Raw genomic sequence first — 140,355 nt, 5'->3', positions numbered from 1 at the left:
GCTTCAGTTTTTAAGGTTCTGTAAAGTTTTGTGTATTAACATTACTCTTCTCTAAACCTTTCTGACTATCCAGATCTAGGAAGTTCTCTACAGACTGTTGCCAGATATGTATTCAGTTAATACTCTCACCAAGGCAGTGTACATTGCAGTCATTCTTCCTGCTCAGCCTAACATTTTTCCTCCTTCTGGCTAGGAGTATTAGCAGTAATAACCCTCCATGTCTCTGGCCTAGTAATTTAGGTGCTCATCCTCACTCATAACCTTTCTTTATTAAAATGAGTTTTGTTACCTAAAATACTCTGCCATATAACTCAAATCTTAGGAGATAAAATGGGTTGGATTGGTTTGGGTTTAGGCAAGTTTGATTTACAACTTAAAGTGTGTCTAAGTAATGGTGAAACAAATGGGACACATCAACCGCGTGCAGTATGTAAAGAGGAAAATCAGCTAAGGGTAAATAGTGTTAATTTGAAGTGATTATTTGTGAGTAATAATTCTTTAGTCCAATATATTTTCTAGTATCTGTCAAATTTGTAATATATCTGCAAGCATCCTTAGTTTTTAAACGTTCATGATAAGAATAATGATATACTCAAGGTGTATTAAAAACACCAAAAATAGCTCTAAGTGCCACACTCTTAATTAACTGCTAAAGTAACTGCTATGGGTTGCTATGAAACTAGCAAAACATTGTTAGATCTGAGGCAGCAATGACATCATAATTAGACTAGTAGACTAGTGAGGTTCTAGATGAGAATTCCTGTCACTACTGGCAGTGATGGCTTCAGGCAAAGACACTTGTCCTATCTTACCTAAACTCACCAACAACTGTTCTGATGAGAATTCATACAAGCCTGCTATTAAGTGAGGACTTAAGGGTTCTGGGTTTTTGGGTGGATTTTTTTGTTTGTTTGTTTTTTGTTTCTTTGTCTTCAATCTGGGAGCTACATAGATGAGGACGCTAATTCTGTGCTTCCCCTTGGCATCTATATAGAAAGCTTTATGTTCCAGAACCAAACAATGTGTGTGCAGAGGAAGCAAGTCTGACCTGAGTGTAGGGCACGTACTAAATTCAGAAGCTAAATCAGTTACTGGTTTTTGTGAGTGGCCAGTGATTCCTTTAGGTAATGAGTAGGCTTGAGGTAGATCATGGTGTGCTGTCTTCCCCCTTAAAGTCAGGCCAAGATGAACATCATGAGCAAATTGTAAAGGACAGCGTGCAGTTAGAGCTACAGATACCCAGCCCAGACTCTTGATCTTGGTGATACTCGGGGATTTAATGGGTTGGTTATCTACTAGGTGAGCCTCAAACAGTGACACAGCTGTGTTCTGCAGCTGCGAGGGTCCAAACCTCACAGACACAACACAACTGCTTCCATTCCGTAAAATGAAGCTAAAATAATTGAATTTAGCTCACAATATACCCTTTCTTCTTGCTTTTTCCTAATCTTCAGGTGTGGTGAGATTCATTTGCCACGGTTTTCATTAAAGCAAGGGATGATCCCAAGACGTTATGTAATGCCTTGGAAACAGAACATGGAATTCAGGAATGTGAATCTGAAGGTATTTTCCTATAGGTATTTATAATAAAAAACCTATACTATTTAATATATCTGTGAATAGACATATATAACTCTACAAAAGCTGCTTTGAAATTTATTTTTCATTTTTTCAGCTTTATTGAGGAATAATAGACAAATAAGATTGTGTACCTTTAAAGTATACAACATGATGCTTTGATATACATTGTGGAGTGATTACCAAGATCAAGATAACACATTCAGGGCTTCCCTGGTGGCGCAGTGGTTGAGAGTCCGCCTGCCGGTTCAGGGGACACGGGTTTGTGCCCCCGTCTGGGAAGATCCCACATGCCGTGGAACGGCTGGCTCCGTGAGCCATGGCCGCTGAGCCTGCGTATCCGGAGCCTGTGCTCCGCAACGGGAGAGGCCACAACAGTGAGAGGCCCGCGCACCACACACACACAAAAAAAGATAACACATTCATCACTTTACATTGTTGACTCTTTTTTTCTTGCAGTGAGAATGCTTCAGATCTACTCTCAGCAGCTTTCAAGTATATAATACCATATTATTAACTATAGTCACTGTGCTGAACATTAGACCCTTAGAACTTATTCTTAAAACTGAAAATTTGTACCCTTTGTCTCGTTTCTTCCTCCTCCCAGGCCCCGACAACCACCATTCTGTTCTGACAAAAACTATTTGATGCGCCTTCACATAAACTTGCAAACAAAAGTTAAATAGCAATATCTATTCAAATAACCCAATTACAAACTTAAAATAGATAAACCAAAAGATTTCATAAATACGTGTCTACCTTTTTCTATACATAATGGCAACTCACAGCTGTTAAGAAGTTCATCAGAAGTAGGTACCAGGGCTTCCCTGGTGGCGCAGTGGTTGAGAGTCCGCCTGCCGATGCTAGGGGACACGGGTTCGTGCCCCGGTCGGGGAAGATCCCACATGCCACGGAGCGGCTGGGCCCGTGAGCCATGGCCACTGAGCCTGCGCGTCCGCAGCCTGTGCTCCGCAATGGGAGAGGCCACAACAGTGAGAGGCCCGCGTACCGCGAAAAAAAAGAAGTAGGTGCCATTAACATTAAAGCTACAGTACAGAGCATGTATTTTTTTTAAATGAAGTATAGTTGATTTACAATGTGTTAATTTCTGCTGTACAGCAAAGTGATTCAGTTATATATATGTATATTTTATATTCTTTTCCACTGTGGTTTATCACAGGATATTGAATATAGTTCCCTGTGCTATACGGTAGGGCCGTGTTTATCAATTCTATATATAATAGTTTGTATCTGCTAACCCCAAGCTCCCAATCCAGCTCTCCCCCATCCACCCTCCCCCTTGGCAACCACAAGTCTGTTCTTTACAGAGCGTGTATTTTTACAGTTTTACTGCACGCTCAGGTTGAGAGCTATGGGAACAGTTTGGCTAGATTTACAGATAAGATTCCTTGCCCACTCAATGCTCTGAATCAGTAGTCAATAGTTTCAAAACATTTTCCAAATTCAGATTGATTGACCATTCACTTGTGAAAAGGTAAGTTGTTTCTTTAAAGGAGATTATAATATTTTGTAAGAATCAGACAATAAGAGGAGATTTCATGTTAGGATTCCTAGGAAGAAATGTGTTTATATAACTAATTTCCAAATTTCTAAAGGATAAGCAATTAATGTTGAATAAGAATATACTTTGTGAAGACAGCGATATTACAAAATATGAATATTATATACAAAATATAAAAATATGGCTCAATTATTTTCTTATAAAATACATACATACAATGTAATTAATGAGGCTGCCATTTGCCTTGAGATGATTATTTTATATGTATTTTTATCTGATATTTTGAAAACAAATATAAAACTAAGGAAATCACGATTCAAATACCAGACTTAAACATCAAATTTGTATGTTTATTAAGACTTTCTAATATCTTAATATTGGGCTGTATTTCATGTAACTTAGTGGCTTATCAAGTCATTTTCAATGTCCTAAGTAGCTTTAGCATGGTGACAATATTAGTACTGACTTTATATTTTTCATTTACTAGAACTATAGGGTATAAACTTTGAGTTGAAGTCAATAATGAAGAACTGTTTTGAATGTATCAAAACATTTCTGTTAGTCTTGCCCTTACTCTTTAGAGCTATGTCAGCATAATTTTTTCATTGTTGTTTCACTTCTCCAATTCAGTTGACAGTGTTCCTAACAATTTAAAAAATATAATTAGCGACTGGTGTATGGAATATTCTACCTTACAGAGTAAAAGTGAAAATTAAATGAGAATTACAATGAAGTGAATGTGCACTGAATAAATGCTAGCTATGCTTTCTTTTCTTTTACCATTTTTCCTGATGATATCGCTCTTTTAACAACATAAAAACGAGAACACAGCATAGGAGAGAGGGAGCGGCACCCCAAGACCAGGCCAGACTGCTGTTCAGTAGTATCAAAGAATCAGAAATAGATGTACAACTAAGATAATCTTAAGTAGCTGTTATCTATCCAGCAGCAGGGTGCAGCAGCAGCTGCATACTGTGTAGCTATTTTACTTAGTAGTTGGCGAAAGTTTTTTCATTCACATAGAATGTTTTATTCAACACTCAAAGAATCCTTTAATAATTCCCACTTTATGTTTGAGAAAACTGAGTCTCACGGTAGGTAAATGACTTGTACAAGAACACAAAAGTAGTGAAGCTAAAAGTCAGTGATCTGACTCCCAAGTTTATAGTCTGCAGCCCACACCACGGGCTCTTCCTGTTGGTCGGAAGACACCAGTGAGAGAGCACTGCTTTTAAAAAAGGGATATTGCTCTGCCCTCTAGACCTTCCTTCTCAATAGGAACAGTTAGAAAAACTATTGGGCAACTTCCATCTTAATCTGATAAAGTGTTTTTTTTTTAAATTAATTAATTAATTTATTTTTCTCTGCGTTGGGTCCTCATCGTCGCACGAGGGCCTTCTCCATTTGCAGCAAGCGAATGGGGGCCACTCTTAGCTGCAGTGCGCAGGCTTCTCATTGCAGTGGCTTCTCTTGTTGCAGAGCACGGGCTCTAAGCGCACGGGCCTCAGCAGTTGTGGCACGCAGGCTCAGTAGTTGTGGCTCACAGGCTCTAGAGTGCACGCTCAGTAGTTGTGGTGCACAGGTCCAGTTGCTCCGCGGCATGTGGGATCTTCCTGGACCAGGGATTGAACCTGTGTCCCCTGCATTGGCAGGTGGATTCTTAACCACTGTGCCACCAGGAAAGTCCCTAATAAAGTGATTTTTGGTGTGATATACAACAGATTTTTTTTTCTTTTAGCATGCAGAAGCCTGTGGGATCCATGCCGGCCCTTTGGAAGACTCTCTGTTTTTGAATCACAGTGAAAGGCTTTGCCATGGGGAAGATCGTAAAGTTGTCTTGAAGAAAGGCCCACCAGAAATAAAAATTGCAGATATGCCTCTGCATTCACCTCTCTCCAGGTACCAAAGCACTGTGATTTCCCATGGCTTCAGGAGGCGACTGGTCTGATGAAAGAAGAATAAAATGATAAAGTATTTCAGTCTCTCCCTCTCTCTCTCCCATAATGTTTAAGATATTATACTAGCTTAGAAAGGAAATAGGCTCTGAGAATATCTGAGATGATGTTGGGGAACAAGGAAAACTGTCTCACTGAAATTAATTTCACACCAAGTAGTTAAGAAACAGCAGACGGATCCAGTCCTACCATCTAACCTCACCACACTCCTCTACCTTTCTCTCCTTCTCATTCCACCCTTATTATTCATCCCCTCTAAAACTCAGTGTCAAGAAAGCCAAACTGAAATAGAGTTGCAGGATGTGGAATTATTTTTGCTTCTTTTCTGACTGCTCCAACACACTTCCTTCTGCTCCACTGCACCAACACTCACCCCTGGGGCTATAGAGACCGGTAGCTAATCAGCATGGTTATTAGAAGTGTTAGTAGACAACTCTGTGATACATCATACACTTTTAGCTGAGACATATGTTTCCATATTGGTTCAGTGTATCCAAGTATCAATTTCCTATAGTGAAGGATTGATTCTCATAACTTAAGACATAATAATCACTGTATGCAAAAATGATGCACCACTGTGGAAGACAGTATGGTGGTTTCTCAAACAATTACACTCAGAATTACCTTATGATCCAGCAATTTCACTTCTAGGTATATGCCCAGAAGAATTGAAAGCAGGGATTTGAACAGATATTTGAACACCAGTGTTCATAGCAGCATTATTTATAATATCCAAAAGGTGGAAACAAGTCAGATGTCCATCAACAGATGAATGGATTGTTGGGGAGGAAGAAATTTTCCTCTACCCTTCTAGGTTCTTCTGACTGGCTTAAGAATTGAATTGACATGAGACAGATTAACAGGAGAAAGTCAAACAAAAGTTAAATAACATGTATACATGGGAGAGGCCCAGGAAAACTGAGTAACTCACCCAAATGACTGAAACCCTCACTTTGTTTTTAAAATTTATTTATTTATTTATGGCTGCGTTGGGTCTTCCTTGCTGTGCGCGGGCTTTTCTCTAGTTGTGGTGAGCGGGGGCTACTCTTTGTTGCGGTGCGCGGGCTTCTCGTTGCAATAGCTTCTCTTATTGCGGAGCAAGGGCTCTAGGAGCACGGGCTGAGTAGTTGTGACACACAGGCTCAGTAGTTGTGGCTCGTGGGCTCTAGAGTGCAGGCTCAGTAGTTGTGGTGCATGGGCTTAGTTGCTCTGCGACACGTGGGATATTCCTGGACCAGGGCTCGAACCTGTCTCCCCTGCACTGGCAGGCGGATTCCCAACCATTGAGCCATCAGGGAAGTCCCTGAAACTCTCACTTTAAATACCATCTTCAGCTAAAGACAGAAGAGGATTTGGGAAGAGTGATTTGGGACTTCAAAGGGAGGAAGGCAATTGACATGGAGATGGAAAAGCAAATGTTTGGTAAATGTTTGCTGGGCCTGCAGAGACAGTGGGACACAGGGTGGCCTGTGATCTCTAAGAGTTTCCCCCACCACATCTAGCTCATGTTCTTTGCAGACATCTCTGGTGATAGCTGTATTCCTGTAATAGGTCCTCTTTCTAAATTCCTTTAGGCACTTAGGGGGAAGGTCAAAAGTTCTTCCTGAGTCTTTTGGGCCTTGATTGTTTTCAGCTTGAAATAATCCACATGCCAGAGACATTTTAGGGTGGCAAATCTTGTTTCCCTACAGATAAACAAAATATAGTATATGAATGTAATGGAATGGATTATTAGTCATAAAATGAAATGGAGTTCTGTTACCTGTTCTAACGTGGGGAACCTTGACAACAGGCTAAGTGAATAAATAAGACATACAAAGACAAATATTGTGTGATTTCACTTATATGAGATACCTAGAGTAGTCAAATTCTTAGAGAAAGAAAATAGAATGGCAGTTAGTTACCAAGGGCTACAGAGGAGGGGAGAATGGGGAGTTATCATTTAAAGGGTACAGAGTTTCAGTTTGACATGAAAAGTTCTGTAGATGGATGGTTACACAACAGGGTGAATGTATTTAATGCCACTGAATTGTACACTCAAAAAGGGTAAAAATCGGGCTTCCCTGGTGGCGCAGTGGTTGAGAGTCCACCTGCCGATGCAGGGGACACGGGTTCGTGCCCCGGTCTGGGAGGATCCCACATGCCGCGGAGCGGCTGGGCCCGTGAGCCGTGGCCGTTGGGCCTGCACGTCCGGAGCCTGTGCTCCGCAACGGGAGAGGCCACAACAGTGAGAGGCCCACATACCGCAAAAAAAAAAAAAAAAAGGGTAAAAATCATTAATTTTATGTCATATATATTTTAGCAGAATTTTTTTTTTAAAAAGACCAGAGTGGGTCTAAGCTATGCTTCATTCAGCCAAGTGTTCATATCTGATAAAAGCACCAAGGAAACTATTACAAAAAAAGATAGAGCTGTCCATCTAATATCAATTTAAAAATCAGTAAAGAAAGCATAAATAAAGTAAATTATTAAGGAAGACAATTTAAGTGATACTGAACTGAAGTTGGGTCCACTTGACAATTTACTGACACTGGGTTGTGGTGAAGGAAAATACAGCATTTATTGTAGGCACCAAGCAAGGAGAATGGGCAGGTCATGCTCAAAAGAACCAAACTCCCCGATGGCTTTCAGGGAAAGGTTTTTAAAGGCAATATTCAGGGTGAGGGTTGCAGTGGGTATGACTTTCTTCTGATTGGTTGGTGGTTGTTAACAGGGTGGTGTTTCAGGAATCTTAATCACCAACCTGGTTCCAACCAGTATGGGGTCTCTATGCTTGTGGTCAGCATGTAGTCACCATCCTCAGCCTGGGTGGGAGTCTTTGTCCCTGCAGAACAACTCAAAGATATGTGTCAGATTGTTGTATATATCCCTTGAGGAGGAACTAGGACTCGTTTTACTGCTGAACTATTGTTTCTTGACTGCTTTTCCTGTGTTTCTGCATTCCCTCACTTCCCTAATGAATAACTGCTTGTGCCTGCTCTTTGGAACTTCGGGAAGGCCTAGGAGACTAAAGCCTTTTTCTACAAACAAGAAATGGGAGACACAGAGGGGCTTTTGTACCTAGGAAGGCTCTGCAGGGTCCTGCTTGGTTTCAGCTTCAGGTCTTCTCAGCTTATGTCTCCCAGTGTGGAACTACCACCTTACGATCTGGGACAAGGAGAATTAGGGCCCCAGTATTCTCAGAGCCTCTGTGCCCATCCCATGAATTGGGGCTGAGCAGAAAAAGGGAGTCCCCCACCTTTTGGCCACACTTGCATAGAACTTAGCTTCAGAAACAAGTAGCTGGGCTCAGGATGAGAAATGCTGATATCCTGCCCTGTCTGGGAAGACAGCCCTCTACCTGGGATCTGTGGGGAGAGGAACCCTGTGCTCTTGGCTGCACCAGTCTGCAGTAGAGTTTCCACTGTGGTGAGCTGGGAGGGGAGAGGGGAGAAGTGGGTCCTGGATCAAACACCTCAGGGTTCACTGAGCTTTAGGAGATTTCATTAAATATTTCTTCATTTGCTGTATGCACCCAGGACCATGTCCAGAGACTTTAAATGGCTGTCCTTTTATAATTATTACTGATTTTTTTTGGTAGTGAGTCTGAAGAGCTCCTCACATTGTCATGCTGGAAGTGAAACTCTAGCCTTTTAAAAATTGTTCTAAGGAATCCCGTGGTCCTTTAGATCAAGAGAACATAAAGCCCAGTCCGAAGAACTAGAAGAGATACTAGAATATATCTGTCTTGGACTTCCCTGGTGCACAGTGCTTAAGAATTCGCCTGCCAATGCAGGGGACACAGGTTCGATCTCTGGTCCGGGAAGATCCCACATGCCGTGGAGCAACTAAGCCCGTGTGCCATAACTACTGTGCTTGCGCTCTAGAGCCCTTGAGCCATAATTACTGAGCCTGCATGCCACAACTACTGAAGTCCACGTACCTAGAGCCCGTGCTCTGCAACAAAAGAAGCCACCGCAATGAGAAGCCCGTGCACCACAACGAAGAGTAGCCCCTGCTCACCGCAACTAGAGAAAGCCCGTGGGCAGCAACGAAGACCCAACACAGCCAAAAATAAATAAGCAAATAAATGGAAAACAAAAACAAAAACAAAACAAAAAGAATATATCTGTCTCCTCAACTGACAAGTACTAGAGCCTAAATAAAGGTATGTGAGGAAGAAAACTGTGAAATATAATTTATATAATTATGTCATTCTACCTACACTTCAGTCCAAACTTGAGAAATTGCCAGGAGGACAATTTATACATCTAATTTAAGAAAAAAAGAAAAAAAAGCAGTTCTGAATTTCTAAAAGCTATTTAGGATAAATTGAAGATTTTTGCTTCCTATAATTCCCTACTTTGCCTCTAAAATAGACCTGAGCCAACTAACCCACTTCTTCTCAAGAGTAAGCATTGACAGGACTATGTTCCTGTCAAGTATTCCTCCATTATTTTCTCTTCCATTGAAAACAAAAGAAAATTTGGCTGGTGATGGGATAATTATCAGCAAGATCTTTAAGTTAAAATTCGAGATACTTCTCTGTGTTTATACCACTCAACTAGAATTTAAAATCCAAGGTGACACCTGAGGCTCAATTTCACAGCAATGAGGAATAGGAATGCTGCAGGACATCCTGAAGAGGTTCACCTCTCTATGAAGGGGTGCCTAGAACTGTGGAAGCTCATTTGAGTAGGGTCTTTGTACATCTCTAGGAATAAACTGAAAAAAAACCTTCAACAAAAGAGTTGCACTGAGCAATGTACAGTGCTTGGTTCTTGCCTCATGAAAACACTTGAGTATATTGTTCTCATCCAATTGTGCTAATTGTGAGGTCTGGCCCAGTGACAGTCTCATCACCCTATGGTATCAATTATTCTGTCCTACTTAATTTTCTCTAATTTTGTGTGACCCCTAAGTTACATCCCAGGAAGTGATTCTCTTTCAGATTATTCCTCATCTAATGTCACTCTCTTAAATGTAAATTCTAATTTGTACCTTTGGCTTCCTCCTTTCAAAACTCCCCATTCCACTGTGGTTTAGTTTAAGACTGTAAATTTCCTTGCGAGAGAGCAGATTATGCTGCATCTTGGCCCAGGTGGGTTAGTCCCAGTGACTGGGAAATCTCTGGGATTTCCAGGGTCAAAAATGCCAGTGGATATATTTTTCACATACTGAGAATATAGGTGATCATATATGGCCTTTACTGATTAGCTTCCAGCAGCCTGAGGGGCCACCAAGAGCAGGTGAGTAGGTGTACCCCACACAGGGGAGTCTGGCAGAGAAGGTGAGCAGTGGCTAGAATGGAGCCAGAAGCTACACTCCCCAAGCTGTGTGCATCTCAGTGCATAACTGGGGCCCCAGCAACGTGCGGACCAGTACAAAGTCTTCACTGAAACTTCTCTGGCTTTTATGTGATTTACCAATAAAAGCCTTGCTGTCAGAAAGCATCTTTCTTCTTTTAAGAATGTGACCAAAACAGTGACCATTGCTGAAGTACCAGCAGCCAAAATGAAGTTCAATCCCTTTGTGGCTTCTGATCAAAGCAGGAACCAGAAAAGGCACGTCAATGTACTTTCCCACATTCACAGGAAGATTATGTCTTCCCCCTCTTTCCAAAGAGCTGAGACAGAAGTACAGTATTCGATCCATGCGTATCCAAAAGGATGAGGAAGTTCAGATTATGCGAGGGCACTGCAAAGGGCAGCAAATTGGCAATGTTGCCCAGGCTTACGGGAAGCAGTATGTCACCTATACTGACTGAGTGCAGCGAGAGGAGGCTAATGGCACAACTGTCCATGTGGGCATTCGCCCCAGCAAGGTGCTTGTCACTAGACTAAAACGGGACAAAGACCACAAAAAGATCCTTGAACATAAAGTCAAATCTCTCCAGGTAGGAAAGGAAAAGGGTAGACATAAGAAAGAAACAATTGAGAAGATGCAAGAATAAAGTAATCTTATATATAACTTTCATTAAAAACTGTTAAAATGAAAAAAAGGAGAATGTGGCAAAATGTGTGTGATAGAACACTAGATGAAAAGTCAAGGTGTACCCAGTGTGAATAAAAAGAATGCATATGACCAGAAAACAATGCTGGAAGCCAGTGCATCAAAATGTGTACTATATTAGTTTTGGACGGTGGAGTTATAAATGATTCTTATTTACATCCTCGTATCTTTGTATATTACAGCAAACATGTATTTTTCTCCGCATGTGTGGAAAGCACTCCCCTCTGTTCTGTTGTCAGAGTTTTATATCCAACATAACTGTCAATTCTTCTATGAAACCTATTTCATATCCTATTTTCTCCTGTACCAGTTCTCTCCACCTTAACCTTTTCCAAGTTGGTTCTCTGCCTAAGACTTCTCCTTCTTGACCAGAAGAGGTCTCTGCTGTGTCGCTCAAAAAAAGTCAAAGCTTTCTTTCTGTTTTTTTCTTTTTTTTTAAATGTTTTGTTGGTTTGCACTTTTTTAATAAGGTAAAAATTCTTCAGTGCCTCTGAAACTAACAAAATTTTCAAATAGAGCATTTTATCAATGAAGGGGAGCTTAAACCCTTTGGGTACCCTCATCAGTGCCTTGTATTTTACTGAGCCACAGAGCAATTTCATCTGTTATGTAAAAATTTGAAAACTAAAAAAAGAGAAAACAAGGGAGAACACATTTAAACAGGAAAACATATCTTTTCTAGGGACAAATTAAAAGCCATCAGTAAAGCACTTCCGAGAGCATGGACTTCGGTTAGGCTGACCTGGCTTTGAATTCTGACTTCACTACTAACTGTGTGGCTTCAAGCAGCTCCACGCACCATATTCCTCTCTCTCAGTTTGTCATCTGGAAAATGAGGCTACAGATAGCTCATTCATAGAGTTGTAAATAGTCTGTTAGGGAACATGAAAGCGCTTAGTGTGACACTAAATAACGATGTTTGGATTCTTATTAGGCCTGTGGATAGACATATGGATTGGGTTGGGAGTTAAATTTTAGCCATACCATGGCTAACTCAGTTGCAAGGTAGCTTTTTCCCGAGAGGAAAAATACAGGAATAACAGGAAATAGGAAATCCCCTCACATGGGAAGAGGAATGCTTTTCATCAACCATCTTTGCTTCAAATACCACCACTAAGAAAAAAAACCAAAAATTCATATCTCTAATTTCTTTTAGGGGCTAGGCTAGAATTTCTATTCCAAACTGCATCTTTCAAATAATTGTCTCACCAGGAGCCTCACATTCATCAGGTGAGCTCCTCATCTTCCCCACTCTTCTTTTCAGGCCTACTGTTTTCTCCTGACTTAACTACTTCTACAAGTTATCTAACATTGGTAAATACCATCACCTAATAACGTCCTATGCTCTGGGTTCTCTGGGTCTCAGAAATCACGTTAGATCCCGTCTGCTCCCCTTTCCCCTCCCTGCCAAAGCCATTCAATCATACCTGTTCCTTGTAGGTAGATGGTAGTATCTTTTTTTTTTTTTTTTTTTTTTTGCGGTACGCGGGCCTCTCACTGCTGTGGCCTCTCCCGTTGCGGAGCACAGGCTCCGGACGCGCAGGCTCAGCAGCCATGGCTCACGGGCCCAGCCGCTCCGCGGCACGTGGGATCTTCCCGGACTGGGCACGAACCCATGTCCCCTGCATCGGCAGGCGGACTCTCAACCACTGCGCCACCAGGGAAGCCCAGATGGTAGTATCTTTAAGAGCTGTCCTCTCTTTCATTGCCCTTGAAGAGCTACTCTCCTCCTTGCACCACATTTCTTATGGTTCTGAGATGGGGCCCCCAGATTTGCATTTTTAACAAGCTTCCAGGTGAGGCTTATGTGTGGACCACACTCTAAGTACTGTCAACATGTCTAAGAGGTGCCGCTATGCAAGAAGCATATGTAGAACTTCCTTAAACATTATAGTTTGTCCAAAGGTGATCAAAGCCACAGCCCACGTAGCTGATACAGATTAAAGAATTTGGATCACAGGTAAATGGTTTTCACTCCCTATAAGCCACTTTGGTGCTGCTGCTATTTCATTGGCTCAGGCTGTTCCTTTTTATTGCTGAATAGTATTTCATTGTATGAATGTACCACAATTTATTTGTTTATTTATTTATTTATTTATTGGCTGCATTGGGTTTTCGTTGCTGCGCAGGGGCTTTCTCTGGTTGCGGCGAGCGGGGGCTACTCTTGGTTGAGGTGAGTGGGCTTCTCATTGTGGTGGCTTCTCTTGTTGCGGAGCACAGGCTCTAGGCACGTGGGCTTCAGTAGTTGTGGCTCACAGGCTCAGTAGTTGTGGCTCACAGGCTCTAGAGCACAGGTTCAATAGTTGTGACACACAGGCTTAGTTGCTGCACAGCATGTGGGATCTTCCTGGACCAGGGATCGAACCTGTGTCCCCTGCGTTGGCAGGTGGATTCTTAACCACTGCACCACCAGGGAAGTCCCCACAATTTGTTTATTCATTCACTCATTGAAGGTCATTTGCCTTGTGTGTTAGAGGTCCCCAAGACCACTTCCAGTTTCAATAATTCACTAGGAGGACACACAAAACTCAGCATGTAGTCATACTCATGGTTTTGATTTATTACAACAAATGGATATGTTACCAGATCAAACTTGGGTCCACTTGCCGGCCAATCTACTGACAGGCCAATCTACTGACACTGGGTCGTGGTGAAGGAAAGTGCAGCGTTTACTGCAGGCCAACCAAGGAGTTCAGGCAGCTGGTGTTTAAAAGTCCCAAACTCCTTGAAGGCTTTCAGGGAAAGGTTTTTAAAGACAGGGTGAGGGCCGGGGTCGTGGGGTGTGTGATCAGCTCACAGACATTCTTCTGATTGTTTCATGGTGAGGTAACAGGGAGTCAACATCATCAACATTCTGGTTCCAACAAGTCTGGCGTCTACATGCTTGTGGGCAGCACACAGTTAACTTCTTCCACCTGGTGGAGGTTTCAGGATCTGCAAAACAGCTTAAAGGACATGGCTCAGAATATTATCTATAGCCCTTGACCTTGGTTTAATGGCTAAAATATTATTGTTTTGTCTTGCTTGACTCTTTTCCTTTCTCTCTGCATTTTCTCACTTCTCTGGTTAAATTTACTCTTTAGAATTTGGGGAAGGCCTAAGAGGCTAAAGTTTTTCTACAGACAAGAGGCAGGCAGGGGACATGTTGGGGTGGGTGGGTTCTGTTCTGGGAGGGCCCCCTAGGGTCCTGCTCAGTTACAGATACAGAGCAAAATCAGCAAAGGAAAAAGGCACATGGGGTGAAGTCCAAGGAACAGAGAGCACTAATTTCCAAGAGTCCTCTTTCAGTGGAGTCAAACAAGGCAGACAGACTTAATTCCCCCAACAATGAGCTGTGACAACTCTGTTTTTAATTTGATCAGGAAAAGTAACTTGTTCATCCTTTGGTCTTTCTAGAGATTTAAGAGAATACTTTGCAGGTACAGCAAGGTTCATTGTCATCCAGGTATTGGAAGACAAAAGTCATGTTTGCATTACAGTTTTCTCAAGCAATCGCAGGTGCATTTTATCCTAAGTGATTACTAGATGATCAGTCCTCAACTGATGCTACCTTCCAGAAGAGAGCTAAGCTTTAGAGAGTCAACGAAGTCAGGGTGGTTTCCAGGAGGATGCAGGTCTGAGCGACGGGTACGATGTGAGCCAGTGAGAACTGGAAAGGACTTTCTACACATGGGAAAAGCATAAATAGAGGAAATGAGGAAGGGAAAAGCCACTTCATTTACAGAATGGTGAGAATATCCTGGGCAGAGAAAAGTTTCCTGGTGGGAGATAAAAGAAGGTAATCTTAGGAAAAGGGATCCAGCTTATTGAGGACTTTCAATCCCTAAATTAGTGATCGAAATAGATTACTATAGAGAGTTATGTTAATGATCATGACAGAGTTTGAGAAAAATTAATCTGGCAACACTTCAAAGGATGGATTGGAGATTAAGCGATGAATAAACTTGTTTGAAAATAAACCCAGGTGAGAAGCCCCGATTAGGATCAAAGATATGTGGATGGGGAATAGGGGGCTCCCTCGAGACAGTTTATATTGGGGTGAATGAAGCACACAAGCAAGGCTTGAGCACATGGAAATAAGGTCAACCTATCCTGGAGAGGAGTTTAGTTGCACTTGGTAAGTTACCTTTATAAATGAGGTCAGTAAGGCACTATAGAGCCTTTTTTTTTTTTTTTTTTTTTGGCTGAGGCTGCTTGTGGGATCTTAGTTCCCCGACCAGGGATTGAACCCCGGCCCTTGGCAGTGAAAGCGCAGAGTCCTAACCACTGGACAGCCAGGGAATTCCCTATTAGAGCCATTTTAACCTCCAAGAAAAGTTATAAAACACTTTCTACTAGAAAGACAGATGATAATGCAGAGGGGCAAAATCAATGTGTGGTATAGAAGTAGCAAGAGGTGCAGTGTTTTTTTTTATGGTGAAGTATTTTAAGAAAGCCATTTAGTGTGACTAATCTGTTTTCCCTTTCAAAGATAGTTCATTTCAGTATAGCCTAATTAGGAAGGAATAAATAAGGCACCCAAGGTCAAGATTGGACCTGCTTTGTTAACTTATAAAAATCCAAGAAAGCAGTAATATCTAAGAGCTCATACATTCATATCTGAGATCTGATACATTCGGAATGAGCTATGAGCTGATGTGGGGCTGTATATTTTTTTTTTTTTTTTTTTTTTTTTTTTTTTTTTTTTTTTTGTGGTATGCGGGCCTCTCACTGTTGTGGCCTCTCCCGTTGCGGAGCACAGGCTCCGGACGCGCAGGCCCAGCAGCCATGGCCCACGGGCCCAGCCGCTCCGCGGCACATGGGATCCTCCCAGACCGGGGCACGAACCCGTATCCCCTGCATCGGCAGGCGGACTCTCAACCACTGCGCCACCAGGGAGGCCCGGCTGTATATTTTTAACGAAAGCCGAAATGACATTTAAAAAAATTTTTATTTTATTGAAGTATAGTTGATTTACAATGTTGTGTTAATTTCTGCTATACAGCAAAGTGATTCAGCTATACATATATACACATCCTTTTTCATATTCTTTTCCATTATGGTTTATCACAGGATATTGAATACAGTTCCCTGTGCTATACAGTAGGGCCTTTTGTTTATCCATCCTCTATACAATAGTTTGCATCTGCTAACCCCAAGCTCCCAATCCATCCCTCTCCCTCCCCCCTCCTCCTTGGCAACCACAAGTCTGTTCTCTATGTCTGTGAGTCTGTTTCTGTTTTGTAAATAAATTCATTTGTGTCATACTTTAGATTCCACATATAAGTGATATCATATGGTATTTGTCTTTCTTTTCCTGACTTTGCTTAGTATGATAATCTCTAGGTCCATCCATATTGCTGAAAATGGCATTTCATTCTTTTTTATGACTAAGTAGTAAGGAATAACATTTCTAATCATGCCACCAACTCAAATTTTCTCAGTGCAAAAACAACATTAACATGCTTTGAAGATGTACAGTGTCTTGAGGAAGTGGTAGTCAGAGTAAAAGCCAGCTGCTGCCTGTGTCGTGCTGCTCTGTCAGATTCACAAGCTCAGTTTCTCCCTTCCTCTCCTCCTTCAACCCATTCCCCTGGCAATGGCCTTCCTTCTTCACTTCAAACATGCTAAGTTAGTCCCCATCTCAGAACTACCTGCAGTGTTCCTCCCAAGATTTTCCCGTGGCTGCCTCCTTCTCATCATTCAGGTTTTGTTGTTTCTTTTTAAAATAAATTTTATTTATTTATTTATTTATTTTTGGCTGTGTTGGGTCTTTGTTGCTGTGCGTGAGCTTCTCCCTAGTTGTGGCGAGCGGGGGCTACTCTTCGTTGTGGTGCATGGGCTTCTCATTGCGGTGGCTTCTCTTGTTGCGGAGCACGGGCTCTAGGCGCGTGGGCTCAGTAGTTGTGGCTCGCGGGCTCAGTAGTTGTGGCTCACGGGCTCTAGAGCGCAGGTTCAGTAGTTGTGGCGCATGGGTTTAGCTGCTCCGCGGCATGTGGGATCTTCCCAGATCAGGGCTCGAAGCCATGTCCCCTGCATTGGCAGGCGGATTCTTAACCACTGGGCCACCAGGGAAGCCCCATCTTTCAGTTTTTAAACGGCATCCTCTCCTCAGGGAGGGATAGCAGATGCTGTTGGGGGCCCTGCCCATAGGCCTCTTCACAGGCTGTGCATTCATCCCCCAGATGCTGTGGGTGTTGGCTGCTCATGACTCAGGCCTTTGTCCTTTTACGGGGAATTGCTCTTGGCTGGCAGGAGCCTCCTCACCTGGCCATGGTCCCGGAGATAATGGCGGTAAGTTACCTCTCCCACCCAGGGGAGGGCGGTGGACAAAGGCTAAGTGATGAAAGGATGTAGCATCCTCCTCACCTCTGGGTGGCACAACTTCTGTGGTGCAATTCACGAGTCAGGGCTTCCCATGGGATCAGGCTGAGACTAGACTTCTCCTAAAGCCATATCTTTGCCAAACTTCATCCCCTGCTGTCCCCTACTTTTTTCGCCTAATAAGTTTCTCTTTAAGATCATTTAAGCAGGAATTCCTATCTTAGGTTCTGTTCACAAGAAAGACAGCTGGTGAGAGAAGTGCTGCTAGGAAGCCAACTGGATCTAGATTTGGCATTGGATAACTCATCCACTAGATGGCAATGAGAACCCTGTCATTGGTAGTGAGTGAACTATTGTTAGTGCTTGACTTGCTGTAGAGGTGCAGTTGCTAAGATTTTCACCTGCAGAGAACTAGGACAAAATATAGGTAGAAGAAGCTGCATTAAATTGTGCAATGGCTCTGGTATTTAACATGTATCAGGAAAACGGGAAAGCTTGGTACGCAGGAATGCTTGGACTATTTTTGCCACTTCTTGGGTGTCTGTAGTTATTTCAAAACAAAAAGTTAGGGGGCTTCCCTGGTGGCTCAGTGGTTGAGAGTCTGCCTGCCGATGCAGGGGACACGGGTTCGTGCCCTGGTCCGGGAGGATCCCACATGCCACAGAGCGGCTGGGCCCGTGAGCCATGGCCACTGAGCCTGCGCATCCGGAGCCTATGCTCCACAACGGGAGAGGCCACAACAGTGAGAGGCCCGCGTACCTCAAAAAAAAAGTTAAAAATGAAAACCAACAAACAGCAATAATGTAAAAATAATATTATATCCTAGGTGGAATGGTAATCATTAGTACCATCATTAAGGACTTCAGGGATACAGAAACAAAGGTTCCCATATACCCCCGTTTGATTCAATAGCTTGACCTCTTCAAAAACCAAATTAATTGTGGCAGATGATATGGACTACCTGAAACTCAACCAAATAACCCCAATTGATGCCACTTCATTGAATGTGGTACCTTTATTAGAACAGATTAACATAGACTTTGGTATGTGGTGTAAAGCCCTAACTGACATCTATATCCTTTTCTATACCCATCAGAAAGGTGAATCCATAAAAGTTTGCATTCACAAGGAATGGATAATAGTATATACAGTCACAACTTTGCCTTAGGGCTACTTTAACTCTCCTACTCTCTGTCATAATGTAGTCCAAAGGGATCTGGATCATGTGGACATTCCACAGAATTTTACATTGGTCAACTATATTGATAGCATGATGTTAAGTGAACCTGATAAGAAGGAAATGGGAAGTGCTCTGGGATGCTGAAGTACACTTCAGAAGGTGGGGAAAAAATCCTAAAAAAAATAAAGGAGACTGCCACATTGGCAAGGTTTCTAAGGGCACAGTGTTCTGGTACATCCTAGGACATCTCCTCTCTGGTAAAGGACAAGTCACTGCACCTTGTGACTCCTGCCACCAAGAGAAAAGCACAGAGCATGGTAGGCATTTTGGAGACAGTATTTATGACATTTGGGAACACTGCTCCACGCTATTCAGTGGGTGATGAGGAAGTTTACCAGTTTAAGTGGGACTCAGAGTAGAAAAGGGCTCTGTAGCGGATCTAGGTTATGGTATAAGAAACACTGCCTCTTGGGCCATATGACCCCAAAGATTCTAGGGTACTCGATGTATCTCTGGTAGATAAAGGTGCTGTGTGAAATACTTGGGAAGCCCAAATATGAGAATTGCAGGGCAGATCTCTAGAGTTCTTGGGCAAGGCCTTGTTACTTGTAGGAGAGAACTAGACACCATTCACAAAACAGCTTCTGACACACTATTGGGACTTGGAAGAGACTATCTGATTACGAGACATCAAATGACTATGAAACTAGAGTTGCTCGCCACAAGCTGGGTTTGGTCAGACCTACCAAGTCATAAGATTGGGTACACCAGCAGCATCTTATCATAAGCTGGAAACAGTATATCTGAAACTGGGCTCAAGCAGATCCCCAAAGCATAATAAAGCTGTGCAAACAAGTAGATCAGAACAACTACTACTTTCATTACTCTTACATAAGCACTTTTCCTTCAGCTCATAGCTGTAGCCTCTTAAAGTTTTCCTAGGACCAGCTGATAGAGGAGGAAAAATCTTCTTCTTGGTATATGAATACACGTTGAAAATAGACTACTAGTACACTACAGCCCACTCGTGCTGAAAGACGGTGGTGGAGGAAAATTATCTCAGTGGGTAGAGTTTCAGATGGTTCTCCTGGTTATCAACTTTGTGTGGAGAGAAAACGGGCCCCCAGAAAAGTTATTTACAGATTCATGGGCACTAGCAAATGGCCTGGCTGCTCAGTCAGTGGCTGGGAAAGAGCAAGACTGGAAAATCATAGAGCAAGTCTGGAGAGAGCTTGTGAGTGGATCAGTGGGAGTGGGCAAGAAGCACTGGTTAATGTCCACCAGGGAGTGTTGGCTGCAGGTGAGGCACTAGCCAACCAAGGCACAGGAAGTGTCACCCAGAAGACGTCAGCCAGCTTCTATCCTCAGCCCCACCAGCCCTTTCACAGTTGGCTTATGAGCAGAACAGCCATCGATGTGGGTTATGCATGAGTTCACCAGCATGGGCTCTCACTCCACAAAGCTGATCTAGCTACTGCTGCTGCTGCATATCCAACCACCAGTAATGAAGAGCAATGCCGAGTCCCCCAGACAGCCCAACCTCTTGAGAAAACCAGCTAGCTATATCAGACACCCTTCATGCTGGGAAAGAACAACAATTCATGGTGATATTATCATAACCTGAGGACCACCTGCAACAGTCAGAGTTGTAATTTGTTCCAGTAACCCTTCTCTTATAAATACCAGAAACTGCACCAACCAGAATGTTGGAGGACCTGCAACCAGATGGAGTGACATTACCATGAAAAACAAGTGGCTCTGAGTGGTACAAAGTGTAGACTGTAGCAGATGTAACTGGTGCCTTCCTAAATCCCCTTTACAGGCTGGTGTGCCAGTGTTGGCTGCTAATGGCTCACACCTGTGCTCTGCCCCAGGGACTTGCATTTGGCTGAAGGGAGGTGCCTAAGTCAGAGATGACTCTTCTTCCCACAGTGTACAGAGACATCTGTCTAGCCATGACTACATTTCCCAGCTTCTCTTGCAACTAGATGGGGAAATATGAATAGTTCTCACTGAGAACTATTGAGGTGCATTCTCTCAAAACCAAGATTAAGAAGCTTTCTCCATTTGTTCTTTCCCCTTCCTCCTCCTGCATGCAAAGGGCATGAAAACCCTGGCAAGAGGAGGTCACAAGATAAAAGGAGCCTGGATTCCTGAGCCACCATGTGGAAGCTGCCACCAATCAGGAACACATGTATTGTTAAATGACTGTGGGTTCTTTTGTTACAGCAGCTGCATTACTCTAATATCCTCTACCTGTGAACTCTAACGGTATTCCTGACATACTATGAAGTGGGACTGGATGCTTCTGAAGGCCCCTTCTGATACAGATTCTCTGGTATATTTCTTCTGAAATTTATGAATTATTGTACTTGAAGGTTATGTTGTTAAATAGTATCATTTAATTATCCTATAGTAAACATAGTAAAGTTTAAAACCACTGAGTCAGAAGAACTGGATTCCAGCTCTGGCTCCTCTACCAGCCTGTTATAGAGTCTGGAAAATATAACTTTACCTCTCTGAGCCTCAGTTTCATCAACTGTAAGATGCAAATAAAATGCAATGTGAATGAGGACAATATGACCTCTAAGGTCCTTTCTAGCTCTTGTAGTCCTTGCTTCTCTGTATAGTATTAAAATAAATCTCTTCAAAGAATGTACAGCAACAGCTCTTTATAGCCTGGGAGAACTGGGAGCACAGAACTTTAGTGCATTATATATTGCACTAAACTTAACCTATAATAAACCCTTTAATCACAGAGTTATCTTTTATTATTGGACTTCAAAATTTGGAGGTGAGTCCAAGACACTGGGTTCTTTGCTTTTGGCTCTAGATATAGTCAAATTGTCTCGAACAGCTCAAATACTCCACTCAATTGAGGCAGTAATTGGGGATGATTTGTATCAGAAGTAGGAAATAGGGCCAAGTGAGTCCAGTGGGAAATGGCTGTTTGGCAATGCCAAGAAACACTCCAGGGCACTGGGCCATGACCATGTCAGTGACACATAGCCCACACTGACAATGAATCCAACAGTAAACCGTAAGCTGATTGAAGTTTTGTTTCCTTTATAAACAAATAGGCGTGGCTGTGTTCCAATAAAACATTGTTTACTGGTTTCGGTTATTATTATTTTTTAATCAGCAAACATAAAGAAAGTCATTTAGAACAGGGGTCCCCAACCCCCGGGCCGCGGACCGGTACCAGTCCACAGCCTGTTAGGCACTGGGCTGCACACACAGGAGGTGAGCGGCAGGCGAGCAAGTAAAGCTTCATCTGCCACTCCCCATCCCTCTCCATCACTGGCATTACCGCCTGAACCATCTGCCCCCCACCCCCAATCCGTGGAAAAATTGCCTTCCATGAAACTGGTCCCTGGTGCCAAAAAGGTTGGGGACCGCTGATTTATTTATTTAAAAAAATTTTTTTTTCATTTATTTATTTTACTTTTGGCTGCGTTGGGTCTTCGTTGCTGCGCGCGGGCTTTCTCTAGTTGCAGAGAGCGGGGGCTACCCTTCATTGCGGTGTGCAGGCTTCTCATTGCAGTGGCTTCTCTTGTTGCTGAGCACAGGCTCTAGGCACATGGGCTTCAGTAGTTGTGGCTCGCGGGCTCTAGAGTGCAGGCTCAGTAGTTGTGGCACATGGGCTTAGTTGCTCCGCGGCATGTGGGATCTTCCCAGACCAGGGATTGAACCCGTGTCCCCTGCATTGGCAGGTGGATTCTTAACCACTGCGCCACCAGGGAAGTCCCTTAAAAATTATTGAGGACCTCAAAAGAGTTTTTGTTTATGTGGGTTTTATCTATTGATATTTACTATGTTAGACATTGGAACCAAAATGAAAAATTAATTAAATAATAATAAACTCATATGTTAACATAATGTTTTTAAGAAAAATAACTATTTTTCTTAAATATGAGATAGGGACCAAATCTGCACATCTTGTTAATGTCTTGTTTAATTGAAGGCAGCTGGAGTCTCATAGCTACTTCTGCATTGACACTGTTGCCATATCACCTAACACGCAGCCTTCAGAAAACTCCATGTACACTAGTGCAAAAATGAGAAGGAAAAAGTCAAAGAACGTCTTATTATTATGCAAATAGATTTGACTTCCTAGATCCTCCCCAGAAGGTCTTAGGGAGCCTCAGGTGCCCCAGGATCCCACTTTGAGAACAGCTGCCAGATAAAGTGTGTGTATTTGGGAAAGCTTGCCCACACGTGAAAGTGAGAGAGTGCACCCACCTGACTCAGAAGCATGGAGACGCAGCGACCTCAGGCGACTGGCCAGTACTACAACCCATAACGTTTACAACTACCACAGAAACGGTTCCTCAGAATCTGATCTAAAGAGAAAAATTTGACCCTTGCCTTCTTAGTCTGTTCAGTCTTGTCTAACAGAATTCCATTGATTGGGTGAATTAGAAACAAGAGAAATTTATTTCCCACAGTTCTGCAGCCTGCGAAGTCCAAGATCAAGGCACCTGCAGATTTGGTGTCTGATGAGAGCCTGCTTCCTATTTCACGTCAGAAGTCTTTTCCCTGTGTCCTCACACTGAGAAAGGGGTAGGGAGCTCTCTGGGGTCTCTTTTATAAAGGCACTAATCTCACTCATGAGGGCTCCCCCCTCAAGGCCTAATCACCTCCCCAAACCTGCCCCCCCTCACCTGGCCAAATACCTTCCACGTTGGTTAATCCACATTTAGCACATCCATTGGGGCTGGGGGACACAAACATTCAGTCTATAGACCTTACCTAAAAAAATATTCTAACTGAAGTTTTAAAAGGTTTTAAAACAGAGATTTAACATGCTCTCATGACACAGGGTCTTTTGGAAATTTAAACAATATTTAATAGTAAAGTTTTTGTTTAAGGCTCCATTTATGACTTTTATTGTTATATATTTTATTTGTCCAACATCTAAGACTTTTATTTTCCCAGATAATGCTTGGCATAGTTTGTGGTATTAATCTTTCCAATGCATTATTTTTTCTGCACTTCTTATTAGGGGGTGGTATTTGTTTCCATTCAGTAAGACATGTTTAAACAAGCAGCTTTGGTCAACATTCCGCTACTAATGCATTATATTTTTTAAGTAACTTTTATTTATTTATTTCTAATTATAAAAGTAAAACATGCTCATTGAAAAAAATTTAGAAAAAGAAAAATATAAAGTGCAAAATAAAGATCACATATAACCCCAGCTTCCAGAGAAAACTACTGACAATATTTTGTGGTCTAGTCCTCCAGATTCTATTCTATACATCACATCAATTTGTCATCACAGTACATAGATAGATGTCTGAAAATCAGATGTAGCAAACAATTAAAATGTGGCCCATTTGCTTTAATGTTTGGTGTAAATTGAACAATGATGGTGACAGACTTTGCAAAAATACATGGCTTTAGTTTATACTAAAAGAGCATCTTGTGAATCTAGGCATTTAGTGTCAGAATATATTTTTCATAATTTACTAAGGCTAGGAAGAGTTCATTTATTGATGTTACTAATCTATCTAGAATTTGGTCTCAAGATCATATTCTTCCTTATGGACAGATAAGCCAGAGTTTACCAATTTGTTGGCAAGACTGTAATTTTGTAAATTATGGGGCCTGATAGAACATCACATAATTTTACACAGATGCTTCAGTAAAAGAAGCATCTGATGAGACCTTCCGAATTAACCAAATATGTTCTTGTATGTCTCACTGTTGTTTAGCTTACCATGTTAATTATCCTCTTCATATATTTACTCTGAGGTGTTCATCCAGTTATTCTCTGAACAGATGGTCCCCAGAAGTTACCTCATTCAGAACAAGGTAATTAAGCATGAAAATTATGATACAAAGTATAGTCCCGTTTTCCACAGAAATGCTACAAAATCCTGCAGACGGGGTGGATTTAAACAAAGCGTCTTCAGGTGTTGTGCTTAGAACAGAGAGTGAAGGAGGCCCATACTTGGGTAAAACAGGTTACAAGAAGAATAGAAGCTGTTGTTCGGGTATTTCCAGTTAGTAAGGGAAGAACTTTCAGAGCTCACTGGCTATCCAACTCCCTGAGGTTTTTAGTGGTAAATCCCAAGTGAATATGTCAGGTTTTTCTAGGGCCTGATCTTTCTGCATGAAACTTTTGAATTACAAGACAGTTATGAAGCATTTTTTGCTTTGGTATATTAAATGTCTGGTTTTAATTCAGACATTCGGAAATTGTATGAAATCTTCAAGATGTAAAGTTTAGTCCAGTCTAGTGGATGATCTATACAGTGATGGTTAACAAGTCTAAACCCCTATCCTAAAGTGTGTTTTGGAAATTTGTGGGGCTATTTTTATCCCTCACAATGATTGGAGGATGCAACACTAGCATTTAAAGAGTGGGGATCAGGAATGCTAAACCACCTGCAGTGTGGAAGTATCTCCCACAACAAAGAATTATCCTTGTTCTGCACAACTGTCCAATGTTCCACCAGACTAAACCCACTACAAATATAAATCAATGGCAATTTGGTAGATTTTAATAATGAAGAGCTTGTTGCTGTTATTGTTGTTGTTACTTTTACAAGAAGTTACAAAAAATACCCTGTAATTTAGGGGAAGGTGGTGTGAAGAAGGAAACATGAACGGATGAAAGACATAGTCTGAATAATTTACCAACTCTGATCTTCCTTCCTACATGATGCATGATTATAATTCTAAAAAGAATTGACAGTAAATAAACTGGAAAGGGAGCTACTAGTACTGATTGAATAATTGCCCTTTCTAAAGACATTTTTAAAACTTGGTAGGCATCCCAATGTGTCGCTTGTAGTAGTGTTGAAATTATGTAATGGCATGAAAAACCGTTTAGCAAATCTGTAGATTTAAAAGTCTGATAGCCTTCGTGGGGTGTGAATTTTTTTTTTTTTTTTTTTTTTGCGGTACACGGGCCTCTCACTGTTGTGGCCTCTCCCGTTGTGGAACACAGGCTCCGGACACGCAGGCTCAGCGGCCATGGCTCACGGGCCCAGCCGCTCCGCGGCATGAGGGATCTTCCCGGACCAGGGCACGAACCCGTGTACCCTGCATCGGCAGGCGGACTCTCAACCACTGCGCCACCAGGGAAGCCCGGGGTGTGAATATTAATACCATTTGTGGGAGTAACCTCCTCATTTTCTCCACTAAGATTGTATGTTGTCTTGGCACATGATCCTTAAATTTCCTTCTCTGATCATCTACAAGTACAGACCACATTTGTTCCCCTGCTCTTTCATTTTCGGCTTTTCTTTTATGGAATATCTTCTGATCCTCTTCCTTCTCTTAAATGCAGTCCTATCGATTACAAGGAGTTGCAAGGATCTGACTATTTCATGTCTTTCAGTGCTTCACCACTACTCAAAAGTACAGTCCAAGGACGAGCAGCATCAGCCTCACCTGGAAGCTTGTTGGAATTGCAGAATCTCAGGTCCTTCCAGAACTACTGAATGAGGATCTGTGTTTTTTTTTACAAGATCTCCAGGGCAATCGTATGCATGACTAAAGTTTGAGAAGCACTGTGAGAGTGTAGCCATGCCCGATGGTTCACTTATTGAAATAGTGAAAAATTGCATAATATTTTATTATAAATTATGTTATAGGCTGAATTGTGTCCCCTTAAAATTTCCCCTCAGAATGTGACTGTATTTGGAGACAGAGCCTTTACAGAGGTGATTAAGTTAGAATGAGGCCCTTAGCATGGGACTTAATTCAATCTGAGTGAGATCAAAACAGTATGGTACTGGCATAAAAACAGACACATTGATCAGTGGAGCAGAAAGAAGGCCTAGAAGTAAACTCATGCATATACGGTAAATTAATTTATGACAAAGGAGCCAAGAATATACAATGGGGAAAGGATAGTCTCTTTAATAAATAGTGTTGCGAAAACTGTGCAAAAACTGTGTTGCGAAAGCTATGTGCAAAAGATGAAACTGTACCCCTATCTTATACCATACACAGAAATCAACTCAAAATGGATTAAAGACTTGAACATAAGACTTGAAACTATAAAAGTCCTAGAAGCAAACACGGGGGTAAGTTCCTTGACACTGGTTTATATTGCGCCTTTCTCTTCTACTGGTTTAGAAAATATACATGCAATTTATTCTTCTCATTGGTAATTCCTAAAATTTAAATATGTTATTTGACAAAGTAAAAAACTGATGATTTTGTTCTCTCCTTGAACAATTCAAGAATTACAGTGTACTTTAACTTTGAGAGCACCACTCTCACCTTTACTTCTTTTAGTTGCCTAGTATTTTAGTATATGGCTCTTGATCTAAGTTACATGAGAGAATTTGTTTTCTCTATTTTTGTGTAGAAGGGCCTTTATTTTGTGATAATGTTAGTAAGTCTAGTTTTACTATATTGTGATTAGGGAATGTGGCCTGTATTATTACTGTTCAAAATTTGTTCAGGTTTTTTTGTGGACCAATGTATGGTCAATTTTCAATGGACACTTGAAAATGAAGTGTATTATCTATCTTAAGGAAACACAGTATACCATGTTTTGTTGAATCTAGTCACAATTTCTTTCTTTTACATTTTAAAATCCCTGCTTGAGATTCATCTTTCAATTTTGGCACCTTATAATTACTTTTGGCCACATGGCAATTGTAATGCACTTCTTATTGCTGGCACTGGCATAAACTTGGTCACCGCTATTTACATCATTGACACTTCAACTGAGTTATGTTTACATTGCTGGATCTATACATGTTGGGTTTAATTACCATTGAAAATGTGGTTGAAAAGATTACAGTGTATTTTGGCATTGAAACTAAAAGTTATTGGGTACACAGAAAGGTTTGGAAACGTGTAAATTTGATATTAGTAAAGCAAATATTATTGATGGGAAAATTACTATAATTCCACATTTTCTTGCAAAAAACAACCAAAGACTATACAGAACCTTAAAACAATAAAGGACAATAACTATGAGTAGATGAATCTGTGGGGCATTTTGTTCCTGAGGCAAGCATGAGAGGATACCTATTGCACACGAAGTAAATCAACTGAATTTAGGAGAAATTGCCAAATCTCTCAAAATAGATGAAATAAATTTCATAACAAGCAGAGAACAGTGAGTCTTCATGCATTTTGCAGGCCATAGGCATGTGTCATAGTTTAACTGATTATTAAAAATGACATGTTTTACAGTTGACTGCATCTTACATTCAATGAAATGTGATATATTGACCAGCTCTACCTTATCATGTTGCTTATGTTGTCTATATCCTCACATCATTTTAAAAATGTCTGTGATCTGCCTTGGACCAAGAGATGCAAATGAAAATCTCCAAATGTAAGTGTATCTATTTCCCCTTGTTATCTCCTGTAATTTCTGCTCTTTGAATATTGCTACCATGCTTTAATTGCATGTATATCACAACTGTTATATCATCATTATCATTTAAATCTTCTAAGTTCATATTATAAGTAGCCCTATTTGGTCTCATTTTATGGTTTTTTGGTATGAATTTCTATTGCCTGATATTAAGATCGCAAATCCTGCTTTCTTTTTATTTGCATTTGCCTAGTTTACTTTTGCTCATCCTCTTATTTTCAACCTTGTGAATCACTTTGTTCTAGGTGTGTTTCTTTTATATACTATAAAGTTTGGGTTCTTGCCTTGTGCTCTACTCTGAAAGTCTGCATATTGCTAAAAGATAAATAAGCACATTTTTAAAAAGTTGACTGACATATTTGTCTTTTTTCTGTTTTTTTTATAAGTTTTAAATTCTTTCATGATGTAATTTGTTTTCTTTGCTTTTTTGATAATCTGATATTTGGAGAAGTTCATGGCTTTGTGGCCTTTATAATTTAAAATTGTTACTCAAGAAAATATATGCTTTTGCAAATAGTGTATCTGATAAAGGAATTGTATCCAGAATATATTATCTCCCATTCTGAGGGTTGTCTTTTGGTCTTGTTTATGGTTTCCTTTGCTGTGCAAAAGCTTTGAAGTTTCATTAGGTCCCATTTGTTTATTTTTGTTTTTATTTCCATTTCTCTCGGAGGTGGGTCAAAAAGGATCTTGCTGTGATTTATGTAAAGACTCTTACAAAGCAATAATAAAAGACAAAAACTCAATTTTAGAATGGACAAAGTATTTGAACAGATATTTCCCCAAAGAAGATAAACACATGAAAAGATGCTCAGTATCATTAGTATTAGGGAAATGCAAATCAAATCCACAGAGATACTACTTTATATTCCCTGTTATGGACCGAATGTTTGTACCCCACCAAAATTCATGTTTAAGCTCTAACCCCCATGTGTCTAAATGTGGAAATAGAGCCTGTGGATGTGGAACCAGGGGTATGGAGGAACGGCGGATACAAAGGGCTGACTATAAGGTACATGTAGATTTTTGACTGGGAAGGGTGGCGTGCACCCCCTAACGCCTGCATTGTTCAAAGGTCAATTGTACTATTCAGAGGAAATTAAGGAAATGGGGGAAAAAGGTAATGATTAAAGCTAGGGTAGTGGAATGGAGGTGGGGCAGGGAGGAATGCTATACAGGAAAGGGAGAACATTCATTCATTCATTGTATGTCACCTAGCTCAGCTATGAATAGTGTTTACATAGTCATTATAATGAAATTCTGATTATTTATATAAGCAATCTTACAGTATAACTCTGGAGACAAGGGGGATGAGAAATTGTGTGTGTGTGTGTGTGTGTGTGTGTGTGTATCTGTGAGAGAGAGAGAGATACAGAGATAGATATACAGAGACAGAACTAGAAGTCATGTCAATCCCTTATCTCCCCACGGTGTGAAATCAATAGATATTGCCTAAAATTGGGAATTCAAGAAGTGATATTATAAGCACATTATTTACAGACACAGAGGTTAACTATCAAAAGAATGAGCAAAAATAGTTAAAAAACATTATTCTGGGAAATGGGAAACAGAAGTGGGATGTTACAGGGATGACATGTTGGGGGTGGGGAATAGCTGGGATTTTTAAAATAATAAACCTTATAAAAATATTTGACTCTACACTGTATACATATAATTTTTTGTAAAATAAGAATGTATGGGGACTTCCCTGGTGGTGCAGTGGTTAAGAATTTACCTGCCGATGCAGGGGACATGGGTTCAAGCCCTGGTCCGGGAAGATCTCACATGCTGTGGAGCCATTAAGCCCGGGTGGTACAACTACTGGGCCTGCGCTCTAGAGCCTGCGAGCCACAACTACTGTAGCCCAAGTGCCGCAATTACTGAAGACCGTGCGCCTAGAGCCCATGCTCCACAACAAGAGAAGCCACCGTAATGAGAAGTCCATGCGTGGTAACAAAGAGTAGTGGAATTAAATCCGCTATTAAATCGCGGAAACTAGAGAAAGCCCGCGGTGCAGCAACAAAGACCCAGCACAGCCAAAAGAAAAAAAAAAAGAATGTACAGTCAACTGTGTTGAATGTCACCAAAAACAAACAAACAAACAAAAAACACACACAGATTCACTAACAGGAATTAAAAAAATAGATATTAATAACACTTGCCAACATTAATTTTCCTAAGAATTGCATGTGTTTTATCTTTTTTATGTGCTTTCCCTCATTTTATTTATGTATAGAACCTAGAGGAGCTACCCATATAAATATTTTTAGTTCATTATGAATTACAGGTTATCCATTGCCATTCTCTCTAAAATCATTTGGTTGTAGGAAACTTCAAAGGATAAATAATGTGTAATCTCCATCCCTTCCCACCCAACGGGCTCTCACTGAAATTCTTCACCTGTACCTTGAGGGCCTCTCCCATCAGCTAGATGTGAGTCATTGTTGCTTCGGGGCATGGGTTCCATTATTGACACGTTAAAGTTATAAAGCCACTGGTTGAGGTGAAGACTGAAAAATCCAGATACACATTTACAGTTCCCTACCCACCTCTCCCCATGCACCCCTTCTGACCTTCTGACCAAGTTAAGATTCCACTGGAGGAAAGAAGAGAAAGAGGGGAGAGACCACACAGGAAGAGGTGGGTGGAGAAAGGCATCAGTGTTCAGCCTGAACAAGGAGGCCCAGTGTCAGCGGCCGGTCAGCTCCCAGAGGCCATCCAGTCTCTAGACACGTGAGGATGGTTCACTGCTCTGCTGTGTTGCCATGTTAATTATCCTTGTCTTGTCACTCTCCTTCCCCTCTCTGACACCCAGAGCAGTCAGCATGCCACACACTGCTTGTCTGTCAGCAATGACCAGCCTCTTTCCCAACAGAGGCTTTGCCACCTCCCACCCCACGGGCTCCATGCGTTCAGCTGGCCTTTCTGTGCCCATCATTGACAGCCCTCATCTGAGCAAGACTGGACCAGATACAAGGGAGGAGCCTTCTCCAACTGAGTGGGGTGTTGGGGAAACACTCCCCATTGCCTCCCTAACTGGGGTTGGGCCATCTGGAGGGGGCAGAACTTAAGGACAGGGAAGGATGGAGGGGGTCTGCATTTACTTCTCAGCTCTCATTTCAAACACCACCAGCTAACTCTGCAAACTCTACCTCCAGAGATGCCACCCAGGACCCTGGTCTCCAGGTAAGGTGGGGAGCACCGTAATCTCAGCACTGACACTTTGCTCGTGTAACATTGATTTCTGAGGTTTTAAACACTTATCAAAGCTAAACTTAAAAGGGCAACAATTTAGTGCTTTGAAAAATCCGGTAAGGTTTCTTACACATTGCTGACTCTTACTTTAATTTTAATCTTTTTCAATCCCTTAAAGACTAAAAGCTGGGGGCTTCCCTGGTGGTGCAGTGGCTAAGAATCTGCCTCTCAATGCAGGAGACACGGGTTTGAGCCCTGGTCTGGGAAGATCCTACAAGCTGCAAAGCAATGAAGCCCGTGTACCACAACTACTGAGCCTGCACTGTAGAGCCCACGAGCCACAACTACTGAGCCCGCGTGCCACAACTACTGAAGACTGTACATCCAGAGTTGGTGCTCCACAAGAGAAGCCACCACAAAGAGAAGCCCGTGCACCACAATGAAGAGTAGCCCCCCCTCTCTGCAACTAGAGAAAGCCCGTGCACAGCAACGAAGACCCAACGCAGCCAAAAATAAATTAATTAATTAATTTTAAAAAAACCTAAAAGCTGAACTATAATTTTATATTTTGAGTTAGACTTTGTAATCAGAAAAGTAGCTATTTCCCTGAAAGGATCTCAAATATTAGTCTTTAAGCTTAATACAAATATTTACTATATTCTCCTAAGAATCTATTGTTTTCAGAACTGAAATAGTAAAGATATTTCTAAATTGAATCTAAATTGGGGATTTTCCTGGCGGTCCAGTGGGTAAGACTCCATGCTCCCAATTCAGGGGGCCTGGGTTCGATCCCTGCTTGGGGAACTAGATCCCACATGCATGCCGCAACTAAAGATCCTGCATGCTGCAACGAAGATCCCATGTGCTGCAACTAAGACCTGGTGCAGCCAAAATAAATAATAAATGAATAAATAAATAAATATATTTTTAAAAATAAATTGAACCTAAATTTTATGTGAAAACCAAAAAATGGCTATAACTCTTATGCTGTTTCCACATTTGCACAGCAAGGCATAATAATTACTAAAACATTAAAGAAACTGCCATTCTCCCTGGCATTTTAAAGGGTACTTAATCATTCTTTTGTGAAAGGATACAACTCGTGACTGAAAACGTTAGATTGTTTTGAATCTGGAGACACAGATTTAATAATATTGGATGGACTATTTCCTCTGTTGCTAGAACTTACCCCTAAGGGCATTTGAGTCTCACAAGAGTACAGCAGCTGCCTTGAGCAAAGCAAAGCAAAAGCAGGATTTAGCAGTAGCTCATGTGAAAATGATTTAGGGAATGCAGGCAGCATTTATATCAGTATACACCCATTTTGAGGTTTCCACCAAAAAAGCGACTATGATCTTGGTCTGCATTAAGAGAAAAGCAGTGGTGACAGCTGCTCTCTCTCTACCCCAGAAACATGACATTCAGTTCTGGATGTCACGTCTCATAAGGAAAAGAGACAACTGCAAAGTTCTCAGAGGAATCAGGAGCACAAAGGGTCCTGACACATGCCTCACAAGGAACAGTTGCACAAACAACCTGAGTGTGTTTAGCTTTGAAAAGTGATGTATCAGGCTGACTGCCTTTAAATTTTTGACGGGTATTTTGTGGGGGATGCATTAGACTTAGCCCTTACTGCCTCAGGTTGTAGAACCAAAGAGTGAACATAACACGGAGACAAATTCAGGCTTAATCTTCAAGATACTATTTTATTAATGTTTCCAAACGTAGAATGAGGTGCTTCAGAAAAGAGTGAATCCCGGTCTTGAGCTCTGTTGAAATAAGTTGGACAACTCCTGGCAAGAAGATTTAAATACTGGGTGTATCGTTAATAAGCCAATCTTTTTTTTTTTTAAGCCAATCTTTAAAGTCATCACCAAAGTCCAAAGTGTAGAGTCCAGGACCTCAGTACAACAGTATAAATGCCCAGTTCTCTTCAAAATGTAACTGAAGGGGCTTCCCTGGTGGCACAGTGGTTAGGAATCCACCTGCCAATGCAGGGGACTTGGGTTTGATCCCTGGTCTGGGAAGATCCCACATGTCGTGAAGCAACTAAGCCCATGCGTCACAACTACTGAGCCTGCGCTCTAGAGCCCGAGCCACGACTACTGAGGCCCGTGCTCCTAGAGCCCGTGCTCGTCAACTAGAGAAGCCTTTGCAATGAGAAGCCTGTGCACCACAACGAAGAGTAGCCCCCGCTCACCACTAGAGAAAGCCCCACGCAGCAACGAAGACCCAACGCAGCCAAAAAATAAATTAATTAATTTAAAATAAATGGAACTGAGGTTACATATGGTGATTTGGGGGTGCAAGCAATGCTTCCCACTTGCACATATCCTCAGATTATCAGCAAGGTCAATTTCTTTTTTTTTAAATTTTTATTGGAGTATAGTTGATTTACAATGTTGTGTTAGTTTCAGGTGTACAACTGTAAGCTCAATTTCTATCCCTCAGCCCCCATGCCCCCAATCCCATTATGTTTGGGAAATTCTCAAAGTGCTGTTACCAAAACGAGTTTGTTTTGCCTGGCGCCCAGCAAGCCAAATGCTGAGACACCAAAGTTTGAAGCAAATAGAGGGTTTATTCACAAGGCAGCCAAACAAGGAGAAGGGAAAACAAGTCTCAGATCTGCCTCTCCAAAGCCAAGGGGCTGGGGTACTTATGGGACAAAAAATACAGCAGCAGGGTGGTCTGAGGCAAAAGCAGAGGAGTATAGAAAAGGTGATTGGGAAAAGGTGTGTAATCATCGTTCTGAACAGGGGTAACTCATCTCCAGGCCTCTGCATGTTAAAAATGGAGGCACTTAGCACCCTCTGAGGGTGGAGTTTTGGCCCTCTGATGTCAAAAGGTCACTGAGCGGACACCTGTGCATGCTCAGTTGGAGGACCGGCAGTCCTAGCCCCTCTTACCAGCTCAGCTGGAACTAGACACAGCTGACTCCAAATTCCTGGAAAACAACTCGGGCAAACATCTTTAGGCTATGTGCTGCTTGGAGGACACGCAAGTCTTAAAACGACCTTGATTAGTGAAAGCAGGTGAAACGGACTTGACGCAGGGTTTCAGTGCTTCTTCATTTCAAGGGGCAGTCCTCCTTGCTCATGTATCACTGCTGGAGCCAAAACTCAGATGCCCACCCTCCACTCCCCTCTTGTGAGCCTTGGAGACTTCCACATCTGAAGACAGTTGCTCTAGAGTAGAAGGAGCCTCCATGCTGCTATTGCCATAGCCAGAGGGAAGTGGTATCCCAGCTGAAACCTAGGTAATCAAAGAGCTCTCTACTTACATCTGTTGCCATCACATGCCATTGCTAATCATGTCCAAAGCAACATGGCTGAAACTGTGGCTCACTAACACAGACCCTTCTCACACTCTTGGCAGTTCTGAAAGGTGTTTTAAAGAGCAAGGAGGTGGGATATAGAGGGTGGGAGGGAGATGCAAGAGGGAGGGGATATGGGGATATATGTATACATATAGCTGATTCACTTTGTTATACAGCAGAAACTAACACAACATTGTAAAGCAATTATACTCCAATAAAGATGTTTTAAAAAAAAACAGAGCAAGGATGAGTAATACTCACCCTGGTCAGTTATAGAGCCTGAACTCCCAATTGAACAGCATTTTAGACTCAAATCACCAGCTAAGTTCTGGTCTATATGTCCCCAAGACTTATTCTCTTTACGTTACACTCGGCTGCCAGGAGAGATTTAATCAGGAAATGTGGAAAGACTTGATGCATCCCCATGAAGAGTGCTGCTAAAAAGGGAAAGGATTCCCATATCATGTTATCAAACCAAGTTAGGAGAATGGGAGCCACTTTGACCCAAATGACTCGTTAGGTTTATTGTGAATTTATTAGCCAACTGGGAAATTGCTGCTTAGTGGTTAGGACTGGGGGTTCTGGGGCTGGTCTGCCTGGTCACATTACTCCTCAAAGCCTCTGCCTCCTCATCCTTGTATTAGAGATGATAACAGCATCTACCTCACTGGGCACTTGTGAAGATTAAATGAAATGATCCAGATAAAAACAAGGTTAAGAGATTAGAATTCAATAAATTTTAGCTTTAAAACAGATTCTTCGGGACTTCCCTGGTGGCGCAGTGGTTAAGAATCCGCCTGCCAATGCAGGAGACACGGTTTCAAGCCCTGGTCCAGGAAGATACCACATGCCACAGAGCAACTAAGCCTGCGAGCCACAACTATTGAGCCCGAGTGCCACAACTCCTGAAGCCCACGCGCCTAGAGCCCGTGCTCCGCAACAAGAGAAGCCACCACAAGGAGAAGCCCGCGCACCACAATGAAGAGTAGCCCTGGCTCACCGCAACTAGAGAAAGCCCACGCACAGCAACAAAGACCCAGTGCAGCCAAAAATAAGTTAATTAATTAATTAAAAACAAAACAAAAAAATCCCAGATGCTTCTCGAGAAGATTCGCTGTGCTGGGAATCCTAAGATTCCCAGTACAACCTGGGAATACTTGAACAGAAGGCTCTCTGCTAAAAACTTACATTAGTAATTTAGGGAGTCATTTTCTACATTATCTAGTTATTTCCTTTTTCTTACTAACATCTTTTGTACTGTACTTCTTCCTTAGACTTATCTTTAGTATACCTGTACTCAGATATCCTTGTACCCATAACAAGACTGCTGAACTCACAGGGGAAACAAAGCTTAAGATGGGTCATCTTTGAAAAGCTTTTTGGATTTGATCCAGTAGTTGAACCAGACCTCTCCTGATAGGTCCCTCCCTGTCCCAATTCCCCCTTCAAGTGTGCTCTGTGTACCCTGGAATTCCCTGGCCAAATTGCCTCAAGAAGCTCATTTTTGAGACCTGACTGACTGGGCCCCATCTTTGGTCCATTCTCCCAAGAACGGGCCACACCGCTGGTGTGCTTGCTCTTAGCTCGGAGGGGTGGGCAAGCATGTGGATAGAGCTTGGACATGAGGATGACATGTTCCCACAGGTGCACACAACCCTCTATGGCCAGAATAGAGCTGGGAGGAGGGAGAGAAAGTAGATGGGCCATGTGGGGCCCAGAGCTGGGGCTGGACTGGCTCTTCCTCTTTCTCCAAGCTAGGGAGAGGAGGATGAGGAAGAGGAGGAAAAGGAGGAGGAAGATGGAGAAAAGAGGAGTGGGAGCAAAAGGAGAAGAAAGAGAAAGTAGTTTCCTACTTAAAAGACAGACTACTTGTTGTCTATTGGGGCCAGGTCTATTGTCTATTCTCTCTTGTCTAATTTCTTCCCTTTACACACACAAGTCTTTGTGTTCAGCCCTGCTTATTTTCTTAGGCCAAATCCCCAGAAGTAAACTGCTGAGACAAGGGTAAGAACATTTGTTAAGCCTTTTAAGATATAAGATATATTATCAAGTTCTCCTGCTGCAGCTCCTGTGACCTGGTATGTGGTGCTCTCTCCTAGACTTGATTCAGGCCTTCTACTGGCCACTCAGCTTGCCTTGCCCGTGTCCTGTTCACAAGACTTTTGTGAGATAAAAGCTGTTCCCTGACACCTTCTCCCTAAAACAATCTAGAGACTCCTGTGGTAGATGAGCATAGAGATCACCTTGCCATATTGCTGGCCTTAATGGGATTGTTTTCTGGTGTTTTACCATTAAATAGAACGTTTACTTTTGGTTTGAGATATACACTTTTTTTTTTTTTTTTTTTTGCGGTATGCAGGCCTCTCACCGTTGTGGCCCCTCCTGCTGCGGCGCAGAGGCTCCAGACGCGCAGGCTCAGCGGCCATGGCTCACGGGCCTAGCTGCTCCACGGCATGTGAGATCTTCCCGGACCAGGGCACGAACCCGTGTCCCCTGCATCGACAGGCGGACTCTCAACCACTGCGCCACCAGGGAAGCCCGAGATACACACTCTTTAAGTCAGGTCAAGAAGATATTCATCTTGGACTAGTCAAAATTCTTGGTTTCAAAATCCCAAACAGAATCTGGGTAACTTATGGGAAGAAAATTTTGGAAGCCTATTTGATAGCCCATGGAATCTCTGGGAAAGCTGAAGTTCCAAACTCGGCTCATAAGAACAAGAAAGATTAGGAATTATAAAATTGGGGGTTCTTTTGAAATTTGGGGTTTTGCTTATTTCTGGACTGAGAAACATCCAGTAATAAATCTCCAGTTTGCAAATATGAATTCATCTGGTCCAAGTATCCATCTGCTATTTGACTCTTCACTGCAACATTCCTATCAAGTGGAGATCAATTAGTCTAAAAGCCAGTAATGGTCTTGCCAATTTTCTTTGACTTCCTATAGCCTTTACCCATCATTACTAGTTTTATGTCTTGGGTTATCAGAACAAACCCAATGCATTCTGTTCCCTCTACGAAGAATGCTTTTTTCCCACCTTCAAAAGAAAAAATACTACTGATCTTTTAAATGTAAAATAAAATTATATCTGTTCTAAAAGAAAAAAAAAATGCTGGGAAGCCAGATTGCAGACAAAATTAGGCCCCAACAGGAGTCAGGTTGAGACTGCCTCCTGCCACCCCTACAGACCCTGAACACTGCCCTTCTGTTGCCATCAGACGGTCTATTCACCTGGACTTCTTTGCATTACCCACTTCTGACTCAGAGTAGCAGGTGAGGGTCTCTGGTTGACCAGGTTTGGGTTGGTGCTTGCACTGTGTCTCCCAGGGTCAGGAAAAGCAAGTGTCTGGCTTTTCTACTGGGACCCCATGTCCCACTAAGATTCACATACTCCATACCCCAGAATAGGAAGCTGATGCTGGTTAGCTAAAAATATAAATGACAAGTGTCTACCACTCATCTATTCTGACTTTACTAAAAAATTTCACCAGGACTCAATACTGATTACCTTTCCAGCATTTGAAATGACCATATGATTTTTTTGCTTCAGACCTATTACTATAGTAAATATATTAATAGATTTCACTGAACTATCTTTCCAATTTTGGAATAAAACCCACTTAGTTGTGATATTGTATTCTTTTAATGTACAGCTGGATTCTGTTTGCTAATATTTCATTTAGGATTTCATGGTTAATTCATAGGTGAGGTTGGTGTGCATAAACCTTTTCAGGATTTGATATTCATATTTTGATTCCATTATAAAACACTTTGCATGATTTCCCTCTCTATCCTCTGGAACAGTTTAAATACTTGCAAACACTTACATATTACATACCATGTACTTCTAAGTGTGTTACATGTATTAATTAATTTAATCTCTGCAACAAACATATGAAGTAAGTACCGTTATTTCCATTTTACACAAAGAAAAACTGGGAGAGTGATTTAGTAACTTGCCCAAGGCCACAATGTTAATCAACATCAGGATGACATGTTCATTGAAAATTAGAAAGATTTTACCTGCAAGATATATCCAGGAATGGTATTTACTTGGATAAGGAGCTCTTTTAAAATTTTAAAAATAAATTCCAAAACAGGGGGTCTCACAGTGTGGTCTTCAGACCAGCAGCATCAACATCACTTAGAAAGAGACCTGCTGAATCAGAAACACTGGGTGGTCCCCAGAAATCTGTGTTTTAACAAGCTCTCCAGATGTTTCTGATACATGTTAAAGTTTAAGAACCAATGAGCCAGAAATATAACCATATCAGTCAAACGTTCAATGGAACATGGCTGAACCAAAAGGTAAGGGCAGATCTGAATTTGGAATCTTCAGGAATGTCTTTTGGTTTTGTCTATGTAAAAAGCTCTTCCTTTGTGGAACTCGTTCTCTCCCACAGCAATGCAATCGTGTGATTTTGGTGGGGCTGCTAAAACCAGGACCCTGTTCCACAGTGGGCACAGAACATTCCTGATATCCTGCTTACCTGGCTTTAGTAGGCAAAGGCATGCAACCCAAGTCAGGCCAATGAAAATCCCTCTGGGATTTTACATTTAGAGTTGGAGGGGAAAGTGCTTTGCTTTTCGCATTGTGGAGGTGGGGGCAGATGTTAACTGGGGGACTTTGTCTGATAATTTGCCTGCCATGTGGGAAAAAGCCCACCTGCACAGAAGAGAATAGGTCGAGAACAGTGAAAAAGCATAGTTGAGAGACCTGACAAGTTCATCCGAGACCTTGGATCTGTCATCCTGAAACCAGCCATAACCCGAAATTACCAGTTACAGTAAACTTACCAGTAAGTTTTTTTATTTACTGGTAATACCAGAAATTACCAGTAAACTCTCTTATGCCCAGACAATTGTACATTGGGTTTCTGTCACTTGCAAAGGAAAGCATTCTGCTTAGTACACTAGAGGCAGGGAGTGTATGGAGGGTGTTAACGTATTTCATAATCACAATTTTTAAAATTTCAAATCTACTAGCATTTTGGCAGCACCAAAGGGCTTATTTAAATTATGCTTTTATGCTACTTCGTACCTTAAGCATTGTGTAACTAAGGTAACTTGCTTTTTGTATATTGTTGGTCCATAAACTTGCAATTTTTTTTGAACCCAAGCCATTACTTCCATCTGTCACCAGTGAGCTATGACACTTTATTTCCCTGCAGCTGGCAGCTGCTACAGAAAACATCAAGTCTAAACTGTGGACTCCTTTGGGAGTTTGTTCACTTGGAAGAAAACTGAACAGGGCAAACTTTGGCAGCTCTCTTTCCTCTGTTTGGCTTAACCAAAAAGAAACCCTAACACATAGGAAGCACTCAATAAATATTTACTGAATACATGAAATAGAACCCATTAGAAACTTAACAATTAAAAATGAAAAACACTGCAGCTAAATTTAGTATCCATGCATGAATTTAGGAAATATATTCACTTCGGCAAATGTTAAGTATCAGGGGTGAGTGTAGTTACAGTAACAGAGATTGGATCATGGTGTCTTGAAGCCTTAGACAGGAACAACCAGGACACCTGCACTTCACAGCCCAGCGTCTGGGCTTGTCAGGTGGAAGGTGAACTATAAACATTCAGCTGGCGCTGCTTATCTCTGACCCAACTTCACCCTCGCAGCTGTCCAAGTGGATTACTGTATTGTCTTGGCTCCTAGCCGAGGCTGGCTTAGATGTGTATTTTTGAAATGTTTATGGCTGGTGAGATTCCAGCCTGAGTGGTGCTAAGCATTTACTCCGCTGAGATATCATTCCTAATGGGATATACATTCCAGTGAAAAGGAAGCTCAGGGAGACCTATTCATTCCCATTGGAGTACTAGAAAGATTCCCTTCACAGTTGTGGTTTTCTTTGGGTTTCTGGCATTTTTGAAAATTGGCCTTGTTAACAATTAGGTCTTCTGGCAAATTCATTTGTTTTTTTCCTAAAAGCAAATTTATTTAACCTCCAAATATGAGTATCCTTTGGCTACCTGAATCTAAAAAGTAGATGCTTTAAAATATGAGCCCTTTGAAAAAATCCGTAACTGAAACTTTTATATATCCCAGCTGTAATTTGCTAACCCTTTCTGGGCATTCTGGACATTCATAGAAAAGAAAAGAATATGTCTCATGTTTTGAATCAATCTGTTTTTTAAAAATTTTGATGAATTGATGCTGCCACTAAATCAACACTTTAGTCTGCTTTTGATGTTTCCTTTGGGTTATTCCTTTAAATATCCTAAGGTTTTGATTCTAAATGGATTTAATTAACTGAAAGATTCCAAGTATTTAAAACGTGAAATCTAGCCAATATTCTTCTAGAGTTTTCATTGGATATCATAACTAATGATCCATATAGTAGACCCTCAATGTTTGCAGAGTCGGTCCAATTTCTATTTTTTAATGTATTTATTTATTTATTTATGGCTACGTTGGGTTTTTGTTGCTGTGCGCGGGCTTCCTCTAGTTGCAGCGAGTGGGGGCTACTCTTTGATGTGGTGTGTGTGCTTCTCATTGCGGTGGCTTCTCTTTATTGCAGAGCACAGGCTCTAGGTGCGTGGGCTTCAGTAGTTGTGGCTCACGGGCTCTAGAGCGCAGGCTCAGTAGTTGTGGTGCACGGACTTATTTGCTCTGCGGCATGTAGGATCTTCCCGGACCAGGGCTCAAACCCGTGTCCCCTGCATTAGCAGGCGGATTCTTAACCATTGTGTCACTGGGGAAGTCCAAATTCTTGACTCAAGCAGATTATACAAGTGGCTATGTTTGAGGGATTTTCTGTAAATCCCACCTCAACACAACCAAATTGATACAGCTCTCTGATGACATTTATCTTTTGTTAAGATAATAAAAAAATAATCCTGTAGATCTGTTTCTGCAGATTGGATATTGTTTGATTTTGGGGAGTAGACAATTTCACCTTTCTTTAAGTAGTTGAGAAACAAACAGAATCACATTATTTATCATGGAAATATACAAGCTCTAATTTGCCAAAATAAAGTGTCTGACACATACTGGGGAGGTTTTGGCATGCCCTAAAAATGCTGTAGGCCTTCTCTATACATTTACCAAATGATCATGGGTGTCTTCTGAACCATGTCGCAGGCACTCCCTTTTGGGAATGGAAAGCTTTGGGAACATAAACTAAGAAAACAAAGACAACACCTCTTCTTACAGAGTATTTTATGTAGATATGTACTATTACAAAATAGAAGTCAGTTCCTCCTTAAAACTTTGTCACATAATACCAAGGATGATGACAATGTTAAAAGATTTTTAAGAAAAAAATTTTACTTCAAATACAAATATCCAATAGACGCCCCTCTTTAATTATGTATACTAGCTGTCAAGCTGAGTTCAAGAGCTTTAAACCTACATAAACACTATTTTTCCAAACTTATTAGAAGTTACTGACTCAATCAGCTCTCTCAAATAATTGAATCTAATTCTTTTTTGGTTTGTCAGAGCCACTTGCCTCTGCTCCATTCTACCCTATGTTTTGTGACATTGACCTCAAAACCTCTTTTAAACTTTCTTATTCTTCCTATGTGTTCTATTCTGGAACATTCCAAAGCATTCAGCCTGACCAAGCAACATTCTATTAGTAGAATGTAAAGCTCTGCTTTAGGCAATTACTAAAGCCTCTGAAATTGCTCCAGAAGTTTCTCATTCCTCTGCTGTATTGGACGCGTTCCTTATCCTTACCTTCTCTGGCATCTGACTTCCCTGGCTCTGCACCTCTCCCAGTTCCTGTCTCGGGCCACTTGCTCGCTCTGATAATTCATTTTAGACACACCTCCCCGGATGGTGCTCTCTTGGAGGGACTGGATCCATACACTGTAGCTGGGGGTGAAAAGTTCTCATCCCCAACCTGACCCTGAGACCAGCAGGACCAGAAGTTTCAACAGATCAGCCCTGCCCAGCTCTTTTGGATTCTCCGCCTTTGCTCTTAGCTGTTCCTGATGAACACTGTCAGGCTCTTTGTGAGTGAATAACTCAGACCTTACCTTTTAAAAAGTAAGATAGGGCTTCCCTGGTGGCGCAGTGGTTGGGAGTCTGCCTGCCGATGCAGGGGACGCGGGTTCGTGCCCCGGTTTGGGAGGATCCCACATGCCGCGGAGCGGCTGGGTCCGTGCGCCATGGCCGCTGAGCCTGCGCGTCCGGAGCCTGTGCTCCGCAACGGGAGAGGCCACGGCAGTGAGAAGCCCGCGTACCACAAAAAAAATAAATAAATAAAAATAAAATAAAAAGTAAGATAAAAAAATCACACTACTTAACACAAAAATTACAAATTAAACATAGATTTCTTTAAAATACCTTTTATTGTGTTAAGAAGAGCTAAAAGAGATTCCAAAAGGTAGTTGATACATGTGAATAAGACTGATCTGCAGGGCTTCCCTGGTGGCGCAGTGGTTGAGAGTCCACCTGCTGATGCAGGGGACACGGGTTCATGCCATGGAGCGGCTGGGCCTGTGAGCCATGGCCGCTGAGCCTGCGCGTCCGGAGCCTGTGCTCTGCAACGGGAGAGGCCACAACAGTGAGAGGCCCGCGTAGGCAAAAAAAAACAGAAACAAACAAACAAAAAACTGATCTACAGATCTTATTCAGATTTTTCCAGTTGTCAGAATAATGGCTTTTATAGCAAGAGAAAATCCTAGATCATGTATTGCTTTCAGTTGTTTTGTCTATTTAGGCTTCTTTAATCAGGAACAGTTCCTCTTTTTTTTTTCCTTTCATGATAATATATATTTTAAAAATTTATTTATTTTATATATTTATTTTTGGCTGCACTGGGTCTTCGTTGCTGCACGTGGGCTTTCTCTAGTTGCGGCGAGCGGGGGCTACTCTTCGTTGCAGAGCGCGGGCTTCTCATCGCAGTGGCTTCTCTTGTTGCAGAGCACGGGCTCTAGGCGCACGGGCTTCAGTAGTTGTAGCACGTGGGCTCAGTAACTGTGGCTCGCGGGCTCTAGAGTGCAGGCTCAGTAGTTGTGGCACACAGGCTTAGTTGCTCTGTGGTATGTGAAATCTTACCAGACCAGGGCTCAAACTCATGTCCCCTGCATTGGCAGGCGATTCTTAATCACTGAGTCAACAGGGAAGCCCCATGATAATATTTTTGAAGGGCCCTAGTCATTTACTTTGTCCTTCAGTTTGGGTTTGCCTAGTGTTTCCTTAAGATTAAAATCAGACTGGGGGCTTCCCTGGTGGCACAGTGGTTAAGAATCCGCCTGCCAATGGAGGGGACGCGGGTTCAATCCCTGGTCCGGGAAGATCCCACATGCCGTGGAGCGACTAAGCCTGTGCGCCACAACTACTGATCCTGCGCCCTACAGCCTGTGAGCCACAACTACTGAGCACGTGTGCCACAACTACTGAAGCCCAGGCGCCTAGAGCCCGTGCTCCCAACAAGAGAAGCCACCACAATGAGAAGCCCGTGCACTGCAACGAAGAGTAGCCCCTGCTCGCGGCAACTAAAGACAGCCCGCGCGCAGCAGCGAAGACCCAACGCAGCCAAAAATAAAATAAGTAAAAATGAAATAAATTTTTAAAAATTCAAAAAAAAAAATCAGACTAGGTACTTTGGGCAGAAATTCCACAGATTTCTCAGTGTACTATATCAGGAAGCACATGAAGTCAATTTGTTCTCTATCTAATGATTTTAACTTTTATCCCTGGATAAGAAGCTGTTTGCCAGTTTTCTCCACTGTAAGGTAACTAATTTTTCTCTTAGTAATTAAGAAGCATATTGTAGGGACCTACGTGTCTCAACCGCCAAGCCCAAGCTCCTCTTGGGCCAGGTGGGAAGCGTAAGGGTGCATAGGGGGCTGCTCCCGCAGCTCACCTACTTCTCTGCCCCGCCCAGCCTGCACCCCCAGGTCTCAGTCCCGCCGGCCCTTCCCCCGCGGCTGCGCCCTCAGGGTCCACCACCTTCCTTAGCTTTCAAGGCGCTCTGTTTCTCCACGCTGCCTGGCCTGTGCTGTCATTTGTCCTTCTGTACATGGTTGCATAACGGTCAGTAGACTGCTCACTTCTTGGGGGCAGGATTGGGTTTTATTTATTTTTGTGTCTTGGAATGTGTTAATTTGTTGCTTTTTTCAATGAATGGGTGTTTAGGTAGGGAGAGACCCAGGAAAAGTGATTTGCTTGGCTTTCAATGCTTGTGTCATGTCACTGGGCCTCTAGACTTACTGAATGGTGAAATGTGAAAGCAGCTCTTTTGAAAGATAACAATAAAGATGTAAATGCCTCTTGCTTTTAAATCACACAATTTACTTCTTGTAAAGACCTAGGTGACCAGATATTCCAATCCTGGAGTTTTATTTTTTTTACAAAGGCATAGAGAGGTTAAAGGATCCCCAAGATGAAGCACAGCTGGCACTATAAACTCAAGATTCCGAGTCCAGGACTTCCTTACAGTGCTAAATTCCTTTTGGTCTTGTCCAGCCCTTTACAGACACAAAGTAGGAAGGACAAATTTCATGACCCCGGAAAGACTTTAACAGCAAATTAAGGTTGCTCCACTCTTTTTAAAAATTTTTTGGCCACACTGCCCCACGTACGGGATCTTATTTCCCCGACCAGGTATCGAACCCGTGCCTCCTGCAGTGGAAGTGCAGAATCTTAACCACTGGAGAGCCAGGGAAGTACCCCCCACACACACCTTTTTTTTTTTAATTGGGGTAAAATTCACATAACATAAACTTAATTATTAACTATTTTAAAGTGTACAGTTCAGTGGCATTTGCTGTATTAGGTTTTTGTTTCTTGTTTTCTTACTTAAAAAATATCACATGTGGGCTTCCCTGGTGGTGCAGTGGTTGAGGGTCCGCCTGCCGACACAGGGGACACGGGTTCGTGCCCCGGTCCCGGAGGATCCCACATGCTGCGGAGCGGCTGGGCCCGTGAGCCATGGCCGCTGAGCCTGCGCGTCCGGAGCCTGTGCTCCGCAACGGGAGAGGCCACAACAGTGAGAGGCCCTCATACTGCAAAAAAAAAAAAAAATCACATGTGAGATCCCATTAGACCTGGTCCCACTTAAACTTCAGATAGAGTTATTTTCAGAGGCAAATGAGTGAAAGCTTGTGTAGAGAAGGAAGGAAGTCAGTACTCCTGCTCCCCCCCTCCTCTCACACAAACTACAGGGCGGGAGAGACGCTGAGTTAAACCCTTCGGTAGACACTTGCCAAAGACAATAAACGTTACTCCTTCGAGCGCACTGTTTTATTATGAAGGGTTTGGGTGTGTTGTTTTTTTTTTGTTTGTCTTTTTATTCTCCCTGTTATGCCTTAGGTGCAAAAAGAACGGAGGGAAAAATCTTAGCAGCTTTGATGACAGTTTTGGTTTGACTCATCCAACAGACGAGAGTGGGGTGGTGACTATTTAGGAAGCTCTGTGGAGGTGGGAGTGGTCTGACTCTCATCCAGTCACTGCAGTTCCAGTGGGTTCCACCTCTCACCTGAGGCTTTCCTCGCAATCTCCAGCCCCACCACCCCTTCTTTGGGGACTATTCATCTCGTTCCAAGTGCAGAGCTCTGAGTTTTTGAGTGGTCTTTTTATATACCTTGGTTCAGCTGCTGCAGTTTGACTGAAGACTCTATTTTTGAAATCTCTTTGTATTTGCCAAACTTACTACTTTTTCCTTTTTTAAAAATTTTAATTTAATTTTGGCTGCGTTGGGTCTTTGTTGCTGCATGCGGGCTTTCTCTAGTTGTGGCGAGTGGGGGCTATTCTTCATTGCAGTGTGCGGGCTTCTCATTGCAGTGACTTCTCTCATTGCGGAGCACGGGCTCTAGGCGTGCGGGCTTCAGTAGTTGCGGCACACAGGCTCAGTAGTTGTGGCTCGTGGGCTCTAGAGCACAGGCTCAGTAGTTGTGATGCACGGGCTTAGTTGCTCTGAGCATGTGGGATCTTCCCAGACCAGGGATCGAACCCATGTCCCCTGCATTGGCAGGTGGATTCTTAACCACTGCGCCACCAGGGAAGTCCTAGTTTTTCTTTAATTTGATGAATATGTGTTGTGATATATCTTAAGTTCTTTCCCTGGGCATGAAATTTGTCTGTATTTCATGGAATCTAAAGTATAGGTCCACATGGTTCTTACTCCCTTTGAGAACTAAATTCTAATAGGAAAGATAAATAAGATATGTTCATCTGACAAATATTTATTGAGCTTCCTTCCTAATAGCCCACATGATGGCAGATGCCAGGGATGCAAAGATGAATTGAATGGCACTCAAGGACTCATTCACAGCATGATGAGAATTGGCAGTTTGGGCTGACAATAAGTTCACTCCTGAACTTAACCAGGGGACCCCTAGGACATGTTTGAATTTCTCATTTAGATCAGGGAAGGTGTGGTCTTATAAGACATCTTCACAAAAATGTAGGCCTAAGAATTCTTTTAATATCTTCTTTTATAAACAATTACTTGAGTGATAAAGAACCTTAATGAACTGGTGGGAGGGGGTCAGGGTCAATAAAAGGATGTTCTAGTTAGGGACAGATTAAAACTCTAACTCAAATCACCATGTCTAATCTTACCCAACACTGCCCCCAGGGCTTCCCTGGGGGCGCGGTAGTTGAGAGTCCGCCTGCCAATGCAAGGGGCGCGGGTTCGTGCCCCGGTCCGGGAAGATCCCACATACCGCGGAGCGGCTGGGCCCGTGAGCCATGGAAGCTGAGCCTGCGCGTCCGGAGCCTGTGCTCCGCAACGGGAGAGGCCACAACAGTGAGAGGCCCACGTACCACACACACAAAAAAACACTGCCCCCAGTTTTAGGCTATTTATTTTGGGGCAAAAAAGGAGATCAGATACATTTTATGATGCCTACTTGTGCCCTCAATGGAGATTTTTCAGGTACAGAAAGATAGTGCTGCTTCCAGAAGAAAGGGGTGGGCCTGGGAGGAGCAGAACCATGCAATTAGTTTTCATGAGAGAGATCCTGAAGAAGAACCCAGAGCTGCTTGCTCTGATTTTAGTTTAACTGGAAACACACCCTGAATGTTAGACAAAACCAAAATGGTTCTTTCATCTGACCTTGAGAAGAATTGAAGACTCTGGGTTTAATTACACTGCCCACACCCACACTAAACAATATGCACCTATTAATTCCCCCAGAGTTAACTGGGCCTATGAAACAATATAATCCAGCCCAGTGAATGTGGCAGAACAGGATACTACGTATTTTGTAGCTGCTCCTGTAGTCTGCATGTGTTGGTAAGAGTTCTGCTCTATTTCCTGCTTTTAAAAAGTTTTTTGAAACATCACTGCCATATAATGACTTAAGACTTTTAAATCCTGAGTAGGCGAGCAAGGACATTTATATCTGGTGCTTAAGCCAAAACGAAGACCCTCCTTTGGTTATAGGCAATTGAATAGCTTTTAGTGATAGTTCACAAATAGTCTTCTGTGTGATGCTGGGATTCTGAAAGGAAGTCTAACAGACTTTTTTATTTTTTTAAAGTCAGTGTTCAAGTTAATAAGCCCCACATTTCCCCACAAATTCCTTAAATCATTTTCTCTCATACTGCTTTAACCTACTTCAAATAATTTGGGGTTCTTCAGAAAGGACAGTGTCAGGTAGTGTCAGTGTCAGATGGAAGATGAGTCTATGATCTTCATTCTACCATAAACCATAAATTCCAGGTTAGCACTGAAATAATGTCATATTATGTATGTGTGTTGTGTTGTGTTAAATTGAATTTCCTCTGTTTACAAGTGAGCAAAAACAAAGAGAACTTAAGCAAAAAAATCCTGAAGGGTGGAGGCCCTTGTGGGAGAATACTCGAGTATGGCCTTGAATGCAGGGAAAAGTGGGTAGCAGCATAAGCAGGGCATCTCTGGGGACCTTGGTGAACTCAGACACAGTCAGAGACTTTCTCCTTAGAGGGCTTGCTGCTTCAAACACTCCTTGGTCCAAATGTACTTCCTGGAGAAGAGAAGCTGATTGTCCCTCTTTGCTCAGGGTTCTGCTCTGGACTGGTCAACTATTCTCGTAGGACAGAACCACACAGCAGAAACAAGACTTAGGATAACCCACTCATCTGGGGACAGTGGGAAGTTCTTTTTTTTTTTTAATTGTTTATTTTATTTATTTATTTATTTTGGCTGCGTTGGGTCTTCACTGCTTTGCGTGGGCTTTCTCTAGTTGCAGCGAGCGGGGGCTACTCTTCGTTGCCGTGGGTGGGTTTCTCTTTGTGGTGGCTTCTCTTGTTGCAGAGCACAGGCTCTAGGCATGCAGGCTTCAGTAGTTGTGGCACGTGGGCTTCAGTAGTTGTGGTGTGTGGGCTTCAGTAGTTGTGGCTCACGGGCTCTAGAGCGCAGGCTCAGTAGTTGTGGTGCATGGGCTTAGTTGTTCCGTGGCATGTGGGATCTTCCCGGACCAGGGCTCGAACCCATGTCCCCTGCATTGGCAGGAGAATTCTTAACCCCTGTGCCACCAGGGAAGCCCAAGTGGGAAGTTCTTAAGGAGAATGGCAGTGAGGGAGGCAGGGACGAGGGGGTAGGGAGGGGTGGGGAGCAGTCCACTGCCCCCCACACATGGAGTTTAATACAATAACCATGTATTACAATTAAAGGCAAGCTTTGTTTATTTTCCATAGCAGAGGGATGAACACATTAAATGATCTGTTCTCTCCTAATACTCTATTTTCATGACTTTACAAAATTAAGGCTTAGTTCAGTGATGTGACTCAGAGGCGTGACCAATGGAAAATAGAGGATGAGTCTGGCATCTTGATATGCAGTGGAAGATATGTGAGAGGCAAACAACTTGCAGTTATTACTATAAACATACAATCAAAGACAGATCTCTTATTTAATTAGCTTTTTTAAAAATTGTATTATTATTTGGCTGCTTTGGGTCTTAGTTGTGGCACATGGGATCTTCGTTGTGGGATGTGGGATCTTTCACTGCGCCACGTGGGCTCTTCATTGCGGCACGTGGGCTTCTCTAGCTGTGGCGTGGGCTTCTCTCTAGTTGTGGTGCAGGGGTTCTAGAGTGCGTGGGCTCAGTAGTTGTGGTGCGTGAGCTTAGTTGCCCCGTGGCATGTGGGATCTTCCCCGACCAGGGATGGAGCCTGTGTCCTCTGCATTGGAAGGCGGATTCTTAACCACTGGACCACCAGGGAAGTCCCTAATTAGCTTTTAAAATAGAATTAAAAAAATTTTTAAAGGTCTAAAATGTATCATTATTGTTCTATGCCACAGATGTTAATTGGCTTCTATTCTTGAATATGTGTATATACATATAGACACATGTACATATATTTTAACATCACTGTCCTTCGTCACACCCAAAAATTATGCTATGGGCTTCCCTGGTGGTGCAGAGGTTAAGAATCTGCCTGCCAATTCAGGGGATACAGGTTCGGGCCCTGGTCCGGGAAGATCCCACATGTCGCGGACCAACTAAGCCCGTGCGCCACAACTACTGAGCCTGCTCTCTAGAGCCCGCGAACCACAACTACTGAGCTCATGTGCCACAACTACTGAAGCCCACGCACCTAGAACCCACGCTCCGCAACAAGAGAAGCCACCGCAATGAGAAGCCCACTCACCGCAAGGAGGAGTAGTCCCTGCTCGCTGCAACTAGAGAAAGCCTGGGTGCGGCAATGAAGACCCAACGTAGGCAAAAATAAATAAATAAATAAATAAAAATTTATTTTTAAAAACACAAAAAAATTATGCTATTACAGTCTTTTTAAATATACAGATGGAAAATCATAATTAAAAATGCCTATATTATGTACATGTAAATGTAGCTGTTGGAGTCACTAGTTTGGTAGCCTGTGCTTGTTTAAAGATCCATTTATTTATTTATTTATTTATTTGTCTCACACAAATGTCCTAAGTCTGTTTCCCATAGCTATATGATACATTGGACATGATACATCTAATGCAAGTCCTGAGGTGAAAAGACTGTCAAAATGTTTTTCTGGAAATCCAGAGAACGGCTCAGCATGCCTGCAATGACCCCAGATTTGAACACTTCATTACTAGGAACGAGATTGTGTCAGCCCCTCTCCATCCCTAGTTCCTGGTGCTGTTAGAAACTGTGAACGAGGCCAAGAATGCACATATAGCTTCCTGCTTGGTTAATAAGTTGTCTTCATTTCTAGAGACACATGTAAGAAAATGTTTCTCCCTCTTCCAGAACTTAATATACATGGGAGTCCTGGAAATCCTCACTCCAGACGGCAACAAACACTATATTTCACATAAATAAATGAAGATGTCGTTTCTTGAACTATTTATCTCATCATCACATTGGCTGGGATTTTTTTTTTATAGTTCTCTAAAAAAATTAACTTTGGTTTTTTTTCCTTTTTCTTCCATTATTTAGTAATAGAAAAGGTACCTATTTTATTTCCTCTGTCAACCTCAACCCACAGATGGTGAAAACACATTAGTCACCCAATTTACACCTCTGAAGGAAAACAAAACACCAAATAGAAAAAAAAAATCTATCAAAGCAAATTCAATGATTCTTAGATCATCAGATTTTTCCAAACAAAGTTGACATGTTTGTAGCTCAACCGCCAGACTGAAATCCCAGAAATCTAGGGTAACAAAGCAAAAGAAAGTGACTCATGCTCTCATTGGAATCTGCAGTGTTCACGGGAAAGCTCAGTCTTGGAGTCTCTAGCTCTGTACGTATGGCTCCCAGGTTCCCCAGGGAAGCGAGGTTAATTTCTCCCACAGGCCTTATTTCTGCCCTTTGTTCTTGCAGTATTTTCCGGGAGGGCCTACAAAGAAACTGGGGTTATCAGTCAAGCAGGCCTGGATTCCAATTGCCCCTCACACCCCCTGCTGTGAGGCTCTGACTGTCCTGTCCTTAGTATTTACTTCTTCCTTAAACTGGAAATAGCAATATTTGGTCCAGGACTGTGGCAGGATGGTAAGCAATAGTGTCAGTGGCACCGGGAAGGAATGCTGGAAGTGATGGTGGCTGCTAGTGGTAACCCTGGGTTCTCCCTGTAGACACCTTCACACCTGGGGGGTGTGGGTACAGTAAGTGCCACCCTGAGAAATTTAACACTTGTTCCTCATTCCATAGACTCCTGAGACTTAACTTTTAAAAAGACAGTGGGAGATGGGGAGGGAAGGCCTCCTGCTCTGGCATTTCTTCATTTGTGTTGTGCCACAGAGAAATGCTTTGACAGGGGTTACAGGCAAATAGATCAATACCAGAAGTATTGATGCTTCTGCCCTGAGGGAGGCTGCATGGATGAGGCTGCAAGAGTCCAGGGACCCGTTTTCTTCCAAGGAGCAGCGTCATTGTTTCACCCCATTGTGCTGTACAAATACTCACATTTTCATGCCAAGTGCTGGTGGCTCTGTAGGCCTCTAGGAAACCTTATGTACAGCTTCTAGATGAGCGTAGGCAGTCTAGAGAGCAGTAGAGGGTACGTCATTGTGATAAATGTCGAGGTACCCTATGACCCGTCAGTTCCCTCTCAAGGGGCACGTACGAGAGTATTTACCATGATAAGGTGTTCAGAGACAGGGAGCCGTGCAGTCAAGGTGTGTGTCTCTGGGGATGGGTGCTAATGTAAGAGATGCTCACCAAGAAGTCCTGAGTAACAGACTAGATGCGCACACAGCAACACTGTGGGTCTCCAAAGCTGTGCTGAGGAAATGAAGGAAGAAACAGAATGAGATCTGCATCCTGACATCACTTACATAAATTAAAAATGCAGGAGTACAAAATAACCCTACATTTACAGTAAAACAGAAAACAAAATAATATACATTAAACATGTCAAAATGGTTGCCTATGGGAACTGGAAATAGGAGTGGGGAATGGAGATAAAAAGGGATAGAGGGATGGATGGATGGATGAATGGATGAATGAATGAATGAATGAATAAATATGCTCCCTGTGCTGAGGGATTGGGGATATGGTTGACTCAGCCTTTTGCTTCTGTATTCCTAAATAAAAAATTATTTTGATTGGTGTGACTTTTAGAAGATTGGGAAGCAGCTGTTCTAGGTAATGCAAACATTTCCTTGGAAGCCACCAAAAGTAGCAATTAATAGCAATTCAACAAAAGTTAAACGTCAAACCAGGAGAGAAAACAATGTGCATACAAGGTGTTTTTCCCATAATATTTAATTATAGAAGAATAATTTGTAAAGAGAGGCCATTACTTTGAATTAAGATGTTAAAACCACTAGCTATGTTACATAAGTAATTATTTAAAAAATGCCTTCTTTGATATTGAAAGAAGATCATCAGGTGATCTAGGAAGTCTAAACTTGTAGAATGGTAGGGAGCAGTAGGGATAGTATTTTCTCTTAATACAATTTTGCTGGTCGCCCCCCTGCCAGCGATGAGAGTCATGTTACACTTCTGGTCTCCATTCCCTACCCCCTGCCTGGTCAAAAATATCTGAGAGATGTGTCTGCAATCATCCCTTTGAAATCAATTTGGTTTTTCTCAGCAGCATCCCTCCTGCTGGGCCCTAGGAAAGGAGAGAATGCTGTTTTGGCTGAACCTTGAGTGATCAGTACGATTGGGAAGCCTGCAGATAAGTGGAAAGGACATTCCAGGTGTAGGGAACAGCATGAGTGATGGCACAGACGTAGGAATGTCCAGGGCAGATACAGGGACGGGTCTGGAAATGAAGAAACTACTCAGCAGCTGCGATGTTTGGCAGGCCTGGGCTCCCGCCACAGCTCAGACCCTTCCAGCTGCGGTTGATCCAGTCCTGGGAGCTTTCAAGTGTGCTGTGTTACATTTTGTGGGCCTGGAGTCAGCAGCTTCTCCTTTAAACCTCATAGATTTAATAAAAAAAAAAAAAAAGCAGCCAATTACTGCCAAGTGTGGTTTTCATTTTCACTTGAATATTCTCAACTTCCCTCTGGCAGTGCTGCCAATTTCTAGGTGAGCTGTCCATCTCTGGTAGATTCTTGTGATTCGTTATATTTTATTTCTTTTCAATGATAAACCTCTGATGTATTCCAAATCTTGGGATGTTTGTGTTACTATTGTCCCAGATATATGCCTCTAACGTGCTGTGAAAGGGAAATGACTGGTTATCCATTAGACAGGAGGAACAATTTCTCAGTTCCCAAAAGGTTGCAGTGTTCAGCACCAAGGGCCAAATGTTTGAAAGTGAAGATCTTGGGCTACCCTGGTGGTGCAGTGGTTGAGAGTCCGCCTGCCGATGCAGGGGACATGGGTTCGTGCCCCGGTCCGGGAAGATCCCACATGCCGCGAAGCGGCTGGGCCCGTGAGCCATGGCTGCTGAGCCTGCGCGTCCGGAGCCTGCGCTCCGCAATGGGAGAGGCCACAACAGTGAGAGGCCCGCGTACTGCAAAAAAAACAAAAACAAAAAACAAAACAACAACAACAAAAAGTGAAGATCCCTAAACACTTACAATAATTTTTTAACTGCTTTTTTTTGAGATATAATTCACATATGATACAATTCACCCATTTAAAGTGTACAATTCAATGGTTTTTGGTACATTACATTATTAATATTTTAAAATTGTGTTAAAGTAAATCTAAAGAAATTTGCCACATTCACCATTTTAAGTGTACAATTCAGTGCAGTTAATTACATTCATGATGTTGTATAATCATAACCACAGTCTATTCCAAACTTTTTCATCACCCTAAACAAAACTGCTCACAATATTGCAATGGTATAATTAGGTCTAGACTGAAAGAGTTTTGTTTATAAAAGAGGGTGTTTAATATCATCATCCTCTGCCGTGGTTCCCCACCCCAGGTGTTCTTACAACCCCCTGCTTCCTGTTGGTACCTGAGCTGGGAGCACCAGCCTCGTGGTGAATCCCATCAATACCTGCAGGCTCCTCTCCAAGCCCAAAGGATGGGCCGCTGGAGTTTCTCTCCTGGAGATCTCAGAGGCAGAAGAAATGGCACCAGGCATGTGGGCCAGATGCTTTCAGATAGAAGCCCTGCATTTTGCATGAGTTTATTCAACCATTCCCTTTTATCTCCACTCCCCACTCCTATTTCCAACTCCCATAGGCAACCATTTTCATGTGTTTAATGTACATTATTTTGTTTTATGTTTTCTTAAAATGTATACAGTTTTGTACTCCTGCATTTTTTTTTTTTTTTTTTTTGTGTGTGTTCGTGGGCCTCTCACTGTTGTGGCCTCTCCTGTTGCGGAGCACAGGCTCCGGACGCGCAGGCTCAGCGGCCATGGCTCACGGGCCCAGCCGCTCCGCGGCATGTGGGATCTTCCCAGACCGGGGCACGAACCCGTGTCCCCTGCATCGGCAGGCAGACTCTCAACCACTGCGCCACCAGGGAAGCCCTTGTACTCCTGCATTTTTAACCTGTGTAAGTTATCTAGGCCTGGACCTAGATAAAGGGGTAAGCCTTCCCATCCTTGTTTCTAGACTATCACTGAAACCAGCCTTTCCCCATATATCCTGGACACACACTCCTGACTTACAATAAGGGAAAATATGCACATATCTCATCACTAATGAGCTTACCTTCAACTCTTTTATGAGTCATATATAGCTTATATGAGAAATTGTTATCCATTCCCTGGTTCCTTTCTTTTAAATTCTATGTCACTATTCCAGAGGCTCTGTGTGCCTTAAGGTTCTTGACTATAAGCAACAGAAGCTAATTCTGACTTAAGCAGAAAAGGAAAGTACTGAAAACATATTGTGTAACTCACAGAATGGTGGGAAGGCTAGAGGTCCTAGGTCAAAGGAGGCTTCATATCAGGGGCCCAGAACTTGTCTGGGAAGGTCGTTAGTATTCCAAGTAAGAGTAGGTTCTGTAGCTGCTATCCACAAACGGTGCAGGTAGGATGGTACTCTGTCCCCAGTGCCTTTGGGAAACTGAAGGTTGATACCAGAATGGATTCGCCAGTCTTGCATTGCTTTGGGTCAGATTCTGGACCTGCTGCATCTGATTGGCTAAACCTAGGCCTGAAAAAGAAACGGCTGGCTGGCTGGCATTTTTTAGCATCTAGAGTGGGAGGCAGACCCTGTCTCTTGCTAAGACTCAAATGGTGAGGAATTCCCCAAACATAGGAAGACAGTTCAGAGTGAGCAACCCAAAAAGTTACAGATGTCCTCTACAGGTAGGAAGCATCTGGTGTTCTGTACAGATCTGAGTCACAGCTTAATTTTATCTGTGTTTGAAAAATACTCTAAACTGGTTTGTTGGCCTCCCTTTCTGTTCTTAAAAAGATACACTTGGGCAATTTATTTTAGCAAGTTCTTTTAGAAATGTAAAAATTCTGACATCAAAACCTCACAGTATTTTTGTCTTTTTCAAGTTTACATTATTGTGTTGAAATATAACTATGGAGCAAGTCTTTTTATAGTAAACTTAACTATAGCTTACCTTCAAGATTCTAATCAGGTTCTTATTCTGACCCAATATTTGCAGTTTTGTAATTTTCAGAGTTTGTTTTCTATTGTCTTTCTTCTTTTAAACTGGAACAGTTAGATTTTCTTTAAAAAAAAAAAGTACATAGCTTGTATTACTACAAGGTAGAAAAAGAGAAAAAATAAGGCAGAACAAGAGTGAAGTACAGAAAAAAAATAGTTATTTTTGTAACCAAATCCAAGGTTAACAAGGATTTTTGTTAGTGAAACATCAGTTTATCCAGATTGCATTATTTCTCAGGTAAATAGAATCATATTTCTTGTGTGTTAATAGCTAGTCTGTGTTTGTTTACTAGTTCAAAGACTATTTATTCTTTAAAGTCTCAAAATCTTAATCTGCTTCATTGATGTCCTATTTATCTGATATCTTTTTAATGAGTAATGACGTTTGAGCTGTCCCTGCCGTTTCACATTGAATGTACCCTCTCATCATTTCCTGTGGCTTTATGGTGAAAGATACTATATTTACTTTGTGATTTCGTATTCCATCTCTGCCCCTAAAACTAACTGCCCCTAAAGAAACTGACGAGAGAGCCTCAGTTTACGAATTAGGTACTTGCCTATCAGATTATTTTCCATTACAAAGTGGATTAGATTCCAGACCTACCAATTTCCTTGAACAGGGAAGAAAAGATGTTTCAAGTAAGATTTCATCAGTGAAAGAGAGCACCGTTGGTGGGAGTGGGGGAGGTAATTTGCGTAATTTCCTTTCAAATTTTAGAAATTCATGGCCCAGGATGCTGCTGAAGTCCATTCTTGTCTCTGGGACTGGCAAATGTCTCTAACCTCCCCAAGCCATAGGATGCAGAAAGAAGCTGGTGTGAGAGGGAAGGGAAGGTCAGCCAGATGGTGGAGGCGTGGAGAGAAGGGTAGGGGGGAGGAGAGGAGGGAGGGTAGAGGTGTTAATTAGCTTTCCTTGGCTCACCCAGAGCCAGTGTCAAGCAGATGGCTGCACCCTTAATACCACCCTTTTTTTTTGTCCAGCAGGCAGTAGTGGTTGAACCCTGTGGTCAGGCAGAAAGCATGCACTTTTTAATTTTTTTTTTGCGATACGCGGGCCTCTCCTGTTGCGGCGCACAGGCTCCGGACGCGCAGGCTCAGCGGCCATAGCTCACGGGCCCAACCGCTCCGTGGCATGTGGGATCCTCCCGGACCGGGGCACGAACCCGTGTCCCCTGCATCGGCAGGCGGACTCTCAACCACTGCGCCACCAGGGAAGCCCTGATACCTGTTTTTGAGGAAGGGAAAGGAATAAATATTTACTAAGCACTGACTATGTAACAGATATAATTTACATACATTAACATATTCAATTCTTTCAACATCCCTACATGGTAGTTCTTTCTCTGCTTTTTATAGATGAGGAAATGGAAGTTCACAGATGTTAAGTTAATCGCTAGAGGTCACATAGTGACTAAGCAGAATACACACTTGGGTATGCCTGACTCTACTGTCCTGCCTTTATTCTAACTGAACCCCAGTATCTCCATTGGTCCCCCCAATATCCTCAGTTTTATTTGTCCAGTGATTGGTTGAATCAGCCTACTCTACCTCTAAAGTAGTCTCCACGTTCTTTCTTTCCCCCACCCCAATGGCAGACAGAGGTCTGGCATCCAGGTCTTCAACTGCTTAACTCTCTCGCACTAAATCATTTTTAGAGCTTTAAAAGACAAATGGGAAGTGAAACAGCATATTGCTGGTAATCCAGAACAGAGCATTAATTTGATCCCAATGTACAATTCTGCAATTCCCTTCTACCAAATTTTCAACCTTCACATTCACCTTGTACTTGCTAATATGTGACACATGTATCTTATTCTTGTATTTGATATTTATCCTATGGGCTGAACATGTTTTAGATCTAGCGACGTGTTGGATGTTAGCTAGATTCCATTTGGGGCAGATGATACATCTTTGGTTCTCTTTCTCATTGCTTAGCATCAGTTTTTTAAGTATGCATTTTAGGGAATTCCCTGACTGTCCAGTGGTTAGGACTCCGTGCTTTCACTGCTGAGGGCCCAGGTTCAACTCCTGGTTGGGGAACTAAGATCCCACAAGTTGTGCAGTGTGGCAAAAAAAAAAAAAAAAAAAAAAAAAAAAAAAAAAAAAATCAAGTGGTCAAGTGGTTGATTTCCTCCAATTTCTTCATGATGAAGTTTGCTGGAAGCATTTGAGATGACATAGTAAACCTGAAACTGAAATAGGCTGTTCATATTTAAGGAGAAAAAGTCTTATATTACATATTGTTATTTACTATATTTGGTACTATTTTATCAATAATAGATAGATAGTCACAGAAATAAACATTATAGATCAGACTCTTATTTTCAGGCAAAAGTTATAGAAAATAAGAAGTTTTCCAAATGGAATTCTTACAAAGTCTTTAAATAATTGTTTTGGGAAGTTTTACGAGTGTCTCTTGACTCATGCCTATTAGAGTTCTTTGCTCATTTCCTCTTAGATGAGGTAGACTCATTATGAGAAATGAGAGATTGGTGAAAGGCCAGGATACTTAGATTATCCATTGTTGTATATTGCTCCACTCCCATTTGGGAGTTGTGGACAGAAAAGTGACAACATTTCATCATTTGCACTGTCCCTCAGGGAAATTCTCCTACCTTAAAGAATCATGATTTGGTCAAAATAATGGACCAAAAAGCAATATGCTTGGTTCTGAGTGACTGCTATAGATGATCATGCCATGGGGGTTCATAGGAGGAATGACATTTTAATTATTTTAGGGTGAAGCAGACATTTTGGATTCACTTTACTTTTAAAAATAATGATGCTGGGCTCATCGCTGTAACTTCTCTTTTCCCTATGACGGTTGAGATCTTGTTTCTACATCCCTCACTTTGAGATCAACCCAACTTAAATCCCTTAAAGGAAGTATATAGTAAATGAAAAGAACTAAGAAGTTAAGATTAGAGAAATGAAACCAATTTCTTTTAAATGACAACACATTTCTGAAAACCTTGTGAAGGAGTTGATTCAAGTTACCACAGGGTGACTTTTCCAAATGAAAGTCACAGTGACGGAACTTTTCTGCAGTCATGGTTGTCATGGTGGGTTGTCTGACTTAGTTACTTCAGGTATGTAATGGTATACAGGCTTGTATTGTTCTGGATGTAACTCAAGAGCCCCAGTGAGACCAACGGCAGGAGCTATGTGCTATACTTCCTCTACGTTCTCCACTGCAGTGTCTCATAACTTGATCATCCCACGATCTCTTCTGATAAGCATAAAAATCTCATCTGCCCCCGCAAACCTGAGAAAGCCCCTTATAAACAGGGTGCCTTCTGTCCTTCCCCACCTTCAGTTGAGAATCACAGCTTTTACAAAGCCTGTCTGGCCAAGAAGATTTAGTCAAACTTTTAAATGTTTATTAAAACAATAGGTATTTTTTTTGCTATCCTAGATTTTGATAACTCCCTTTTTTCTTCCCTTCTTCCTTATCCTCATCCCCTTTGAAAATTTCTTCTCTATCCTTATTTAATTAAACTTGTGGTGTGTCTTTTTTGTTTAGAAAGTTGTTACATTAATAAAAGAATTTAGGTCCTTGGATTACTAGAAATCAGTATTTATATCTGATCAATAGAATGATCAGTGTCCAATATGTCAGCTTATAAAACAAACATAGTAGTGAAAAACAGAATTTCATAGGTAGAAACTACTGTTTTAGGTTTCTTTCTTTCTTTAGAACTTTATTAAGTTCTCAGTTTTTTAGTATTCATATTCCAACCTTTTCAAGACAAAAATGGCAGTAGCTCTCTTCAAGTCACCAGTTTCACCCTTAACACCTGGCTTCATTACTCAAATACATCTTTTATTTATTTATTTAAAAAAAAATTTCGGCTGCATTGGGTCTTCGTAGCTGTGCACGGGCTTTCTCTAGTTGTGGCGAGTGGGGTCTACTCTTTATTGTGGTGCATGGGCTTCTCACTGCAGAGCGCAGGCTCTAGGCGTGCGGGCTCAGTAGTTGTGGCTCACGGGCTCTAGAGTGCAGTCTCAGTAGTTGTGGTGCACAGGCTTAGCTGCTCCGCGGCATGTGGGATCTTCCCGGACCAGGGATCGAACCCATGTCCCCTGCATTGACAGGTGGATTCTTAACCACTGTGCCACCAGGGAAGCCCCTCAAATACATCTTTTAAATCTGATTAAGTCATAGGCTTAAAAAAAAGGTTTTATACAATTTCTGACTCCTGAGAAATCACACAGGTTTATAGCATAGGTATAAAAAATGAAGAGTCCACAGAAAATTTAGAATTCAAGCAACAAATAAGGTGGAAATGGTATCCACTTACCAAAAAAAAAAAAAAAAAAAAGGAAAAAAAGCTTCCAAGTATACCTTATGAATTTTTAAATCTAATCTGTAAGAGACCAGGTTATGTTTTCATCGTGGTAAAATGTACATATAGTGAAATGCACAGATCTGAAGTGTACAATTTAATGAGATTTGATTACTGTATTTATCCATGTACCTGTGACCCTATCATTCCAGAAAGTTCCTCAATGTCCCCTTCCAATCAATCCTCACTACAGTAGATGACCTGTGTTCTGACTTCTTTCACATAGATTACACTTACTGTTCTTGAATTTCATATAAACCAGTCACATAAAATGTGCTTTGTATTGCTTGTGTGATTCATCCATGTTGTTACATGTAACTGTAGCTCATTCCTTTTAATTGCTCAGTAGTACTTATACCATGATTTATTTGTCTATTCTGTTGATGGGCATTTGGATTGTTTCCAGTTTGGGCTATTTTGAATAAAGCTACTACGAACTTCTTGTGCAAGTCTTTCAGTAGACATATGCTTTCATTTGTCTTGGAAATAGAACTGCTGGAATGCAGGGTAGGAGCATTTTTAACTTTATAAGGAGCAGTTAAACAGTTTTCTGAAGTGGTTGTACTATTTTATACTCCCATCAGCAATATATGAAAATTTCAGTTCCTACTTTACGCACTGTACATGTAAATCAGAGAGGTCGCTAAGTGCTTTCAATGTCATCTCTTTTCAGTGACTTTAACAGAATATTTTTGATATTGTTAAATCCCAAGCACGTGGGTATCCAAATTCTGGATAAGTCTTGCCCAGTTTCTAACATACATACTAAACATAGACAAATACAAATATTTCATGAAAAATATAGAATCATTTCACTTTATGGGATAGTTCTATTCCTGAAAAACTGTGTGTAAAGATTTTTTATTGGGGGGGGCCACAGCATGTGGCACGTGGGATCTTAGTTGCCTGACCAGGGATTGAATCCGCACCCCCTGTAGCACAAACGCGGAGGTTTAACCACTGGACTGCTGGGGAAGTCCCTGTAAAGACGATTTTTTATAAATCAAATCACTTACTGGATAAGACTTTCTCTACTTCAGTGTCTAGTTAACTCCTCTTTTTTCACATTGTCCTCTCATTCTCTAATTTCTTCATTCTCTAAATTTTAGCAGCCCCAGAGATTTGACACCTGTCATCGATGTCATTCCTTTGGGTCTTTGTCACTCATGGCTTAGTTTCCTAACCTATTTATTCGCATGTATACATTTCATTTCCACACACACAATACAACACCTTTATGGAGGAAATGAACCACATTTCATACTTAAAAAAATTTTTTTGATAGCATGTGGTGCTGCGCTTTGCACACAGGAGTTGCTCAATAAAATTTCCTGCTTAGTTGGTTTTCTGTTTTTGTTTTGCTTTAGGCAAAAGGCATAACATTTTACGACTCAGCTTCAGTAATGTTTTAATTATATGGTAATTTCCTCAATTTCCCATTTACTTGACTAATGTAAGCCACGTTTAAAGTTAAGATTGTGGGGACTTCCCTGGTGGTGCAGTGGTTAAGAACCTGCCTGCCAATGCAGGGGACGCGAGTTCAAGCCCTGATCCGGGAAGATCCCACATGCCGCGGAGCTACTAAGCCCATGCACCACAACTACTGAGCCTGCGCTCTAGAGCCCATGAGCCACAACTACTGAGTCCGTGTGCTACACCTACTGAAGTCTGCCTAGAGCCAGTGCTCTGCAACAAGAGAAGCCACTGCAATGAGAAGCCTGCGCACCACAATGAAGAGTAGTTCCGCTCGCCACAACTAGAGAAAGCCCGCATGCAGCAGCAAAGACCCAACACAGCCAAAAATAAATAAATAAATTTAAAAAATAATAAATAACAAAAATAAAAACAAACAAAAAAAGTTAAGATTGTTGACTAAAATCTGCTTCCCTTACCACCTTACTAATTCCTAGTTTAAAGCACCCCCTACGCAGTGTGGTTTGGAATAAAAAGCACACCACAAGGAGGTTAGGGATTCCATCTGGGGTTTCCCTCTAATTCTCCCTGGAGATGTGGGTTGCTGGAGATGTGGGTTGCCATTTACAGGTCTCCACTGAGTACCCAATCCATTTGCCAGTCCCTGAAGACTGACATTCTTACCAGCCCAGCTCAGGGATCATCTGTCTGTGAGTGGTTTCCTCCTCCCAACTCAGAGGCCTGTCTGGTCCTTGTTGAACCTACACTACCTTGTTCATGCCTTATTTTTAGTACCGGGCACTGTGAGGCAGAACTTATTTACATGAATGTTTGCCTGTCCACCACAGGACTGGCAAGCTCCTCAAAGCAGGGATCATGCATGGACTTCAGTCATCCTTGCTCTGCATGTAGCGAGTAAGTCCTCCACAAATGTTTGATGAATAAATGCATGGATTAATGAGTGAGCAAATGGGCATGACTTTTTAGGTATCCTGAACTTTTAAGAGTTTCTACTTTAATTTTTTTTAATATGCAAATTTATGGAGAATTTTAGGCCAGAAAAGCACTATTTATGTTATTTCTTTTACTCTCCTTCCATGAGGTAGATATATGCTGGGTTTTTTTTGTCCAGCATCCCTTCATTCCTGTTTAGGATGAACTCTTCATTGCTGATGGAATCCCATCCTTCATGGTCTGGTGAGGCCAACCTTGACTCCTGACTCTCTCCCACCCCTGACTGTCAAACAGGTGATTTTGGGATTGGACTTGGTTAACCAGAGTACATCCTAGCTCTGGACACAGCAGTCCATTCAAGGCTGGGCATGTGACCCAAAGAGGCAAATCAGTTTTCCTGACATTTGTTATATTGTGACTTAGTAGAACTTTGGCTTCAGTGTTTAGAAGCCAGGTTTTCAACCTTGTGGAGAGAGCTCATGTTAGAATAAAGCCTACTTGGGAGGAAAAGCAGTGTGAAGACATCTAGAAGGAGACCATTCTGATGATGGGATTGCAATCTCCCAGTGGCATGGACCAGTTGAGGTTTATATATTAATTATATTCGAGTTTAATACTCCAAAGATTTTTCATCTCATCCTTTCGGTCCTGAGATTGATTTTAAGTCCGAGGAGATTCTTACCAACTGTAGGGAGAGCCATCTGCCTCTTGGTTTTGCTCTGTCTCCATTCTGTGCTGGCCTTTTCTATTTGTGACTTCTTTTAGTTCCTGAGTACGTTGGCCTCTGTCACGTCTGTCTTCAATGCTTCTGCTGAATTGTCTGCAGTTCCACCATGCCTTGAGTGGCCAGTTCACCCAGCTCAGTCTGCAGCATCCCTGTGCAATTCACTCAATTCAATCTGTTGGCTTTCCTTAGCTCCTCCACATCCTTCTTATGGGCATAGGAAAGGTGTACGTAAGGGTTCTCCAAAGAAACAGATCCAGTAGGAGGTGTATATATAGACAGATTTATTTTAAGGAATTAGATTGTGTGATTAGGGAGGTTAGCAAGTCCAACATCTATAGGATAGGCTGGAAGGCTGGAGATATAGGAGGAGCCAATGTTGCAATTCAAGTCTGAAAGCTGTCTGCTGTTAAAATTCTGTCTTGCTTGGGGATATCAGTCTTTCAGGCCTTCAACTGATTGGATGAGGCCCACCCACAGCATGGAGGGCAACCTGCTTTACTCAAAGTCCACTGATTCAAATATTATTTTCATCTAAAACACCCTCATAGAAATGTCCAGATAATACTTGACCACATATCTGGGCACTGTGGTCCAGCTAAATTAACACATAACATTAACAATCACAGAAGGTTAGGCTGTTCTGCACTCCCCTTGTTGCTCTTCATACCCCTTGTTACCATTGTTTTGAGGCTGCTGTCTACAGTGATTCTCAGGAAGGCTGCTCTTGGCTTCTGTTCCGTTGCCTCAAGACAGAAGGAAACAAGAGACTTTGTTGTGAGGCACAAACCATCTCTACTCTTGGATCCTTCACCCCTATCCTCAACTCAGCTCAGGAATGGGACAAGGGACCATGACAGTGCATCTGGCTTCAAACTCTCCTTCCTTTTTCAGCCAGGAGGCATTCACTGGGGTTGGGGTGATAGGGATGGGAAATGGGGTGGAGGGGACTGGTTTAACCAGATTACACTTCTTTTCAAATCTTTTCTTATACCAATGTCAAAGTTATTGAAGTTAAAAGCTGAGAATGGTGTGATTATCTTTAGTTCTGGTTTAACCATGCCATTCTGTGAAGAATGGCCCCCAAAATTGTGGTAATGAGGAAGAAGAAAAGAACATCCTGACAGCTGGTTGAAACGTCATTCTTCCATATCAACTGTGCAAATATTGTAACTTCCTTTTTCCTCTGCATTCCTGAACTCAGCTGTGGGGTCTGGAAACAGTGCCGTTACTTTTCTAGATTGACCTGAAAGACTAAGATTTATGGGGAAATTTCAGGCAAAGCGACAGAGGAAGACTGGTGGGGAAGATATTTTAGGCAAGGAAAGTCTCACCTCAATAATCTATGAACTAAATGAATAAATTAAAGTGTTATTGGGAGGGATAAACCATACATCCAGACAAAGTGACTAAAGACTTTGTTTCTTCATGAAAAACTCTTTGAGTGGGGTCAGTTCCAACCAGAGCAGAAACAGCTGAATTACATGTAAACCCTACACTTAGACTCCAGTCTTTTTTGTTATTTTTACCATTCTAAAGGCAAAGATGCAGAATATAGGGTGAAGGGGCATACTTTTGTACGACTGAAAAAAAGCTGTTAAAAATCAGATGCATAGTTTAGTTTAACAAATGCTTGAAAGATATCTTTTAAAAATAATTTAAATAAAATGTTGAGGTTTATGAGCATATTTTGGCATAAAATAAAACTAAAATACAAAAGTGCAAATTGGTTTTTCTTTTTGAGTAAATCACAAGCGATCAGTCAGATGGAACCATTGAGTTAAAATAATCCTGCCAACCCTACTCTTGCCATGTATCCAGATTTTAACAAGCAATTTGGAAAACAATTTTGAGCAGTGTATAAATTTCATGGGGCTATGCTAAGAGAATTCTATTGAAGGTGATAAATACCCTTTAAAACTCTTAAGTTCTTTTTAAAACACAAGTATTATTTTATCAGAGTTGGAGTGGATTCTGGATAGTCCCTCAACCTTCTAAAACATGATTTATTCTTATGTTTTTATGATACCTAGAAAAAGTATTAACTTTGCAAAGTATATTAAATAGAAATAATCTGGTCTAGTGGAAGACCATGTATTAATTTATTTCGTCATTCAAATATTCAGAAAACATATACTGAAGAGACACCAGTTAAAAAAAGAGACACTGCTTAGCAATACTTTTCTTCATTTTGTACTGCATCCCTAGCTTCCCCATTTGTTTACACTGTATACTCAGCTAACTGCCAGCTGTCTCTCCCCTCTCCTGGGACAAAATTGGGTTACTTGCTAGCTTTCAGTCTCTCCTTCTCTTCTCCCTTCCTACCTACCCCCATCCTAGTCTGGGTCCCTTCTGCCCAGACCTGATAGGTATCCTGTGTTTTTTTGTCCCAGATCCATAAGACATACAGAAAGTAGGGCAAATGTCAAATAAATTCTCTGCATGTAGTGAGGCAGCTGTGTGTTTTGGGAGGAGTTTCAAAGAGGTAAATGATGCCATGGGAAGTTGAAGCTTGGTGGCAATATACATGGCCTAACCACTAATCAGAACATGTGCACTGACAAGTAAGTGAAGGTTTATAGAAAAAAAATCAGGCAGAATATTTTTTTTTTTTTTTTTTGTGGTACGCGGGCCTCTCACTGTTGTGGCCTCTCCCGTTGCGGAGCACAGGCTCCGGATGCACAGGCCCAGCAGCCATGGCTCACGGGCCCAGCCGCTCCGCGGCATATGGGATCCTCCCAGACCGGGGCACGAACCCGTATCCCCTGCATCGGCAGGCGGACTCTCAACCACTGCGCCACCAGGGAGGCCCCAGGCAGAATATTTGAAATCATGATTGTCCTTGTAAATGCAGGAGCATTGTCCCCATACTCATATAGTATTTGTTACTTCTCATTTATTGGGGAAAATGGTGGTGGTAACGGGATTGCAGGAATTCTTTAAATGAAGAGGGCTGGGCACATTTAGTATGAAAGAGCAGGCATGAAATAGGCCTTATTTCAGGTACGGAGTTAGGCTTGGGAAAAGCCAAGAGAATAAGAGAAGTTTACATTTAGTAAAGTGCCTGACCAAATGTTTGCGCAGGTACCTAATTCTAAGGCTAAGAGATTTTCCATCTTTTTTCATTGCTTTTGGTAGGAGACACAGGATTACTATTAGCAAGGATTACTATTTAGCCTTCCCGTATTATGTTTAAACACTACACATATTACTTTAATTACTGCAAACCCCTGCAAGGTAGGAATCATCCCCATTTCCTATGAGGAAACCAAGGAGTAACGTCCATAAAGTTACACTGCTATCACCAGCAAATCCCCAACTGTCTGACTCCAGTGTATTTGTTGTTTCAGCTAATAGGATATAATCTGAGTTTCCTAAAACAATGAGATTGAGGGATTCTCAAGCTTTCAAGAGAAAGCTTAGTGGGGTTGAGAGCAGTAGAGATCATGCCTGAAATCACTTCACATACAGTCTTCCAAAATGGAGAGAAAATAATTTTCAAATATTTCCAAATATTTTTTTTAACGTCTGAGGTAAAAGGAGGGTATGGAGTGAAAGCCAAGCTGTCAGTGTAGTGGAAAGGGCCTCAAGAAGACTGGAATTACATTGCAGTCCGGATTCTACCACCTTGGACACAGCACTCACCTTCTTTAGGCCTCATTTCTTTATAAGTAATTTAGATTTTCAAGGTCCTTTTAAGTTATTAAAACTTTACTTGAATACTTATAAACTCCTAACACCAACTTCAAAAAAGAACCTTTTCGACTTTTTAATTGTCAAGGACGTTAAGGAAGGAGGTATTTTAGATAACAAACAGGGAAGGAAATAGAACTGTTAATAAGAAGAGTATCATCACTCACAGAGTGCCCGGAAATTCAAGGAGGATGATATTCAATCGGTGCCTTTCACTAATTCTTATGTGCATGATTAATATTTAAAGAACAGGGCTTCCCTGGTGGTGCAGTGGTTGAGAATCTGCCTGCCAATGCAGGGGACACGGGTTCAAGCCCTGGTCTGGGAAGATCCCACATGCCGCGGAGCAACTGGGCCCGTGAGCCACAACTACTGAGCCTGCGCGTCTGGAGCCTGTGCTCCGCAACAAGAGAGGCCGCGATAGTGAGAGGCCAGCGCACTGCGATGAAGAGTGGCCCCTGCTCACCGCAACTACAGAAAGCCCTCACACAGAAACGAAGACCCAACACATCAAAGATAAATAAATAAAATAAAATAAAATATTTAAAGAACATTCTAGTCTTCATTTCTGCCATTATTAAGGTAACTAACCTGTAATTACTCTACCGATGCGTCCCTAAAGGGTTACGAGTTGGCCTTCCAGGTTATAGTTGAGGGTGAGGCTCTGGAGGCGATTGAAACCTCCTGGGTTCAAAGGCAGTCCTGTCGCCTGCCGGGCGGCTGTAAGGAAATTCATCTATTACGTGGATACATTTTCAAATGGAAGGAATCTGGTTCCCACACCACAGAATGTGAGGATGGATAATCCACGAAAAGCCCAGGGCAGGGCACATAGTAAACTTCAATAAATGTTAAGTCTAAAAGTTTAAAACTTTTCAAAGGGATTGATGGACATTCTGTTAGACCTGTGGTCAATTACATTTCAGGGGAATCCCTTTTCAAAGCGAAAAGCATTTCTACTTAAGTTTTCACAAGTTTCGATTTTGATACATGGGATTTTAGTGAAGCATGACCATGAAGAGCTTGTGCTATGTACTTAGTAACATGTTAATCATATCACTTGTGAGGTGGTTTTGATTTTATAAAGCCCTAAATTGTTAAGAAATAAACGGATCGGGGACCGCCCATCAGCACTGGCTTTTCTGTGGTCTTTATCCATCCGCTTCAAGACACGCGTGCGTCAATTTGATGGGAGGAGGTGTTTTGCTACACCGTTTTCCACCTGAGAGAAAAATAAAGGCTTGCACTTGGAACCCGCACGCAGTTGGTCTTGAACCTCGGACACCAGCGCTCATTACGTAACTCCACAGCGGCCGGGCCTCCAGGCCGTTTTCCGAACCCTCACCGCGGGGCGGGGATAAGGTTACAACGCCCGCGGTCGTCCCGGGCTCTAAGAGTTTTGCGTGTGTCAGTTAGAGACGTTTACATTTGAATTTCCCTGAACCGCCGGGTGTGGGCGGCGGCGCGGACCCGCCCCGGAAGCCTCTGGGCCCCTTCCCGCCATCAGCCGACCAGACCCGACAAGCGGTCCACGCGGGCTGGTGGGAAGGCCCGGCCGGCGCGGGGCCCAAAGCCGCCGCGCGAGCAGTCTCCGGCACCCCTCCCCACAGCCCTCAGTCCTTCCGCCCCCAGCCACGCCCAGCCAGGCGCGCCGAGCCGACGGTTGCCTGAGGGCCAGATTTTGAATTTACAGGCCCGGCCCCCGAGTTGCCGGCCCCCCATTGGCCAGCGACGGTCACGTGGAGACGCAGGAGCGCGCCGGCCATCTTGGGGAGCGCGGCGCCGCGGCCCGCGCCACCTCCGCCCCCAGCGGCTCGCAGCCAGCCCGCCCCTCCGCCCTCCTCCCCCCGCCCGCGGCTCAGCGCCGCCTGAGAGGAAACAAAGTGCTGCGGGCGGGAGACTCGGCGGCGGCGGCGGCGCGCGGACTCTACTCGGCTCTCCCGGCCACCCTCACCCTGTATTTCCCGAGCGTGTGTGCGCGCGTGTGTGAGTGTGTGCATGTTTTCTTATAAAGGGCGTTTTACGTTTAATTGATTTGTAGTCCTCCCCCTTTGCCCTTTGTGCTGTAACCCCTCTCCCGCCATCCCAGGTGCTTCGTCCTTTCCCCCGACGTCGGCCTCTCCGCGAGCGCGGATCGTCGGTTCGTGCCTTCCCTCACGCTTCCCCGCCTGCCGCCCCCTCCGTGTTCCGTCGCTGCCCGCGGCCTCCGCGCTCAGCCCTCCTCGCCGATCGCCATGGCGACAGCGACCCCCGTGCCGCCGCGGACGGGCAGCCGCGCCGGCGGCCCAGCCACGCCACTGAGCCCCACGCGGCTGTCGCGGCTGCAAGAGAAGGAGGAGCTGCGCGAGCTCAACGACCGGCTGGCCGTGTACATCGACAAGGTGCGCAGCCTGGAGACGGAGAACAGCGCGCTGCAGCTGCAGGTGACGGAGCGTGAGGAGGTGCGCGGCCGCGAGCTCATCGGCCTCAAGGCACTCTACGAGACCGAGCTGGCCGACGCGCGACGCGCGCTCGACGACACGGCCCGCGAGCGCGCCAAGCTGCAGATCGAGCTGGGCAAGTTCAAGGCCGAGCACGACCAGCTGCTCCTCAAGTGAGTGCCGGGGGCGCAGCTCGGGCGGGAGGGCGAGGGCCGGTGTGCTCAAGTCCTTCGGAAGGGGCAGGGTCTCGGTCTCCAAGAAGGAGAAAGAATCTAGTGTTTTTCAGCAGGGGCGGGGGTCGCGCGGGGGTCTCAAGCTGTAGTGATGGTGGGACCGGGATGCACATTTCCCGATCCTGGATACCCAGTGGGACTCGGCGAAGTGCGCGCCTGGGGCCGCCAGCGACAGGCAACCGGCTTCGGGCCTCGGACCCCGGGATCCAGAAGGCTTTAAACGCGCGGACATCGGGCGGGCGCCAGGTGCGGGGAGGTGGCGTCTGGGCGCGCGCTCGAATGCGCGCCCCGGTTTCCGGCCAGGCCCGAGACAAAGCGTCTGGTGGGTTTGCGGTGCAGGAATGGCCGGCCGGGGAGGACCGGCTGCCCGCCTGGAGAATGAATGAGTTCTGCGCGGGCTGAGAGAGGAAGGGGAGGGACCTGCCTCCGGCGTCCCGGTCTCCCAGGGGTGGGTCCCGCTTTGGCGCGCTCAGTCTTGGCCCTGTGACATTTTGCGATCTTTCTGCGCCTGCCTTGGGCGAAGAGGGAGGGGCGGAGTCTGAACTGCGCGCCACTGTCGGCTCAGGGCAAGTTGGGTGTTCAAGCTGGTTAGCTTTCTCTGGGGAAAGGTGTCCTTTCTTTCTGCCGAGACAGGTCCCGGTCTTTGGGTGTTTCTCTGCACCGGACTCCGCAAGCTGGGTTTTTTCACGTCTTGGCCACCGTTCTCGGATCGACGAACCGCCTGCCCTCCTGCAGCAGTCCTCTCCCCTAGCTTTTGTATCGCCCAGACATAGTCTCTTGCTTTTTCGGGTGTAGGGGAGACCCAGCTCAGTCCCCGCATCTGTCATTGTGTTGACAGGCCAGGGCAGGTGAAAGGGTGTTGTGTAAATGTGGAGAGTTGCGGCGAGGGAGAGCTTGTAATTTTTTCACATAAGAGGGTCTGAATTTTTCAGTCCAGGGCACACGGATAAACCAGCAAGCCTTTGCCGATCCTACGTTGCCTTTCTGATGAGCAAAATGCATAGTTATTCTCAGTAGGCAGCTAGTGTTGATGTCACGCTTTAGAATATTGCTCGGTTTTCCTCCAGAATTCCGGTGGTCTTCATCCCCTCTTGCCAGTTGAAATCTCTGGAGATACCTGATTCTGACTTTGACTTTTTGTTTCCCTGAATGTCTTTCTGTCTCCGTGTAAATGTTCCTGTATCGGTCTCTGTGATTTTCAGTATGTGAATCTCAACTTCCCCATCTTGTTAAATACTTGAAAAACGGTTCATAAAGAATATGTGCACTTGGTAAACAAAAAAAAAATGGTATAGACGGGCTTATAGTGAAAAACGATGTCTCTTGCCTCCTTCCAGGAGACAATCACATTTAGCCCTTTTGTTTTTATTTCTTTGAGTATTTAATTCCACAAAATAAAAATAATAATAAGCTTATGTTTCTGTTTCCTGGATTTTCTAATCTTTGGAGTCGTCTTTGAAATGGGTCAGTTCACTCACTGCTGTCTCCATCTTCCTCCAAACTTTTCATTACTGAATTTCTTCATATCTTGGATGCCATTGCTTATATGATTCACCATTATCACGTGTACCACTAAGAAGAAAAACTTCAGGGCCAACTATGCAGGATCCATCCTGTTGGACCCACCCTGTTTTCAGAGATGTTAAAGTGTGACACAGATTAAGTATCTGTTACCTGCCAGTCACTGTTTTATGTGGAGGATACAGAGATTTGAAAAAAATAAGTTACTGCCCTTATGTTGATGATAGGGGAGATACCCAGCAAGCGAGTAAAAATTGTATTTCATCTTATCTGAAACATTTTGACGCTGGTGCTTTTATAATCTTTTCAGAAGGTATCCACTGAAGGTTTTTCACACAGTAACAAGACTGCCACCTGGCTGACTGTAGTTGTAAAATGCTCTGCATGGATTGTAAAATGCATGCTGGCTTCATCAAGATTAAAAAGTGAAGAATATATGTGTTAGAATCAATGAAATTAGTGAATGTGATATAATGTTAGGATAACAGATACTAGGGGAATAAAAATAGAGCAGGGTGAAGGGATGGTGTAGTTAAGGAAGGCCTGTCTGAGGGCTTGACAATTGAAAACAATTTTCTTTGAGATGTCAGGTAGTGTACTGGGATTTTATAGATAGATAGATATCTATATATAACTATATAGAGAGAACCTGAATATATATATATATCTATTATTAGGATTAGATGTATTTTATTTTCTGATGTGCCATCAATTCCTCAAAACATACCACATTTTACTTTCATGTTTCAATCCTGACTTTCTTTGTACAATTTTGTTCCTAAATAGCCTTCCATTTTTCTTGCTGATTAAAGAAAAAATTGCCTTTAGCATATCTTCAAACTTTTAAAAGATGTCTAATCATAATATCTATTATATGAGGCTACTTTCTTCCCTTAAGCTCTCTGCTCTTAAGACATGATGTGCAGTTGACGTCCTAGGAATTTACCTGATTTAGACCCAGTTTCCTCCTGTATCACATATTTTTGGTTCCTTGGTTTCTTCCTTCATTTTATTGGAGAACATCCTTAAGTTACTTATTCAGAAAAGATGGCAGGAGGTAGACTTTCCAAGTCTCATGTATCTGAAAATAATTTTGATTTTTGTCTCATGCTTGATTAATAGTTGTGCTAGGTATAGAATACTGGTTCAACGTTTTTCCCTCACAGCTTGGAAAGTATCATATTGCCCCGTTGTCTTCTAATAGCCAGTTGTTGTTCATGTCTACCTAATGCCAATCACAGTTACTTTCCTTTGGTAATTGCTTTGCCTCTCGGGAAGCTTTGGAATTTTCTTTTCTCCTGGTTTACTGGGGTTGCATGGTGATAGGTCTAGGTATGGGTATTCTCTTATGCATTGTAGTTGTTATAAGCAGGTCCTTTCCATTTAAAGTCTTGGTCTTTGTTTAGCTCTGGGAAATTTACTTTATTCCGTATGTTTTCTGTGCTCCATTTTCTTTGTTCTCTCTTGTTGGAATGTTGAACTCTTGGGTTTCTTGTTTTCTTATAATTCTTTTTTTCATCCTGGGAAATTACTTTGCTCTTCTCCAACTCAATAGTGACATTTTAAAGGCACAAGTCATACTTTTAATTCCAAGAAATCTTTTTGTACAGGTATTTCTCTTTTTATTCAGCTTGTGTTTATTTTTAAGGATGCATTATTTTCTTTAATCTGTCTGAGGGTAATATTTAGGGTTTTCTTTTTAAATTCTCTTCTGTTAATTGGATTATCTCTTTTCCCTCCCTGGTCACTTGTTCTTTTTGTTTGGTTTGCTTTTTATCTTCCTACTCATTTTTGTCAATTGCTGATCCTTGGTTGTCTACATTTTCAAATGAAGAACTAGGTAATGCTTGAATATTACTGCCGGGTTATTTAGGTAGCTCCTTCCCACTTTTCTGAGTGTAAGAGCAAATTAGGATCTCTTTATGTAAGAATGGGATGTATTCTTGGCCAACTTGTTGGAAAGCCTGCAGTTATGTTAAGGGGTGCCCAGGAGGGCGAGGTGCAAAGCTGTTTCACGAGTTAATCCCTCATTTTAAGTCTGCCTCACTTTCTCCTGTAGCCCCTGTGTGCACGTTCTGTGGTAGGTACTTTTATCTACATTTTTTTTTAAGCCACTAAGTTTTAATTTTTTTTAAATTTATTTATTTATTTATCTTTGGCTGTGTTGGGTCTTTGTTGCTGCACATGGGCTTTCTCTAGTTGCAGCGAGTGGGGGCTACTGTTCGTTCCAGTGCGCAGGCTTCTCATTGCAGTGGCTTCTCTTGTTGCGGAGCGTGGGCCCTAGGCGCGCGGGCTTCAGTAGTTGCGGCATACGGGCTTAGTTGCTCCGCAGCATGTGGGATCTTCCCGGACCGGGGCTCAAACCCATGTCCTCTGCATTGGCAAGCAGATTCTTAACCACTGTGCCACCAGGGATGTCCTCTACATTTTATCTACTAGAAATTTGTTGAAATGTTTGCTAATGATCCTTTTTCTGTTCACTTTCTTGCTATGGGTTTATTCATTGTTTACTGCTTTTTTTCTTAATATTTATTTGTTTATTTTGGGCTGCGTTGGGTCTCCGTTCCTGCGTGCGGGCTTTCTCTAGTTGCGGCGAGCAGGGGCTACTCTTGATTGTGGTGCGTGGGCTTCTCATTTGTGGTGGCTTCTCTTGTTGCCGAGCACGGGCTCTAGGCGCACAGGCTTCAGTAGTTGAGGCATGTGGGCTCAGTATTTGTGGCTCGCGGGCTCTAGGGAGCAGGCTCAGCAGTTGTGGTGCACGGGCTTAGTTGCTCTGTGGCATGTGGGATCTTCTCAGACCAGGGATCGAACCCGTGTCATCTGTGTTGGCAGGCGGACTCTTAACTACTGCGCCACCAGGGAAGTCCCTACTGCTTTTTTATTAGGGTCTAGTGGGGAGGTCAGTGCCTGTGCATAGTAATCCTTAGAAATCTTGGAAATATTTTAATTTTGAACAATAATTGAAGTATAATTTGTAAGATGAAAAGGAAGAAATGTTTTATTTTCTGTTTGGGTCCATTGAGCTCTTTCATTTAAGAATAATTTTCTGTGACTTATTTGGAGTTAGAGTCTTTGTAATTAGTCTATTATTTAGGTGGATTTAGGTTAAGAAAGCAAGTTTTGGGGCTTCCCGTGTGGTTCACGGGCCTAGTTGGCCGTGGAGCAACTAGGCCCGTGAACCACAACTACTGAGCCTGCGCGTCTGGAGCCTGTGCTCCGCAACGAGAGGCCGCGACAGTGAGAGGCCCGTGCACTGCAATGAAGAGTGGCCCCTGCTCGCTGCCACTAGAGAAAGCCCACGCACAGAAACGAAGACCCAACACAGCCAAAAATAAATAAACAAACAAACAAACAAATAAATAAGCTTTCATTAAAAAAAAAAAGAAAGCAAGTCTTGAGAGAATTATAGATTCCAAAATTACTTAGTCCCTTCTTGGTTCTGTAGCATACAACATACCTCAAAGACAGAAGAATTCTCGGAGACACTTGTTCTGCTAGAAAGAATTTGACAATGGCTTCTGTGCAGGTGGTCTCTTACAGGGAAACTGATCTCAGATCTAAGATATAGCTACTCCAGTTTATTCCAAGCCTAATTATATTTCACTGGAAGCTTTTTTGGGGAATACTTGCCAAGAATGATGATGAATACCATCAGTCAACACTTTAAACAAAAAAGCAAAGAAAAATTGACTTAATTGAGAATTTCAGTATTAACTAATTCTGCAGGAAAACTAAATGTAAGAGAAAGTTATGTTGAACAGTTGTTCAGTAACTAATTTTGTGGATGCATACATTTTTTTTTTCTTCAGTGGTACAGGTCCATAGTCTTTTATGTAAAACCCTTATAGCCACAAGTGTTTGGAATTAAAAGCAATTCCAACTTTAAGAAGGTAGTATGATGCGTATACTGTATATGACACCCCAGTGGGGTCTGGGGTAGCACTCTATGTGGAACAGGTATTTCTGCAGGGAAAGATTAATAGTCACAGTAAATGGAGAAAGACAACTGAAAATAGCCTCATGTCCATTCAGGTCAAGTTTTGTCACCAAATGAATTAATGAAAATTTAAGCTTTAGAGCTCTGGGATTACATATAAGAGAGTAATGATTCATGGTTTTTTTTTTTTTGAGGTATGTGGGCCTCTCACTGCTGTGGCCTCTCCCGTTGCGGAGCACAGGCTCCAGACGCGCAGGCTCAACGGCCATGGCTCATGGGCCCAGCCGCTCCACGGCATGTGGGATCTTCCCGGACCGGGGCACGAACCCGTGTCCCCTGCGTCAGCAGGCGGACCCCCAACCACTGCACCACCCGGGAAGCCCTGATTGATGTTTTTTAATTGACTACTTCTTAGTAACTTCGCTTGACTCATCAGGTTCTAGAAGTTGTGCTTTATTCCTCAAACACAAATAAATTTGATTGATTGATTGGTTCACGGTAGATATTCAAGCTTGAAAGGATGCAAAATTAACTCTAAAGTCATTTTCTCATTTTTGAGAATTATGAATTAATTAGGAAACTGGAGATGGGGGCTCACTGGAATATAACTAATAAAATGGATGCTGTAGCATTGTTTGAGATGCTGAGCAAGTCAATTTACTGTCCCGTCATTAAAAAAAATTTTTTTAAAAGGATGTCCCAGGACTTCCCTGGTGGCATAGTGGATAAGAATCCACCTGCCAATGCAGGGGACACAGGTTTGATCCCTGGTCTGGGAGGATCCCATATGCCATGGAGCGGCTAAGCCTGTGTGCCACAACTACTGAACCCACATGCTGCAACTACTGAAGCCCGTGTGCCTGGAGCCCATGCTCCACAACAAGAGAAGCCACCTCAATGTAATGAGAAGCCCATGCACTGCAACAAAGAGTAGCCTCCGCTTGCCACTAGAGAAAGCCTGCGCGCAGCAACAAAGACCCAGTGCAGCCAAAAATATAAAACTAAATCTTAAAAAAAAATAAAAAGGATGTCCCAAGAAACATAGTTTAGTGTATTATAGGTATTGGGCCTCAAAGCCAGTGTTTTCAAATTAGTCTTTGAGATACTGGACAAAAAATTTGTTATTTAAAGCAGAATTTCATATCTTTTCAAAACAAATGGTGCTTCTTTTTAAATATAATTTTATGAAAAGAAAAGTTTTTCTCAAAATAGAGTAAAGTGTAATGTTGCTTGTATTTTTTTCACAGTATATATGCACCTGAAGATTTTTAGGCTTCCTACCTCCATCCCCAAGCAAGTTTTGAATAGGATAGGTTTGAGGTTGAGGGGATCAAGCCTACATAGTATATTCCTTTGGGAAAACGACATTCCTCTGGTTTTGCTTTGTCAGTACGTTAGTAAGGAAACTTCTGTTGGGAAATTTGGATTTGTGTGTTTTCATTAAAAAATGTGTACAGATGTTCACACGCTACTCGCATGTATAATTGGGACACTTGTCAGTCACAGTAGCCTGAGATACAGTAGTGTTAAGCAAGAGCACTACATGAATTTGCACCTTACTACATTTTGTGACTTGGGGCAGGTATTAATACTTTAATTCTTTGAGCTTTCATGCCTCATCTGTGTAATTGGGATAAGGCATAACTAGTAGTTTTTTTGTTTTTTTTTTGCGGTACATGGGCCTCTCACTGTTGTGGCCTCTCCCGTCGTGGAGCACAGGCTCCGGACACACAGGCTCAGCGGCCATGGCTCACGGGCCCAGCCGCTCCGTGGCATGTGGGATCCTCCCGGACCGAACCCGCGTCCCCTGCATCGGCAGGCGGACTCTCAACCACTGCGCCACCAGGGAAGCCCCATAACTAGTAGTTTTCTGAATCTCAGGAAGAATTAAGAAACCCAGATCTTTTTCTAGCCTCTCATTTACTTGTCTCATAATAACGGATGGATTTTTATCAGAATTGGGTATTTGAAGAAATTAGGAAGTATGTGGAAGTGAAAGTAAATCAGATAAACTATTTTTTTTTCTCTTTCTTTGGGGAGAAGGGGGTGCTGGGGATTTACTGTATATTTGGACTTATTATATATGTTTACTGTGTTGACTTTCTACATATTTTGGTCACACAGAATGAAATTTAGGTGCAGGGCTAAACAGTATCTGCAGGGTTGTTTTAACATTCATATCTTTCAGTTTTCAAACCTAAAGTAATAAATGCTGATCTGCTCTAGGGACTTTCCTTTGTAGGTAGGATAATTAATTGAAAAACAAAAATCTTGATCCCATATATTACTTGGTCTTTTGTTTATGTCCTTATTTTGCCCTGGTAGAAGCAAGTTGCCAGTAACACCCTTGCCTTAATATGAGAAGTATAAAACTTCATGGTAGATATTACTTTAATTTTCAAGGGAAGAACAGGAAGGATAGACGCCTAGAATTGGTGTTAAAGTCTAGGAGACAGGTCCTAAGTAATGAAACCATCATGATACTTCCTTCCCATGCTTTCAAAGGATGTTTGGTAGAGCGTATCTTTTGGAGTTGTTTATTTAAACTAGGAGGTTAGACTAGGTAATCTTTTGGTGTACCCAGGCTCAAGGAAGTAAACACACAGAGTGAAAGATAAAGCACTGTAAAAATATGCTGCTGAATGTTTTTTTTTTAATCTCCATATACTCCATTATGCTTGTTCTTTTCATTTGTCCAGATGACGTCACCTCAGGTATCTCTGAGTTAGAGATCTTTAGACTTCTACATCATCACTGTAGGCCTATTTCATGCACAAACAGTGAGAATGAGCCTTAAGTGTTAATTGGGTGACGAGACCCTGTCTAACTGAAGTTCCCAATTATTTCTGGGATCCAGGGAAGTTTCCTAATCAGAGTTTTTAACTTTTTTTTTTTTTCCCCCAGTATATCTCTCTGATAAAAGGGATTGTGTTTTGGCTGTTATATTTGGGAAATTTTAAAAAACTAATTTTTTTGTTACACAAAAATTATATATTCATTATGGAAAATTAGAAAATACAGATAAACACCAAGAAGAAAATAAGTCACCCTTAGTTCCATAAATAAGAGCTCTGAAGTTTTTCTTCTTATATCCATATTATTAACGAAAAATGGGTTTATGATAAATATTGATGTGTAACCTTCTATCATGCTACACTGCTTTGTGAACTTCTTTACATGTCAGTAAATGTGCTATATCGTCATTTTTGAAGATAAGTTAACAGCCTTCAATAGGTAGGATTAGTTTACTGTGACCAGAGATGTCGGCTTTGCATTTGACTACCTAATTTCTCAGAGGTCATAGAGGGCCATGATTATCCTCTTCCCGCTTTCTTTTTCTTTTTTTTTTTTTTTTTTGTGGTACGCGGGCCTCTCACTGTTGTGGCCTCTCCTGTTGCGGAGCACAGGCTCCGGACGCGCAAGCTCAGTGGCCATGGCTCACGGGCCCAGCTGCTTCGCGGCATGTGGGATCTTCCCGGACCGGGGTACGAACCCGTGTCCCCTGCATCGGCAGGCGGACTCTCAACCACTGCGCCACCAGGGAAGCCCTATCCTCTTCCCGCTTTCTGAGAATATCAATTTTTTTCTCCTGGTTAACATATTGATAAAAATGGTTAAATGTTAAACTAATTTACTGGTGAAATGTTAACCATTGGATAAAGTAATTACAACTTTGCCAATTTTTGATGCCAGTAACAGCATATGGGTGTCCATTTGGGGGAATTTATTTTTAATTTCTGCAGGTTCTTTTTAGTTCTTGATCATTTTTATTGTTATGCTCCTGTTGCAAACATAAAGGAGTAAAAAGATCTACATTTGGGTCATAATCTTAGGTTTCTGCTGATATCTTTGCTGTAGACCTAGATGATAAGTGAGACTTTCCCTAGCTAATATGTTTACTTGGTCCTTTTTAAATTTAATTTTTTGCCTTTATTGCATTTGTGTTTGTTGATCATAGGATTATAGCACTTTTATAGCTAGGAGGGGATTTGGATCATCTGATCTATCCAGCCCACTGCGTAGGTTCAGAAATTGAGACCTAGAGAGATTAGAATACTGGTGCAAGATGTGGGACAAAAAGAGCTAACATTTATCTTCTGCTTATTGTGTTTGCCAGGTACTATTCTAGATGCTTTACAGACATTGTCTTTTAAGTGTTATGATAACCCTGTTTGATGGGTGAGGAAACTTGAGGCTCAGAGAGGTTAAGTATTTTGCTTGGGATAACTTAGCAGATAAATGGCAGAGCTAGAATAGATCCTAGCTCTGTCTTCTAGCATTGTTACAGGGTTTTCACATGGATCATGCCATTTAGTACCGACCTGAAGCAGGCTCCTGGAGCACTGTCATCTGTCCTCAGAGTTGAAGTCTTACATAAGACAGTTGACTTTCAGGTTTGGGTGCTACTTTTGGAAATGGTACTAGATGTGATTTTTTCACAGTGATATTTGAGATAATCTTGGATTTTTCAGGAGGGTGCAGTAACTGAGGCAGCTGTTTGAAATACTGAGGGCTTCATTTGCTAATAAGGAAAGGGTAAAAATGAATTACTGAAAGAGACCTCTTTTGTCTTTTCTTCCTTGTTGAAAAACTTTCCTACTTTACTCCATACCTTAATAATAACTTTAAAATAAACTAAAATCTCTAAATAAGTCTTGAATACTCATGGCAGAAGTATTGTTTTCATTTTTTATTCAGCACACATTTGTGGAACAGGTACCGTTATGAAGTGCAGGCTTGTACTGCTCCCCACACAGAAGGCCAGTAAATCGAGAAACGAGTTGTTGGGGCAAAGAATAGTGACTTTATTTGGAAGGCCAGCACACCAAGAAGATGTTGGACTAGTGTCCCAAAGAACCATCTTGCCTGGGTTTGGGTGCTAGTTTCTTTCAGAACAAAGAGGGGGAGGTGAGGGGTAAAGTAAAAATGGTGATACGTTGTTGCTAATATTTCCTGGTTCAGGCCAGAAGGGGAGGGGATGTGTTAATTTCTTCTTACCTGCATCCATTCCCAGGTGGGCCTGGTTAGGGTATTCCTAGTGAACTAAACCAAGGTATTTTAGCTTAACTGGGAGACAGGGTTCCTGGAGATGGCTCATTATGTATACTTTAAGCTGTAGGCAACATCCCTTTAATGATTAACTTATAGCAAAAGCAACAGAATACAAAGGTTAAAGTAGAAGAAACAGATCAATATGGAGTCAGATTCTTCCCTATTACAAGTACTACATGCCAGGCCTTGAATCAGATGCTGGTAATAGGGAGATGGGACACTTAGTGCCTGTTAAGTTGCTTACAATGTAGTGAGGAAGACATAAAAAGCACTACAGTATTGTGATACTGTAACTGCAATATGCTAGTACAATGTAATAAGTGCTGTGATAGCAGTATCCACATCTTGCTATGGAGAAAGGGGCTACCCCTTTCTCCATACCATGTAAGGCAGAGTAGGAGCTTTGTAAAGTTTTGAGACACATCCCAGAGGAATTGGGGAGGCAGTGAAATCCGAGTGTTGAGAGATAAGTAGGCTTGGCTTCTAAATGGAAAACATTAGTAGAGGCATTGTCCTGAAAGGCAAGGAGATTTACAAAGGAAGGGTAGTACAGTTTTGGTGTGATAAGGCCTAGAAAGTATCCATTGACTTTGGTTCGTGGGGACTTATTGTTGACTGTGAGGAGCATCTAATGGTAGAGAAGAGCAGTAGGGTCAAAGCCACTGACCATAATTAAGGAAGAAATGGGGAATAAAGGTCATGAGTTTAGGTCATAAAGAGTGTTTGATGTGAAAGGAAGAAGACATTCTTAAAGGTCGATTTAAAGTAGATTCTTACTCAATGTTTATATAACAAAACATTGGATAGGGTACCAGAACACTTATCCCTCTAACATTCTGCACTAAAAAAATGATTACTTCACCGCCTTTGCTTAAAACACTTTAAGTGGCTTCCAGGATAGCTTCTAGGATGAAGAGTAAAATCCTCAGTATTACCTAATACTAGGGTGACCGTATAATTTAGCATTCAAACAGGGTTATTTCCTTCTTGGTGTGAGAGAGGGAGCTATTGATAATTATGCTGGGACACTGGCATCAATGGAAATTACCCTAGACAAACTTGGACATACCTAAAAGTTCTTCTCTTCATGAGCTGGCTCCTGAATGACTGTGGCTTCAACTCACACCATACTTGGTCTTGTTCTCTCCTCTCCAACCATGAAATTTTTTATTCAGTCCTGTTTACCATGCTCTCTCTTAATAGGGCCTTTGCATATGCAGTTTCCTTCGTCTGGACTTCTCTCATCATTGGGTTAACTCCTCCTTAAACCTCAGATCTCTAATTCATTTCTTAGGGAAATCTTCTCTATCCGGTTTTGTAAATGTGAGCTTGGAAAAAAAAAACCCAAAACCTGTGACTATCCAACAAATGTGTATGTGTGTACATAATTTAAGGATTCAGAGATCTCCAAGACTTCTTATGAAAAAATTACCTTCAACTATTTTAACTGCTCCTTTGATATTTATCTCGATATCTAAATGGCATTATTGACTTTGTGCCATGGAAGATGTGGAATTGAGTTTTTCATTTTGTTCTTCATAACAAATTTTTCTTCCTCTTATCCTCCCAATAGTCATACATTACATTTTAGTTGAGATTAGTTTAGATCAATTTTGGTATATAAAGTATTATTTCACTGTGTTCTGCTGCAAATGCATCTGTAGCACCAATTCGTTCATATGTGACTGGTAAATAGAGAAATGATATTGTAATTAGAGGTTGTATTGACCTATATATGACTTTTCCTAGTAAAGGAGAGTCAGAATATCAAGAGTAGAGTTCAGAGGGAAAGAAAACTCTGATTTCAACTCTATTTTAAGAAAGTTAAAGGAGTGCCTGCACCCAGGATTCCCTCCCCCAGAGAGGTGTACACCACCTTTGTTCTTGTAGCCGGGGTTGTGTTCAGAGTCTATTTCTATCTCTAGTGTCTCAGTTCCTGCAAGCCAGCATGGCCACTCTGATGTTGTTGTGCATCTCTGAGCATCTCTTGGGGCAGCTCTAGACACACTAAACTGACTGCTTGCATTGTCCAAGTCATCTCCTGGAGTACTAATTATCATCATTATTATTTTTTAAAATTTATTTTTATTTTTTAAATTTGTTTTTGCCTGCGTTGGGTCTTTGTTGCTGCACATGGGCTTTCTCTAGTTATGGTGAGTGGAGGCTACTCTTCGTTGTGGTGCATGGGCTTCTCACTGGTGGCTTCTCTTGTTGCAGAGCATGGGCTCTAGGCGCTCGGGCCTCAGTAGTTGTGGCATGCAGCCTCAGTAGTTCTGGCTCGTGAGCTCTAGAGCGTAGGCTCAATAGTTGTGGCACACAGGCTCAGTTGTTCCGCGGCATGTGGGATCTTCCCGGACCAGGGCTCGAACATGTGTCCCCTGCACTGGCAGGTGGATTCTTAACCACTGCACCACCAGGGAAGTCCGTGGGGTACTAATTATGTTACTGCTGGTGCTCTGGTTACAAGGTTGCATAGGTTTTTAGTGGTTTGTTCCAACCTTATTTTTCCCATTCTTTGTTAATTTTAATATGTGCAGAATGTAAGAGTTTTCAGGAACACATATATTGTGTTATAGCAAAAATACCTATACTCTATGAACATAATCCCCAGCAGAATTCAACAGTGTACTATACTTAGTTTCCCTTCCCTATACCACCTTTTGGTTGCCTGTGAAAATAGCATTTTTCCCACTTACTTAGTTTTGTCTAACTATAAAGAAAGATGATACCAGTTGTTAAAACACCAAGTCATTCAGAATCAGGAGGCTTTCTATTAGTTTTATCTTATTTAAAAGAAAATATTTATTTATTTATTTGGCTGTGTTGGGTCTTAGTTGTGGCACGTGGGATCTTCGTTGTGGCATGTGGGGTTTTTCATTGTGGTGCACGGGCTTTTCTCTAGCTGTGGCACGTGAGCTCAGTAGTTGCAGCACGCGGGCTCTCTAGTTGTAGCACATGGGCTCTCTAGTTGTGGCGTGCAGGCTCCAGAGCACGCGGGCTTAGTAGTTGCGGAGTGTGGGCTTAGGTGCCCTGCGACATATGGGATCTTAGCTCCCCGACCAGGAATCCAACCTGCATCCCCTGCTTTGGAAGGTGGATCCTTAACCATGGGACCACCAGGGAAGTCCCAGTTTTATCTTATTAAAGAAGTATCATTTGGAGTCTGCTCTTTTCTAGTCTAGTTGCATTTCATAAACATTGATAGTTTTGGTATAGAATTCTAAGTTGTAAAGAATATATCCTCAGGATTTTGAAGGCAGGCTCTACAGTTTTCTAGCTTCTGTTGTTGCTAAGAAGTATTAATGAGTGAGAAGTTAAAAAGCTTGTATCATCTTTGTGGTGTAGTTCTTAAATTTCACAAGGATGTTCCTTGGTGTGGATCTTTTTTCATCCACTGTGCTGGTCATTTGGTGAGAATTCTTCAGTCTGGAAATTCATGTCTTCAGTTCTTGGAAACATTCATAAATTATTTTATTGATGATTTCTTCCTTTTATTACTTTTGGAAACTCCTGTTATTCAAATGTTGGACCTCTTAAATTGATCCTTTAGTTTTCTTATCTTAAAAAATCTTCTTTTCTCTGCTAGATGTTCTCAATTTTATCTTCCAATTTTTGCTGTCATATTCGAAATTTCCAATAGCTTCTTTTTATTCTCAATGGTTCTTTATTGCATACTGATCTCATTTCAGTTTCATGGATGCAGTGGTTTCTCTTTTCAGAAGTCTCTGTTTTCCTTCATAGTTCCCGTTCCAAGTTAATTTCTTTTTCTAATTGTTTAGGTCTTTGTATCTGTCAGGAAACCAATAGATATCTTAATCAGAAAGGAAAACAATATGGAAAGTAGATGCTTATAAAAAATTATTAGAAGGGTCAGAGAAGCAGGAACAATACCTCAAACACTGTAGAACTGATCTTCTTTGGGAGCTTTTATGTCTGAGGTCACTACTGAAACCACTGAATTGAAAAAACAGTGTATAGCTATACCTCAGGACTAGGAAGCTGTCACTGCTGTTGCTGTAAGAACAACTGCCTCATGACACCAAGCAAACTGGAGAATGGACTTAGAATGGACATTATTTCAGAAGAACTTTACAGACCAATATCCCTTATGAATATAGGTGCAAGAGCTTCCCTGGTGGCGCAGTGGTTGAGCGTCCGCCTGCTGATGCAGGGGACATGGGTTCGTGCCCCGGTCCGGGAAGATCCCACATGCCGCGGAGCGGCTGGGCCCGTGAGCCATGGCCGCTGAGCCTGTGCGTCCGGAGCCTGTGCTCCGCAACGGGAGAGGCCACGATGGTGAGAGGCCCTTGTACCGCAAAAAAAAAAAAAAAAAAAAAAAAAGAATATAGGTGCAAAAATACTGGCAAACCAAACTCACCAACATGTAAAAGGATTATACACCATCACCAAGTGGGATTTATCCTGGGAATGCGAGGTTGGTTCAGTCTGTGAAAGTAAAGTGTAATATACCTTATTAATAGAACAAAGGACCAAAACCATGTGATCATCCCAATAGAGGAAGAAAAAGCATTTGACAAAATGTACCAGTCCTTCATGATAAAAATATTCAAATGAGGGATAAAAGGGAACTTCTTAACTTGGTAAAAGGTATCTGTGAAAAACCTGTAGCTAACATCATATTTAATGGTAAAGACTGACTGCTTTCTCCCTAGGTCAGGAATAAGACAGGGTTGCCCACTCTTACCACTTATATAAAACATTGTATTGGAGGTTCTAGCCAGGGCAGTTAAGGAAGAAAAAGAAATAAAAGGCATTCAGGGCTTCCCTGGTGGCGCAGTGGTTGAGAGTCTGCCTGCCGATGCAGGAGATACGGGTTCGTGCCCCGGTCCGGGAGGATCCCACATGCCATGGAGCGGCTGGGCCCGCGAGCCATGGCCGCTGAGCCTGCGCGTCCGGAGCCTGTGCTCCACAACGGAAGAGGCTGCAGCAGTGAGAGGCCCGCGTACAGCAAAAAAAAAAAAAGGCATTCAGATCAGAAAAGAAGTAGTAAAACAACTACACAGTTGACGCCTGAACAGCATGGGGGTTGGGGGGGGCGACTTTTGCAAGGCAAAAATCCATGTATAACTTATAGTCAGCCCTCTGTAGCCAAACAACTGCAGATCATGTAGTACTATAGTTTTTACTATTGAAAAAAATCTGCACATAAGTGGACCCTTGTAGTTAAAACCTTTGATGTTCAAGGGTCACCTGTGTCTTTATTTGCAGATGAAATGATTCTAAGAAAATCCTAAGGAATCTGTAAAAAACAAAAACTAAAAACTCTTGAAAGCTAATAAACAAGCTCAGCAAGGTTTCAGGGTATGAAAGCAATGTACAAAAGTCAGATGTATTTCTGTAAACTAGCAGTGAACACTCCAAAAATGAAATTAAGAAAACTTCATTTTCCGTAGCATCAAAGAGATGAAGTACTTAGGAATAAGTTGAACAGAAGAAGTACAAGACTTGTGTACTGAGAATCACAAAACATTGTTGAAAGAAATTAAAGAAGTGGAAGGACATCCTATATTGATGGATTAGAAGACTTAATATTGGCATATATATATATATATTTGGCGGGGGGGGTGTCAAGAAGCAAAAACATCTACTGAATATAAAACTAAAAAAGACAGGGCTTCCCTGGTGGCACAGTGGTTGAGAGTCCGCCTGCCAACGCAGGGGACACGGGTTCGTGCCCCGGTCCGGGAAGATCCCACATGCCACGGAGCGGCTGGGCCCATGAGCCATGGTCGCTGAGCCTGCGCCTCTGGAGCCTGTGCTCCGCAACAGGAGAGGCCACAACAGTGAGAGGCCCGTGTACTGCAAAAAAAAAAAAAAAAAAAAGACAGAGTCCTCCTGGGCCCAAGAGACCCATGGCAGGGAGCCAAGAGTTCTGCATCAGGGCTGCTCTGGGGAGCCCTGGAAGAAGTCATTGCACACAGTAGTGATAAAGGGTAGAAAAACAGTGTACTCCTGAAAGTCCACCTACTGGTTGCTGTCCTCGTCCAGATCACCCATCAGCTTCTTCAGGCCCTCCTCATCCACCTTCTCTGCCACAAAGTTGGGCAGCTCCTTGTGCAGAATTCCTTCATCTCCCCCTTAGTCAGCTTGAACCTGTTGCCCTCTTGGAGTACTTGTGGAAGGTGGTGACCATCACAGCCAGAACCTGCTTCAGGGGACTGGACATCTTGGATCTGGGGCTGCTGGTCTTGAAGGGTCTCCTGGGGAGGTGGGGGTTGGCTGTGGTTCTTTTGGGACCATGAAAGCTGGTGGCGGACATTTTGGGGAGTATCCATCTGCATGAACTCTCCTCGAGGCGGACATCTTGCCCAGGTAACCAGCACTGAGACCTGGCCCCACCCAACAGTCTGTAGGCTCCAGTGCTGGGACGCCTCAGGCCAAGCCGCCAACCAGGTGGGAACACAGCCCCACCCATCAGCAGACAGGCTGCCCTAAGACTTCCTGAGCCCACAGCCGTGTCTAGACACCTTAATATTGTTAAGATGGCAGTTCTCCCCAAATTGACCCACAGATTCATTGCAGTTTCTATCAGAATCACAGCTGCCCTGTTTGTAAATTGAGAAGCTGAGCCTAAAATTTAAATGGAAATGCATGGTATCCAGAATAGCCAAAACAATCTCAAAAATTGGAGGAGTCAGTTCTTGGTTTCAAAGTTTACTGCAGTGATGTGTGTGGTATTGATATAGGATAAAAGAATTTCAGGTTTTAATGACCCTGCTTGTCAGCAGCAAAATTGTCACAAAGACCAGGATGGTGGCCCCATGATACTTCCTTCTTTCATATCGCTTATGGATGTATTAGAGTACCTAATTTGCATCCAGAAACCTAGCTGCAAGAGATTCTGGCAAATGTAGTTTTTAGTTTTCTAGTTTAAGAAAGCACAACTGGGAGGGTGGTATGGCCATTGGGTGAGTCAATTCACAGAGTTTTTCTCAGAGGTCTGATGACTATTGTATGTCCTCTGTATTCAGAAGTAGGGCTCTAAAAATCTGATGGGAAGTTCTACGCGTGAGTGGGGCTTCTTGACTAAGCTTCATTGTGTAACAGTGGAATCATTTCATTGGGAACACCCAGTATCAGTGTCTTCAGGTCTTCTCTCTTGGGCTTTGGCTGCACAGCGTACTTTAAGCTGAGGGAGATTGGGAGGCAACATCAGCATCTGTAAAAGTCCACTGGAATTCTCCTGCCTTTTCAGTATGGTAGTGCTGCCTTTGGCTGTACCAGGTGACACCAGGTCTGAGATTCTGTTTTACTCCTTAGAGAGTAAACCTTTCCTCTTTTATCCTGGTGAATGAGGGGCCACTGGCCCAGGAGTGTGATCTGCTTTGCTTCTTAGATAGATTTTCATCTAGTCCTACTTCAGAGTACTAGGGTATCTCTTGCTATCAACAGTATCTGCGGTATAAATTAGGTTACTTCTCACATAGCCCTGTGTCTGGCTTTGGGATTCAGCACTCTTGGGTGGACTAAGCTTGTTTTCACTCATCTAATTTCAGCTTCTAAAATTTTGTTCTTTCCTCATCAGTTGTTTTCATTGTGAATTTGTTCGTCAGTTGTTTAGTTGTGTTTCTGGAAGGGGTAATAGTGGAGTAATGTCTAATGTGCCATTTTTACCCAGAAGTTACATCAGGTGTTCTTGCAGCACTGTGTACTTTTTTGTCTTAGACAAGAAAGTTACTGACAAGTTTGATTTGTTAAGACAATTTTGATTCCCTTGTGATTGATTGATTCCCTTATTAGAGTGGAATCTCTCTGTGGACAGGGCTAGTATCTGATTTTGCTTCTTCTTGTATCAGCACATTCCCTAGCACTCTCTAGGCTCCCCCCAAATAATTATTGACTTAGTAATAACCATTTTTTAAGAGACTATTTTCCTATAAGATTGGGTTGCATATAACTCATAGAGGAGCAGTGAAATAACTAATGATACTAGTAACTGTATTGTTGGATAAAATCTGGGTTTGAAAGGTGATTTTCTGATGTGAAAAATGGCTATTGGCATAAAATCAGTCTCTTTCTGACCACACTATATAAAATGATCACCCTCCTCTCTTCTCTCTCTCTTTTTTAAAAATAAAATTTATTTATCTACCTATTTATTTATTTATGGCTGTGTTGGGTCTTCATTGCTGTGTGTGGGCTTTCTCTAGTTGCGGCAAGTGGGGCTACTCTTCACTGCGGTGTGCGGGCTTCTCATTGCGGTGGCTTCTCCTGTTGCAGAGCACGGGCTCTAGGTGTGTGGGCTTCAGTAGTTGTGGCATGTGGGCTCAGTAGTTGTAGCTTGTGGGCTCTAGAGTGCAGGCTCAATAGCTGTGGCGCACGGGCTTACTTGCTCCTCAGCCTGTGGGATCTCCGTGGACCAGGGGTTGAACCCGTGTCTCCTGCATTGGCAGGTGGATTCTTAACCACTGCGCCACCAGGGAAGTCCCTCTCTAACTCTTCGTTCTGATTTATTTTTCTTCAAAATACTGATTACCCCTACTGTATAGGTATTTGTTTATTCTTTGTTTCTCCCCAGTATAGGGTACCTTCCATAAGATCAGATGGTATATATATATATATATATATATATATATATATTTTTTTTTTTTTTTTTTTTTTTTTTTTTTTTTGCGGTACGCGGGCCTCCCACTGTTGTGGCCTCTCCCGTTGCGGAGCACAGTCTCCGGACGTGCAAGCTCAGCGACCATGGCTCAGGGGCCATGGCTCAGGGGCCTAGCCGCTCTGCGGCACGTGGGATCTTCCCGGACCGCGGCACGAACCCGTGTTCCCTGCATCGTCAGGAGGACTGTCAACCACTGTGCCACCAGGGAAGCCCCGGGATGGTATGTTTTGTTCGTTGCTGATTTCCACACACCCAGATCAGTGGCCTGGCATATATAACAAAGTTGTGATTGTTGGTTGTTTTTTTTCCCCAATAAGTCATTTTTTGTTAGGACTTAAACTGTATGTGTCCACTCCCCATTCCTGTGTCTATTATGTCAGTGGATTTCTTTTGTTCAGAGAAATGGTTCTGTGGTCCAGTGTTGGTCTTACTGAATATTTTTCCTAATTTTAATCTGATTGCAATTAGGGATTGCCTGATTTTTTTTTTTTTTTTTGTGGTACGCGGGCCTCTCACTGTTGTGGCCCCTCCCGTTGCAGAGCACAGGCTCCGGACACGCAGGCTCAGCGGCCATGGCTCATGGGGCCCAGCCGCTCCGTGGCATGTGGGATCTTCCCGGACTGGGGCACGAACCCGTGTCCCCTGCATCAGCAGGCAGACTCTCAACCACTGCGCCACCAGGGAAGCCCAGGATTGCCTGATTTTGATTGGGTTGTTGCTAGTGTGTTGACTGCTCAGTTTATTGAATGAGTAGTAGAATTTTATTACCACCAGAAATTATCCATTGCAGCTTTTGAGTTTGTTCAGAAGCATCTTAGTCTTTTGCTTGTGTCAGAGGAGACCCTTGTTAATGGAATTGTGTTAACACGACTTTCTGGAGATTTTGTGTATTAAATTACATTTATCTTAATTGTAGAGAAGTTCATTGATTTTCCATAGTAGAAATATTGTGGATCACATCCCTTCTCCCTTTGGAAGGGAAGATACTTTGAGGACAGTATTGAAGCTGATAAATGAATGTTAGGGCAAACACATTTAATATGCAGTTTGAGTCTATTATTTTGAGATAGATTACTTAGTTTCAGGACAGAAGGTTTTTGTTTGGGCATATTAATATCCTTTACCTTGAGCCCAAATAAAGTTTATTTTTCCTCTAAAAGTCTGGACCATGGCTAGATAATAAAAATGGCATGTTGATTCTGAACTCTAGGTATGAAGAGAGCCTCAGAAATGGGATTATTTGATAGTCAATTGAATAACTGCACTAGTGTTGAGTGGTGTTTAATTGCCACCAGACAGCTGTTCAGAAGAACCTTGCTGTATATTAACACAGAGCTCAAACAGCTGGGCCTAATTGGCCTGGCTCTCCATGTAGAGTGGGTCTGTTTTGAAGGATTTAAAAATCTTTGTTTTGTGGATATGATTAGAAATAATTTTATTAAGAATGGTTCCTGTTATCTGATTGCAGGTAAAAAACTAAATGGCTTTTCCCTTTCATTCCCTGTAATTTGTTTGTTTTTCTAAATAAGAATGGTCCTGAGGTGAATGTCAGAGATGAGTGCTGAGTAAGAAAGGTAGCTGGACACAGGCCTTGAAATCATTGGCATGAGTTCTTCGTGTTGGTCTTTCATCTTCCTTTGTAGTCTCATTTCCATCTAGGAGATTATAAATTAGGAAGAATTATCAGTCTGAGTTTATTGAGTAGCTACTCTTTTTTTTTTTTTTTGGCGGTACGCGGGCCTCTCACTGTTGTGGCCTCTCCCATTGCGGAGCACAGGCTCCGGACACGCAGGCTCAGTGGCCATGGCACACGGGCCCAGCCGCTCCGCGGCATGTGGGATCTTCCCAGACCGGGACATGAACCCATGTCCCGTGCATCAGCAGGCGGACTCTCAACCACTGCACCACCAGGGAAGCCCAGCTACTCTTATATAAGATGAACCTGACAATCTATAATAGCTTCTCAAAATTGCTAAGAAGTGATCTAAGCAACCAGAGAGTTGCCTAGTATTTTGCTCTAGAATATTCTGAATGGGATTTAAAACTAACTTCAGAATCAGTTTTGGTTTCCGTAAGCTGTTGTTTTATCTGACATGTGAAGGCAGTCATTTAAAAAATCCAGATGCTTGAATTTCTATTTTTTATCTTTAGAAACATGAATATTTCTTGTCTGTTTTTTTCAGATGTGTAGCTTTTAAAAGTCTGTATTCTTAAGTCTATCAATATTATACTTTGGGTGAATTTTTCCATAAGAATACACATCTCCAACAGAGTTTATGCATTTAGGAAGCATTTGGTGAACACAAATTCTTGCCCTTATCTATTCTTGTATATATGCAGTGTAATAATCTTTGGTGAGTTTCATGGAAATGCCATTTAATATCCAAAAACTAATTTTGTATACCTTTTTCTAGGTATGTAATTATTCTACCTCTAAGAGACCATCTAATATTTTAGGTCTCATTTTGAATTGCTTAAAGTAACACTTTGTTCTTATATTTCTGTATATGAGAATCAATGAACAAGAACAAAAGTACTTGCGAAAAAAGTGAAAATTAATGGCACTTGTAAAAGACGGAATCCAAACCCAAGCATGTGTATAGATCCCATACTGAAAATGAACATGGATTCTTTGTTCACGGGTTCCTAATAGGTGATTTAGAGAAGCTGAATTCAGGGACTTTTGTGGCTGTGTTACTAGTCAAACTAGAAAATTCATTCAGCTGAGTGTCTGTGATATATACTGACTTGTATGGTATAAACTGACCAGTGAAATGTTAACAGAAAGGCAATAATTTGCCAATGCTTGATTAATTAAAACTGTAATTTTTAATTAACAGTTTTTAATTTAAAAACTGTTCTGTAATGAGTTTCAGATTATGTCCTATGTACGTGTTTGTCCCTCCAGTTCTGCTTCTTGGTTTTTGTTTCACACTAATTCTTTGTTCCCTGTTTAAGTGACCAGCCTAATTTTTGAAGTGTTAAAATTACAATATGATTCAAGTAGTTATTATATACTTACTAGGTTTTAAGTTATTTTCTGTGTCATATATATGGGATATGACTTTATTTAAATGCTCTACAATTACTACCTAGCAATGATGCATTTACCCTCATTCATTTTCCAGCACTTCTGTAATTGGTTGCATTTTCTTTCTTTCTTTTTTTAAAAAAATATTTATTTATTTTGGCTGTGCTGGGTCTTAGTTGCGGCACGTGGGATCTTCATTCCAGCATGCAGGATCTTTAGTCGTGGCACGTGGACTTCTTAGTTGCAGCATGCAGGCTTCTTAGTTATGGCATGCATGTGAGGTCTAGTTCCCCAACCAGGGATTGAACCCGGGCCCCCTGCATTAGGAGTGCGAAGTCGTACCCACTGGACCACCAGGGAAGTTCCGGTTGCATTTTCTAATCTCCACTTCCTTATTGGTGGGAGTAGTCTGGAATGGGGTACCCTTAGACAAATGAAGGATACTCCTGAGGGAGTGGGATACCTGAGTCATCCAAATAGAAAGGGTAGTACAGAGTCCTAAGCGAGCAGACACTGAGTTCCAGAGCCAGGTAGTTCAGTGCAGAAGCCAGGGTTGAAATGCTGATCCTAAAACAAGTCAAGTTCAAAGAGTTGGTAAGTTGAAAAACCAAGATGATTAAAGCAGTGTGAAGTACAGTGGCATTGCTGGTAGTCAGAGGTGGTCAGGAGTAATTCAGAAAGTAGCAAGTAACGAGTTGTATTTAGGTTAGTCCTACAGGCCTCAGGAGATTATAAGGACAAGTCTCAGATTGTTAATTAGAACCAGGTTCTGTTGGAGAAGTACATCACTGAGGCTATGTCTGTTACTCTTGACTCACTGCTATAGAATGTTAACAGGAATGTAAATGTATCCTTTCCAGCTGATTTTTTTTTTAATGGTCGGGTATTCAATTAGACCTGGTTGCTTGCTATGACTGACAGTCAAGCTTACTTGAAATGAAAGCTGATTTTATTTATTTTTATTTATAGATAAGAGTTTTAAAATATTTACTTTATTATTTATTTTTGGCTGCATTGGGTCTTCGTTGCTGCGCGCGGGCTTTCTCTATTTGTGGTGAGCGGGGGCTACTCTTCATTGGGGTGTGTGGGCTTCTCATTGCGGTGGCTTCTCTTGTTGCGGAGTATGGGCGCTAGGCACGTGGGCTTCAGTAGTTGTGGCTCGCGGGCTCTAGAGTGCAGGCTCAGTAGTTGTGGCGCATGGGCTTAATTGCTCCGTGGCATGTGGGATCTTCCCGGACCCGGGCTTGAACCCGTGTCCCCTGCATTGACAGGCAGATTCTTAACCACTGCGCCACCAGGGAAGCCCTAATTTTGTTTATTAAGGAAGGAAATTCTTAATTAGAATAGAGTGTTAGTTACATTTTATAAAACTTTTTTTTTTTTTTTTTTGCGGTACGCGGGCCTCTCACTGCTGTGGCCTCTCCCGTTGCGGAGTACAGGCTCCGGACGCACAGGCTCAGCAGCCATGGGTCATGGGCCCAGCCGCTCCGTGGAATGTGGGATCTTCCCGGACCGGGGCACGAACCCGTGTCCCCCGCATCAGCAGGCGGACTCTCAACCACTGTGCCACCAGGGAAGCCCTTTATAAAACTTTTTTCCTAGCTGCAATTAAAGGTTAGGTTCTCAGGTGAACATCTACAGTAAATCGGTATGTTTTCTGACTTACAGTCAGCAGTGTGCATACATGAGAACGTCTCCTTATCTGGAGGTAGGAATAGGCAGGTCAGTAAGTGAACAAATCCAGTTAGGAAATATAGTCAAAGAAAAATGCCAATCTCTTCAGTGATACTTTCTGATAACTTTGGATTCCTGTCTAAATTACTCTTTGTTGCGGAGCATTGTCAGATGTTACTCTGTGCTTAGGTAATGTGTATTTTTCTGTTCATGTATGAATGTTTTATGATGTCAATTTTGCAGGTTTCTGCACTTTGACCATGCGCTGGTAATTAGCTCAAGACTTCCTGCATCATTTTTTTAAAAAATAAATTTATTTTTTTCATTTATTTTTGGCTACATTGGGACCTCGTTGCTCTGTGTGGGCTTTCTCTAGTTGCGGCGAGCGGGGGCTACTCTTCGTTGCAGTGTGCAGGCTTCTCATTGCAGTGGCTTCTCTTCTTGCAGAGCACGGGCTCTAGGCGCGCGGGCTTCAGTAGTTGTGGCATGTGGGCTCAGTAGTTGTGGCTTGTGGGCTCTAGAGTGCAGCCTCAGTAGTTGTGGCGCACGGGCTTAGTTGCTCCACGGCATGTGGGATCTTCTCGGACCAGGGCTCGAACCCGTGTCCCCTGCATTGGCAGGCGGATTCTTAACCACTGCGCCACCAGCAAACCCCTCCTGCATCTTTTTTTTTTATGATAAGGGTTTATTTCTCACTCCTATGTCCTATAAAGGCTCAGCTGCCACTCTGTTCCATATCTCCATACTGAAGCCAAGCTGATGGAGTAGCCTCTCCTGGGAACATTTCCTGTCATTGAGACAGAGGGAAAGAAAGATGGGAAACTATGTTCTTAGCGTCACTTCTGCCCACTTTTCATTGGCCAAGTGAGCTACTCTGGAGTTCAGCAGGGCAGGCTTTTATTTATTTATTTATTTTGTAAGTATATTTATTTTTGAATTTTATTTTATTTTTTTATGCAGCAGGTTCTTATTAGTTATCCATTTTACACATATTAGTATATATATGGCAATCCCAATCTCCCAATTCATCACACCACCACCACCACCCTGCCACTTTCCCTCCTTGGTGTCCATACGTTTGTTCTCTACATCTGTGTCTCAATTTCTGCCCTGCAAACCGGTTCACCTATACCACTTTTCTAACCTAACCACATATATGCGTTAATATATGATATTTGTTTTTCTCTTTCTGACTTACTTTACTCTGTATGACAGTCCCTAGATCCAGCCACGTCTCTACAAATGACCCAATTTCGTTCCTTTTTATGGCTGAGTAATATTCCGTTGTATACATGTACCACATCTTCTTTATTCATTTGTCGGTCAGTGGGCATTTAGGTTGCTTCTGTGTCCTGGCTATTGTAAATAGTGCTGCAGTGAACATTGGGGTGCATGTGTCTTTTTTTTTTATTTTTTACTTTTTTTATTAAAAATTTTTTTTTTAATTAGTTTCTGCTTTATAACAAAGTGAATCAGTCATACATATACATCTGTTCCCACATCCCTTCCCTCATGCATCTCCCTCCCACCCTCCCCATCCCACCCCTCCAGGCGGTCACAAAGCACCGAGCTGATCTCCCTGTGCTCTGCGGCTGCTTCCCACTATCTATCTACCTTACGTTTGGTAGTGTATATATGTCCATGCCTCTCTTTCGCTTTGTCACAGCTTACCCTTCCCCCTCCCCATATCCTCAAGTCCATTCTCTAGTAGGTCTGTGTCTTTATTCCCGTTTTACCCCTAGGTTCTTCATGACATTTTTTTTTTTAAATTCCATATATATGTGTTAGCATACGGTATTTGTCTTTCTCTTTCTGACTTACTTCACTCTGTATGACAGACTCTAGGTCTATCCACCTCATTACAAATAGCTCAGTTTCGTTTCTTTTTATGGCTGAGTAATATTCCATTGTATATATGTGCCACATCTTCTTTATCCATTCATCCGATGATGGACACTTAGGTTGTTTCCAGCTCTGGGCTATTGTGAATAGAGCTGCAATGAACATTTTGGTACATGTCTCTTTTTGAATTATGGTTTTCTCAGGGTATATGCCTAGTAGTGGGATTGCTGGGTCATATGGTAATTCTATTTTTAGTTTTTTAAGGAACCTCCATACTGTTCTCCATAGTGGCTGTATCAATTTACATTCCTACCAGCAGTGCAAGAGTGTTCCCTTTTCTCCACACCCTCTCCAGCATTTGTTGTTTGTAGATGTTCTGATGATGCCCATTCTAACTGGTATGAGGTGATACCTCATTGTAGTTTTGATTTGCATTTCTCTAATAATTAGTGATGTTGAGCAGCTTTTCATGTGCTTCTTGCCCATCTGTATGTCTTCTTTGGAGAAATGTCTATTTAGGTCTTCTGCCCATTTTTGGATTGGGTTGTTTGTTTTTTTAATATTGAGCTGCATGAGCTGTTTATATATTTTGGAGATTAATCGTTTGTCCGTTGATTAGTTTGCAAATATTTTCTCCCATTCTGAGGGTTGTCTTTTCATCATAGTTTCCTTTGCTATGTAAAAGCTTTTAAGTTTCATTAGGTCCCATTTGTTTGTCTTGTTTTTATTTCCATTATTCTAGGAGGTGGATCAAAAAAGGTCTTGCTGTGATTTATGTCAGAGTCTTCTTCCTGTGTTTTTCTTGAAGAGTTTTATAGTGTCTGGTCTTACATTTAGGTCTCTAATCCAGTTTGAGTTTATTTTTGTGTGTGGTGTTAGGGAGTGTTCTAATTTCATTCTTTTACATGTAGCTGTCCAGTTTTCCCAGCACCACTTATTGAAGAGACTCTTTCCTCCATTGTATATCCTTGCTTCCTTTGTCATAGATTCGTTGACCATAGATGCATGGGTTTATCTCTGGGCTTTCTATCCTGTTTCATTGATCTATATTTCTGTTTTTGTGCCAGTACCACGTTGTCTTGATTACTGTAGCTTTGTAGTATAGTCTGAAGTCAAGGAGCCTGATTCCTCCAGCTCCGTTTTTTCCCCTCAAGACTGCTTTGGCTATTGGGGGTCTTTGGTGTCTCCATACAAATTTTAAGATTTTTTGTTCTAGTTCTGTAAAAAATGCCATTGGTAATTTGATAGGGATTGCATTGAATCTGTAGATTGCTTTGGGTAGTATAGTCATTTTCACAATATTGATCCTTCCAATCCAAGAACATGGTATATCTCTCCATCTGTTTCTATTATCTATAATTTCTTTCATCAGTGTCTTATAGTTTTCTGCATACAGGTCTTTTATCTCCCTAGGTAGGTTTTTTCCTAGGTATTTTATTCTTTATGTTGCAATGGTAAATGGGAGTGTTTCCTTAATTTCTCTTTCAGATTTTTCATCATTAGTGAATAGGAATGCAAGAGATTTCTGTGCATTAATTTTGTATCCTGCAGCTTTACCAAATTCATTGATTAGCTCTAGTAGTTTTCTGGTGGCATCTTTAGGATTCTTTCTGTATAGTATCATGTCATCTGCAAACAGTGACAGCTTTACTTCTTCTTTTCCAATTTGTATTCCTTTTATTTCTTTTTCTTCTCTGATTGCTGTGGCTAGGACTTCCAGAACTATGTTGAATAATAGTGGTGAGAGTGGACATCCTTATCTTGTTTCTGATCTTAGAGGAAATGGTTTCACTTTTTCACCATTGAGAATGATGTTTGCTGTGGGTTTTTCGTATATGGCCTTTATTATGTTGAGGTAGGTTCCCCCTATGCCCACTTTCTGGAGAGTTTTTATCATAAATGGGTGTTGAATTTTGTCAAAAGCTTTTTCTGCATCTATTGAGATGATCATATGTTTTTTATTCTTCAATTTGTTCATATGGTGTATCACATTGATCGATTTGCATATATTGAACAATCCTTGCATCACTGTGATAAATCCCACTTGATCATGGTGTATGATCCTTTTAATGTGCTGTTGGATTCTATTTGCTAGTAATTTGTTGAGGATTTTTGCATGTATGTTGATCGGTGACATTGGTCTGTAGTTTTCTTTATTTGTAGTATCTTTGTCTGGTTTTGGTATCAGGGTGATGGTGGCCTTATAGAATAAGTTTGGGAGTGTTTCTTCCTCTGTAATTTTTTGGAAGAGTTTGAGAAGGATTAGTGTTAGCTCTTCTCTAAATGTTTGGTAGAATTCACCTGTGAAGCCATCTGGTCCTGGACTTTTGTTTGTTGGAAGTTTTTTTTTTTTTGCGGTATACGGGCCTCTCACTGTTGTGGCCTCTCCCGCTGCAGAGCACAGGCTCCGGATGCGCAGGCGCAGCGGCCATGGCTCACGGGACCAGCCGCTCCGCGACATGTCGGATCTTCCCGGACCGGGGCACGAAGCCGTGTGCCCTGCATCGGCAGGCGGACTCTCAACCACTGCGCCACCAGGGAAGCCCACTGCGCCACCAGGGAAGCCCTGTTGGAAGATATTTAATCACTGTTTCAATTTCATTACTTGTGATTGGTCTGTTCATATTTTCTATTTCTTCCTGGTTCAGTCTTGGAAGATTATACTTTTCTAAGAATTTGTCCATTTCTTCCAGGTTGTCCATTTTATTGGCATAGAACTGCTTGTAATAGTCTCTTAGGATGCTTTGTATTTCTGCAGTGTCTGTTGTAACTTCTCCTTTTTCATTTCTAATTTTATTGATTTGAGTCCTCTCCCTCTTTTTCTTGATGAGTCTGGCTAATGGTTTATCAATTTTGTTTATCTTCTCAAGGAACCAGCTTTTAGTTTTATTGATCTTTGCTGTTGTTTTCTTTGTTTCTATTTCATTTATTTCTGCTCTGATCTTTATGATTTCTTTCATTCTGCTAACTTTGGGGTTTTGTTCGTTCTTCTTTCTCTAGTTCCTTTAGGTGTAAGGTTAGGTTGTTTATTTGAGATGTTTGTTGTTTCTTGAGGTAGGATTGTATTGCTATAAACTTCCTTCTTAGAACTGCTCTTGCTGCATCCCATAGGTTTTGGATCATCGTGTTTTCATTGTCATTTGTCTTTAGGTATTTTTTGATTTCCTCTTTGATTTCTTCGGTGATCTCTTGGTTATTTAGTAATGTATTGTTTAGCCTCCATGTGTTTGTGTTTTTTACATTTTTTTCCCCTGTAATTGATTTCTAATGTCATAGCACTGTGGTTAGAAAAGATGCTCGATAAGATTTCAATTTTCTTAAATTTACTCAGGCTTGATTTGTGACCCAAGATGTGATCTATCCTGGAGAATGTTCCATGTACACTTGAGAAGAAAGGGTAATCTGCTGTTTTTGGGTGGAATGTCCTATTAATCTCAATTAAATCTATCTGGTCTATTGTGTCATTTAAAGCTTGTGTTTCCTTATTAATTTTCTGTTTGGATGATCTGTCCATTGGTGTAAGTGAGGTATTAAAGTCCCCCACTATTAATTGTGTTACTGTCGATTTCTTCTTTTATAGTTGATGGCAGTTGCCTTATGTATTGAGGTGCTCCTATGTTGGGTGCATATATATTTATAATTGTTATATCTTCTTGGATTGATCCCTTGATCATTATGTAGTGTCCTTTTTAACATTCTTTATTTTAAAGTCTATTTTATCTGATATGAGTATTGCTTTCTTTTGATTTCCATTTGCATGGAATATCTTTTTCCATTCCCTCACTTTCAGTCTGTATGTGTCCCTAGGTCTGAAGTGGGTCTCTTATAGACAGCATATATATGGGTCTTGTTTTTGTATCCATTCAGCAAGCCTGTGTCTTTTGGTTGGAGCATTTAATCCATTCACGTTTAAGGTAATTATTGATATGTATGTTCCTATTATTTTCTTAATTGTTTTGGGTTTGTTTTTGTAAGTCCTTTTCTTCTCTTGTGTTTCCCACTTAGAGAAGTTCCTTTAGCATTTGTCGTGGAGCTGGTTTGGTGGTGCTGAATTCTCTTAGCTTTTGCTTGTCTGTAAAGCTTTTGATTTCTCCATCGAATCTGAATGAGATCCTTGCCAGGTAGAGTAATCTTGGTTGTAGGTTCTTCCCTTTCATCACTTTAAATATGTAATGCCATTCCTTTCTGGCTTGTAGAGTTTCTGCTGAGAAATCAGCTATTAACCTTATGGAAGTTCCCTTGTATGTTAATTGTCATTTTTCCCTTGCTGCTTTCAGTAATTTTTCTTTGTCTTCAATTTTTGCCAGCTTGATTACTATGTGTCTCAGCGTGTTTCTCCTTGGGTTTATCCTGCATGGGACTCTCTGTGCCTCCTGGACTTGGGTGGCTATTTCCTTTCCCATGTTAGGGAAGTTTTCAACTATAATCTCCACATATTTTCTTGGGTCCTTTCTCTCTCTCTTCGCCTTCTGGGACCCCATAATGCAAATGTTGTTGTGTTTATTGTTGTCCCAGAGGTCTCTTAGGCTGTCTTCATTTCTTTTCATTCTTTTTTCTTTATTCTGTTCCGCAGCAGTGAATTCCACCATTCTGTCTTCCAGATCACTTATCTGTTCTTCTGCCTCAGTTATTCTGCTATTGATTCCTTCTAATGTAGTTTTCATTTCAGTTATTGTATTGTTCATCTGTTTGTTTGTTCTTTAATTCTTCTAGGTCTTTGTTAAACATTTCTTGCATCTTCTCGATCTTTGCCTCCATTCTTTTTCCGAGGTCCTGGATCATCTTCACTATCATTATTCTGAATTCATTTTCTGGAAGGTTGCCTATCTCCACTTCATTTAGTTGTTTTTCTGGGGTTTTATGTTGTTCCTTCATCTGGTACATAGCCCTCTGCCTTTTCACCTTGTCTGTCTTTTTGTGAATGTGTCTTTTGTTCCACAGGCTGCAGGATTGTAGTTCTTGCTTCTGCTGTCTGCCCTCTGGTGGATGAGGCTATCTAAGAGGCTTGTGGAAATTTCCTGATGGGAGGGACTAGTGGTGGGTAGAGCTGGCTCTTGCTCTGGTGGGCAGAGCTCAGTAAAACTTTAATCTGCTTGTCTGCTGATGGGTGGGGCTGGGTTCCCTCCCTGTTGGTTGTTTGGCCTGAGGGTACCCAACACTGGAACCTCCTCGGGCTCTTTGGTGGGGCTAGTGGCAGACTCTGGGAGGGCTCACGCCAAGGAGTACTTCCCAGAACTTCTACTGCCAGTGTCCTTGTCCTCAAGGTGAGACACAGCCACCCCCCCCCCCCCCCCCCCGCAGGAGACCCTCCAACAGTAGCAGGTAGGTCTGGTTCTGTCTCCTATGGGGTCACTGCCTCTTTCCCTGGGTCCCGATGCGCACACTACTTTGTGTGTGCCCTCCAAGAATGGAGTCTCTGTTTCCCTGAGTCCTGTTGAAGTCCTGCAATCAAATCCCACTAGCCTTCACAGTCTGATTCTCTAGGAATTCCTCCTCCTGTTGCCGGACCCCCAGGTTGGGAAGCCTGACGTGGGGCTCAGAATCTTCACTCCATTGGGTGGACTTCTGTGGTATAAGTGTTCTCCAGTTTGTGAGTCACCCACCAGCAGTTGTGGGATTTGATTTTATTGTGATTGCACCCCTCCTACTGTCTCATTGTGGTGTCTCCTTTGTCTTTGGATGTGAGGTATCATTTTTTGTGAGTTCCAGTGTCTTCCTGTCGATGATTTTTCAGCAGTTAGTTGTGATTCTGGTGCTCTTGCAAGAGGGAGTGAGAGCACATCCTTCTACTCCGCCATTTTGAACCAATCTACCTGCATCATATATATATATATATATATATATATATATATATATATATATATTTATTTTTGCGGTACGCGGGCCTCTCACTGTTGTGGCCTCTCCCATTGCGGAGCACAGGCTCCAGACGCGCAGGCTTAGCGGCCATGGCTCACGGGCCCAGCCGCTCCGTGGCATGTGGGATCCTCCCAGACCGGGTCACGAACCCGTGTCCCCTGCATCGGCAGGCAGACTCTCAACCACTGCGCCACCAGGGAAGCCCTACCTGCATTATTTTTAATGAATGAAAAATAATAATACAACTAGAAAACTATGACATCAGTTATGTTCAAGATGTTAACTTGCTGCTTGGCCCACGTTTGTCCTTGTTGTGCTTATATGGCATATAAAACTTACTGATTTGTGGCTTCTTAGCAGATGGAGACTTGTGTAAGCAAAAATTTTTTTCACGACCCATCTAGCTTCGGAAATTGGCAAGGTAATACGGAGGACATCTAGGAATGTGAATTTTAGAGATTATAGAAGTGTCACAGTTATTTTTTCTTGTAGGAAAAGACGTGATATTTTACATCGCATAAAAAAAAGCAGAGTGAGCTTTTGGGGGGAGTGTATGGGGGATTTTCATTTAACAGTTATCAAAACACTCATTGTCTACAGGTTGTCTATACAGACGATAGAGGAATAATAAGTTGGCCGTTGCCCTCAAAGAGTTCTCAGTCTCTCAAGGTAGCTAAGTATATCCACAAATAGATAGGATCAGTATGGTAAGTGTAATATAAGTATGTGCCACGTGCAGAAGCAGTTTTTGACTCTCTTCTCTCAAGCCAGGGCGTATAAGGGGTTAGCTTTTATTTGTAATTTTAGGCACATTTCCAACTTCTGATGTATATTTGCTTAATTTGTTCAGTAATGTAAAAGTTACAACTTTAAGAAAGACTTTATAATGGAACAATTTATACTTTTACAGAGTAACAGTGGTATAAGTGACTAAGAACTTGACATCAGATTTCAGCTGGTACCATTGCAGGGCTGGAGGGTACCTATCACAATAAGATAATAGCATATCCTACTCATCCCCTTAGTCCACCACTCCTTGTCTTACCTGGTCTTTATTTTTGTTGAAGAAATCACCATATTCTAGCCATTTAGGTGTACCGTCCTAATTTTTGGCTTCTCAAATTTCCTACACTCCACAAGACCATTGTGCAGTAATTTCACTTGTGCTACAACATTCTGAATTTGGAATCATGACATGTATTATTATCTATTAAGCCAATGAAATCAAACAGAACATGCAGTAGCCAGTAAAATTGGTGTGAATTTTTTTTTTTTTTAAATTCAGTATCCTTCGTGGTGGGCCATTTTGGTTTCTGGGAAGCACAGGTTCACTCTCCTGCCTTGAGTGACCATGTTCAGAAGCACCACATTATGATCTGAGACTTAAATATTAGACAGTGGTGCAGTAGAATTTTTGTAACTGTTAAGTCAGTAATTTTGAGTATGTAGCTTTTGTAAATATTGTGTAATTCTCTATTATGGTATTTTTCCCTGTCAGCTCTGGTCATTTATATAGTGAGGTAAAGTAATATTTCCTCCACAAGGACTGATTCTTTTCTATGGTTTTCCTAGCTTTCAGACCCAGCACTTATATGAACTAGGCATTTTTGTTACAAAGTAGTGACTGTATGGAATTTTTTTCCCCCAACAGTCCGTCCCCCCACCCTACCTTCCTAAACAAAGTCTTCAGGGAAAGGCTGCCATCTTGTGGTTTTTAAAAATACAGGATTTAAGAAAAAAATTATTGTGATATGACTGCTGAGGTTTTATGTGTGTATGTAGTTGTTGTATAATACCAAAATGAGTAAGAAATGAGTACTATTAAATCTTCTCTTCAAACTACCTTTGTTATCCTTTGGATAGCTCTTTTCTTCATTTTATTATAATATTACAATATTTTTTAAAAGTTCTGTTAACTAAAGATTCCTCTGTTAAGCCCACTCTCACACATCAGTAGTAGAAATACTTGTCTGTAATATCAGTTTTAATTAAGAACAGCTATTAAGAATTTTTATGTTATTAAGGCTTTTCCCATATGACTAATTAATGATAATGGACTTATTTGGATTAAAAAATACTGATCTTTAAAATATAATTATTTGACAAAATATATCCTAAGGAACCTTAATTTTATAATGTAGAAGAATTCCATTTAATAAAAAGTGATATTTAGAAGTAAAAGAAACCTTAATTTGAGTTTCATTCTTGGGTAGTTAATAGTATAAACAGAAAAAATTAACTTTTCTTCAAAATACTAGGAAGCCCCTTGTAGTTAAGGAAATTTTAAAATCACCTCTTATGTAAGAAATGGAAACTACTTGCAATCTTGGGGTCAGTTAATTCTTAGGTAATGTCAAAGGGGGGTCAGTTAATTCTTAGGTAATGTCAAAGGAGTTTCTATATATCATCAAGTCATAAAATTATTTTTTAAAGTAACATTTCATTTTCACTTATTTAATCTCATCGTTTATCTTGATTTATATCTTCTGTACATCTTGTTTTATAATATTCATTGTATTTAAAAATAGTAAATTTCCATTTCTTCAAAAATGTTATAGTGAAGCATATAGATGCCTCTTTATAGAAAAAGGAGGACTTGTGTTCTCCCTCAGAGACAACCAGGATTCTGGTATGTTGGGCCTATGGACATTTTAGACCTAGAGTCATTCCTAATCAGGGAAGGGAAATCATTGAAAGAGAAAGTTATTATTCACCAAAAACTCTAAATATAGTTCTCCTGAATTGCTCCTGTAATTTTAGTAGGTTATGGCAGCCTTTATTTAAATTGCCTCTTCTTTTATTTCCCCCTTAAGCAGGGAGGGAGAAGGCTTCAAGTCAGAGGTATAATTTGATTTCTTGCACTTTTTCAAATGTCTTGCAGTTATGCTAAGAAAGAATCTGATCTTAATGGAGCCCAGATCAAGCTTCGAGAATACGAAGCAGCTCTGAATTCGAAAGATGCAGCTCTGGCTACTGCACTTGGTGATAAGAAAAGTTTAGAGAGCGATTTGGAGGATCTGAAGGATCAGGTTGCCCAGGTAAGGTAAACTCTGCTCTTGAGTCGTATTTGGCAGGTTAATTGCCCCATCTGTCTTGATTGATTGATTTTGTAAAATTTATTTTATGCTTTTTACTTTAAAAAATTTATTAAGTTATTTTGGTGGGTGGTTCACCTGCAAGGATAGCCTTGAACTAGCTAACATGTAAAGCACCCTCACCTCTCAGTCCTTGTGTCTGGATTATGCAGATCTTGTTGCTGCTCTCCGTCCTCTCTGTTGTGCTTATGCTCCTTCTGTTTCTTGCTCTCACAGCCTATTTCATTATTGTACCAAAATGCGAGGTAAGAAGAGAGAAGGTGTCATAATGGTGCTCTGCACACAGGAAAAAATGAAAGTGGTAGCTAATATCGTTAGTTTGAGTTTTGAAATGTAAGTCATAGGTTTCTGTTCATTCCCTGTTGCCGTTTACCAAATTTGAGAGGTGTTTTGATGTGACACTCTGTGGGTGGGACCAGCAGTTAAAACCACAGTTCTGTGATAAATGTTATCATGAGGGACTCTCATACATTAACAAATATATAGAAATTGTAATACTTGATTTGATTCAATCCATAGGTATCTATTAAATTCATTGCTAAATGGTTGCTGTATAATTTTCATTAATTCTTTTTCCTTATATTAGTTGGAAGCCTCTTTAGCTGCTGCGAAAAAACAGTTAGCAGATGAAACTTTACTTAAAGTGGATTTGGAGAATCGCTGTCAGAGCCTTACTGAGGACTTGGAGTTTCGTAAAAACATGTACGAGGAGGTAATTATATATAATTTTATTTTTTTTAAGGAATGGAAAGATCCCAAAAGGCTTTGTTATAAGCTATACGTATGAATAATGGGAAGAATTTTGTAGGCAAATTATTTAAGGCATTGTTGCTAAGACTGCGAGGAAGAACTCAGGGTGCTATGGTAAACTTAAAAGCTTTTACTTCCATCTAACTTAAAAAGGCTTGGCTACAGCTGTTAATTACTATCAACCTCTGCGTTTGTATTAGTTATATGTTTTGCCTAACAAATTACTTCAAATTAACAAATTACTTCAAAAACTTAGTAACTTAAACCACAGACTTTTATTATCTCACAGTTTCTGAAGGTCAGGGATCTGAGAGCTGCTTAACTGGATGGTTGTTTCAGGGTCTCTCATGAGGTTGTAGTCAGGCTTTCAGGCTTTCAGCCTGGGCTGCAGGAACTGCTTTGGAGTTCATTCATAGGTTGTTGGCCAGAGGTATCAGTTCAGCATGGGCTTCTCTATAGGGCTGCTCATGATAGGACTCTTTGAGTGAGTGATGAGAGAGAGAGAGCAAGACAAGCCACATTAACTTCTATTAACTAATCCCAAAGTGATATACCCTCACTCCCCATCACACAGACCAACCAAGATGCACTATGGAAGGGGGATCACACAGCGGGTGAATACCGGGAGGCAGCAACCACTGGGGGCTGGTTACCCAGAGCACTTATAGTTATATATGTATATCTAACAGTATCATTTATAAGCCGTAACTTCTGGTTAAGCCTTGAGGGGTGAAGGTAGCAACATTTGCCAAAAAAGGAGTATACTGTAATACAGTTGAAGAAAGGGGAATATATATTTTCTCAAAATTGAAGAGGGTTGGATTTCACCCAGGTTAGAGAACATGCAGTTAAATACATAATGTTTTTAAAAGTAATGTAATTTTGAAAATGGTGACTAACAATGCTTTTGAAATAGAAATTTATTGTAGAAGTTAAATAATTTTTTTTTATTTGGAGAAAAAATAATATAATAAAAATCTGACCATTTTTATGACAATATAGTATTAAACTAGGTATTGTGGGGGCAAAGTGCACTCACTGGATAAGCAGCCAGACTTTGGACAGTTCTTGAGTCAGTTTCCCATTTAAAAATGAAATATCAGCACCTGCTCTTTTTTCTTCAAGGTGTGGTGAGGATCAAAGTGGAATATTGTGTGTGATAGCTTCTTGTAAACTGCAGTGAATGCTGTCATATAATTATTATTATCATTATTATTATTTTCAATGAATCTATTTATTTATTATTTATTTTTGGCTGCATTGGGTCTTCGTTGCCGCACGTGGGCTTTCTCTAGTTGCGGCGAGCGGGGGCTACTCTTTGTTGTGGTTCACGGGCTTCTCATTGCAGTGGCTTCTTTTGTTGCCAAGCACGGGCTCTAGGCACTCGGGCTTCAGTAGTTGTGGCGCACAGGCTTAGTTGCTCCGCGGCATATGGGATCTTCCTGGACCAGGGCTTGAACCCGTGTCCCCCTGCATTGGCAGGTGGATTGTTAACCACAGCACCACCAGGGAAGTCCCTGTCATATAATTATTAACTACAGTTCTGCTTATAAATTGAAGTATCTTTATATTAAGTTGACCTACATTTTTGTTTTGTTTTGTTAAAATTGTCCGTGATCTATTATTTCTTACTTTTGACGCTGTGTGTACTCCTGCATCTTTAAACCAGGAGTTGAGTATTTTTTTCTTTGTAAGTCACTGATTTTACATAAAATGTTAAGTGAAAAACGGCATCAGTAAAAAGTAATTTAGTATTTTTAGAATGTTTGGGTAGCAACTTTGAATTTTGGGGTTTTGCCTTTTTGAGAATGAATTTAAAATATTCCTCATTTCTTTTTTTTAACATGGAGAATAAAATTCTATGCAATAAATATACCTAAATTCCTTATTATGAACAGTTTAGGGGTAAGAAAGAGGAAGGAGAAAAACAGGAAGAAGAGGAAAGGAGGCAGAGAAAGGGCAAAATGATTAGTAGGTACTCAATATTTGTTGAACTAAACCTTTCATTTGCATATTTTCATGATTTAAGTATCATTCATGTCATCAAATAGATGTGAGCCTTGGGAGATTAATGGCAGAACTGGAATTTGAACCCTGGTTTTCTGATTCTATCGAGTGCATCTTCCTCTGTTTAAGAGAAAAATGAGGAAGAAAAACTGCACGCTGTAATATGATACAGAAACATCTTCTTCTTATATCCCCCTCTTGTGGCCTCTTTAATTATTGCCATTAAAGACAGATCTGTTGTATTTTCAGAGCTAGAAGCTAGAATGAAAATTTTATCCTTGGACTTGTGTTCCTAGCCATTCAAGTTTGGATAGATCCTTAAAACATAATGTGAAGGATTATGCCTATTATTTCTATTCTTTAATAGTGAATTGTCATATGTACTTGAGATAGCAACGTAATATTGTCAATAAGATTCTGTATCAATTGATGTTGATACCTTAACACTACCAGCTGTTAGGATAAGTCATGTAAATTAGCTTGCTCTGTCTATTACATCTTAGTATGCCTAAGAAAAGTTTTATTATGTATAAATCTTCCAGTTGAAGTTTTGCTGATAAGTTTCTAACTTATCTTGTAGATTTTTTTCAGAGTTGTCCTTAGTATCATCAGTACAATTTAGAAAAATAATTACGTGCTATTCAGTGTACCTAGTTATCCACGATTGCATGGTACTTTAGTAAGTCTTCCAGCCATTCCTTGCCTTTAGAGAAATAAATAGGTATGCTACTGAAAAAAACATAAAATTCCTAGGGCTTGAGATGCTACCATTTCTGTCATTAGTTCCAGCTCAAAAATCTTCTCACTTGAAAATGAAGGCAAAAAAGTATCTATTCACATACTTACCCTAGGACAAAACATGAGGAGCTTGGTGTGTAATACTTCAGATGGCCTTGATGTCACTCAGACTTGTACCAGTGCAGCTATGGTAAGTAACTTGGTTTTATGTCATTTTTCCCCCCTAGGAGATTAATGAGACCAGAAGGAAGCATGAAACTCGCTTGGTAGAGGTGGATTCTGGGCGTCAGGTTGAGTATGAGTACAAGCTGGCTCAAGCCCTTCATGAGATGAGAGAGCAACACGATGCCCAAGTCAAGCTGTACAAGGAAGAGCTGGAGCAGACTTACCACGCCAAAGTGAGCAGACTCTTCTAGGGATGGCTTTACACACTTGAAGCCTTTGTTTCATAGTCTCCCTGAGAACGTGACTTGATGTTTGGTTTGTTCTAGTTTTCTTAAATGAATTCCCTTAGTCTCCATGAATATAAAAAATAGATTTTTTTTAAGAAAGCAGTTTTTTATAAAGTAAATATTATTAGAGATTATTCAAAGAAAGTAGGGCTATTCCACTTTTATCAAAGGTAAGGTTTTTCTCTTTGTCCAACTGATCATTCATGTCAAGTCATATTAAACTCCAGCCATCTGAAAATAGCTTTTCCTTCAGTAACAAGTACTAATCTTGTTGGACTGCATCTAGTTCTGACTTCCATGTCATCATTGTACATAGGTTGTGACCACCACACTTTGGGCTTTTTTGAACAAAGGCCAAATGGACAGTGTCTGCAGTTTCCTCTGCCACTAATTATTCATTAAAAAAAGACTATAGAAACTTCTCTCTTGTATTAGGAGACAATGCAAAAATTTATTAAATCACTGAGTACGGGCTTTCATAGTAAATAATTTTACCCCCATGTGTTAAATGTTACATGATTTGATTAAAAAGAGTTATTAGTGGAAGACTTAGAAAATTAGGGTCATAGAGGTGTTGAAAATAATTTCCATTGCATGGCCTCAAATTGTTCATGTTGCTTTAAATCCATGTTATGAAGTAGTAATTGCCTGGTGAGAGGGAGAGGTCTTTTAATCCCTACATTTAGTTGTTCCGCACTTACTCAGTGCTGGCATTGTGCTGGGCAGTGACAGTGCTAAAGTAAGGATCAGTCGGTCAAAGAGACTCTGGCCTCAAAGGGAGCCAGGGAGGAGACATACGTAAAAAATGTGCCTGAGACACATGCAGAACAGAATGCTGTGGGCATTTGGAGGAGCGGGATATTGTTTCTACCAGAGGAGCTGTTTTTTTGCTTCTGAAAGGAAGTGTGTCTGTTTGGTTTGAAATAACCTCTTAATTAGTACTTTCTGCTTATTGCTTTGTATTCTGTATCAGATTTGGTGGGTTAGGGGTGTATGATGCTTGTTGTCCTACAAATGCCACCACAGTTAAATTGCTCCTGTTCAGTCTCCTTATTAGCAGTGTTATCTGAGACATTAGAGATATAATGGATGAAATATTGAAGCACTAAATTTTGGGTAAAGACCCAGGTATATCAGCATTGTTAAGCTCCTATATTGGGAATTGAGCCGAAAAGGCAGAAAGACTTTTAAGGTAATTCATAGCACATCAGCAAACTTCATGATGCTTTTCCTGTTTCATCAACTAGTTACTGGCAGGGTTTAGGTTTGAAATGAGAAGCCTTGAGATGAATCATGGTTCCTCATTTGTTTGTTCTAATTCACTAGATAAAACTGACTATGGTCTGCTTCCTTATTTAGCTTGAGAATGCCAGACTGTCGTCAGAGATGAATACATCTACTGTCAATAGTGCCAGGGAAGAACTGATGGAAAGTCGTATGAGAATTGAGAGTCTCTCATCTCAGCTTTCTAATCTACAGAAAGAGGTAAGTAAGCATGGGAGTTGTACTTGAAGGCCACTTCCACCACGGTAGTCTACCTGCTCAGCTCTGCCTGAAATCACTTTGCAGAGAGGATAGTATTTTCCTGAATTCTGGTTTCATAGTGCTGTCCAGATTTTTTTCTATTCGTCATTTCGTAAGCATCCTCTGAACAGAGACTGTTGTTCCTGACCTAATAGATTACTCAGAGCTGCCCTTGAGGGTGCAACCTGCTGGCTTATTCCTTGGGTTTACCCCAGGGCCCAGGTTTTCTGACCCATCCAGCAGCCTGATCTCCACATAGTGCTCTTTCCAACGTACTCTTTTTCATCACATTTAGAAACCATAATGAAGAAAAACCTGCAGAAATTCTGTGTGGGTGGTAAATGCTTTGTGTTTCTAGACAAATTCTTTCCGTGCTTAGAATACCCAATAGTTAGTATCTTGGGAAGTAGCATCAATTTGCGTCTTAGTTAAGAATTTAGTGACTCATTGATTCATTGGCAGGCCTAACTGTCGCATGACTGTTACTGGTTGTGTTGATGGCTGCCTGTCAGTATGTGATGGTGCACTCTGAGTGCAGTGTAAGCAGGTGTGGACACTGCCTGAAATCTGGTTTTTAGTCTAAGGGTGATGTCGATGTGCACACAAAGTACATATACAACCATATAAGAATGCAGAATGTTTTGAGAATATGCTCACCTTAATTACTTGGGAAGTAACTTAAGCTTCTGTTTTCCTTAAGGGAGGAAATTTTGTTGTTTTAAATTTTCCACATGAGTAAACTTTTTTATTCTTTTTTTTTTTTTTTTTTTTTTTGCGGTACGCGGGCCTCTCACTGTTGTGGCCTCTCCCGTTGCGGAGCACAGGCTCCGGATGCGCAGGCTCAGCGGCCATGGCTCACGGGCCCAGCCGCTCCGTGGCATATGGGATCCTCCCAGACCGGGGCACGAACCCGTATCCCCTGCATCGGCAGGCGGACTCTCAACCACTGCGCCACCAGGGAGGCCCAACTTTTTTATTCTTGATTAAGCTTTCTTTTTCTTTTGTTTTTAGTAATATCCTTTTCTGATTGTAAAACTGAAGACATTTATTGTAGGAATTTAGAAAGCAATGAGTTATGTAAAACAGGGTGATGTAAAAAAAGTTAATTAAAAAAACAGAAGTTTTTACAATGCTCATCATGTGTACTTTATTACTCACAACATAAATTTAAAAATTATTTTGGACCTATTTTGTCCTGATAGTATTTTGAAGTTTTCATGTAACAGTAGAGCTGGAAGGACAAGGACCTTTGAGTTCATTCAGTCTGACCACAGACCTGGGTGAGTTTAATGACCGGCCCAGAGACTGTAGGCTGATAAATGGGTTTCTTTCGTAGTTCCCAGTTTTTCCCTTTACACCTCACTCTCTTCAAAGATTTTCTTTTAAGAATTTAACAATCTCACCACCTAGAGGGGTGGGATAGGGAGGGTGGGAGGGAGACGCAAGAGGGAGGAGATATGGGGATATATGTATATGTATAGCTGATTCACTTTGTTATAAAGCAGAAACTAACACACCATTGTAAAGCAATTATACTCCAATAAAGATGTTAAAAAAAAAAAGAATTTGGCCTTTCAGAGAATGCCTGTGAGAATAAGTGCATTCTAGAAAAAAAGAAAAGAATTTAACAATCTCTTTTCCATTGCACCATTTAATAGGTACCTTTCCAAAAATAGTCCTGTCTGTTTTTACTCTGAGTTGACATTTACTACTTTTATCCATCTAATAAATCATATTCTAATTATCCCCTCTTCCTCAATTTTACAATTCCCTGTCTTTTGCGGGGTGGGGGGATGTGGCTGGTGCTTAATCCACTTGATTATGCTAGGTATGGATGTTTTACAGATGAAGAGACTAAGACTTGCCTGTGGTTAAATAGTGGTAGGCTCTGAAATTTGGTAGCTACGTCTTCTGACTCAGGTCCAGGGCTGTTTCCTTGGTAGTTATGTTCCCATCTTTGCAAGTTTTTTGGTTAACTTCAGGTTAGTGGTTTTTAAAAAATGTTAGGCAGGGCCCTGGAGGTTTTGAGGAGTTCACTCCTTAGGAAATAGGAGAGAAGCACCTCCTTCAGCCAAAATAGTTTTAAATTTCTATCTAAATTTCAGGGGGATGGGGAATGATCCTTTCATCTATTCATTACTGGTATCAGATTTTATGATAAATAATGTCTCTTGAGGCATATCTCCTTTGGTTGATAAATTTTAACCTTAAAAAGATCACCAAAAAGAAAAAAGCCATATATTTTTTGTACTGTATATCTTAATTGTATTTGTTGTGGTGTCTTAGTTTCTTCATGCTGATGTTAGGCCATAGAACTTCCTTTTTGGTTAAGTGACTCATGTTAGTGAAGTACTTCTTTAGTTATACTTAAAATTGACATAGCCTTTATTTTTTATAAAAATTATTTTAAACATCTTTATTGGAGTATAATTGCTTTACAATGGTGTGTTAGTTTCTGCTTTATAACAAAGTGAATAAGCTATACATATACATATATCCCCATATCTCCTCCCTCTTGCTTCTCCCTCCCACCCTCCCTATCCCGCCTCTCTAGGTGGTCACAAAACACCGAGCTGATCTCCCTGTGCTATGCAGCCGCTTCCCACTAGTTATCTATTTTACATTTGGTAGTGTATATAAGTCCATGCCACTGTCTCACTTTGTCCCAGCTTACCCTTCCCCCTCCCCGTGTCCTCAAGTCCATTCGCTATGTCTGCCTCTTTGTTCCTGTCCTGCCCCTAGGTTCTTCAGAACTATCTTTTCTTTTTAGATTCCATATATGTGTTAGCATACGGTATTTGTTTTTCTCTTTCTGACTTACTTCACTCTGTATGACGGACTCTACGTCCATCCACCTCACTACAAATAACTCAGTTTTGTTTCTTTTTGTGGCTGAGTAATATTCCATTGTATATATGTGCCACATGTCCTTTATCCATTCATCTGTCAATGGACACTTAGGTTGCTTCCATGTCCTGGCTGTTGTAAATAGAGCTGCAATGAACATTGTGGTACATGACTCTTTTTTTTTAAATTAGTTTCTGCTTTATAACAAAGTGAATTAGTTATACATATACATCTGTTCCCATATCCCTTCCCTCTTGTATCTCCCTCCCTCCCACCCTCCCTATCCCACCCCTCCAGGCGGTCACAAAGCACCGAGCTGATCTCCCTGTGCTATGCGGCTGTTTCCCACTAGCTATCTACCTTACGTTTGGTAGTGTATATATGTCCATGCCTCTCTCTCGCTTTGTGACAGCTTACCCTTCCCCCTCCCCATATCCTCAAGTCCATTCTTAAGTAGGTCTGTGTCTTTATTCCTGTTTTACCCCTAGGTTCTTCATGACATTTTTTTTTCTTAAATTCCATATATATGTGTTAGCATACAGTATTTGTCTTTCTCTTTCTGACTTACTTCACTCTGTATGACAGAGTCTAGTTCTATCCACCTCATTACAAATAGCTCAATTTCGTTTCTTTTTATGGCTGAGTAATATTCCATTGTATATATGTGCCACATCTTCTTTATCCATTCATCCGATGATGGACACTTAGGTTGTTTCCATCTCCTGGCTATTGTAAATAGAGCTGCAATGAACATTTTGGTACATGTCTCTTTTTGAATTATGGTTTCCTCAGGGTATATGCCCAGTAGTGGGATTGCTGGGTCATATGGTAATTCTATTTGTAGTGTTTTTAAGGAAGCTCCATACTGTTCTCCATAGTGGCTGTACCAATTCACATTCCCACCAGCAGTGCAAGAGTGTTCCCTTTTCTCCACACCCTCTCCAGCATTTATTGTTTCTAGATTTTTTGATGATGGCCATTCTGACTGGTGTGAGATGATATCTCATTGTAGTTTTGATTTGCATTTCTCTAATGAGTAAAGATGTTGAGCATCCTTTCATGTGTTTGTTGGCAGTCTGTATATCTTCTGTGGAGAAATGTCTATTTAGGTCTTCTGCCCATTTTTGGATTGGGTTGTTTGTTTTTTTGCTATTGAGCTGCATGAGCTGCTTATAAATTTTGGAGATTAATCCTTTGTCAGTTGCTTCATTTGCAAATATTTTCTCCCATTCTGAGGGTTGTCTTTTGTTCTTGTTTATGGTTTCCTTTGCTGTGCAAAAGCTTTGAAGTTTCATTAGGTCCCATTTGTTTATTTTTGTTTTTATTTCCATTTCTCTAGGACGTGGGTCAAAAAGGATCTTGCTGTGATTTATGTCATAGAGTGTTCTGCCTATGTTTTCCTCTAAGAATTTCATAGTTTCTGGCCTTACATTTAGGTCTTTAATCCATTTTGAGTTTATTTTTGTGTATGGTGTTAGGGAGTGTTCTAATTTCATTCTTTTACATGTAGCTGTCGAGTTTTCCCAGCACCACTTATTGAAGAGGCTGTCTTTTCTCCATTGTATATTCTTGCCTCCTTTATCAAAAATAAGGTGACCATGTGTGCGTGGGTTTATCTCTGGGCTTTCTATCCTGTTCCATTGATCTATATTTCTGTTTTTGTGCCATACCATTCTGTCTTGATTACTGTAGCTTTGTAGTATAGTCTGAAGTCAGGGAGCCTGATTCCTCCAGCTCCGTTTTTCGTTCTCAAGATTGCTTTGGCTATTTGGGGTCTTTTGTGTTTCCAAACAAATTGCGAAATTTTTGGTCCTAGTTCTGTGAAAAATGCCATTGGTAGTTTGATAGGGATTGCATTGAATCTGTAGATTGCTTTGGGTAGTATAGTCATTTTCACAATGTTGATTCTTCCAATCCAAGAACATGGTATATCTCTCCATCTATTTGTATCATCTTTAATTTCTTTCATCAGTGTCTTATAATTTTCTGCATACAGGTCTTTTGTCTCCTTAGGTAGGTTAATTCCTAGGTATTTTACTCTTTTTGTTGCAGTGGTAAATGGGAGTGTTTCCTTAATTTCTCTTTCAGATTTTTCATCATTAGTGTATAGGAATGCAAGAGATTTCTGTGCATTAATTTTGTGTCCTGCTACTTTACCAAATTCATTGATTAGCTCTAGTAGTTTTCTGGTAGCGTCTTTAGGATTCTTCTCTATGTATAGTATCATGTCATCTGCAAACAGTGACAGCTTTACTTCTTTTCCGATTTGTATTCCTTTTCTTTTTCTTCTCTGATTGTTGTGGGTAAAAGTTCCAGAACTATGTTGAATAATAGTGGTGAGAGTGGGCAACCTTGTCTTGTTCCTGATCTTAGAGGAAATGCTTTCAGTTTTTCACCATTGAGAACAATGTTGGCTGTGAGTTTGTCATATATGGCCTTTATTATGTTGCGGTAAGTTCTCTCTATGCCTACCTTTTGGAGGGTTTTTATCATAAATGGGTGTTGAATTTTGTCAAAAGCTTTTTCTGCATCTATTGAGATGATCATATGGTTTTTCTCCTTCAGTTTGTTAATATGGTTTATCACATTGATTTGCGTATATTGAAGAATCCTTGCATTCCTGGGGTAAACCCCACTTGATCATGCTGTATGATCCTTTTAATGTGCTGTTGGATTCTGTTTGCTAGTATTTTGTTGAGCATTTTTGCAACTATGTTCATCAGTGATATTGGCCTGTAGTTTTCTTTCTTTGTGACATCTTTGTCTGGTTTTGGTATTAGGGTGATGGTGGCCTTGTAGAATGAATTTAGGAGTGTTCCTCCCTCTGCTATATTTTGGAAGAGTTTGAGACGAATAGGTGTTAGCTCTTCTCTAAATGTTTGATAGAATTTGCCTGTGAAGCTATCTATCCTGGGCTTTTCTTTGTTGGAAGATTTTTAATCACAGTCTCAATTTCAGTGCCTGTGATTGGTCTGTTTAAAATTTTCTATTTCTTCCTGGTTCAGTCTCGGAAGGTTGTGCTTTTCTAAGAATTTGTCCATTTCTTCCAGGTTGTCCATTTTATTGGCATATAGTTGCTTGTAGTAATCTCTCATGATCCTTTGTATTTCTGCAGTGTCAGTTGTTACTTCTCCTTTTTCATTTCTAATTCTATTGGTTTGTTTTCTCCCTTTTTTTCTTGATGAGTCTGGCTAATGGTTTATCAATTTTGTTTATCTTCTCAAAGAACCAGCTTTTAGTTTTATTGATCTTTGCTATTGTGTCCTTCATTTCTTTTTCATTTATTTCTGATCTGGTCTTTATTATTTCTTTCCTTCTGCTAACTTTGGGGTGTTTTTGTTCTTTCTCTAATTGCTTTAGGTGTAAGGTTAGGTTGTGTATTTGAGATGTTTGTTGTTTCTTGCGGTAGGATTTTATTGCTATAAACTTCTCTCTTAGAACTGCTTTTGCTGCACCCCATAGGTTTTGGGTCATTGTGTTTTCATTGTCATTAGTTTCTAGGTATTTTTTGATTTCCTCTTTGATTTCTTCAGTGATCTCTTGCTTAGGTAGTAGTGTATTGTTTAGCCTCCATGTGTTTGTATTTTTTACAGATTTTTTTCCTGTAATTGATACCTAGTCTCATAACGTTGTGGTCGGAAAAGATACTTGATATGATTTCAGTTTTCTTAAATTTACCAAGGCTTGATTTGTGGCCCAAGATATGATCTATCCTGGAGAATGTTCCATGAGCACTTGAGAAGAAAATGTATTCTGTTGTTTTTGTATGGCATGTCCTATAAATATCAGTTAAGTCCATCTTGTTTAATGTATCATTTAAAGCTTGTGTTTCCTTATTTATTTTCATTTTGGATGATCTGTCCATTGGTGAAAGTGGGGTGTTGAAGTCCCCTACTATGATGGTGTTATTGTCGATTTCCCCTTTTATGGCTGTTAGCATTTGCCTTATGTACTGAGGTGCTCCTATGTTGGGTCCATAAATATTTACAATTGTTATATCTTCTTCTTGGATTGATCCCCTTGATCATTATGTAGTGTCCTTCTTTGTCTCTTTTTAAAGTCTAATTTGTCTGATACGGGAATTGCTACTCCAGCTTTCTTTTGATTTCCATTTGCATGGAATATATTTTTCCATCCCCTCACTTTCAGTCTGCATGTGTTACTAGGTCTGAAGTGGGTTTCTTGTAGACAGCATATATACGGGTCTTGTTTTTGTATCCATTCAGCTAGTCTGTGTCTTTTGGTTGGAGCATTTTTTTTTTTTTTTTGGCGGTACACGGGCCTCTCACTGTTGTGGCCTCTCCCGTTGCGGAGCACAGGCTTCGGACGCGCAGGCTCAGCGGCCATGGCTCATGGGCCTAGCTGCTCCGTGGCACGTGGGATCTTCCCGGACCGGGGCATGAACCCGTGTCCCCTGCATTGGCAGGCAGACTCTCAACCACTGCGCCACCAGGGAAGCCCTGGTTGGAGCATTTAATCCATTTGCATTTAAGGTAATTATCGATATGTATGTTCCCATTACCATTTTTTTAATTATTTTGGGTTTGTTATTGTAGGTCTTTTCCTTCTTTTGTATTTCCTGCCTAGAGTAGTTCCTTTAGCATTTGTGGTAAAGCTGGTTTGGTGGTGCTGAATTCTCTTAGCTGTTGCTTGTCTGTAAAGATTTTAATTTCTCTGTCGAATCTGAATGAGATCCTTGCTGGGTAGAGTAATCTTGGTTGTACGTTTTTCCCTTTCATCTCTTTAAATATGTCCTGCCACTCCCTTCTGGCTTGCAGAGTTTCTGCTGAAAGATCAGCTGTAACCTTATGGAGATTCCCTTGTATGTTATTTGTTGCTTTCCCCTTGCTGCTTTTAATATTTTTTCTTTGTATTTAATTTTTGATAATTTGATTAATATGTGTCTTGGTGTGTTTCTCCTTGGATTTATTCTGTATGGGACTCTCTGCACTTCCTGGACTTGATTCACTATTTCCTTTCCCATGTTAGGGAAGTTTTCAACTACAATCTCTTCAAATATTTTCTCAGTCCCTTTCTTTTTCTCTTCTTTTTCTGGGACCCCAGTAATTCGAATGTTGGTGCGTTTAATGTTGTCCCAGAGGTCTCTAAGACTGTCCTCAATTCTTTTCATTCTTTTTTCTTTATTCTGCTCTGCGGTAGTTATTTCCACTATTTTGTCTTCCAGGTCCGTTATCTGTTCTTCTGCCTCAGTTATTCTGCTATTGATTCCTTCTAGAGAATTTTTAATTTCATTTATTGTGTTGTTCATCATTGTTTGTTTTGCTCCTTAGTTTTTCTAGGTCTTTGTTAAACATTTTTTGTGTTTTCTCCATTCTATTTCTAAGATTTTGGATCATCTTTACTATCATTCATCTGAATTCTTTTTCAGGTAGACTGCCTATTTCCTCTTCATTTGTTGGGTCTGGTGGGTTTTCATCTTGCTCCTTCATCTGCTGTGTATTTCTGTCTTCTCATTTTGATTAACTTACTGTGTTTGAGGTCTCCTTTTTACAGGCTGCAGGCTCGTAGTTCCTGTTGTTTTTGGTGTCTGTCCCCAGTGGCTAAAGTTGGTTCAGTGGGTTGTGCAGGCTTCCTGGTGGGGAGGGGGTTAGTGCCTGTGTTCTGGTGGATGAGGCTGGATTTTGTCTTTCTGGTGGGCAGGACCACATCCAGTGGTGTGTTTTGGTGTGTCTGTGAACTTATTTTGATTTTAGGCAGCCTCTCTGCTAATGGGTGGGGTTGTGTTCCTGTCTTGCTAGTTGTTTGGCATAGGGTGTCCATCACTGGAGCTTGCTGGTCGTTGAGTGGAGCTGGGTCTTAGCGTTGAGTTGGTGATCTCTGGGAGAGCTTTTGCTGTTTGATTTTACGTGGAGCCAGGAGGTCTTTGGTGGACCAGTGTCCTGAACTTGGCTCTCCCACCTCAGAGGCAAAGGCCTGACACCTGGCTGGGGCACCAGGACCCTGTCAGCCACATGGCTCAGAGGAAAAGAGTGAAAAAAGGAAAGAAAGAGAAAGTGGCAGGGGGTGGTGGTCGTGGTGTGATGAGCTGGGAGATTGGGATTGACATATATACACTAATATGTATAAAATGGATAACTAAGAAGAACCTGCTTTATAAAAAAATAAATAAAATTCAAAAATTCTAAAAAAAGAAAGATAAAATAGTTATTAAAATAAAAAATTAAAATTAAAAATAAAATAAAATTAAAAAGTAATAAAAAAAAGAAAGAAGAGAGCAACCAAACCAAAAAACAAATCCACCAATGATAACAAGCGTTAAAAACTATACTAATGAAAAAAACAAAAAACAGAAAAAACAGACAACTCTAGGACAAATGGTAAAAGCAAAGCTGAACAAAATCTCACAAAGAAGCATACACATTCAGAAAAAGAGAAAAAGGAAAAAATTGTATATATCTATATATTAAAAAAAAAGGAAGAAAGCAACCAAATCAATAAACAAATCTACCAATGATAATAAACTCTAATTAGTAAACTTAGATAAACGTAAAACCAGAAACAAATGAGATGCAGAAAGCAAACCCCAAGTCTACAGTTGCTCCTGATATCCACCACCTCAATTTTGGATGATTTGTTGTCTATTCAGGTATTCCACAGATGCAGGGTACAACAAGTTGATTGTGGAGATTCAATCCACTGCTCGTGACGCTTCTGGGGGAAATTTCCCTTTCTCTTCTTTGTTCGCACAGCTCCTGGGGTTCAGCTTTGGAGTTGCCCTCGCCTCTGCGTGTAGGTCACCTGAGGGTGTCTGTTCTTTGCTCAGACAGGACAGGGTTAAAGTAGTAGCTGATTAGGGGGCTCTGGGTCACTCAGGCCGGGAGGGGGGAGGGGTACGGATGCGGGACGAGTCTGCGGCAGCAGAGGCCAGCATGACATTGCAGCAGCCTGAGGCGCGTCGTGTGTTCTCCCGGGGAAGTTGTCCCTGGATCTCGGGACCCTGGCAGTGGCGGGCTTCACTGGCTCTCTGGAGGGGAGGTGTGGATAGTGACCTGCGCTTGCACACAGGCTTCTTGGTGGCTACAGCAGCAGCCTTAGCGTTTCATGCCCATCTGTGGTGTCCACGCTGATAGCCGTGGCTCTCGCCCATCTCTGGAGCTTGTTTAGGTGGTGCCCTGAATCCCCTCTCCTCACATACCCCGAAACAATAGCCCCTTGCCTCTTAGGCAGGTCCAGCCTTTTTCCCGGACTCCCTCCTGGCTAGCTGTGGCGCACCAGCCCCCTTCAGGCTGTGTTCACGCAGCCAACCCCAGTCCTCTCCTTGGGATCTGACCTCTGAAGCCTGAGCCTCAGCTCCCAGACCCCGCCTGCCCTGGGGGGTGAGCAGACGAGCTTCTCAGGCTGGTGAGTGCTGGTCGGCACTGATCCTCTGTATGGGAATCTCTCCGCTTTGCCCTCTGCACCCCTGTTGCTGAGCTCTCTTCCGTGGCTCCAAAGCTTCCCCACTGACCCACCCCCCCGACTCCCCCAGTGAAGGGGCCTCCTAGTGTGTGGAAACTTTTCCTCCTTCACAGCTCCCTCCCAGAGGTGCAGGTCCCGTCCCTATTCTTTTGTCTCTGTTTTTTCTGTTTTCTTTTGCCCTACCCAGGTATGTGGGGAGTTTCTTGCCTTTTGGGAAGTCTGAGGTCTTCTGCCAGTGTTCAGTAGGTGTTCTGTAGGAGGTGTTCCACATGTAGATGTATTTGTGGGGAGGAAGGTGATCTCCATGTCTTGCTCCTCTGCCATCTTGAAGATCTTCCTGACATAGCCTTTAAAATGCTGACTTAGAGGGGCTTCCCTGGTAGCACAGTGGTTGAGAGTCTGCCTGCCGATGCAGGGGACGCAGGTTCGTGCCCTGGTCTTGGGAGGATCCCACATGCCTCAGGGCGGCTGGGCCCGTGAGCCATGGCCACTGAGCCTGCGCGTCCAGAGCCTGTGCTCCGCAATGGGAGAGGCCACAACAGTGAGAGGCCCGCGTACCACAAAAAAAAAAAAAAAAAAGCTGACTTAGAAAATATTTTTTAAGATTTATATATGATAGTGTTATTATGTTTTGGAATTAGGAGTTTCATATATTGCTTATAGCATTTCTTTCATTTCTATCTAGATATTTGACTTTGGCCAAATTAATTGATTGGTCAGACTGAGTGGCAAAAGTGTTTCCAGTGGCACTTTAAAATTACCTCTACTTTTTGTTTTTCTAACACCCGAACTCTGGAAACTTCTGTTGCAGCTAGATCATAATAAACTGGTACAATTATGTTACATACTTTAAAACAAAGAAAACCCAAGACCATTAGAAACCAGTTAGTAGAATATTAACTCTATCTGACTGTAGAGTTACAGGCAGAATCTTAACGGATAGTTTAGTTAGACCTCTTCATTTTCCTAACGTGGATACCAGTTTAGTGAGGTATGTTACAGTTAATGGCAGAATCAGGAAGAAGAATCTAGGTCTGTCTCTCATGTTGTGTTCTTTGTATTTCACTACAAAGCAGGTGTAGAGCAGCTATTTAAACTACATTTAACTATTTCTATTTAAAATACAAAACGACTCAGAGTAACTTTAAAACTTATTTATACCTAGATTGTGATTTTTCCCTCTTAAAGAACTCTATAACATCAAAGGCGGACAAATAGAGACATTTTGGTGTTTACAAATTGAGGCTCAGAAGTTAAGTCTGAATCTTGGGTGGTTTATGTTCCTTTAGATTCTACCTTGCTGCCTATCTGTTTCTCCCACATGTGAGATAAAAGTGAAGAGATTGATTGAAGAGGAGACGTTTTATTTATTTTTTTGGCCACACCACGTGGCCTGCGGGATGTTAGTTCCCCGACCAGGGATCGAACCCGTGCCCCCTGCAGTGAAGTGAGGAATCCTAACCACTCGACCGCCAGGGAGTTCCCAGAGAGGACACATTTTACACTTCTTATATTTTCTTCCTCCAAAAAAAATAATAAGCCTGAGAGGGAGAAAAAATGGATTTCTCAGTTTATAGCCTGGTTTTTTGCAAATGCAGTTAAATGCAAGTTCTCTGAGGCAGGATTTTGTTTAGTATCACTCTTGAGATGAATGCCTGCATCTGATATAGAATTACTCTGGATTTTAATAAATTGATTTGTTGATTTTTTTTTTTAATTAAAAAAATTTTTTGGCTGTGTTGGGTCTTTGTTGCTGCGCATGGGCTTTCTCTAGTTGCAGTGAGCGGCGGCTACTCTTCATTGCAGTGTGCAGGCTTCCCAATGTGGTGGCTTCTCATGTTGCAGAGCATGGTTTCTAGGCACGTGGGCTTCAGTAGTTGCAGCATGAGGACCCTAGAGCGTGCTGTCTTCAGTAGTTGCGGTGCGTGGGTTCTAGGGTGCACCGGCTTCAGTAGTTGTGGTGAGTGGGCTCTAGAGCACAGGCTCAGTAGTTGTGGTGCATGGGCTTAGTTGCTCCGTGGCATATGGGATCTTCCCCGACCAGGGATCAAAGTCCCCTGCATTGGCAGGTGGATTTTTAACCACTGCGCCACCAAGGAAGTCCCTGGTTGATTATTTTTAAATAACCTTTTTAATTTGGCATAATTGTAGATTTACAGAAAAGTTAGAAAGCTGGTACAGACAGTTCCCTTATCTCCCTCCCTGAGTTTTCCCCCATTGTTAGCATCTTAGGTGACTGTGGTTCATTTGTCAAAACTAAGACACTGACATTGGTACATTACTATCAACTAGACTCTAGGCTGTTTGGATTTTACCAGATTTTCTATTACTGTAGTTTTTGTGTTTTAGGATACCACAGGTCTCTGTAAGTCTCCTCTGGTCTATGACAGTTTCTTAGGCTTTCTTTGTTTTTCATGACCTTGACAGTCTTGAGAAGAGCTGTCCAGGTGTCCTGTAGGCTGTCCCCCAATCTAAGTTTGTCTGGTGCTTTTCTCATGATCAGTCTGGGGTTATGGATTTTAAGTGCCCTTCTTGTTATTGTTACATCATATCAGGGATTACGTGACATACACACAACGTCACTGGTGATGTTAACCCTCATCACTGATTAAGACAGTGTTTGCCAGGTTTTTCCACTGTTAAGTTACTATTTTTGCCTTTCCATACTCTGTTCTTGGGAAGCAAGTCACTAAGTCCATCCCACTCTCAAGGGTAAAGGGCAGGAATTTAGCTCCACATCCTGAAGAAAGTATTTACCTTTATTAAATGGAATTCTTTTGTAAAGATTCATCTTTTTTCCCCTCTATTTGTATATTTATTTATTCATTCATTTGTTTATATCAGTATGGACTCATGGAAATGTTTTTATAAAATGCTTTTTAATATAATATCAAATACTACATTGTTTTATTGGCTCAGATTGTTCTAGCTTTGGCTATAAGGAGTTCTGTCTGATTGGCTACCATGTTCCCCCTTTTTTTGAGCACTTCTTTACTTTCTGGTTGTATAAGATACTCTAGGCTCATCTTGTATTTTCCCTGCCCCAGCACTAGAATCAGCTATTTCTGCAAGTAGCCCTGGTTCTTTTTATTGGAGAGTGGCATCTAGAAATTAAGATCTGGGCACTGAGTATGCTCATTGGTATTGGGGTGTCATTGCTTCTAGGCCTGCTTATGGGCAGAGCTAGGTAATAAATGTGTATATGCTAACCCATGTTTACACATTTATCTGTAATTGTATCTCTGTCCACTTGTGTTTATATTAAGGTAATCAAGAGTTTATACATATGTCTCTGACTCTAACCCTGTACCACTAGGTTCACTTTAGGCTTTCTTCCTTGCTTACCTGTAACTGCTCTCTGAGAGTAAGAAACCTGGTTTCTGCCATCCCGTTTACTTACTTGTCCAGCCCCAGTATACATGCAAAGTAATTTCAAATTTTTTAATGTGTACCCCTGTGAGAAATAAATTCACTAACCTGGAGTGTAGTGTTTCTGCATAACATAGAGCTGCTTTTTATCTTTAGCCTTCTAGATTTAACTTTTGCACAGTATGTGCCCTTTCTCTCCTGCTTTGATGTGCAGGTACTTGTGATTTAAGGGCCTAAGCTATACATCAGTCTTTCTGAGTTGATTACCTTTGTTATTTTCTGAGGTTATGGAGATGAACTCTGTCTTGGAGAAATACAGATGAATAATTACCTAGTGAACCACAGGGTTTCTAAGATGAACCTTCTGGTATAGGATGTGTGATTTTTCATTTTTTTAATACCAAATATGAAGTTTCTATGTTTACAATAATATTTCCAGACTACCATATATCATATAGTCTTTGCATGCTGATTGAGCATGGGAAAGAATAACAGTTCTAAAGTGGTAACCGGAATCGCTTTTCTTCAGTTTCTGAACAGTTCCAGCAGTTCTCCAAAAGATACTAGGTTTCTTTTGTCAATGAGTTTTCTATCTTTTAATTCTTTACTTTTGTTACTTTATAATTTTGAGCTAAATGGTTTGCAGGGGAGCCAGACTTGACTTTTACTAAAACCACAGCTTATAATTTTGTTTTATTTGGTCAAGTAAAGAAAAATTATATGTACATTTATGACACATTTGATGAATATATCTTTTTCTAGCCTTTTTATAAGATAAAACTTCCCTGAGGGCTGTATTTTGTATTGGAGAAATTTTGGTTTTTAATTTCTTAAAATAAAAATTTTCTTGGATTCTGATGTCAGAGATTGGATTTGTTCCAGTCCAGGAAATAGTTTAGAATAGCTGCCTTGTGCTAATGTTGGAATGTTCCTAGAAAGTAAATGTGTTCCCTTGAATCTTAAGTCTAGAGCATGTTTGGAGAGGATTCAAGAGTTGGAGGACTTACTTGCTAAAGAAAGAGACAACTCTCGCCGCATGCTGTCTGACAAAGAGAGAGAGATGGCGGAAATACGGGATCAGATGCAGCAACAGCTGAATGATTATGAACAACTTCTTGATGTAAAGTTAGCCCTGGACATGGAAATCAGTGCGTACAGGAAGCTCTTAGAAGGCGAAGAAGAGAGGTGAGTAACTTAGTTGTCACCCTACCTCATAGTCTGCTTTTTGCCCCCACCCTTTCTATTTAAAGAAAAGTAAATAGTTTTTTTTTTTTTAACAATTAAGGCAACTTTAAATATTTTCTTGTTTCTTTTAATACCTAGCTGTAGAGATAGGTAGTCATAGATCATACTTTTACCTCAACAATAGAACATGTTCAAGCAGTCTTATTATTTTAAATGCTGAACTCTGTCAGGATAGAGTTGAACTGTGTCAGGATAGAGTCTTTCCTTTGAGATTTAAAATGTTTTGATAATTTAATATGTTGCAAAATACCAGATTTGCTGAAAGAGACTTTATACTTATTTTTCAAATCTGGTTAGTGTATTAATCCTTTTATACCTTTTCTGAGAATAAAGTTCCAAAGGGAAAGTGTCTGATTTAGAATAAAAGCCATTTAATTTCAGTATTGTATACATTGTTATTGTAATTTTATAAAAAGAAAATGCAGATATGAAAAACTTAAGGAAAGTATACTAAATGTAACAGGGGTTGTGGTAGGGTGGTGGTAGATGACATGTTCACCCCAATGTCCTCCCCTCATCTCCCCACCCCCTGGTTTTCCAAACTTCCTGCATTATGGTTATAGTCTATTCCTACCTAAAACATTCAAATAATACTTTTTTAAAAAGAAAAAAAAAATTATGACAGTGGGCATTGTAGCACAAATAAGTTTCTCTTCGTTAAGATGTATGTTGGGGCTTCCCTGATGGCACAGTGGTTGAGAGTCCACCTGCCGATGCAGGGGACACGGGTTCGTGCTCTGGTCCGGGAGGATCCCACATGCCGCAGAGCGGCTGGGCCCGTGAGCCATGGCCGCTGAGCCTGTGCGTCCGGAGCCTGTGCTCCGCAATGGGAGAGGCCACAACAGTGAGAGGCCCGCGTACCACAAAAAAAAAAAAAAAAAATGTATGTTGGCTTTGTCTAACAGATTGTCATTAATGTTTTGCTTTAGTAATGCGTGTGCAGGATATTAATATCCTTTTTTTTAAGGTAGGAAGGGCATATGTGTTTCATAATTGGAATGTTTTATTCTTCCATGTAGATTGAAGCTCTCTCCGAGCCCTTCTTCCCGTGTGACAGTATCACGCGCATCCTCGAGTCGCAGCGTGCGTACAACCAGAGGGAAGCGGAAGAGAGTGGACGTGGAAGAATCCGAGGCCAGCAGTAGTGTCAGCATCTCTCATTCTGCCTCAGCCACTGGGAATGTCTGCATTGAAGAGATAGATGTTGATGGGAAATTTATCCGCTTGAAGAACACTTCCGAACAGGTGGAAACACAGACCCCTTTTTGTCCAGCGTGGCTTTGCTGATTGGTGTCTTGCAATTGTAATAACTTCTCAGCCTTTATTTGGATTCAGTCTTTGTGGAATAAGAGTTTCCCTCTCCTTTTTAACCTAAATTCATGAAGTGTAGTATAAATTTAAATAGGAGGAGGAAGAGGGATGGTGCGCTTAGTAGTTTAAAGATTTTATTCTTTAGCTCTTCTTTAGAGAGCCAGGGTTTTTTTTCACATCTGGTCATTTTGTCACCATGGCCTTCCTAAGGATGAATTATTAATATTCCCTGTCCTACCTAGCCAGATTTGCGAAGAAGTTAGATTATGGGTATAGATGCTAAATATTCTTTCCCAGCTGTTAATTTTATGGAAGGAAGGAAATACGAGCCCAGACTCGGACACGTGTAGGGAGTGTTTTTCTCTCTAAATAAATGAATGAATAGTACTGATTTAATTTATATCAAGACTAGTATGAAGCCCTATCTTGAAATTATTTGTTTAAAAGTAAACATAAAATATTCATAGCAGGGAATTCTGAACTTCTGCGCTGGGGCTTTTGAGAGCTCAGTAGTGGAGGTCTTGGGAAGACCCTGGCTAGGCATCATTGAGCTGGGGTCGTGAAGGGGTATCAGGTGATGCCAGAGGAAGGCAGGTCTGGGGTGTAGTGGGGATGCAGTGGGGTGGATGTCACTTCCAGAAGCACGTTCAGGATTTGTAAAATGTTTGTAAAACCACTCCTTTTCTCACCAAAGCTATTGAAACTATCTTGCATGTGGATGAATAAATACTTTGGATGGGCAAAGGAGCTTTAGCAGTCCTGATATGGAAGAGCATAGGTTCTAAGCCCTCTTAGTCACAACTTTAGAAACTAAAGAGCAGAGTAGCCTCTGCTACTCCATTGCAGTAGTTTGGCTGTTTTTCAAAAGGCATTGCTGTGCTTTGTGGAGCTATTCTGGAGCTGGCTGTCAGCCTTGTTTACTCCTGTCTTTGAGTTAGAGATGGATATAAATAAATTAATTCAGCTAATTGCTTCAATACCCTGCACTGTTCCTCAGGACAGTCAGGCAGCTCTGGGCAGCCTGCAGGCTAGCATTGATAGCCAGTGCTTGGGACTGGCTCATTATGTCATTGACCCATTTTTGAGCCCCTTATGCTTTAATGTAAGAGTTAAATATGGGCAGAAGTGGTACAGATGAAGAAGAAAAAGGACATATTTTCTTCCTTCTCTTTCCAAGCTTTATGTGTGTATATTTTAAAAGCTTAAAGCAATCAAAAATTAGATGTTTATAATGGTGTTTATGAAGCTAGATAGTGTTGTAAATTTAAATTATATACCTGTTCTAGCATTGAACATCACCATTTAATTTGGTTCACATCCCTTTTGTTGCAGTTTTGTCCTCTTTAAAATTAAACACCTTAATAATTAAAACTGCAGCATTGTCAAAGTTTCTGTTTTGCTGAATGACAAAACCATGTTTTCTTTTCATAGTAGGAAAATATGAACCATGGGAAGACAGTCATAAAGTTGTCTTAGTTTAACTGCCTATGGATTGATTTATTTGATTATTCCATAGCTTTCTGTATATTTTAAGTGACCTTGTTTTATTTTGTTCTTTCAATAGGATCAACCAATGGGAGGCTGGGAGATGATCAGAAAAATTGGAGACACATCAGTCAGTTACAAATATACCTCAAGATATGTGCTGAAGGCAGGCCAGACTGTTACAGTAAGTTAATTTAGTCATCATTTAATTTAACTTCATTGTCTTAACCAATAGTTAAAGTAATTAAAACCATTTTAGCTTAAAGAGAAGCATTTTAGAAATGGGCATTAAAATGTTTTTGACATTATTAGGGAATTACAAGTGCTATTAAAGATTTTTAAAATTCTTTGTTATTGAGAGTGGTAATTGACTATTAAAAGTAAAAGAATTGACCTTTGAATTATTTTTATTTTCTCTACTCCAGTAGAAATTAACAGCTGACCCCCCCCTCTTCATCCCTAAAGAAGTTGAGGTGACTATCTCCTTTTATCAATTCCTTTTTAAAAATATTAAATACATGTTTAAGATTTTATGATTGATATAGACCTTCCTAAGTGTTTAAGATCAAAGGCTCAAACAGGTTAGAACTTCTCTTTTAAAAAGTGTATTCATAGAACTTGCCACCACATTGTGAAAATATCAGATGCTAATTTTGTGATAACAGGTAAAAATTGGAACAGATATCCTAACCACGCTATCTTTTCTTCTCTTTAGTAATTATTGTAGTGAGAGAAAATTTCTCAGTCCTATTATGTGTCTTACGGAAGCTGCATAATGTGATGGAAAGAATCTGACATTTTTAATTCAGAAGATTCAGATTTGAGCGTGCCCTTTATCTCTTTAAAAGTATAAAACCACTATGCCAATCATCTGCTTTTTCCACTGGATACAGTTCCTCAGTGACTAAATAGATATATATATTCTATAGGTCTAGTGGAGAACTCAATTTTCACATAAAAAATGTAAGGCATTTTTTTTTTCCTTTGGTAGCTGGCATAAATGTGTTAAGAAGCTCTTTGGAATGTGGTAATCATAAGTGATATTTCTGTAAAATTGTACAAGGCAGGGCAATAGCAAAGATCAGTTTAAAACTCCAGAACAGAAGTAAGTGAACTACTATGTAATTTAAAATTTTCTTGTAGCCACATTAAAAACAAGTGAAAAAGAAAGATGTGAAATTAACTTTAGAACTATGTTTTAAATTTAACCCAATATATCTAAAATATTATCATTTCAACATCTGATGAATATAAAAGTTATTAGATCACTTTAAAAAAATATCTATTTATTTATTTATTTGGCTGCACTGGGTCTTAGTTGCAGCCCACAGGATCTTTGTTGCAGCATGTGGGATCTTTAGTTGTGGCATGCAGGATCTTAGTTGCGGCATGTGGGATGTAGTTCCCTGACCAGGGATCGAACCCGGGCCCCCTGCTTTGGGAGTGTGGAGTCTAAACCACTGGACCACCAGGGAAGTCCCCCCCCCCCTTTTTTTTTAAATACTAAATCTTGACACTTGGAGATACCCTTACAGCACACCTCAGTTGGGACTAGCCATGTTTCACGTGCTCACAAGCCATATATGGCTACCATATTGAACGACACAGCTCTAGGACATATTAGTTTTAGGTTAAATTACCCAGTAAGGTTACTGACGTGTTACGATTATTATTAAACACTAAACCAACTGTATGATACCATATGGACTAGTGAAAAGTATAGCTTGAGGTTAGATTAACATTCCACATAACCTGAAAGTCAGCCCAGATCCAGTTCTCTTTTCAGTTTTATCCTAGTAATGCTCCTTGCCCCTTTCCATTTATAATGGTGATGGAAGATCTGGAAGCTTCAAGTGAACACTTTAAGAGGAAGGGGTCTCTCCTAATTAGTAATTGATAAGGTTTTCTCCCCATTTAAAACAATACCTGCTTATACTATCTCCAGTCTTCATTCTGCCATCATATGGCCCTTTATATTGCAAGACAATTTATGGAGTACAAAACTTTGCTGTCTCTTTTCATATGGTCTTTTAGAAAGATCAGGACTGGTAGTAGTGTCCCTACAGGTGAGGACATAGAGGTTTGTAGAGATGTAGTGTTATGTCCATGATACAAACCCAGTCTTCTAACTCCCAAGTGTTCTCTATTCTACCAAAGCTCTTCTGCCAGTAAATACATAAAAAATTTTGCAGAATTCCCCTGCTTATGAAAAGGGAAGTCTTTCTGTTTCTTTTGCCTATTTCTGTATCAGTCATATTTTCCGTTGAATAATGGGTTATTTGTTTGTTTCCTGAATTCTTTTTGGAATTCAGACTCAGACACTGGGGTATTATGACACTGTCTCTGGTTGGCTATATACCACCTTCCATTAGAATATTCTAGATAGGCTGTCTGCTGCAGAGATTTTGAGAGAAGTTAGTCATCTCCTCACTTCCTGCTATAGGCAGCTGGAGGATACCACTGGAAGGGGTAGAAGGCTCTAACACGGAAGGGCTGGCTCGTGAGACCCGTGGAATAACAGAATGCTAACAGTGAGAGCTTATGTTCATTGAGTCAGCCATCTCCTCCATGTGGGTAATCATTTGTCTTCACAACAGTCGCGTGTATTATCAGTACCATTTCTGTCCCATTGGAGGGTAAGTAAGGTAGCTTGCTCAAGGTGAGCTGGCATGTAGGCGAGCTAGGATGTGAATCTAGGCAACTTCACTTCAGAGTCCTGTGTGTCAACATTTTTATTTATCAGACTGGGAAGACGAGGCCTAGCTAAGCTCTATGGGATATACAGCTAGTTAATATAGCAAGTCTAAAGCTAGGCCATAGTTCTGGAACTTTTAGAATCAGTCCTCTTACAAGGTGTTAAAGTCTCATCATTATGTTGTTATTGGCACGTGGGAGAGCTGGGCTCTGTGTAGAATGATTTCCTTTTTTCTTTCTAGATCTGGGCTGCAAATGCCGGTGTCACAGCCAGTCCTCCCACCGACCTCATCTGGAAGAACCAGAACTCTTGGGGCACTGGCGAAGATGTGAAAGTTATATTGAAAAATTCTCAGGGAGAGGTATGGTCATTTTATTGGTACCACCACAGTGTCAATTTTTTTTCTTCATTGAAGTATAGTTGACTTACAATGTTGTGTTAATTACTGCTGTACGGCAGAGTGATTCAGTTATACATATATGTACTTTTTTTTTTTTTTTTTTGGCCACGTCACGCAGCCTGTGGGATCTTAGTTCCCTAACCAGGGATTGAACCCGGCCACTGGCAGTGAGAACGTGGAGTCCTAACCACTGGCCTGCCAGGGAATTCCTGTGTACATTCTTTTTTTAAAATACTTTTCCATTATGGTTTATCATAGGATATTGAATATAGTTCCCTGTGTTATGCAATAGGACCTTGTTGTTTATCCGTTTTATAGATAATAGTTTGCATCTGCTCATCCCAACCTCCCACTCCCATCTCTCCCCCAACCCCTGCCCCCTTGGCAACCACCAGACTCTTCTCTATGTTCATACCACAGTGTCAGTTTCACCTGAGAGTTCATCATGCAAGTGTGATTTCTTTTCAAAAATCAAATTTAAATGTGAAGTAACTGATTGCTTAAATCAGACCAAGGCTGCTGAGTCCATGAAAGTGATGCTAACTCCAGGTTTTAAGAATGAAATATGAGTGTATTATAGTTCTGATTGTTAGTACAGGTTCCAGAGTCAGTCTGTGTCTAGTTTCTGTCTTCACTGCCCAGTGACTTTGGACTTTGGGTAAGTTCCTTCACCTCTCTTAGTTTTATCATTTTAAAATGGAGATAATAATAACAAGATAACTAATATAAATAAGATAATATAATGAGAATAATATAAATGAGACAATCCTTGGGAAATGGTCAGAATAGTATCTGGCCACTGGTAAATGCTTAGGTTATTAACCTTGTTACTGACTTTCAACATGCTCGTGAAACTGAGTTTAAGGATTGTGGAGTGTACATTTGCTTGATGTGTATGTTTTCAACACGTCAGTCCTAGAACTGTTGTCAAAGAACCTTACCTACCCCCACTGTCACAAAAAGACACTCCCAAATTCCCCCAGCCACGCACACATACCAAGAGATGAAAGTGTCTTCAAAGGATGGCGTGGTTTCAGGTCAAAGTACAGCATCCCCTTAGGGGTTTCTTCTCTGCTCCCATAGTGCCCAGGCACAGACCTTGTCTAGCTTGTCACGTTGTCCTCTGTCACTAGAGTAATAAGCATATCAAGGGCAAGGACCTGTTCTGATTTTTCCTGGCACATAATAGGCACTTAGTGAGAAATTACTGGATAAAATTTTAGGAAAATCAAACATGGACTTTTACTTAAGTTCAGAGAAATAAAGTGTAATTAATAGCATTCATTCTGGGGGTCTGAGGTGTTTGCATACGAGAAGTTCTCTGCCCAGCCATCTTTCCAGCCATCCCTCACTGTAAACATCTGCTGGTGTTTAGACTGCTCTTAGTAAGGATTTCACTGTCTGCTGAATGAAGAATGTCCTTTATCTCAGACTGAGGCTGAAAATGAAAGGGCATCTGATGTTTTCCACTGTAGACTTCAGTACAGTTCACCTCCAAATACTTGCTAGGTTCTCAGGGTGTGGGCGTTTACAGATGCCTTCCGGAATTCACAAACTTCGAGGAGCTGGATCTCCTCCTGTTCTCTGTGTGGAGCCCTGCTTGCTTTTTGCCTTCGGCACTTTGGAATTCTTCCCAGTTGTCACTGGTGCTGCTGCCCAAGTGCTGAAATTACTGCAGCTCCTATGCTGGTAGTTCCTTCGACATCTGAAATTGGCAGAATACATGTCTCTTTCAAAACAGTGTTACGAGTGCCGATTTGCCCAGATTGAAAAGCATGGTTTTAAGGGGCTATGGTAGATGAAATAGGTTTTCATGAACCATGGAATCTAGTCACCACCTTTTTCTGTGTGAAAATGTGTTCCAAGTTAGAAACGATCTTATAAGAGGCTATTTGGAATGCAGCGGGTTTAAAAGCGCACAAAATAGATACGACAAGTGAAAAAGTAGATGCCATGACATGGGATATGTCTGGAGGTAGTATTACCAGTGATGTTTCAATTAAGCCGAATGAAGCTCAGGTTTCCCTTCATAATTCAAACCGCTGAACTCTAATGGATTATTTGGTTGGTTTGTTTTCCTGTTCTTTTAATAAACTTCTGCATTCTGCTTGTTAGGCTCTATGAAGTGACCTCTGTCAGAAATGAGGAAAGTATTATGAATATAGTTCTTATTTCTGTGATTGCCAGGCAAGTACTTTTGGCATTTATTCATTTAATTTTGTGAGACCATATTTATTAATAGGTCCCAGACCATATTTATAATAATTCATAATTACCACCATAAAGACCACTTTTCTGTAAGATTGTAGGTAATTGGCTTAAGTCAGTGTAATTTTTTTACATATATTTTCTTGCTGAGACATTGGAGATATCAGGAAACCCAATTAAACTGGCTTTAAAATAATGGGAATATATGAGTTCGCAAAACCAGCCGTCCAGAGATAGTGGACTTGATCCATTGGCTCACCCAGTGTCCCCAAGGATCTTTCTATTGTCTGTTTCCTGAGTGTCTCCCTCAGGTGCATCATTCTAGGTTTACTTCTCGTGGGCAAGAGCATTGTGCCTAGTCAGGTCCTCGTCTGGGCTTTGCTCTCGTAGTACCAGCCTGGGTCACGTGCCCACCTCTGAGCCAGTTCCTGGAGTCAAGAGAACAGAGTTAGAGCTTGAGCCTTCTCCATGGCTAGATCACACTCAGCTTGTGACACACATGTCACATCTCCATGGGAGAGAGGGTACCCAGGTAAAAGTGGGGGCTTTTACTGAGAAATGGCTGGGGAGGGGTGGTCCTAGGGATGAAAAACAGCAAATGTCACCATGGAGAAATAAAATGTTTTTTTAATGAGGGAAATAAAAAATAAAGCAGTCTCTCTGTACCTTCTAGAATATAGGCATCACTGAAATTTTTTGTATATGCAGATGATTACTTATGTATACAGAGATATTCTAGTTTAACAGTCAGCTCCTTCATCAACAAAAACTGCCTTGATTTTTAGTATTTGCTGAACTGTGGTGATTTCAGGATACCCACACGCTGTGACTGAGCACGGAGTTGAAGAGGCAGCACGTGAGGTGGCGCTAGCTGGCCCTGCTGCACTGCTGGGGAGATGGGTGTACCTTTACGTGCCCAGGGCTTTACCCAGGCAGACCCATGGCATGTTGATAGAGACCATTTATGTGTGTCTTTCAGGGCACTTGATAGGGTTGGGTGTCTTGCTGAGAGGAATTTTTTTGGTAAAGACGTTTGTCTTTTAGCACCTTGACTAATAATTTCCTGGGCCTAAACCTTCCAGCAACTTTTGGTTCTAAATTTGTTTTATTATTTTTCTCTTTAGTTTTGTCGACATTTATTTAGCTCACTTATATTCCATACAGGCTTTCTGCATTAAATTAACTGATTTTTAAATGTTGTCAAATGAAAAGTGCTTAACAGCAGGCTTACATTAAAGGCAGTTATGCTGAAGTAATTCATAATTAATGAAGTTGGGCAAGTTGCTGTTTTCTAAGCTTCTCATTTGAGGCTCATAGTCTGGTGTTTCATCACAAGCTCTAAGAGCCAGTGTTTCCATATGGGATGTATATACACTGTCATGAGTTGCTAGAAGCTGAAATGTGAGAATTCTATAACAGATTTTATTTGACTTTTCTTTCCTCATTTTAAGATGAGTTGAGGGAAGCTAGGTACTCTGAAAACTTTTTGGGAATCTTTTTTCTGTTTTGTATGCCATCATCAGTTCAAAGAGTTGTAATTGATCTGAGGATTCACATGCTTTTTTATTAGTACTAATTTGGTTAAAGCAAGTGTTATTTGTGAAGAGACTCTGTGTGTATAAACACAGACTGATCTCACAGAATTGAAGTTTCTGGCTAACTCAGACTCAAAATGGTCCATCTTCCTCAGCCGTGCAACAATAATCAAAATTCCCTACAAAATACTACTGTACTACCTTACTTCATTTATAAAATATATATGTGGACATGTAAATAGAACTCTCATTTCTCTGTCACTGTTCTCTGGTTTTCTTCCTCTGCCATTTTAAACTAGCTGGTCTGTGTTAAATTTCAGGTAAGCTTTTACTGACGTGATTTTAGTGTCTTCATCTGGAGTTATCTTTCTTGAGTAACCTTAGGACATGCATGGTACAGAGTAAAATTAGACGCTCTGCAGCACTCTAGGACACACTCATTTACTTGCTGCTAAATCATCAGGTTAGCCTTATACAGAAACACTGCTGCATTTGTGCAAGTCAGCATTCTCTACAGGAAAGTCATTTGTATTTGCGCCTTTCAGTAGAAAATGGAAATGGTTACTTTCTGTTATGCCTCCAGTGAATAATAGGAGATCTGTTTTTTTGTACAGAGTACACTGGAACTTCACTAGTATGTCATTAGTAAATAGTGTTCCTGTGTCTTGATTCTGTTTCATTCAAGAGGAACTAGCTGCTGAAGGAATGAAAGTTTGTCCTTTTCATCTCACTCAATCAGGTGGTCCTCTTGCCACCGAGGTCCCTGAGAGCACAGCAGTTAGCCTCTGACTTCATTTTATTCAGCATTTATTTAGCACCTTCTCTTTGCTAGGAGCCAAGATCTTTAAGCTGAATTCATGTTGAGTGTTATAAAGAATTTGGTGTGCCAAATCATTTACAGAATTCTCAGTAACAGAATGGGATAAAAAGCAGTGGAAACTTCTCAGCAGGTATTTCAAATTGGATACCAGTAGCTCCCCTGCAGGGAATATTGAAAATCTAAGAACTGCTACTAATTATGCAAAAATTCCTGTTCAGTAGCTGAAGCTACTGATGAGCCACTTAAAAAAAAAAAAAAAAAGTCCCTGATGTAGGAATGCTGTTTCTTAAATTTATGCAACGAAAAGATGTCATCCTCCCACAGTCTTTGTGATTTTTAAGTATAGTGGGTTTTTTTTTAATTAATTAATTTTTTATTTTGGGCTGCGTTGGTCTTTGTTGCTGTGCGCCGGCTTCCTCTAATTGTGGTGAGCGGGGGCTACTCTTCGTTGTAGTGCGCGGGCTTCTCATTGTGGTGGCTTCCCTTGTTGTGGCACACGGGCTTAGTTGCTCCACGGCATGTGGGATCTTCTGGGACAGGGATCAAACCCGTGCCCCCTGCATTGGCAGGCGGATTCTTAACTACTGCACCACCAGGGAAGTCCCAAAGTATAGTGTTTTAACTTAAATCAAACTCTTGTGTTTAGGAGGTTGCTCAAAGAAGTACAGTCTTCAAAACAACCATACCTGAAGAGGAAGAGGAGGAGGAAGAAACAGCTGAAGTGGCTGTCGAGGAAGAACTTTTCCACCAGCAGGTATTACTTTAATATATGTCTTTTAAATTTTATTAACAGAATTACATGAAAACCAAAACCAATAGTGGAGCTTGTTTTTTCCCTATTACTTGATGAACTAAGTCAGTGATCTACCAAGTGGGGTTTGTTTTTCCTGAGGGGATCTTCAATATACAGTACATTTGGGTACTGGAAGAAAATGTTTGCACTTCTTTTTTAAAAATTATTTCTCATATCAAATTTCAGTTTTGTCTTTTGTTTTATAATGTATGTAATATGTTATGGTAGGACATGTATGCCACATAAATAAGTATATATGGATTGGAATGCATGCTAAGAATTATTTATTGAAGGGTTCTTTGATTGAGTTTAGATGACTAAATTGGAGTAGGTATCTGCATATAAACTTAAAAAAAACAAAGAGTAGGGGCTTCCCTGGTGGCGCAGTGGTTAAGAATCCACCTGCCAATGCTGGGGACACAGGTTTGAGCCCTGGTTGGGGAAGATCCCACATGCTGCAGAGCAACTAAGCCTGTGAGCCACAACTACTGAGCCTGTGCTCTAGAGCCCACCAGTCACAACTACTGAGCCCGCGTGCTGCAGCTACTGAAGCCCACGTGCCTAGAGCCCGTGCTCTGCAACAAGAGAAGCCACCACAATGAGGAGCCCGCGCAACACAACCAAGAGTAGCCCCTGCTCACCGCAACTAGAGAAAGCCCGTGCACAGCAACAAAGACCCAACACAGCCAAAAAATAAATAAATAAAATTAAATTTAAAAAAAATCATTACCTGATTTTAAAAAAAAAAGAGTAATGTTCAGCTTCAGTGTGAAGCAAAATTCTTGCTGTCTTAAGTTTTTAATCATTTAATTGCAAGATAGATTTTAGCTGATGCTTAGACTTTTGAGAGTCCTTGAAATAAAGAAACTCCAAATTTGACTTTAATTAATTAAATTGGAATTATTAATAAGTAATGAGCCTTCAGTTTATATTCTCAAGCTGTTCATGTCTGATCATTAATCAAAATTCCTACCCTTATCCTTATAAGACGTCGTCACCATGTCTCCAGATTTATAAATCTGTTTGTTTTGCTTAATTAGCCCCAATCCTACTCCAAATAAACATTCTCATATTGTTCAGCCTCCAGAGTTGAGAACCACTTGAGGTGGGTTATGGTAGAATGAATTTTTGGCATGGATACTTCCTCGTACATTTTGGAGGAATATTTAAGAACAGGTGTTTTATACTTGGCTTTAATAAGAAACAGGTACAAGATCCATTTCCTGCCCTTACTTGAAACATTATAGTGACTGGAAGTAAAATAACAATATAAGAGATATCTCAGGGTGCCAGGCTAGTGGTTCAGAGCATGAGTTGTAGCAGTTCAGATGCTGGAGAAGGCTGTTTAGGCCACCAGAATAGTTGAGAAGATCTCTGGAAAATAGGCTTGTCCAGTATTTTGAAGGATGGGCAATTATTTGAGTATTAGAAGGCAGACGGTAGTGTTCTGTGGTTGTTTGAATTATCTGTTGCTACATTAGGAGACCACCTTAAATTAAAACTCAGTGACTTAAAACTGATTTCTTAATTCCTATGACTCTGTGGTTTGACTGGGCTCCACTGGGCAGTTCATTTGTTCCCACACAATGGAGAGGGAAGTCAGTCATGCAGTTGCATTCAGCTGGAAGCTTGGCTGGGGCTGGAATGTTCTCCATGTCTGTTTCCATGTGGTTTCTTAACATTTGGTGGTTTAGCCCAACCTTCTTTACAACATGGCAGCTGGCTTCCAAGAGAGTGAAAACGGAAAGCATTAGATTTCTTAAAGGCCCATATTCTCTTAGTCAAAGTAAGTCATAGGCCAGCTTCAATTCCAGGGGAGGGTAAATAGTCTCCACCTCATAATGGGAGGAGTGGCAAAGAATTTATCATGATCTTTAATTCATCACAGGGTATATGTCAAGACTTGAGCACCAAGTATATCTGTCCATCCAGTTGTGTTTGTAGGGTGTGAGTGAGAGATAAGTGGGGAGGTTGGTGTTAAATCAGCATACTTTGGAATGCCTAGGGAAGGAGCTTCTGCACACTTTGGAGCAAGGAGAAGTTGAGACAATATCAGAGGGATGACTGTAGAAGGGAGATTGCAGACACACTGAGAGACTATGTAAATGGAGATTCATTAATTAAGGCATAGTGACCGAACTTGAAGGGGAGGAGAAAAAAAATCAAAGATGTGCGAGGTTTTTAGCTTTTGTGATCAGAAGAAATAATGATATCAAAGTTCAAAAGAGGAGGCTTCCCTGGTGGCGCAGTGGTTGAGAGTCCGCCTGCCGATGCAGGGGAAACGGGTTCGTGCCCCGGTCCGGGAAGATCCCACATGCCACGGAGCGGCTGGGCCCGTGAGCCATGGCCGCTGAGCCTGCGTGTCCGGAGCCTGTGCTCCGCAAGGGGAGAGGCCACAACAGTGAGAGGCCCGCGTACCGCAAAAAAAAAAAAAAAAAAAAAGTTCAAAAAAGGGAAGATGGAAGGATGGATCAGCTATTTTGACTTCATATTAGAGAATGAATCCAGTGGCCTTTTGAGTTGATTAGAAGTCTTTCTGGTTGACCTTCAAGAGACCAATTTCAGTAGTCAAGTGGTGTTTCACAGTCATGTTGTGAGATTTTAAGGAATTAGTGAGTGATAAAGAAATGGATAGAGGGAGCCGTTTTGACTTCACATTTGAAGATGAACCCAATGCAAATGCTTCAGGATATGAAAGCTAAGGATCCAGCAAGCCATATTCCCTGATGTGGTTGTTCAGAATGCCGTCCACTGAGCTCCTGTTTCCTAAGTTGCCAAAGGATGTTATTGAATAGGAATTTTCAAACTCAGCTGCTTATTAGAATTTCTTAAGGAGCTTTAAAATTACATATAAATAGATACTCTCGCCCAGTTAAATGAGAAATTCTCATTTATTTTTAAAATTTTATTTATTTATTTTTGGCTGCGTTGGGTCTTCGTTGCTGCATGCAGGCTTTCTCTAGTTAAAGCGAGCAGGGGCTACTCTTTGTCGCGGTGTGCAGGCTTCTCATTGCAGTGGCTTCTCTTGTTGCACAGCATGGGCTCTAGGTGCGAGGGCTTCAGTAGTTGTGTCATGCAGGCTCAGCAGTTGTGGCTCGTGGGCTCTAGAGCACAGGCTCAGTAGTTGTGGCGCACGGGCTTAGCTGCTCCGTGGCATGTGGGATCTTCCCGGACCAGGGCTCAAACCTGTGTCCCCTGCATTGGCAGACGGATTCTTCACCACTGTGGCACAAGGGAAGTCCGAAATGAGAAATTCTCATTTAATTGATCTAGGGACCTAGATCAGAATTTTGTTTTAAGAACTCCTCAGGATCTCAATGTGCAGCTAGAGTTGAGAATCACTGTTCTGGAATTTGTTGGAGTATTCTAGGGGAGAAGTCCATACGAGAAGGTTAAAAAGGATAAGTGAGAAGTAATAAACGTCCATTTGAAGTTAGGTAATAATGAATTTGTAGTATCTCTGCCTTATTTTAAAATACCATGATCCATTTTCTTAGCACTAATTTTTTTTTCTGTTTTCCTCATCAGGGAGCCCCAAGAGGTTCCAATAGAAGCTGTGCAATTATGTAAACTTCTCATATCAACTGTCTTCCTCAAAATAAAGAAGTATGGTAATCCTTACCTACATGCAGTGCAGAGCCTTCTCAGAAGCACAGAATATTTTTATATTTCCTTTATGTGAATTTTTAAGCTGCGAATCTGATGGCCTTAATTTCCTTTTTTGACACTGAACGTTTTGTAAAAGAAATCATATCCATACACTTTGTTGCAAGATGTGAATTAGTGACACTGAACTGCGTACTGTTTGAAAAGAGTCCCTCAAATTTTTTGACATTTTTTTTGTATGTGTGTGTTTTTTTTTTAAGTTCTTATGAGGAGGGGAGGGTAAATAAACCACTGTGTGTCTGGGTTTAATTTGAAGATTGCTCCATCTAGATTAGCAATCTGCTCTTGATTATTCTCTGCTCTATATAACGGTGCTGTGAGGGAGGGGAAAAGCATTTTTCAATATATTGAACTTTTGTACTGAATTTTTTTGTAATAAACAATCAAGGCTACAAAAATTTTTTTTAAATAGAAAAGAGAAATTTTGTAAGAAGGCAATATTAACCTAATCATCATGTAAGCACTCTGGATGAAGGATTCCACAAAACTTTGTTTTATGGTTACTTCTTCTCTTAGATTCTTAATTCACAAGGGGAATGGGGGGAGGGAGGGAGGGGGGAGGGAAGGGTTTCTCCTAAAACGCATTAGTTGTGTTTTTTAAGATAGTGTAACTTGCTTAAATTTCTTATGTGACATTAACAAATAAAAAGCTGTTTTTAATATTAATCTGCTGTCTTTTAACTTTAGAACTGTTTTGGGGGAGAAAAGCGTTGTTTCAGTTTTACTTTTGATAAAAATAATTTGGCTTTTTGTTTGAACTAGATTTTTCTTTAAGGCTCTGACAATGGGGAATATAAACACAAACTATTTTGGGGTCTCCCCTGTTTTCAGTACTCTGTTGTCATTAATGATAGCACTAATAAAAGCCATAATAATAGCTAATTTTTTGGAGC

At 41.3% G+C, this 140,355-nt stretch overlaps 2 protein-coding genes and 1 pseudogene across 3 annotated transcripts; 2 read left to right on the top strand and 1 right to left on the bottom strand.

The window, feature by feature from the left end:
- Positions 1 to 766: 766 nt before the first annotated feature.
- Positions 767 to 5,048, top strand: SPMIP10 (sperm microtubule inner protein 10; the record flags this gene model as incomplete). Its single annotated transcript, XM_079702485.1, has 3 exons — positions 767 to 864; positions 1,455 to 1,563; positions 4,839 to 5,048. Exons 1-3 carry the CDS (start codon positions 779 to 781, stop codon positions 5,046 to 5,048), a joined length of 405 nt encoding a protein of 134 aa, XP_079558611.1. The 5' UTR covers positions 767 to 778.
- A 64,094-nt stretch (positions 5,049 to 69,142) lies between these two features.
- Positions 69,143 to 139,366, top strand: LMNB1 (lamin B1; the record flags this gene model as incomplete). The annotated part of the gene is made up of 11 exons (XM_079703920.1): positions 69,143 to 69,501; positions 103,985 to 104,141; positions 104,785 to 104,910; positions 107,921 to 108,091; positions 109,505 to 109,630; positions 124,269 to 124,489; positions 125,569 to 125,794; positions 127,425 to 127,529; positions 130,282 to 130,401; positions 135,650 to 135,757; positions 139,325 to 139,366. 11 exons carry the CDS (start codon positions 69,143 to 69,145, stop codon positions 139,364 to 139,366), a joined length of 1,761 nt encoding a protein of 586 aa, XP_079560046.1.
- LOC307052791 lies at positions 85,645 to 86,730 on the bottom strand (annotated as a pseudogene). Its single transcript has one exon. The product of its transcript is annotated as an uncharacterized misc_RNA (transcript).
- Positions 139,367 to 140,355: the final 989 nt, after the last annotated feature.

Source organism: Hyperoodon ampullatus (assembly GCF_949752795.1).
Source record: "Hyperoodon ampullatus genome assembly, chromosome: 4".
NCBI classification, from domain to species: Eukaryota; Metazoa; Chordata; class Mammalia; order Artiodactyla; family Ziphiidae; genus Hyperoodon; species Hyperoodon ampullatus.
This window is presented reverse-complemented; position numbering and strand designations above follow the sequence as displayed.